This window comes from Ixodes scapularis, unplaced genomic scaffold (genome assembly GCF_016920785.2).
Source record: "Ixodes scapularis isolate PalLabHiFi unplaced genomic scaffold, ASM1692078v2 PGA_scaffold0__279_contigs__length_252992795, whole genome shotgun sequence".
NCBI lineage: Eukaryota > Metazoa > Arthropoda > Arachnida > Ixodida > Ixodidae > Ixodes > Ixodes scapularis.
The window spans coordinates 123,797,879-123,942,057 of record NW_024609835.1 but is presented as its reverse complement, the minus strand read 5'-3'; the positions used below and the strand labels follow the sequence as shown (position 1 = coordinate 123,942,057).

Here is a 144,179-nt window from a genome sequence, read left to right as displayed (position 1 = left end):
ATAGTTTTTTTTTTATTTTCTAGGTGGTTAATTCCTTAGGCTAGAATTTTGGACACCCAAGTCTATTCCGTCAGCTCGTTTTCCTGAAAATCCACGAAGAGCCAAACACATGCACGACAAAAGCGCCGGCCCGTCATATTGCCGCCCGCCGAGCCGAGAAAGCAACTCTCAGTCACGGACTTCTAGAAGATTTGCGTTCATTCTTTCACCAGGCGTAACTTTCACCCTGTTTTCTTGTTCCCGAAAGTGCCAGTTCATCCCCGCCCCGAGCGCGCAACGCTCGAACATTCTGTGCCGAACTTTCGAGATGGTGACGCACTGTAGATAAGCAGCTGCCGGCGACCTCGTCGAGTCACTCTCGCTCTTTGTCACGCTGCCGAATCGCCGCCTGCTTTTCTGCTGCCTCGACGCTCTTTCCTTACTTTTTTTTTTTGTTTGGCACAAGTTCGCCAATTAAGCCTTTATTTTTCAGTTCACTATTCGTCCTCTTGTCACCTTCATTCGTGTCAACATAAATCTGATCATATTGAAATATGTGTAATTGGCCTCTGAAATCTCCGGTAACGGCGTACACGCAATTTTATATATCTCAACGCGTCGGTGGTTTGGTTGTGCATGTGTCTCGCCATTTGGCTCAGGACGATTTTCGCGTTTTGTTCTGCCTACATTTGCTAGAGACGTGAGCTCGGAGCGTAGGCAACTGACCCCCTTGCACGAGAACTGGCGCAGCTGTGCGCGTTCCAAAGAAAGCTCGTGCAGAGAAAAACAAGCGAGGCACCAGGGATGTCAAGTTCAGGATATAGAGAAATACCCCACTGTATCGAAGCGCCACCACACACGATTTCTCGGATTGATGAACAGGCTTGGAAGGCGATCCCACCGCCATCTGTTGGTTCAGAATCACACTAACCAAGGGTGGGGTTGCAGCTTAATGTCCATCGACCGTACCGAATAGTTTTTCCCATCATTAACACTTAAGATGTGAATCAGCTCTTCTGAATTTCTTAGCAAAAGAGATTCTTCAAGAGGCACTATCCCCAACCCTCATTGCAGAAACTTAGATGCGGCCATCTGCCAAGTTCCGTTCTCATGATTCATAACTATCCGAAGAGGCGTTTCCGGCTTGTGGTTTTTGAAAAAAAAATTTAAACTTAAAAGCAGTTTTGGCTGACCTATTACTGTCTTTACCATTCCTTCCTTATCTTCATCCTTCAAAACCGTGCAACTGTTCCTTCTGAGCTTGAATAACTTGCAATCCCATACCGAAAACAGCGAGTCCGTAGCGCTTTCTGTTCTCTTCAAAGAAAAAAAAAATTATTGGCAATATACCAAATCTGCCTGATTTATCCGTTTGCAACGGTTTGAACGAACGTGCTTCCAATTCCCTTGTGACCATGTTTACATTCCAGAAGTCTCGTCTTTCCTTTGGCTAAGTTTGCCCCATAAGCTTTTTCGTTCTGCCTAGTGCTTGATCAACCAAATGACACTTATTCATCCAAATTAACTAATCTTGCAATCGTCTGCACAGACGAGAACACGTCGAGCCTTGAAGGTTTAATATTTATACAATGCTTAGGTGCTTTGGAAAGAATGCCTTCATTTTTTTTCCCGAAATCTATTTATTACAGCAATTAACTATACTCAACTGCTTAACAGAATCGCTTTGCCCCCTACACCACCAATTCATCACAGGTTCATCCCGCAGTTTCATCTGCTTGACAGAGTTCAAAACATGCGTCCTTTTCACGTATCAGACTCGATAAAAATGTGGCGTGTTGAGGTTGCGCCATTGATGAAACTTATTTTGGTGGTTAAAGTCCTTCCTCAGTATGCGGTCTCAAAGTCTGTTACAGGCTGTGGCGGTTAAAGTCCTTCCTAATATGAGGTCTCAAAGTTTGTCGCAGGCACCGCGAAGCTCCTGGATCCTCCTGGTGGTTACTTCTCGGTAAGTCTCGATGATCTTTATCTTCGTTCTCCAAAGTATACCACTCGTTAAACTGGAAGGCGTGTGACAAAAAGTTTAGTGTCGACACCGTTTTCACTACGGACTATAAGTTAGTACATTCACACCTTTTCAAAACGGACATAGAGGATATCAAAATGAGCACCGTGAAAAAACAGTACCTTGCGAAAGAGGCGTACTTTACGAGATACCTTTGGCCTTTGGGTTCAAGTATGTAGGTCAGACTTCAAGATGTATCAATGATAGACGAACTGAGCACAAACGAGACATGAAAAACAAAGTGTCAAATTCGGAATAGGCTACACATATTCAGGAATGTAACAAGTGTGCGGTTGACTGGTCAGGAACAGAAGTGCTTTGCTGAGAATCTAATGACAGTTTAAGAACTTATTAGAATAAATACGTCGGGTAATTGCGTCAGTCGAGCTTCAATGCAGCTAGGAAACAAACGAGTCCAAAATTTTTCTCGAAATGTGAATGTATTATTTTTTCACGCTTTACTTTTTAGGTGTTTTTTTTTCTTTCTTTTTTTGTGCGTGTGCTTTGTTTGGATTGTGTATTCTGTTTTTTTGAAGAGGATATTGTATGAAGCTTGCGGTTCTTTATTGGGTTTTAGACGTTTGCTGTGTATATTTTGTGTTTCCTTAGGAGCTTCCTTACCGGGTACAATGGTGAATTCTTGGGGTTTAGAAGGTCTTCTTTACGGCTGTTTTGGAAAGGGAGAACCGTATTGGTGTGCGGTGGCGGGGACCTTCGGACGTTGTTATAGAAAGCTCTCGTAGGTTTTCGTCGTTTGCTCTCGTTCTTTTGTGTTTTGTTAAGAACGCGAACTTTTGGGGTATAGAGAGTCTTCTTTGTAGCTGCAATGGAAAGGGAGAGGCGTATCGGTGTGCGTGTGAGGTGACCTTGGGAGGTGGTTATAAAAGCTGTGGACGGAATAAAATTTGTTCGCTGGGTTTGAGGCGTTTGCCTGTCCCCTTATTTCTGTGTCTTCCTACACTCTTACAGCGAAGCTGTATACCTCTACCAGCCAAGAAAACTTTCGTGTCGTTGACTTTGTAAGCAGAAAACAGTCGGCAAACAATTGAAGGATAAACAGCATATCTCTTTTGAAATCAGGCATACAGCATGCTGCTCAGTATCCGTATCCGTTTCAATAAGGAAAACCACAAAACAAGCATCGAAACTATATGATGGATGATAAGGCGTGCATGAACAATAGGAACACCCTCGTACGCGTTCCGGTAAAGATTAGGTTTGCATCTGCTTCGAATGGGGTGGACCTCATTCGAAGCCCTCATGTGAAGTGCAAACCACATAATGGATGATAACGGCGCCTGTCAACAATACGAAGCACGTAGCGCTCACCGCATACGTTCCCGGTAAAGATTACTGTTGCCTAAGCTGCCGCGGCGACGGCAGCTTGCGACGTGGAGAGTGACGTCACTAGCCTTTCATATATAAAAGAAGAATCCGCCTATACCCCGTTTTATCTTATGTCCGGACGCAGCGGATGCTACCAGCTATCTTCGCCAATCCCGTTCTGTGGACGTGGCCCGTGATACGCTTTCCGCGCGTCGCTGTGCCCCCTCTCTAAGGTCACGTGACACTCACTCGGCCTCCGATTGGCTCCGATGGCTCGTAAATTCCGCTGCGCTCAAACGTAAGATGCAACGGAGTATAGCAACTGATTCCATTGTTGCTGCAGCACCGCGATGAATAGGCCAAGCATAGTTAGAGCTCCCGAGGAGCAGTGTGAATACTAGGAGCGGCAAAGGGAAAAGAAACGGCAAGACGACCAGCGGCGGCGTGCTGCGACCGGCGGCGGCGTTTCGTCTAGTGCAGTAGGCAATCGTTGCAGGTGATACCACAGCTTCGCTGACCAACCATCTTCACAGCGTGGATTGGAGCCACAATTTTTTATTCTGATTTTTCATCCCAGTCTCAGGATTTTAACATCATGATCAAGATACACCAGCTCGCCTGCACCTTGACAATTTTGACCCCAATCATTGGCGGCTGATACTGGCTGAGCATGATTCGCAAAGTGAAATCATGGTAGTTAGTGTTGGGTAGCCATTTTTCTAGTGCTGCGACATCTATCTTACGAAAATATACACAATAGAAAATAGGCGTGGCAGTGGGTACTACCAAACATGTAAATGCCGTACTCGGCATGATTATGCCCGCTCCCATAAAAGACTGCCTATCACTCTGATATATTTTTTTAAAATAAATCTATCATTACCACCATTAACAACGCCAGTTCCAATAGACCGAACTTTTACCGATGGCCAATAACATGTACAGCTGTAAAAAATGCGGCGTTGTTTATTCTATAAATAATTTCATTAGAATGGACATTTGGGCGAGTTAATAGGAGTTCACAGTGAAAAATTGCGCGAATGGCACGATGACAATATTATTTTAGTTATTAGTCATCGCTTGTCCAGTATTTCTCTTGGGGGGATCGGTGGCCGAGTGGGCTAGCACCACGGTGCAAGAAACAGATTTAGGTGATGACTCTGGCCGGTCTTCCCGCGGGGCGCGAGCGACCAGATAGTGTTCAAAGCTAGCCTCGAACCACGAGTAGTTAGTTCCGGGCCTGCGCGGAGGGCTCTGAGATATGAGGTCCCTCCTCGGCGGCGTAGCGTGCTCGCCTTTTTCGCAGTGTGGTGGTGGTGTGCGGCAAGTGGATGGCCTCGTGTTTTGCTTTGTTGCTGTGTCGATCACAGGTGCCGCCGTCGTGCACGAAGGTGAGCCTTAACCCGAAGAAGAAAAAGAATAAGGAAGAGGGCACAGATTTACGGACTCTGGCGACTTGGTGGAGGCGTGGCGGCGGGGAGGTGCAACAAGAAGCGGTGAGCGGGGGTATGCGGGATTACCGCTGGGAGAAACAACCGGAGCGTTCGGTTTGGGAGGGTTCCCATACTTGGGCACCATCTAATCCCATGCGAGTGAAACGCGCTCGGCGCGTCGAACGAGGAGCCATCAAAAAATACCGATTCGGCGAGTCTCAACGTACTGATACTTGGGAATTAAAATAGATGACCACGTTACCCGTAAACCCGAGAAAAAAACGACTTTTAAAGCAGTGCATTACACTATTAAGTGTGCTTCGTCACTTCCATCGCCAGAATTCTGGACTGCTTCCTCAAGGGTTTATGATGCTCTGTCGCGGCCTTATCCTCTCAAGAAATTTCTGCATCCTTTCTATTAGCGCAATCGGGGCTCATCAAATGACCACACTTGAACGTTTTCGCCAAGTTGCCCAACGTCAGTGCTTTGGACTACCACGCTTCGCGAGCAATACGGCGACACTCGTAGAGGCCAAGTGTAAAACAGTAACTATGCACATAAGGATACTAGCAATTAAATATATCACTAGTATGCATGGAGCATTGTCTGCGACATCACTGCTGTCCAACATTGGAGAACGTTCGGATTCGCAGATGGGTCAATATGTAGGGGAATTTAACTTATAAACTGGACCTCCCTATAACCGCTTTCTTCAGGCACCTTTCATCATCCAACTGCCGTACATTGTAGAAGAAACGCTTTATTTTCCGAAGATGAATTGTATACCAGCCACTGCCGTAAGGTCGCTTGTAGCTGACCAACTGACAAGCATGTACAATGGTTGGCTGCAACTGTTTGAAGACGGGTCAACGAATTCCACCACTGCCACATCTACAGCGGCATTCGTCATTCCCGATGCCGAAATCGAACCAGCACACTGCCTCAACTTCGCAATCACGTCAACGACAGCGCAGCTGGCTGCACCAGCAGCGGCATTAGATGCGCTTCACAATCTCACTCCTTGTAAGGCAGGCATTATCTGAGACTCTCGAAGCGCGTAGTCCAAATTGGAAGTTTTAAACGAGGCTCCTTTTCTGGGCCAATGCGTGGCCAAGAAGGCCCGGAAACCTTGCATGCGAGGGTGCCAGCCATGGCTTTGCAATGGATTCCGTCACATATGGGTATCCCCGGATAAAAACGCACCGATGCCCTCGCTTTGAAAGCACACAAGGAAGAATAATCCAGTCGTTTCATCCTATGTTATTGCGAATCGCGCATACTCTGCAGATTAATTACAAGAGTTCGCCATCCCTACGCAGAAGTTGCAAGCGGAATTCCTCTTCAATCTCTTCCTGAGTCAAAACTAACCAGATAAGATTTTACGTCATGACATCGCTTTCGTGGAAACTACGCCTACACGTCAAAGACACTTCACAATATCTGCAGGTCTAGTATACCCAACTGTGTCACACGCGATGTCCTAGAGAGCCTCGACCACGTCCTTCTAGATTTTCTGCACTACGATCAAGCTCGACCGTCCCTTTTTAAAACCATTATAAGTGCCAGCACAACTGTTACTCAATGAACGAGATATTTTTCCCACCAGAGGTCGACGAAGAAAAGAACTTGTTTATAGATCTCTTCTTGAGTACCTCCAAGTCATAGGACTCGCAACGTGCCTCTAGCTCTCCTGCCCGCCACCTAGACCAGCCACGCCTTCTCGTCTCAACTGTCATAGACTACTTTGTGATTTCTATACCAGGAGGTAGTTCTCCAGTGCTCCCTTTTCTTCAAGAAAATAGCCTCCCGTTTAGAACCAGAGATTGTTGACCTAGTCACCCCAAAACTTCGTGTCCTCTTTCCCCGCCTGTACAAGCAACACCCCCTAGAAGAGAAGGCCGTAGCGCTCCGAGTGGTTACGTCAGAATGTCGGCGAAGGAAGTCCATGGCGCAACTACGTGAAAAAATTTGTGGCATCGACGTGAAAAAAAAAAAAAAAAAAAACTTTCTTGTGGAGTGCCGGGGTGGTGTTGTTGAGCGTTTTTCCGATATTAATATATGTTTTAAAAATGCAGTCTTGTGCAATTTATTATATATAAAATATAAACTTAATATAAAACGCGCCACCAAGGTTCAAAGTACAAATTTTATATTTATGATTATCCCCGCAACCGCGGGACTACGTGCAGTTCCGCAGCTCCCCACACTTTTCGAATGAACCGGTCCGCTGCTACGTTTTCTTCCCTCGTACGTGCTCCGATTCTGGTAAAATTACGTTGTCTGTGAGCTGCTGACTGTCTAGAAATGAACGCTGAGACTATCAGAAGCAAAGGGAACCAAAAAAAAAAAATCCAGTCATCGCCGCAAGGAGCGCACACGAGCAAGAGATGGGTCGAAGACGTTAAGCCTCCCACACTGCTGCCGCTGCTCTCGTGTGTGTGTGTGTGTGTGGTTCTTTTGATCCTTCTCGTCGTTGCCTGATCGTCACCGCAGTCTCGGGTATTTTTTTTTTCGTGTTCACTTGATACTACGGCATTTATGTGGATTCCCGGAACAAGTCCTGCTACGGTTTCACTGACATGTGTGGCAACTAGTCAACGATGACACTGGTCGATTATTGATAGGCCTCTCTCTTGACAGAGACTTAAAGATCGTGTTCAAATGTTTTCGTGCCAGTTATTATGGGACGTATGAATAAGATCGACAGGCGAGAAACAGCTTAATTATGGGCTTTTTTGGTCATGTGGGACGCGAAAGAAGTGCCGCAGTAGTTTTTTTTTTTTTGTGATAGAATGGCATCTTGTTCGTCGTTATCCGTGTGCGGTTGCGTCGACATTTGTAAATATGCGTGGTAAAATTCTATTTTTGATTGGAAAGAGAATAACAAGTTTGTGTGATTATACAAAGTGCGTTGTTTGTGCTTATGTGTTTATTTATACTAATGTTATTCTACTGCCTTTGCCGCGTTTATACTAGAATCTTAACCTAGTAAGGTAATAGTATTATTGTATAACAAATACGTTATATTTTGTTCTAAGGCAGCTAGGGCCTATAGGGAGAAGTAGATTAGTTGAATGTAAGAAGTAAGTTTAGTACCCCTGCCACACGAAAAAGTAAATATATTTTCAATAAATGATATGGGATTTAATCAGCTCGTGGTCTTGAGTGATTATACGACCGTCGCAAGCTTATTGGTTGACCCCATAATGCAATTCGATCGAAATTACATTACGTTTGCCAGATAGCCGAAGCATGATGCCAGAATTCAGTGACTGCGCGCGATAACATCGCTTACATGATCTTAAGTGACCCTTCTAGCCGTATCCGCCTTGACTACGTCTACCTGATTTTTAGCTGTGATCTGTTTTGCTGTGTCCATTCACTGCGTGTCTCGCAATTTTGTCGAAGTATTTCTATGAAAAACATGCATTCCTACAGAAATAATTGCGTGACTCAATGTTCTCTCTTATACGCCTACCTCGTGCCGTTTCATACCGATTATTTAGCGATGTAATATTGTGCCCATGTAATAAAACGTTTTCTAGCCCTGTTGCAATGTGCAGCTGTCATTTTAGCTAATAAGACGCGCGTATGCGTCTAAAAGCGCGTTACGCCGGTCGATCCACGCGCGTCGCCTTCACTTCGACGCGCGCCCCCGATGGCCTTCCTTCGCGACGTCACGAGAAGAGCACTACGGCTTTTTCTTCTAGGAGGTGTTTGTACGAGCTTTGCCTCTGCCCAAGAAGGCTAACATTACGTACAGGCGTCCCCTCTTCCCGCGTTAACCACACTCAACAACACATTAAGATACACATCCATTAGGTTCCTCCTTTCTGCTGTCATGCGAAGGAGCATATGGCTAAGAAACTTAAAGCATTTGCAAGTTGCATTTGTAAGTTGCATTTGCGTCGGGACTGGTTATAACAGAGTCCACGGGAATCGAAATCACTTCGCTATATCTGCTATTTTGTTATAACCGAAGTCGGCAGCGGCGGCAGCATCCAGTCAACACACCTGATCTGACAAAACGCCTGTTACAGTTGCCGCCTCGGAAGCCCTGTAACCGGTGCTGATCTACGGCGAGAATCTGCTTCTTCGTCCCTTCTGCCCCGTGGTTGCTCCATTCATCATCGTTTTGCTGACCTCACCTCGAGACTTCAGGGATATGCAGTAATGCTTTACCACATCGCCTTGCAAGAGCAGCGGACAAGAACAGCGCAGGCGCAGCACGTGCACATCGGAGCAGATACGCAGCGAGTTTCCCGCGGGCAGTCATTTGGCAGCGGTGGCAGCATCGAGTCAACACATCTGATCTGACAAAAACGCCTGTTACAGGTTGGTAGTCCGCACGTTTTACCTTCAGCTAACCTATGTTGCTGCTGCCGCTGCCACCGGAATTGTTATTTTGTTAGAGTTGTGTACCCTTTCTCTGTAAGAGCATGTCAAACACTTGCTTCGCGTGTCAGTTGGCTGTTCCCGAGGAAGAAGAGGAGGGTGCGGTAGAGTGTACCGAATGTACACACACCTACCATTTTGGCAAGTGTGCCGGAGCTACTAAGAAGTCTTTTTCCGGAAAAATGAAGCCGCGAAGAAGTCGTGGCGGTGTCCACAGTGCAGGACTAGTGCATCAGGCGCTAGCGGCAGCGAGGACAGTCGGAGCGAACAGATATAAAACTTCTTCTTGCGTCTATTAACAAGAAGCTGGACAGTCTACCCAGTCTAAACGATAAAGTAGACGACATGGTACAGTCCGTGCAGCACATGTCAAATAGGTTCGATGAACTTGAAAAACAAATGAAACGCCAAGTGACTGAAATTAAAGACCTAAACAAGAAAGTGAAAGAATTAGAGCAAAAGGAAGAAACGAACAGAGCGATAAGGGATCAGGTCCAGCAGGTGGTGAATGAGCTTGAGTTTCGAAGCCAACGGCTCAATTTGGAAGTTCGCGGGATTACTATGACGCAGGGTGAGAACCTCCTTTTCATACTAAATGAGGTGGCCGATAAACTTGAGCTCCCTCATCTAACGGAGTCTGACGTTGTATCTGCTCATAGGTTCCCCGCGAAACAAGGACTCATGCCTGAAATAATCGTTCATTTTATGAAACAACAGAGCAGGGACACGTGAATGAAGCGCAAAAACAAGCTTAAGAACAGTGTCCAGCGAGTTTTTATTCAGGAAAACTTAACCCGCTGCAATAGCGAGCTTCTTGGGCGGCGAAACATCGGGCTACGGAAAAAAGTTATGCCTTTAAATAGTGCACAAATGGAAAAGTTCTAGTTCGGAAAACTGAAGGAGCACGTCCTATTCACATAAGAACCAACTATCACCTTGATAAGATTAAGTGAATTGATTGTACTGACGTTTGAGGGGAAACTTATAAATTAACCAACACCGTTATTATTTGCAGAATGATGTGAATGGACTCGTATCTCGATGAATGATGTGAATGGACTCGTATCCCTTTCATTGAAATGTATACATTTAAACACCAGGTCGGTAAGAAATAAACTTTTGTGTTTGGAAGATTTTTTTACGGAATTTTCGTTTCAAATTTCCGTTATTATGCTAACCGAGACTTGGAGCACAAGTGACTCTGATGTTTTTAGATTGCCACACTATAGAACCTAATATTTAAACAGAACCAGCAGCCGAGGTGGCGGGGTTGCGTTGCTACTTTACAATAGCACTGAGTGCACCTTGCTTGATTGTTACAGTGAAATTACTGCTGATTATGAAGTACTTTCGCTCTGTTGGGGCCAGGCAGTGTTTTCTGTTTGCTATCGAGCGCCAAACGGAGATGTTTTAAAATGTTTTGAATTCTACGATCAATGTCTTGCATTTGTGGCCGAAAATGAAAAACTCTTAATTGCAGAAGGGGGTTTTAATATAGATATGGGAAATAATAGCCCGTCAGCCAGAGATTTTGACAAACTTATTAAATGGTTTCGTTTATGTGATTAACGTACCAACAAGGGACACAGCGGATTGTCTATCCGTCCTTGATCTGTTGATTAAAAACTGTGGGCAATCAAATTCTGAAGCGGGAGCTATATCGTGTTGCCTTAGTGACCATCTTCCTGTGTTTTTTACGTTGAAAAAAATGGGTCAGCAGTAAACAAATCATCTAAAATACTTTACCAGCTTTACAGTCCTTAATGCGTTCCGGGATGCAATCTTGCATACAAATTGGAGCTATATAAGCAATTTAAAAGAGCCAAACGAGATTTATAATACCATTTTGAGTAGTTTTGAAGATTTATATTGTACTCACTTCCCTGTAAAAGTGCGAAGGCTAACTGAAAAATTTCGTAAGACGTGGATCACGACACTATTACGGAAGGAAATGAAAATAAGAGATAACTTGTATAAAAAAGTTTTAAAAACTCGCACACCCAAAGTTTTGTCCATTTTCAAGCAGTATCGGAACAAAATAACAAAGAAACTACGATGTGCACGAACGGAATATCACTCCTCATTTATAAACGATAAGAACTGTAGGCCTGACGTGCTGTGGTTTAGATTACATACAGTCCTGCGTCGCGGTCCCTCAAATGCCCCTCTTTCAAAACTGCAAGTCAGTGTAAAAGAATTATCCGGGAGTGAATTAGCTGACGCATTTAATAATTTCTTTAAAAGTATGGCTGTCGGTGCTGCCTCGCCTGGCACATTTTGCGATTATGAAAATGTACAAAATGACAGATCTATGTTTTTGCATACTGTTACCGAGGAAGAGGCGATAACAGTAATAGCTGCGATATTGACGGCTTGCAAATGAAGCCCGTGAAGCACGTAGTTCATATCATTTCACCGATTCTTGGTAAGATATTTAATCAATGTATAGTGGCTGCTGCTTTTTACAGAAAGGATGCAAGTTGCAAGAGTAATTGTTTGTTGTAAAAAGGGAGAGAGAAATAATCTGGCTCATTATAGGCCAGTTTCAATTATGCCTATATTTTCAAAAGTATTTGAAGAAAAAATTACATTCAAGACTTTCAAACTTTATCGATAAATTTAACTTGTTAGCCCCACACGAATTTGGCTTCCGGAAAAACAATTCTGCTGAAATAGCGCTACTTGAACAAAAAGAATACATACTTACACAGTTTGAAAACCAAGCTATTGTTGTTGGTATGTTTGTGGATTATTCGAAAGCATTCGATTTAGTAAATCATAACACATTGTTAAAAAAGCTTGCATACTACGGTATTCGTGGACAGGTGTTGTTGCTTTTGAAGTCGTACTTATCTCATCGAAAGCAGGTCGTTCAAATAAATAATATGTGCTCCAAAGTTCAACCCGTCCTTTGTGGCGTGCCTCAGGGTAGTATACTGGGGCCGCTACTCTTTAACATTTATCTTAATGACATTGTGAACATCAATCCTATGGCCAAGTCTATTATATACGCGGATGAAACAAGTATTTTCTTTTCTGGTAATGACATCCACAAACTTGTAGACAAATGTATTTTACAATGAAAGCAATAGAAGAGTGGTCAGTTTCTATTCTAATTTCATGCAGATAAATTAAGTAAAAACTAAAGCAATCATATTTAGACACAAAAAAAGACAAATAACAAGCCAGTTCCAGTACATAAAGATATCGTCCTAAATTCACGTTCTATAAAAATTGTTGAACCTTTTAAGTATAGTAACCTGAAGTAAACATTTAATACGGGAAAGCTTGCAATAAGTACAACTCATAATGCCTACTCTTTATTTTTGTAATATATTTACGATACATTTTCTTCTCATATTCAATTTGTATGAAGTACAAGCAATCGTGAAACCCACAAGAGTAAGCCAAAAGATCACAAAATTTATTTTGAACTATTTTGTGCGAAATTATTTTGTTCGGAATCATTTCGTCGGAGGCGATATTTCCAGATCCCTTCAAAACCATGTCGTTTAGTTCTTCGTTTGAGGCTTGCTATTTTCCTTTCCTAATTTAGTTATCTCTATACTGAATATTATGAGAAAGAAAGCAACCAATAATATCACCGTATAGAGAGAGTATATCACTTCAGTTGTTTGTTTAATCGCGGCGTAGCTAAAGGTGCGTACTCGCGCTTTCAGCAGGTGAGCTCAGAGCAACATAAAATTATTCTTCAAAATATCAGCAGAGACAAACTTGAATATATGTGCAGAATAATTTACGTAAAACCACCAAAAATCACCGAAGGAGTTTTTATTTTCATCTTTTCTCGCGTCGCTTTTTTTTGTGACGGCCCTTCGTACCTCACCCATAGGCTGTGAGTTAACTTATATTTTATGTTAAAACAACCAATAAGAAGCACTTGCGTCTAAAGTGCATGAAGTGCATGATATTTCTTTATTAAACCAGTGGGCATTCCTTAACCATCCCTGACAAGGGCACGGATGATATTCGCGTCATAATCTTTATAAACAGAGGGACGACGTCGCAAAAAACAAAAAACAAGAAATATTGTGGTTACGTTAACTTTAATCTTGAGAACTGGCGATAAGGCCTCATTTGAAGAGGAAACCTGTTTTCAGAATGGAATCTTGAGGCAGCGCGCACGCAGCTCAGGATCGTGAATATTTTATAAGCCCGGGGCATAGAATTCGCTTTCCGACATGCCCCCGAAAAATAAGAACAGGCATTTGGGTCCTGATTTTTGTGCGGCTGAAAAGGAACGAACGTGTAAGATATCAAAAGATAAAAGGAGTAAAAATAAATTCTCAGAACGAATCCACCGCACAATTTCCCCAGTGGGCCCATGAATGAATAAAGTGATGTACGGCCACTTCCCCTCCCAGTTTCGCCTCTGCAATCTTGCGGGAGCCATCTGCCCGAGAACTATACTTTTGCTGTTTGTTTTTGCTCCCGACTGAAGACCGGTGTGGGGTCCCAATGTGCATTGGCGTTGCCGCAGCTGTGCCTTTGTATCGCGCGAGATGAAGTCTAGTGCGATGGACACATGGTCGACCGAACAACAGGGTTCCTGGAGCCCACTGTACGGTACGTTTATCCCAAAGTTGACAGCGCGGTGGGAGCTGCGCCCTCGCCGCGGACCAATCAATCGCCTCGCCTTTCATCATCACCTGACCAAGTCCTCTGCTGGTCGGTATGGGTACGGTGTGTGATGGGCGTTACGAATGATGGACGTGTGACTACTGGTCCGTGCACACAGCTTCCACCTCCCTGTCAGCTTAGGGGTGAACGGAGTCTAGGCGTCTGCTTTCCGCGTTACCGGGAAGGCATCATTGCTCCGAGGAACCGCGAAACTATGCCGAGACTGTGGCGAACTTGGTCGAAATCGAGGTTCGATATGATCCTCGGGAATCAAATGGTTCGGTGTACATTTTAACTTCTGGAAAAATTCGAAGAAGTTCAACCTTCGAGCATTGTCACCAAACTTCTAAACAAAACTTAATTTAAAAATGTTGTTCTCTAGTTTGTTTTATATTTTACGCAATAAAAAAAAAAACATATGTATACACATTTAGTTAACGTGAAACAATACACCAAAGAAATATTAGCCCCCCCCCCCCCCCTTTTTTCCGCAAGCTGGAGTCAGCTAAATATTGTTATTTTTTCTACGCATGCTTACAATTTGCGAACTTTCCTTAAACCATAGTCAAACTGTCCTAAAAGAATTTAGAAAATTAGAAAGTCTAACCTCCGTTCGGGTCTAAGTTTTGGCACGGTTTGCGAAATTTCTAGTCGAGACTGAGATTAGTGCAACAGTCCCGTGTTAGTGCTGTACTAATCTCAAGTGTTCCGTGCAACACCCCCGAAAGCGAAACTTCGCAAAGTGCTCTTAAGCGAGCGCTTGTGTAAACAAAGACAAAAATATTGGGTATATTATACGCGTATTTTGCGCCTGAACATCGCTGTAACACAGCTTGTGCAATGAAGTGCGTAGATGTGCGCCTAACCTCTGGTAACGGCGATTTAGTGTGTCATCTCGTCTGATGCAAGCTTAGTTTCCCCCTAAATACCTAAATCAGTCAATTTTATGAGGATTTGAAGCACACGAGAAGCGCGGGGTTGCGCAAACGTTACCACTCTTTCAGCAGGCGCAAAAACGCCGCAGATTTATTATTCTCGTTTTCGCATTTCCTTCCTCGCGCCTGCTGCACAAGCGGTGACTTTAGCGCTCGCCCGCGCTTCCCACCCTCACAAAAATATTCATCTATTTTATTTTAAGGAGTGTTTATTGAAAATATTGTATACAGGCCATAGATATTCTCAAGAAAATGATTCACGTTTTTTTTTTGTCCCTCTTAGTTTTTCGCCGTTAGTTCCGTAGACTTTCTATAGAACTTGGATATGGAATCGATGCAGTATAGAAACTAAATTTAAAATAAAATACTGATTTAGATTCCAACATTGCTCCTATTGCCTTCCTACACACAATTTGCCAGTTGTTGAAACAAAGAAAAAATTAATCCTGAACATTAATTTTAGGTTTGTCACAAAGCATCTCTTGAAACATGCACTCACCACTGGCTTTGTTCGCATACGCAGACATCACAAATACACACGCCACGGAGCACTCATCACACCAACACCAGTAATTCAGTAGGGCTGACTGCTCCATCTACATAGCCTACACTTGAAAGGCACTCATTTGAACAAGGACCACCCCAGAGGTCTTTTGAAAAAGAAATACCCGAAAGGTTTTAACCAGCCAAGTAACTAATTGCATTATCTTCAGCCCCTTTGCCGCAATAGCCCCCGACGGCTTAAGGAACGCAGGAGCAATTTACCATCGCTCCGAAGTCAATCACATTGCGGGCGACAAGAATGACGTAGAGCGGATGACAAAGCAAGAAATATGGACATATAATGAGCCAAAAAAGCATAGTTTGCTTTGTTCACGACGGTGCCTTCGTCCGAACGAAGGTCCGAAGCGGGAAGAAAGTCTCAAAGGGGACCTCACTTGTTGAGCCTCTTCATGACGTCTTTGAGCGCTCGGAAGTCCGGACGGTGGATGGGGCTCTTGGACCAGCACTGCTCCATCAGGCGCGCCACGTCGTCGTCCGTTCCGTCCTCATTGGCCGACTCTTCGGACGCCTTGGCTCGGGCATCTGTGCATAAAGTGTCAAGGTGAGGCAAAGATGGAGCTCGATAGAGATTTTGGCCACTCTAGATTGGCCGACTACAAACTAGAGTGACCAAAATTTCCGTTTATTTGATTTGATCAGATATTGAAGAAGAAGAAGAAACAAAGCTCCATCTGTGGTTAGAGATGTTTACTTGACGGAGGAGTGTCCAAAATTAAATTATCAGCGTAATAAATTGGGAGAGCAGGAATACATTGAGTTTTGTTATTAGGTATAGTTATATGAATCTCTTTTGAATGTCGAAGTGATATGAGTCCCTGTGAGAGGCATTTGATGTAAAATTATTGACTTGTCCACGACTGCAGGGTAGAGTCTTTTTTTTTTTTAACAACCTGCCATCTGTGAGAAACAAAGTAAAAACAAGGAGATTGCTCGTTTGTGCTAGCTATGTCGCGCTTCTGTTTAGTGAGAGGAAACGAATGCTGGTGCGACATGCACCTATCAATCGGATAAAAACCGAATATAAGTCAGTTTCACCCTAAAATAAACCCAAATGGGGGCTACCAGCCACCCAAGTCAACACCGTAAGTACTGAGAGCGCGCAGCAACACGCGAGGCGCCAAGTGACGCCACACGTGTCACGCTCAACCCGCTGGATTAACGGAATGGCTCATTGCGCACGGGACGCTTCATCTTAGGGTGAAGCCGAATATAGCCTCGTATTACCGAAACCATGCATTCCTATCAACAAGAACGCCAGAAGAACAAACAAACAAAAAATGGCGGCGGAACTTTTCCGCAGATGAATCCTCTCTGTATTATTTATATACAGATGTCACGTTCCATTCCCCACGCAATATTTAGAGACCGGCGGAAGCAGCCATATGACCTTCAGCTTGAAAAGGAATCACCTGGAAGCCTCCAAGTGGCAGGCGGCGCTTTGCTAAGAGACTTGGCTTCGTCGGAGCTTAACCCTGACGAAGCCAAGGTTACGAAATGCATGAAATAATGTTTAAAGTTAAAACACCACGGACACATCGAAGTCTACGATATCAACTTGATGTCATTAAGGTGGATAGAGCAAGGGGTAGTGAAGCAACACGGGCGAAGGTTTGTTTCTGCGCACCGACCTTTCGGTAAATTATCCTAAAAAAAAGCCTAGCTAATTCTTTTTTTAGGCAAAGCCACACGGACATATATACTAATCTCAAACGTTCTGGGGAAAAAGAAAAAGAAAAAAAGAACACATGACAAGGAAGCAGGTATATATAGTCTCTTATTATGTTCAGTTTTCTCGCTTCGTGATTCCTTTTTTTTTTGCATTTGTTTTTACGCGTTTAAGTGCCTTACGAATAAAACACAAGAGTCAACTTTTCCCGCGGAGCCCACGGAGACCCAACTGTAATTAGACTTTGGCCGAGCGGAGAAGGACAAGGAACCGATGTGGAATCATCTCCAAAATACGATCTGCGTCTGGGCACATCACCGTCGTTTTGAGCAAGCTGCTCTCATGGGTGGACATTAGGTTCATCACCAGTCGCCGTAAACTTTTTTTTATATATATATATATATATATATTTTTTTTTTTTTTTGCGATCAGACGGAAACGAAATCATGCGAGGTTTGTTTCGTGAAGAGGGACGACCCTGGTTAGAGTTGAGTAGGGCATTCGATGAGCGGTTATTATATACACTCCGTTTCACTCTAGATTCGACCGCAGCCGGTGCACTTCGATCCGATGAAGTAGTCCATCGAGTAGCTCCCAGAAGCCTACCGACACAACGCTCGTGCGTCTTTGGGCGTTTCCTAATACCGGCTAAACCAATCACGCGCAACGAATGCGCCGCGATGATGCGTTTTTTTTCTTTTCTTGTGCTTAGTTTAGTTGGTTACAGCGCCATGACGATGCACTTTCGTCGCTGCAATTGATTGGCTCTGTCGGATTGTAACACGTTGGCTGTGGGCGGACTTAATGTGAAACGAAGTGTACACGATGAACCTTTTTTTTTTTTACGACAAGGGCAACAACAACAAAAAACGAAATCATCCTCCTGCCCAGCCTTATGCTTCTGCCGGAGCGTAATCTAAACAATAAAATTGGGTGTACGCTTCTTGCCCACGAAGAGTACAATTCCCTTCTGCCTTTAAGTTGTTTTTCTTTTTTATTGGTTTTCAAATTTTTCGGATAGTCAATATCATTATTTGAGTGAGAAAAATATTGATTAGAAGTTGTCTAGATAGCAGCGTTTAAAGACATAAAAATATCTCCCAATTCTAATTTTATAAAAAAAAAAAAAATCTCCCGAATACCGTAGGGTTAACATATTGCAGTGATGTGATTGGCCTAAGCCGTTTTGGAACACCTTTAGGAACAGCCAGAACTATGTTTTGGAGCAGCAAAAGAGGCCTTTGTAGCAGCCAAAACAGCATTTTGGAGCATCAAAAGTGACTTTTGGAGCAGCCAAGACAGTGTTTCGGAGCAGCAAAAGTGGCTTTTAGAGCAGATATTCTTAGAACAATAAAAATAATAATTTCAAGTGCTGGACAAACGAAGGGCACTTTGCTCGCCGCCATAAACAAAATATAGTCAAGTTAGACCACCTGGGAGTCTTTCGACATGTGACGGAAAGGCCTATGACAGGACACATTTTGCAATTCTTCAGTTATATGATACATATATATGTACGCGCTATAGGTAAATAAGAACCAAACTGCACATAGTAAAATTTACTTGAAGAGGACCAGCTTAGTAGAAAATATCACAGCATTAGGTGTACTAGTTCTATAATAAATGGAAGCAGTCTCCAATTGATGAAACAAGTAACTACTTCAATGCAGTGCGAAATCATCGCGCGAGCGGAGAGGGCTGTTCGATCTAAACCATGCCACTCTGCTCCATCGCCAACTGGTTTTCGAAATTGTATGCAAAATGTAACTGTTCAGCCTACGACAAAAAACAATCCAGCAGTACGTGCTTGCCAGGCCGACAGGCGAGGCACAAGCTAAACAAACAGAAAACAAAACCCTGAGCACATCGATGAAAGACATCGCGAGCCAGGGTTACAAAGTTCTTGGAGCGCTTTGTGCAACGACTGAACTACAAACAAGCGCGCTGTTCGAGTTCAGCGTGAAGACATTGCCTTCTTTGCTTTAGTTCACTTCTCTTCACCAACTTTCTTTCGCGGCAAATTTGTCTTGTACCGGGGTCCCTCTCGAAAGAAAGCCTACCGGGAGAAACCTATGTGATCAATACTTCGACACTGGAGTTTTTGAGCAAGAGGGATTTTTGTAGTAGCATATTAAACAAGAACAGGAATGTTGTGAACATGCGGCGGTCTTCGCGTTTCAGTCTAGGAAGCGCCATATCTGCAACGACGTGGGGACGGCAACACCCGACGTCGCGCGACCATGGTGGCTGGCAGGCAGGGACCACACATAATTTTCCCACGGCCGTTGCTTTCAGGAGCGAATGCTTCAGCTCACAAAGTAACTCCCGCCGCGCAAAAACGGGGTTTCGTTTCACAGCATGACGGCATGACTGGTACCCAGAACGCTGGCGTCGGAGCGTCCGCACACGCCCGCGTCTATCGTTAATTTGTTTTCTTTTTTAGAAAGACGCGAGACAACGAGAGAGCGAAATGAGAGATGGCGGGAAAAAACATGCCAGACCGGATGAACGACCGATGCAGGGTACTTTGAGTCGGGTGGCCGCTTGCGCCAGCTAGCTTACGCGTGCTCATTTACGGTACTCAGTTTAGTTTTGGTTTTGAAAGGCGACCAAGATTGGTCCTTTGGCGCAGGCTTGCCGCAGATTACCCATATTTTGGCAAAATGTAGCGGGATGTAGCAGTGTTAGCCCCTTGGCGCAGTTTGGCGCAATAGCGCAGCTATCACATCACTGATATTGCTATTTGTGATAGAGTACATAAAATGCGGTAAAAACTAAGGCATTTAAAACTGCATCTCGATACCTATACAAAAATGGTCTATGGTCGTCTATGTAAAATTATATGGCAGGCTATCAGCCCCTATGGCCCTCTATGGTCGGCTTTAGAAATCCATAAAGGCAGCTACAGCCAGCTATAGAAAAATCTTGGGCCCTGTGCCTAAAGACTAAGAATCAATAAATTTTCTTTACCCGCCTATAGAAAATTCTACAGCTACATGTCTAAAGGCCGGGAACCAATAAATTGTCTTTACCCGCCTGTAGAAAATTATATGGCTCTGAATCTAAAGAATGGGAACCAATAAAATTTCTTTACCCGCCTGTAGAAAATTATATGGCCCAGTGTCTAAAGACTGGGAAACAATAAAAGTTTTTTACCCGCCTTTACCGAATTCTATAGCCTCCATCTAATAAATACGAACCAATAAATTTTTTTACAGGCCTATATAAAATCACTACCGGCACTTACATTTTTAGGAAAAACGCTCCAGGTTAGAAAATTAAAGCAATATTACATTTCTGTAATGCTGGTGACAAAGCATGACCCAAGATATTTTCTCTGCTTTTGCAACGAATCGTGAAAACCAGTAATGTTGCTTGTTTGAAAAATCCATTGAAATACTTGTGCAACACTTAAAAATGATTATTACCCCCCCCCTCCCAAGTGAAAATCGATTACACTGGCACCGAACACTGCAATCAAGCAATCGCTTGATTTCAATCTTCAGCCCCAGTGTACTGAATTTCATCACTGCATTGTCAACATGATACATCAAACTAACTAAAAATATAATTATTAAATTTTAGTTAATTAGCTTAATAATCTACATTCGCTATGCTCAGGCTGTTGAATTAAGTTATAGGGGCTATTCCAAGAGACAATTCAAATAATGTATGAAGTACGAGTAATATTTGCTCCGCCTCTCCGTGTTTATGCGACAAATGATGGCAGTCACCGGACAAGTCGGATTAAAAAATAAGACTGCGTATATAGAGGTAGTGCGAACTTAGCGTACGGAGAGAGGGGTGGGGTCTGGTGTCGGCTGCGTTGTTGATGTTGTGTGGGAGTTTGTTCTGCTTGTGTTCTGTGTATTTCGTGTGTTCAGTGATGTATTTGTATGTACCATGTAGCGTTCCACAATCGTGGGAACCTGTAAAGATTTTTTTTCTTTTTAAGTGCGCTGGTTAAAGAGGTTTAAAGGAAAACCCATACAGTTTTCTTTAGCAGACCATATAAATGGCTAAAGACACCAAAGGAAAAGTTATAGGCAGCTATAGCATGCTGGCTGTAAATAGCCAGCCATCTGAAAAGCTAAAGAGCGCTATGGCTGGACAGTCATAGGGCCATTGGCAAACCTAAAGAGGCCCATAAAGACGACCATAAAAAATGCTAAAGACAACCATAGAAAATTCTTTAGCTAATTGGGTCAAATAGCTAAAGCCGACCATACAAATAATTTTCTATATCCGACCATAGGACATTTTTGTATGTGTATAAACGATTTTTAATCTGCCCGAAACGCATCGAAGCAAAAGGTCACAGACAGATTTGATCGATGTATCGCGCTGCTTCCATCTAACTATTAGATTTGGAAACTATACATGCACTTCCAATTAGCGTACAAAACCGTTACAAACAAAATCTCAGCATTTATGCAAAGACAGCTGCGTGCCTTTTATTGCGCGCAAGCATTTTTACTTTTTGTCCAGAGTCAACTATGTATACGTGTCATTATACGTGTTAACATTTTCAACTTATTTTGTTGGCGTGGAAAACTCCCCCCTTTACATTGTGTGGTCGTTGAAAAAAAGAACTTCCGGCTTCCAAAGATTGAATAGGCGATAAAAACAAAATACCCACGAGGCTCACTAATCATAGTCCCGGACGGCTCAAGGAACGCGGGGCGTGTCGTGCTCTGAGCATCTCATTATCTCATCGTACCCAATCAGAATGCTCCATCAGCCGATAAGAATTTGCGGAGAGCCAATCGCGAAGCGATGAAATGATAAGCCACGCCCTATGTTACTAAAACCGTCCCTGACTTTTTTTTTTTTAATTATTATTCCACTCTTTTAATTTACCAATAGCTATTCTGTATTGCCTTGACCCAGTAACTTCGTCATTATCACAGCTTTCCAAGTGCCGTAATATAGCGAATCACTATGCACTCCGAATCAAAATTGAATGAAAAAGTGGAAAAAAAAAATTATGGCGATTTGCGGTTTGCGACAGAAAAAAAAAGCAAAAAAAAAAACAAAACAACTCGCTTAATTTATATTTTTGACAATTCAAGGGTTCGCTATACTGTATGCATGTCATATAATTATTCCACGGACGTAGTATTCTGTTAAGAACAATTAAGAAACTTGCTCTTTTATATTTCTTTGAGTTTAGTTAAAACAACAGGCGTTTTTTTTAAACTCTGAGTGCCTATCTCGTTGCGAAAATCATCTGAACCCAATACACTTTCAAACAAAATCAGGTTAAAATTGTTTTGCGACAATACAACATCCAGCCGAGGTGGGCTATATTTCGGGGGCGCGGGAATCGAGGTAGGCTTAGAATATTGCTGTAATTATTCGACATAGCTGGATGAGACCGTGTGAGTCTAAGCCATGTAGTAAAGTAGTAATTTGAGCTAGTTGATAATTCGATATGGTGAAACAGCGCTCTTTCGTTCTACCTGTCCTTTTTCTTCCTCACTGCTCTTTGCGCTGTTTTTTTTTTTTTTTCCATGTCGAATAAAGGCCCGTTCACACACTTGCGACCTCTTAGAACTGAGTGCCCTGGAACCTCTTAATATATCTTACGACAAGAGGACACACTGGCTCCATCTGTTGGGTAACAGTGTAAATTCGGCAGTCCGGCATATTTTCTATTTCTCTCGCGCATTATCCTTTCTTTCTTGGCTTGAAAATCTTTTCTCAAGGTTATAAACGAGCCTTTCTCATAGGTATCACGCACATTTGACCTCGGAAATCCCATAAAACCCTTCGCTCTTGTGAAATTCAGTTCCAGGGTTACCGCATAGATGGTGCCAGCGTGCCAGTGTATTCTCTCGTCTTAAGAAGTTCTAAGAGGTTTCAACAGGTCTTGTCTCTCTCGGTCGTACTCGGTCGCAAGTATGTGAACGCTCCTTTAGCCACGTAGCATCTTGATCGTATTAAAATTTGTATAAATTCGAAAAAGGCAATAACGTTGATTCCGCGGGAGACTATATAAACGATGCAAATAAACCTTGGTTGTTGTGGCGTTCACCACGCCAGCAGTGTCGGACTGACTTTCTTATCAGCCGAGAGCCGGCTGCTACAGACAATAGTTAATAATTTCTTAACACATCGAAAAGCTAACGGAGAAAGACACGCTCTATTATTACAAAGAATTTCGAGCCGTTGCGAGCCGACGCAATGAGAGTGATAACTTAGCAGCCAAGGATGCTCACCGTCTTAATTCCAGCTTGCTCTTTCAATTCTCGCACTAGCACTTTAAGAAATCTCTGCTCGTCTACTTAATCGCAAACACTCGAAGAGCCAATCTCTGCGATCTACGAAATCAGTTCAGCGAATGATGAGGCGGAACATCTGTTTAGACCTCAAGACTAAGTCTGCGCTGTGGCATTACGCAATGCAAGCATGACGCTTTGCATTGCGTAATGCCACAGCGCAGACTTCATTTTTAGGTCTAAACGGATGTTACGCCTCATCATTCGCTGAGCTGATTTGGTAGATCGCAGAGATTGGCTCTTTGGGTGTTTTGCAGGTAAGTAGACGCGCAGGGATTTCTTAGAGTGCAGGCACCAATGTCCACAAACTCCGGCAAGAAAGACGTCCGGCGTCTCACAGTGAGCATTATTTGTTGTTTAAATAAATAATCGGCTATCTAAATGCCGTTGAATATGCGTACAGTTATTAGAATAATCCGGGAGTCACCAGGATCCAAAGAATGGCCCGCCTATAACAGGCCTGAGAAAGGGGTCGAAGAGTTAAAGTCTTTGAGCTGTGATAGATTATACAAACTGACAACTTATGAAAACGCAGGGTGACCGTTCGGCACAACAACGAATTATTAACTTCACGTATCTTGTTTTGTGATTTGTTCTGAGGCGTTCTTGTCGGCTAAAGTGCGACAAACACCTCGCGTCAAAACTGTCAGAGTCAACCAAGTTTCGGTTGTCGGAAAGTAATGTTGCGTGTTTAATGCATGCAATAAATGAACACGGACACCTGAGCCTGACAGAAAAGAGTTTTAGAGGAACCCAACGTTTGGGTTCCCCTAAAACATTAGGGGACCCAAACGCAACAAGGTTGGCGTCACAAGGCTCATAGAATACGGGTTTCGCAACGCAGGGCAGCGCGCTTACGTTTCCCGCTTGCAGCGGCAATGCGGCTAACGAGTGTAATAACCAAAAAGAAAAATATGATTAAACGTAAGACATAAGCGCTTAGCAAGTATTTTTGTTTACAAATAATAGTTAAGGGAAATACCTATCAAGCCGGCTAAAACAAGAGGCAATCTAAAATCAATAGTAAATGTTTGGCTGTGTTCAGCCAAAACAACCCAATCCGTAGCGCGTTCTAGTTCGGCGCACGTTCTCAGATTTTTTTGGGCGTTCGTGTGTGCTTTGACCGTCTGTCGCCGAAAATTTAGGCGTTTCAACTATACCGAAACTCAGACGAATGTGAGCGAGCATACTCTGAGAGCAGCTGCTTTATTTAGATCTGAACTGGATCGACTTTGAAGCCTTGAAATATTGTTGTCAAGCTGCAGGTATCGTGCCGCGAAAGAAATCCACTCGGAGTCAAGCACTTATCTTTCACTTCGTATTCCTACTATACTCCGCGACAACTTTTCTTGGCAATGCAGTGGAAGGTAGAGGCCCGAGTCCCCTCTCCCATTTTGAGTGTGCGCGGGCTCTCCTCCTCTCCCCGGAAATGGGGAGGAGGAGAGCCTGCGTACACTCAAAATGGGAGAGGGGACGCGGGCCTGTACCTTCCACTGTATTGCCAAGAAAAGTTGTCGCGGAGTATAATACACTAACAGTGCCCGGTAGAACCCCACATCTAGCGACACGTTGCCATGTCAATGGTTACCGGGTCTCTTCAGGCTTAGGAACGGCCAGAATCAGGGACGATCTTTAAAATGGGGCGAGCCCACCGCCCATTCTTTGTGACTTGAGCGAGATAAAAGAAAGCGAAAGCCGGTTGCACCATCCATTGGAGATGAAATTGGCTAATAGTGCAGCGACCACGCCGAATTTTCTCCCAAGCGAGAGGAAAGGGCGCCGCAATGTTTGCCGACGCAACCTGGGCCCTACGTTGCGCTTTTTGGACTCCCACGGCGACCAGGGAGAAGGAAGTGACGCCAACAACGCGGCAAACGCAGGTTGGATGTTGATTGGTGAGAGTCGCTGATGACGAATTTCCGCAGAAGTAAAACAAAGCTCACTTTTTCTTTGTTTTCTTCTGCGGAAATTTGTCATCAGCGACTCTCACCAATCAACATCCAATCAGCGTTTGCTGCGTTGTTGGCGTCACTTCCTTTTTCCTAGTCGCCGTGGGAGTGCAAAAAGCGCAACATAGGGCCCCTGGCCCCAAGCGATTGGGGGCCCCAGGCTATTTTTCGAATTCTGAGTTGGGGGCGGGGGCCAACCCAAAACCTCAAACCGAGTTTGGGTTCTGCGAATGCGCAGTGGTGATCCCCTATTTCTTTGAGGCCCCTTAATCTAAAACTCTCTAATATGTTACTTACAGATATAAGTTCGTTCAAATATTAAAAAATGTGGAAAAATATATAGTGCACTTTTTAATTAACTTTTTTTTTGCGAAATAAACATAATTACGTTTTTAATATATTCTTGAAATATCAGAGTATGCGAAAAAGTGTCAAAATAAAACTTATTTTTCTTACGCTTGAAGTAATAAAAGGCCCACTAAAGATACCTGTAAAAAAAAAAATATTGATACACACATTGTTGCTTTGTGCATACTGACTGCCGAAATACGCGCACCTGGCACGTCCGAAATTGAACCTCCAACGTTGCAGGAGCCGTGGCGGACTGAAAATGCGACTGGAGATTGGACCATATATGTTCCCCCGCTCCCATGGCGTGGGGCGGCTCGTCGGATTTGTCGAGAGCGGAATTCGAAAGGCGGAAGCTTTCATCCGCTCGGAAATGAAACGACGGTAATCATTCTGGTTCTTTGAAATTCCACGCAGATATTGTTGGCGCGAGAGACGGCTCATTTATATCGCTAAATCTAGTCCTGGCTATGAAAGTGAGTTCAATGACTAAAAGCGATTTTACTTGCGTGGACATTTTTGTCGGTGCAGAAACTCTAAAAAGGATATCAGGGAGCTTTACTTTTAAGTTATTATTTCCAAATTGTCGTTTTCAAATTTGCGTAATTTTCGTCGTTAGGAGCTATCGCCTGTTTTGCTCGTACGATGTGCTAAAGCGCATATACACGACAAGGTGTCGTTCCCAGCAGTGTAGTACCTAATATTATTTTGTCAAAAAATAATTAGGTATCTTTATGGGTCTTTTTTTTTTTTTATTAAAACAACAGGTGGGCAAAGTTCGAGTTCCATCATGGAGGGACAGAAAATACGACGAGTCGCGTAGAGGTAAACTCATTGGGGCTGAATGAATCCATGGTGTTTTGTACTAGCTGGGGAGAGTTCGGCGAGTGACAGAAGATAATCTCAACTTTCATGTCCTGTAGGGGGGCGCACTGATGATCATCAAAAGGGCGCTGTCACCTGGACGATACGCGCAGAATGCCAGTACGCGTGAGCGATTATAATTGTGTTTAATACTAGCGATATTAGAACCTTACATCATTATTTTGTGTCAGGAACCTGTAAGCGAGAATCCGTATTGTGAAGTCGATTATACAAGAACTACGGAGCGCAGTTTTCACACCGCGAAACCACAATCACCGAAAGTTGCGAATATTCATCATTATCTCAAACTTAAAAAAAAAAAAAAAAACATACTGCGCTTTTTTTTGTGTGTGTGAAAACAAAAAAATTTTCTGCATTAAACATGTTTGTTTATAACATTGGAAGAACTTGCATGGGCAGCGAACAGAGGAAAGAGAAAAAACATTCTATCAAAAAGGCAAATTGAAAGAAGAAAGAAGCTCGGAGTATCTATATTGCAATAAAGTAAAATAAACTAAAATCTTATTATTTTAGTGCATCATATTTTTTTTAAACATTTTATCCTAGTTTAACCCATTTAGAACGTCACATAATAGACACGAAGTGCCACACCAGGCACCAGCCGGTGCAAAAAATTGGGTAACATATTTTTTCACCCGCCGTGTAAAATCCAGAAGATCATTTTGGCAGAGCACTGGAGCTGTCGGGGGTAAATGAAGGCATCACAATCAAGTTGCGGCGCCATTTTGTTTTTCATTTTACAAACTACACGAGCACTGGATAAGTCAGCTCAGTGCCTTGTTTGTCACTTGTTGAGAACTTCAAAAGACACTTTCAGAATTTAGTGGCTCTCTCACCATCTTCTCGGTGCATTAAGACCATCCCAGTGATGTGATAGGTCGAAGTCATTTTGAAGCAAGCAAAAGTTCATTTTGGCGCAGCAAAAATAGCTTTTGGAGCAAAAGTACATGCTTCATTTTCCTTCACGCCACTGCAAACCTAAAATGTAATAAAATGTGTTTTGGGGCGTGTCCAATTAAAAGATAATGTCTACTTTTCTTTCACACTTGAGAGAAACTTTTTGGTAGCGTCAACTGCATGGCAGACTTCACTATTTCGAACACTGAACGAGATGCTGAGTTGTGCGTAGGACAAACCACGGCAACTAGATGCTGATTGATGAAGAACAGTATGAACTGCGGTGCATTATTATTTTCGATACGGAAGCAAGGGTTAGTCAAATAGTATAATCCACCGAAAGTATGGTAAATTAGAATAATTTACAGCACCAAAATCTGATGCTTTGTTTAAATTCAAAAGTTATAATAAAACTGCGATTCTTATATCAGATCAAAAACAAAACTTTTGCATTTGATTATGCTAAGATTATAAGTACAAAAGCGAGCGTGTTGGTAAAGAGTGTCAGCCAGCAAGAAAGTAACACAAATGTTGCTTGCGCTACTTTCCTCGTGGTTGAGACATCAATAATAATTAATATGTAGAACTTATAAGAAAAATCGGCATGTGAATGATAAATATGCCTTCGTAAAAAAATCTCGCCGAACTCGTTAAGGTTGTTCCCAAGCTTACATTCACTGCTCCAGCTAATTTAGTTTTAATTTAGTTCATTGACTAAGCCATCGAACACATATGAAATGATATAATAATAATAATAATAATAATAATAATAATAATAATAATAATAATAATAATAATAATTATTATTATTATTATTATATAATTTTATTCGGCTTATTCTTTCTTCAGCACGTACGAGGCGAGTCAGTCGAAGCCAGGGTCGGCTTGTGCGATAGACCCCGTGGTGATGAGACTGATTGTTCTCAGGCGCTAATACAAGACAGCTATACACAATTTCAAGTTATTTCACGTGTTACACACACAACTAAATGAGTACTTGGGCTTATATGGAACATCGAGTGCACCACGACGCATATAGACGTGCATGCCTAAATCTACACGTAAATATACACTTAAATACGTATATACACTCAAACATCATGCGGACATATTGGCTGATGGTCTAACAGTCACTTACATGATAACAGTAACTAGCCTCCTGTCGGTTCTAGAGAGATTCCAGTCGTGTATAATTCAATAGGCTGCTACTAGCACAATTGTTTTATGCGTTTTCTAGGACACGCTGAGAGTCGATTTGATCAAGAAAATCTGGTAATTTGTTAAAAATGTGAGGAACATAATACGACCGAACACATTTTCCATATGTATACACGAGGAATTATAACGTGTTCACTGTTTCTTACAAAGCGCAGGACAGTTCGAGGTATTTTAAATTGACTGAGCCAATAATGTCTTAAGATGACACATCTATGAAAAAGGGGTAGAAAACGCGGCAAGGCCGCATAAGAAAATATATCATCGTCCTGGTTTAGATTCAGATTATATGCAACGTTTTTCGCGATGTTTCTCAGAATGGCGTCAATTTTCGTTCTTCAGAGGGTTGAGCAATTGGCAAATATAGTAATTGCATAGCGAAGAACTCCGTACTCAAGAGCATTCACGACTGTCTTTCTGACGGAGATTGGGAGGAACGTTTTTGTATGGTATAACAGACAAGATACACCTCGTAGTCTTTTAGCCAGATAATCAAGGTGTGTGTTCCAGGAGAGATCGCTATCGAAGAAAAGTCCTAATTATTTGACTGTATTGTGGTATGGAATGGGTGTACAGGTGAAAAGATCCACAAGACGAGGAATGTAATATAAAAGGGATGTCTATGCACTGTCTTTTAATGGATTGCGGAAACAAATAAGCTTTGTTTTTTGTACATTCACTCTGACTTGATTGGCTTCAAACCAGTCCATGACTTTCGTAGAATTTATTTGTAGTGTGTTTATTGCACTGCGCAGGCTGCCATGAGTGGACAACAGCAATGTGTCATCTGCGTATTGAAAAACTGAGCATCTTGATGTTAATCTAGCGAGATCGTTGACGTAGATATTAAACAACAGGGGGGACAAAACTGACCCTTGTGGTACACCTGACTTGAGAGATACCTTAGCAAGTTTTTCGTTGCAAACCATTACCTGCTGCGATCTGACTGTCAAAAAGTTTTGAAGCAGCAAAAAAAAAAAGGACCCCGAAATCAGTAGTTGTAAAGTTTGTTCAAGAGTATTTGGTGACTGGTGGAATGAAATGCTTTGGATAGTCGAGAAAAAGGGCACATGTAAATTGAATATTGTCGAACGACGGGTGCAAGATATCAGACATGTCCTCAAGTAAGGATTGAGTGCTGCGGCCGGCAATAAAACTGTATTGCTTAGGCGATATAAGGTTGTATTTATCAAGAAAGTGGTTCATTGATTGTAAAATGTGTTTCTCTACAACCAACGCCAAACACGGAAGAATAGAAATGAGACGATAGTTTTTTACATCATCACGTGCGCCATTCTTATAAAGGGGCTTTACGATTGCGCTTTTGAAATTTAGGGGGGAAACTCCAGTGAGAATGATTCCATTTAGTATGTGGAGAAGAACATTTTTTAAAACGTGAAAATTGCGGCGCAAATCGCTCAGTTTTATATTATCTACGCCAGGGGTTTTGTGAGGCCGGAAGCTAAATAGCAGCGTATGTAGATCTTTTTCCGTCATGTTTGGGAGATAGTCATTGTTTAAACAAGATTTTTCTTGATTGTCTGTCGTAATTTGTCCATGGCAAGATACGCCAGAAACGGAAGCAAAGGAGTGATTGAAACTATTCGCCACAAGGGTCTTATTTGAGTGAAAGTTTTTCTTAATAACTTCGTCGATACTGCGTCGTGTATTGCCGCCTTTCACTTCATTGAAAAGGGACCAAGTTTTTGCGGTATCATAACGCGCGTTGATGAACTTACTGTGGTAGTGCTTTCGCTTTGCAGAGCGTATGACAGCAGTTATGCGGTTTCGTTGGCTTATGTATTGTAGTTTTACTTGCGGATTGTTAGGTGACCGGCGGAGACGTGTCCATAGGATATCTTTTAGTTTAATAGCTGAGAGAACATCTGCTGTTAGCCAAACATGCTGCTGCCTTCGTTTCTTAGTCGTAATGACTTTCGTACTCTGTTCTGTACAATAGTCGAACGCGTAAAGTAACTCCGAGTAAACAGTTAGACTGTCGCTAGTGCTTCTTAAGCCATTCCAATCATATGATGGAATTAATCTGTCAAACGTGTGACTGTCAATGATTGCAATCTGCGTTGGACGTTCCTTGTCTTGTTTTGATAATAATAATAATAGTATTATTAGTATTATTATTATTACTTATTTATTTATTTATTTACCGTTAATTCCAAGTACATGATGGGAGGGGACTGAGGAAAAAAGCTGCATTTGTGCAGCTTGACGAGTCCTGAGCCCCCTCCCCAATCGGCAACAGCGGCAGGTCACAAAAGTAACGTCTCACTTCATAAACAAACGAAATAAAAAACTGCACAGGCCAGTAATTGAATATATAACATTCCAATGTGGCAGATAAATTAGCTTTGCTGAAGAAACAGTTAAGCATAAAAGCAGCATGTGCACATTCAAAGGCTTAGATATTGTAAGGCTCTGGATGGATGGACGGGATTAATACAGTCAATGAAGTTTGATTACGATGGTGCGCTCATTGTGATCGTTCGATGCCAATCCGAGAGAGCTCAACACGCGCACTGCCGTCTGAGCCCCGCTTCTTCTTTCTTTCTTCTTTCTTTCTTCCTGATAGTCCCTCGGAGAAAAGACAGTATGACGGCAGTAAGGCTTGACGGTAGTATGGCTCGAGTTTCGCGATGTGGACAATACCGGTTGATTTAGAGTAGTGGTGGTGGTGCAGCGAATTTAAGGGTGTGACATCGTAGTTTGTAGAGAACAGCTTACAATATATTCGAAATGGGCTCTTGAAGCGTTTCTCAAGTTTTTCGCACCTTCTAGTCTGACGAGAAGGTGTCCAGACAAGAACCACGTCGCCAACAGTGTATGAGACAGGAAGTAGGTGCTTGCCGTGACGAATGATCTGTTGTTGTTGGGATTGCAGGGTGCGAATGCATGGGAGATGTCGAACTTCTTGAGCTTGCAAAAGGACATCTTGGAGGTATGTGTCGAGAGAAGAGTCATCAATGTACGGTAACAACGTGTCATTGGCGGACATCGGTTCCCGTGCATATAAAAAATAGTAGGGCGAAAATCCTGTAGTAGCCTGCCTGCTGGAATGGACCTTTTGGCGAATATGTGCTGCCACCTATGGGGCGATGGACGAACCTGAGGCGCACTGGGTTGGAGAGTATTTGTAGAGAAAACAACGTCCACGTAAGGCTTCTTGTGTGCTACCGGTTCGTTTTCTTTTTGCTGCTCTTAGTTTTCTTTCGCTGCCCTTCGAAGCATTTTAAGTCGCGATGTCTCGGGATGAAAACATCTCGTTCGCGTTTGTCTGGACAGCTGACTCGGCTTCCAGTTCTTCGAGGGGTCGGATTTGTCAACTCTCCTGACGGCACGAATCCAGACTGCCCGCTTAACGGAATGAAGCTTAGCACACGGGAAGCAAAAAAGCTAGCTCCACAACCCGGCCAATAATAGTTCCGACAGCCGAAGGCTCCACAGTTCACCGGCATGATTGCGGTGCACGTCGTAATCTAGAACGGGCGTCGTCAGTGCGATAACTCGTGTTCACCTTGTTCGCAACATCAAAACTTGAGTCTCGATGGTTTCCAAGGCGCGCAAAGGCGAGAAAAGTAAGATGGCGGATTGTTTAGAACTAGATACTCTCGAACCCAGGCGCATCAAATACTCCGCGCATGCGCACCGCGTATTTCTACAAAAGGTCCATTGTAGGCTTATGTTACGTATGGCGAAATAGCGTCCTAATTATCCTGGTCGTCTGTGTGATACATCGAAATCATGTCGACTAGGGTGTGATGGAATCGTTCTGCTAATCCATTCGTTTGTAGATGGTATAGGTAGTGGTTGTATGATGAATTGTGCTTGTGAGGCTGCAGACTTCTTGAAGAAGGGTCGTCATGAAGGATGTTCCTCGGTCCGTGATAATGAACTGAGGTTCGCCGACCGATGGAATAATTTTGTGTATAAAGAAATCTGCTGCGTGAAGGGCTGTGGCTGCCGGGAGCGCCTTCGTTTCGGCGTATCGTGTTAAGTAGTCAACTGCTACAATTATCCACCGATTTCTTGTTTTCGTTTGAGGAAAAGGACCAAAGAAATAATTTCCAATCCGTTGAAACGGTTGGCGGGGTGGAGAAATTGGCCGGGGAGATCCGGGAAGCGGTTGTGTGGGTCGTTTCCTGGTTTGACATAAGCGGCATGCTCGCACATAATTGTTAATCGTTCGCTGCATGCCGGTCCCGAAGAATTTGTTACGAATTCGAAAGCACGTTTTAGAAAATCCGAGGTGCCCGGTGGTGGGATCGTCATGGTTAGCTTGAATCATGTTTTTTTTTTTTTTTTTTTTTTCTAGACGTCGGAGTACTACGAGAAGCCACTTCCGTCCTTTTGGACCCTAGTTGTTTCTGTAGAGAACGTTATTTCGAAAAGAAAATAGGTGGGCACGTTGCTGAACATGCTGAGGGCAAGATGTTGTGAAGCCTTGCAAGTAATAAATCAGTGACCGAACCGAATTGTCAGTGAGCTGCGCTGATATCATGTCGAGATTATGAAGGGTTGCCGTAATGTCTGCAGTGTGATGCTCATAAGGAAGGGGCGCGTTGTTGGGAAGAGGACACCGAAATAGACTGTCGGCATCGAAGTGTCGCTTGCCTGATTTATATACAACCGTAAAGTGGTATTCTTAGAGTTTCAAGGACCAGCGGCCAGGGCGTCCTGATGGGTCTTTTAGACTGGCAAGCCAGAAAAGTGCGTGATGGTCGGTGACAATACGAAAGTATGATCCATACAAGTAAGGACACAATTTGGAAACTGACATGAAGACTGCTAGGCATTCCTTTTCTGTTGTTAAAAAATGGCGTTCGGCTTTCGTGAGGGTTCGGCTAGCGTATGCGATGACACGCTGCTGGTTGTTATGGTGTTGAGCAAGAACAGCACCTATTCCCTCTCCACTGGCGTCGGTTCGAATTTCGGTGTCGTGACGTTCGACCATGTGACCAAAAACAGGGGCTGTGGTAAACGCATTTTTAAGTGTTCATATGACGTATGTTGGTCTGGGCCCAATCGGAAAGAGATGACATTGCGTAGCAGTTGAGTTAAAGGTTCAGAAGAAGTGAAAAAATCTATGAATAAGTTTTTGAAAGTAAGTGCATATGTTTAGAAATGTTCGCACATGCTTAGAAATGTTCGCACATGCTCGGCCATCGGCACTGACTAATGGCCGAGCACTTTGATTTCCTGGGCGCCTTAAATGCACTTTTTGTTGTTCATTTGGAGTCCAGCAGTACGAATGCATTCAAGAACTGTGCGGAGTCGTGAGGAGTGTTCTCTAAATGTTGGGGAAAAGACCACAATATCGTCGAGATAACAGATACAAATATTTCAAGATAAGCCACGAAGTAGAGCATCCATCATGAGCTCGATTGTTGCAGGCGCATTACAAAGCCCGAAAAGCAAAACGTTAAAATGGTATAAAGGCCATCATACGTTATAAAGGTGGTCAGTAGGGGCAAAAGGAACTTGCCGGTAATTGCTTCGAAGTTTCCCTGATGAAAATTAGCACAAGCCTTGTAGCGTGTCGAGTGTATCGTCGATCCTTGGCAGGGTGTAGACGTCTTTTTCCGTGACTTTGTTGAGGCGACGATAGTCCACACAGAAGCCCCACGTGCCATCTTTCTTTCGAACAAGGACGGCGGGGGACAACGGAGGACTGGACGAAGGCTTGATTCCTCCATTTTTCTAGCTTGTCATCAATTTGTTGTTTAATTATTCGACGCTCCGCTGCAGAGGTTTGGTACGGTCTGCTTGGAATTGGGTGTGAGTTAGCGGTATCAATGTTATGTTCGACAAGCATCGTTCGGGCTTACGTTAGGGCGCTGAAGTAAAAAATGCCCTCGTACGAGTGGAGTAGAGAATTCATTTTTTAAAGTTGGTCTGGAAGGAGAGCTGTGTCTATAATCTTCAGTCTCCGGTCGGTGAAGGTATTGTCGGTGAGGGGCTTGGTATACGCAGCAGTGGGGACAAGTGTAGCGAAACTTCCCTTGATATGCATCTGGAGTGTCGCGATGCGACTACCACGAGGAAGTACCTGTGACTGGACTGAAGTGTTGAGAATCCAGATGTTATATTTATCTTCTGCGATGAAAGCTAGAGAATAAAGAATGACATTTCCTTTCTTTCTGAACGTAGCATGAACAGGTTCGATTAGCTCGAAGGTTTCATTGACTGAGTTCGGAACGATGAGAGTGGCAGGAACGGCCGAGTGACATGGTAACAACAGGTCACAGTCTATATGAAGGACAATAAGTAGGGTCTCAATACGTTCCTCGATGTCGACTGAAGAATTTAGATGAATTTCACGATTTCCACAGTCGATGAAGGCGACCGTTGAAGAAAGAAAATCCCAACCGAGAATGACGTTAGCGATGCAGGTGCTAAGTACCGTGAACATGGCAATGTATCGGTTGCCACCAAGACTTAAGTGCGCTGTGCAGTACCCCAGAGTGCGCACCAAATCACCATTGCCCATGCAGAGCAGGTAGCTCTCAGATGGGGGTGTGAGCACTTTTCGCAAGCGTCGACGGACGTTCTCGGGACTGCACAATTTTGCTGCTGGAGTGTTGCTTAAAGCAAGAAAGTTTTGATGTCCTATTCCTACAGAAAAATTCGTTAGTCCCGCGAAAGAAGTTGTTTTTCTCTTTTTCGTTTGCATATTGTTGAGATGCCGCCTGACCTCTATTGTCGATGCAGGCTGCGGTTTTTCGTTCACTGCTGAGACGTCGAAAGTATGAGATAACTGAATGGGGAAACAGAGCGGCGACGACGGGGGTAGGCGACGGTGAGTGACCACCCCGGGATGAAGGTTGCGCGACGGGGCTGACTGAGAGGTCGTGAGCAACGATTGCGGTCTTAGTGTTGTCGGCTTAGGGTCCTGAGAAGCTGCGAAAAGACAAGTTATCGACGTGCCGGTAATCATAAGAAGGACAGCGGTCTTCGAAGGTGTTGCGGTCTCGAGAAGGGAGCATGGGTGGGGGACTTCTACCATTTAATCGGCGCCAACAATAGCGGAGGACGTGGTAGGGAACGGGGCAATAAATCATATCGGTCGGTTGTCATGGGTCCTCCAGACATCGGCTTGGCGGCGTGTCTGAGGAGATTGTCGCGGTCGTGTTGCATGAGAAGGTGGAAGTTGCTGGTATGCGCACAAGGGTGGTGGCGGGTATGCGGCAGTTGCATAAGGGGGAATGCTGTGCGTCAGGGGCTCTAAAGCAGAACGAAGTTCATCTCGGATAGCTGATTTGATGTCGTGGCGCTAACCGGATGGCTGGGATGCAGGCCAAGGTGTACAGCAGCTAACTTCACGACAGCAGCGACAGTTCTTCAGGGGAGGGGCGGACCCTCCTTACACACCGAAGTGCTTCGCTACACACACCGCACACAGGTGAAGGAGCGGCGAGTCCCGCCCGTTCCAGTTCCTCCGTTGACGCCTCCGCCTGGCCAACCTTCTGTCCCAAGCTTCAGCTCCCACTTCGAGGCCCTGGCGACTTCGGAGTCAACGATAGACCGCGTGACCCTGGCCATGCACCCTTTCTTGCACGACTTCCCCAAAGTTCCACCCACCACTGGCGATTAGCTGTTCAAGCCTCCCAATGCAGAGGAGGTTCACAACGCTCTCCTGAAAATGAATACTGGATCTGCGCCGGGCCCGGATGGATTCCCGACCGAGTTTTACCGCACATTCTGGGATGTGCTGGGGGAGCATGTCTGTGCAGTCCTCCGCACCTTCTTCACGGAGCTCCGCCTGCTGAAGTCCTTCCGGCAGGGCAGGATAATCCTGTTACCCAAGGAGGGAGGAGACCCCAGCGACCCAGGGGCGTGGCGACCCATGACTTTGCTCAACACACGTTACAAGCTGCTCGCTTCGGTGCTTGCACAACGGCTGCATGACATCCTTCCGTACATTGTAACAACGCGGTAGACGTGTTCGGTCGTGGGCCGCAGCGCCCACACACTGTCATCGTTCACAAGAGACGTGCTTCACTACACGAACTCCCGCTGCGCCAGGGGTTTGATCGCCTCCCTGGACCAGGCGAAAGCGTTCGACCGGGTTGAGCACCCCTTCCTTTTCGCCACGCTCGACGCCTTTGGTTTCCCCCCGGAGGGTGTTCGCCTCTTCGAGGTCCTGTACGCTGGCATGAAAAGTGATCTGTGCGTGGACGGCTGCGTGGTGGCCAGCTTCCCCGTCACGCGAGGCGTACGCCAGGGCTGCCCACTCTCGCCGCTCCTCTTCGTCCTGTCGCTCGAGCCGTTCCTCGCCAACATCGACCGGTGCTCCCTGGTGCGCGGCCTCCCTCTCCCCGGCAACGGCGAGGTAAAGGCGACTGCGTACGCCGACGACATCACGCTGTACCCACGCGACGCTGACGACCTTGGCGCGGCGCTTCAGGTCTTCGCGACGTACGGATCGCTCTCTGGGGCACGCCTCAACGAGCAAAAGAGTAGATCGTTGTGGGTTAACCGCCCACCAGACCCAGCTTCCCGCTCCCGGCGGCTGCCGTGGTGAAGATCCTGGGCGTAACGTACAACGCGATGGGAATCTCACCCGAGATGTGGACCCGCCTTGCGCGCTACATCACGGCAAGTGTGGATCGTGCCCGCGACTACGCTCTCTCCATGGCCGAGCGCCGGTATCTGACCCACTCGGTGTTCTGCGGGTGCCTCTGGTACCTAGCGCAGGTGGTAGTACCACCGCGTAGCTTCACCAGGCAAGTGCGAAGTTCCTTGTTCAGGTTCTTCTGGATGGAGAAAACCGAGCTCGTCACCCGTCAGGTGCTCTCACTACCGCGCGAGAAGGGAGGATGGGGCTTCCCCTGCGTGGATGGCACGCCCGCGCTCCTCCAGCTGAAGACCATGCTCATGATCCTACACGAGGCTGAGAACCCGGCCAGATCTCTCGCTCTCTACTTCGTGGGGCACTCCCGCCGAGACCTGGGTGTCGACCTCACCGGCCCGTCGGGTGCCTGTGCTGAGACACCGCCGCCGGCTTACTGGAAGGCGCTTCAGCTGTATCGCCGCCTCGTGGAGCAGGCGCCTCAACTGGACATCACGACAACACCAGCGTCACGCCTCGCCCAGACCCTGTTGGAACCACAGCTCACTCCCGTGCAGATCGGACTCTCGGATTCGTTCCCATGTGTCCGCCTCACATCCTCCAACCTTCCAGGACACCTTCGAGGCTTCGAGTGGCAGCGAGGCTGGGGAAAGCTTCCCACACGAGACCGGCTACTTCGGTGGGGCGCGTGTCGCACCGATCAGTGCCCGAACTGCGACGACCGAGAGACGAACGTGCAGGTTGTGTGGGAGTGTGTGGTGACGCGCCCGTTCTGGCGGGTCGTTCGCTCTAGCTTTCGGGGGCTGGGCGTGGCACTTTACCTCCTGCGCGGACGATGTCCTTCGGGGCTCTTCGCGTGCCTTCTGCTCGCCGCGAGCGAGTACGTCTTGTGGCGAAACCGGTGCTGCGCCGTGGGACAGGGACGGAGGTTGCGCGCGCTCTGGCCGCTTTTGTTCAGGCTACGACGGGAGCTCGTGTCCCACCTCGAGGCGCAACTGTTCCTCCTCGGAGAGCAGGAGTTCCTGCGGCGCTGGTCTTGCCGATATCTCCACGTGCGCAACGTTCGCTTTGAACTCCGTTTTCAATATGTTGATCATATCTAGACCGCGTTAAGGGGTATCCACACGAAGGAGAAATCTGCGGACGGATGTCGTGACGTCAACAACCCGGGAAACTCCGTCCCCGGCTCCGCCGCGTGCACCTCATGCTAAAGCGCGAAACACATGTACGACGAAACCGTCCGATCCGACGTCCGACCGCGCAATACGACGGTCGGAGGCGAGGGTTTTCAAGGCTCTCCGATGCTACGAAAACCCTCTCCCCCCAAGGTCATTCCGGCAGTCCGCACGTCGGATCGGACGGTTTCGTCGTACATCTGTCCTCGCCTCCGCCACGGAGGAAAACGGCGCCGCGAGGCGTCAAAAAGGGATGACGTATGTCTCAGGTGATGCGCGCTCCGCGGAGGGAAGGGGCGGATTTCTCCTTCGTGTGGATACCCCTTTATGCGGAGAAAGGGGAAACGGGATGCGATGCGGCCCTCTCTTTGAAGGCCCATACGCACATTCGCGTTTGAGCGCGGTGCGTTCCGTAGCGGCAAGCGGACGCGTTGCGTTGCGAAGACCGCTTGCGCCAAACTTGTACGCACAGTTGCGTTGACACGCAGTCAGCCGCAGTCAAGAGCCAATAAGAACGCGCTATCGTCGCTAGTGGCTCACCAATAGTAAGCGAAATCCAAGGCAACATGGCGGCGCACAGTGACAGCGTCGAAGTGTTCGATCTTGGGACAATCTCGCCGGCTTCCCCGACGTTTTGTCAGGCTTGAACCATCGCAGCCTTGGAAAATACAGTCCCCACCGCTCCCCAAAACGAAAAAGCAAGCACTGCGACCGGCGAACCGGATACGTCTCGCCGAGTCGGCCGGGTGGGGCGAGCGAACACGTCACCCCCTCTCCTCTTTCGGCTTCTGATTGGTCGAACGCACCCGAACGCGCCGCAACGCTTCGGAAAGTTGAACAAGTTTCTACTCGCTTGCGTCGCGCTACCGAGCGTTGCGGGGAGGCGTGCGTCGCTCCGCAAGCAACCGCGCCTGGCCGCAAGGACTCCGCAACGCACTCAAACGCGTTCAAACGCGAATGTGCGTATGGGCCTTGAGGCGTCGCAGGGGCGGGACGTGCGAGCGCGGTTGGGGGGCCTCTTTGCGCGAGTGATCGCGCGGACGGGCGCTTTGCCGAGCGGCGGGTGCGTGCCCGCGCCTTAGGCACGGGGTTGGCTAGCTTGAAAGCTTGTATAGCGCGTTTTTGGGTTTTGGTTTTTGGGTTTTCTAAACACAAGAAATAGTCCGGTCTCTCCAGCCAGTCTGGCTCCGTCTCCGCTACCGCATCGAGAGAACTCAAATGTTAATGCACGTGCGACAACCTCGCTAGGGCACCCACGCACTGGCCCCACGCGTGCAGTGTACGAGACGGCACAAGCTGTTTCGTACACTGCCGTCTTCCCAATGTTAACTAAAGTCATGATTGCTTTTGAGAACCACCTAACGGCAGTCTCAAAAGTTCTGATATGTTCGCTCTAATGGCGTGGACAGAAAAACAACCTCATCTAATCCCCTGTCAGACGGGAAAGTAAATGTCATTTTGATCGAATGTCATTCACCACTTGGCGAATCAGCTCGTGATCCTGATTTTGCTCGTGGCGCGTGCACGTGCAGCGTGCCATATTAAACACAAGGATTGGCCGAGCTGTAATGCCATTTTGCTTAAATGTCAATTAACGTGCCCGTCTTACAGGGGTATAAATCATACACAGTCGATTTCGTGAATCAAAGATGACGTAGGGGGATCAACTCGCTAGTATAAATCGCTCATTTCCGCTGATATGCTTTCGAAGAAATTGACTTTTCCTGTTGCGGAGAAGGTGTTTAATGTCGCCATTAGAGCCTCGGGTTTGGCTTTCTTCAAGGTGAATAAACAGATTTTTGAACAGGGTATAGTCATCCACTGTAGCGTGCCGTTCATTTGGTATGTTAGCTTCATTTGTTGATGGCGTGGAGAATGGTTTCGGAAAAACCGGGGTGTCCGATGTTCCGAGCCCAGAAATAAGCAAAGTTCTTTGGTCCAGCAAGTTGAGTCAAATGAAGCTCTGTGGCTTGCAAGATCAATAAGCATTAGCTCTCGCATCACCTGATCGTGTATACACCTGATAGGCGCGTCGCTCATAGTTGACGTTATCGAATCTGCCGCTACGTCGCTTACACATACTAATATTTTGTTTATGCCTGTTTGCACTTTAACGGTTCTTTCTACAAACTTATAATTTATTAAAAGGATTATCACATAGCCAAATTAACGGCGGATGCATTTCGTGTCTACTCCGGCAGCTGGTCCCCGGTTGTCACACTCGTTCTTCGGCGAGTCCCCGACCGGGTGGAGTGGAGCTGCGACGTTTATTATGCCACGCAGTTGGCACTCTCGGACGGTTTCGGGTATCCCCTGTGCGTGACAGGGACATCCCGGGTCAGCAGTACGAATTGCGTGCGGCGCCGAAGAAATGAGCGAGCCAACAAACCAACACGAAGCATAACTACGACGTGAGTTGGAACAGCAATCTCCGCCGCCTTATCCTCGACGTCGACTTACGCAATACGCAATCGGAAATAATATGTGCCACAGACTGCGCCTCGCCGTCCCGAGCAGCTATATACCCCATTCAGCCCTAAGCTGACGGTGTGGTGGAAGATACATACCGGTCATGAACTCGTCTTTCGTCACCTGATCACGCTCTCGCCCACACCCACGCGCAGAGATCGGGGTCATCAACACCGCCTAGAATGACCAAAGCCTGTCCGCTATCATTCGACGTCATCACACTAAGATCAGGCACAGATGCGGATTAAATACAAGTGCCGCCTCAGCGTTCGGTTGTGCCTCATGTCCAATCCAATCAACGCGTCGAACGCTCGGACTCGTGCTCGGGCTGGATAGGCCTTTCCGAAATCAGAGAGTTTTAGGGAGCCGTTCTCGCACATCCGAAACTGTACGATAGGCCCTTCGGTAGGAACTGCGGATGCGCTACCGCAGATGATTCGCACATGCGCAGTTTTGACCGGAGGGCCCATCGTACAGTTTCGAATGTGCGAGAACGGCTCCCTAAAACGTTCCTATATGTGGCGCCCCCCCCCCCCCCCCCCCCCCCCCCCGGTTTGTCTGACGCATTTTAACGTTCTGATGCGCGACACGTGAGTTTTCCCGGGAATCAAACACCAACCTGTGGTTCAGTGATTCAGTTTTGCGATTTTAAAACGCAGGAAGACAGAAGGAAAGCAAAACAAAATATGTGATTATCTCGTTTTGTGTTTCGTTATATTTTTTCTGCGATCCGAGCTCTTAATGGTAAGACAGAGTGAATCCTGCCGCTTCCAGAAAGGGTTTGATTTGGCACGAGCGTACGACGAAACGGCCAAGGGCTGGATGCTCCAAAAAGTTCTCTTGAATACAAATACAGCGGGTACGTGTAATTTAGGATAAAGTTACAGATACAGAGATGCATTTGCCTTTTATGTAACAAAGTTTTCCCGAAGATTCTTCCTGAAAAAAAAAAAATCTCAAAAAGGTTTTTCAAAATACAGATACAAATACATGAAGACTAGGACTGGGCACTTGATCGATTAACTTACCTATGAATGGAGTATTGCTTTAATCGCGATTAAATTTCTTAACCGGTTATTCGGGTAAATTTTGACAAACAAAAATGTATCAATTTAGCGCCTTCACCACGCAGACATGGACAAGTACGTTTGTATGAAAGCTCACTTAATAGTAATAAGTAATAGTTTGTTACTTTGGGTGTCTATTGACTGCTCTCAACTACACATTAAGTTTGATTTCAAATCCGAAATTGTGCATTGCGCCGTTTATCCCAAATTCATCACAGAAAAAAAGAAAAACTTTTTTTTTTTAATTTTAAAAAATAAATATGCGTGTGAATGAACGAAACCGCGATTAATCGTTTATTTAATCGATTAAAGGGTGGCGATTAATTAAGTTCAAACTTTTAATCGACGCTCAGCCCTAATAGAGGCATACATTTTGTTTTTCCAAACTGTGGTGGATGCGGAGAGTGGAGTTCAGACAAATGCAAATGGCAGGGCTTGTATGTCTTTATGCCAGCATGTTCACCACCCTTTACCTCGAATCCTTCATCTATTCACAGCTACCATTCAGAATGCAACTAAAAAAGGCATTAGAGAGTTTTCGTAGATAGTAGGCTGTGGAAAGCGGGCTCCGCGGGCGCGTGCTCAGTTCATGCCTCGATGCGACGGCACGAGCTCCCGCTAGCGAATCGGAGCTCTAGCGCACGTTCTACTACAAGTTCCTACTTTCGTCACTCATGGAGAACCACATGGGTACCGAAAAAAAAATGGCGGCTTGCCATGCTTTAGAAAATCTGTCAGCCCGATACTAACCCTGTTTTACCGTGAAGGTGGGCACACATTCACAGCCAAATAGGGTTCTGAGATGAGCTTAGATTGCTATTATTGCAATGACCGTTCTTTGAACCACCTTTGTTTTCTTTTGTCTTTTTTAATATTTTTATATTTTTAATATTTTGGTTGTTATGATATATTTTAGATAGGGTTGTGCGGTCGTGCATACTACAAATTCTGTAGCCCCTTGCTCTAATATAGGTCATTTTCAGTTTATCGTAAAAACGGACAGTTAATTTACGACAGCAAAGGTGACGAGATCCCTAAGCCAGGCAAAAGTATCGCGATACAAGCGATACATGACAAATGTACCTAACTACTAAAATACAAATACATACTTTTTCGAGAATCTCGATGCAGAGATACTTAAAAAAAGTATCTCCGTATTTTAGAAGTACAAGGAAGTACTTCTAAAAAACTATCGCGATACATTTGTATCGCACGCGATACTTCCCAGGCCACACAATTCCTTCCCCAGAGATCTCCAGGAATTATCCGGAAAGCCGAGATGGCGCCATTGTACTATGATGACGCTCGTGGAAGAGCAGTTAGCTCACAAGCCTCGTCGATCACCGGTCTTGTTTATTTAAAAAAAAAATTGATTGTGGGTATGTTTATACAGCCTTGAATTTACTCTGCCATCAACGAGCGACTTGTCTCTCAGCTCTAGATGAACAATTTAGCCAGCGCAGTACAACTGCTAGCCTGGGGTCTTTAACGTGCACCACGCAGTAGTGATACACGACCGCACGCCGGTACGATGCTCATCCGGATCGAAACAGGCAGGGGTGGGAATTGAACGCAGGATCCTGGGTTCTGCAGCGCGAGCTTTCGCCCTCTGTGCTCCGGGCTGGAGTGCCCTAGCCCACTCGGCCACCGATCCCCCTTGATTATTCTAAGTGGTGCTGGGGGTTCAGGCATACCCTCCTCTATATTGACAAAGCCTGACAGATTGCCATGAGACGCGGCCGCCGAAGGCGAAAAGGTAGATCGGCAGACGACAAATGAGAGGAGACTAGGGAGGCTCAAGTGAGGGTGGGTGCAACTGCTAGATCGGCGATCGCGGGACATGGACGCCATTTAATTGCTAAATTTTGCTGGGAGTCTATGGGGCAAAGGGTCGTTTTCTTTCCTAACTCGGGTCATAAAAGCCCATTAAGGTGCTTGAAAAATTTACACAAGGTATAAATGATTACTTTTCCATAGCCACCAGTTTTGTTGCGATAGGTTAAGTATTTGTTTAACGCGAAAAATGATAAATTCCGCCATCTTGGACGTTGCTGCTTGTCTGGCAACTTTGCTTTCTCCGCTCGACGTTTGCAATTCTCGGAGCGAGAAGGAAGCGAGAGAGGCTGCGCCAAGGCGCTCGTTGCTTGCAATGGGAGGCGAGAGGAGGAAAGGCGCATGGAGCAACCGAGTTGCAACAGAGCGGGCGCCTGCTCTCGTGCAGGCAACACTGGCGCATATCCTTTCTCGAATCCTCTCCCTCAGGCGCCGCCATTAAATTGCAAACGCTCTCCAGGTTTTGAGTTGCGCCCACCCTCACTACAGCCTCCCTAGAGGAGACTCACGTAACGGGCGCCCCGCAGCGGCGAGATGCCGAAACACACTTCTCCCGAGCGATTGAATGTCCGCTCGTGCTCCTCGCGTTCCTTGCGCGTCCTCGCCGCTGAAAAAGCTGTGCGTTAACTACCAGCTTTCCCGAAAGATGCTCCGTGCTACCAGATCCTCGCGCTCCAAATAGGCAACCGGCCGCTCTACGGCTCCGTCCTCGAACTGCCAGGCTTTGCGAGTATAGTGGAGGCTATGGTTCGGGCGATGAAAGGGATCGAGGCGATTGATCGGCCCGCGAGCGCGTAGTTCCCACCGCACTGTCAGCTTAGGGGGGGGGGGGGGGGGGGGGGGGGGGGAGCGCAGTGCGAATGCGCTCCCGCGTCCAACACGTGCTCTATCACGCAGCGCTACACAAGTCCCGCAAAGGCGAAAAAAGAAGGGGCGGAGCTCCGCGAGGCACGCAGCGCAAACACAAAGCGGCAGCGAGGCGTCGTCGCCTCTGGAAACAAACTTAGCGGATATGGCAGAAAGCTTCCTCCATTCCGCCGGAGGCGACCGTATCCGGAAAAGCACGCCCCAAGCAGATCGAGATGGGTCTTTTTTTTTTTTTTCTTCTTTGGCATGTATTTTTGGTTACGCAAGGACTGCATTACGACCGACGAAGTAAATAAGACGGCTTATAGCTTCTTCGCCTTTGCGCTCGCGGTTTATTCGCAGCTTAGTGTGAGCCGCTGATCGCCAGGATCCCCCGTAAGCGAGACGCGTTGATCTAAGTGTCGTTTATTTGTGGGGCTTTTATTTTTTGGTCCCATTGCGTAGTGATCCGTGGGGTATTCAGTGAGTCTCTGGTCGCGCAGTTCGTTGACTGACTAACACTAATTCTGGACCAGCGTAACCTTTGGCAAAAAAGTTGTACATTAAAAAGTACGCTAATTTCGTTCTTCCGTCAAAGAAAAAAAAAGTATGCGTGAAGTGCATTTTTAATGTTCTGCAATTTTCTTTAAGTATGTCAGGTATATCTTTTTATAGATTTAAGTACACTTTTTTATACAAGACATAAATGAGTTGTAAATGAAAAGTCAAATAAACGTAGTTCAAAATGCATTACAGTCCGCTTTAACTTAAGGCTTGGCGGATCCTATTGCTACTTCGCTCGCGACAACCCTTACGCGGTTTGCCTTATAAAGTTTGCCGTCAATGATATTCCTATCAGTAATAATGGGAGGTATACAATACACCGCATTGAACGAAGCCGCACTATTTAGGGATACGCAGAAATCAGAATTAATTATGGATTTCGAAATACAGAATGCCGGCATCCTCTTTTCAAACCTGGCCTTCTCCATTATTTACCCATTGTCATTTTCGAAAAAAATTATGAATGGCTTAAAGCAAGGTTGCAGACAAGTTGACTTTGATGCAGGAATTTGAACAGTAGAGAACTGGGAGCAATCTGGGAATACAACAGTAATCTACACGTGTTTGGAGATTCGTGTCGTGTTGTCCCGCCTACTCTCCAGGATTAATGTACCCATCCCGAAGAGGTCGTTGTTTACTACACAAGCCCCCTCGCCTAGCTCCTCGAGTGCAGGTGTAAGCACGCATCCCTCAACTTGTCCTTTTCCTCAGGCGGACGGTGTACACCGAGCAAACAACAAAACGGCGTGCGGGGCTTTCTAACGAAGACAAATTCGCTTCGAGTTTTCACTTTTGCCCGCCTCATGGCGAACTCCCGTCCTAAGTAAGCCATCCACTTTACGCGCCCCGCGCGCAGACTGGTTGAAGAGGCAACAAATACTTGCCAGACGACAGATCTGCCGAGGAACCAAGAAAGGGCTCGAGCCTCCCGCTACTTCCGCGGCAGAGGCAGATTCCGTCGTCGGAGTAATTAGCTATTTACGACGTGGAGCCAGGCAACCGCCGCAACAGCAGTTCTCCATAGAGCAGCGGACGAGCACCGCATAAAATTCGCCCAAGGTGCCCAGACTTCTCTTCTTGTTATTTTTATACCTTTTTTGGATTTAAATTTGTCGGTTTATAATGCCGCGAACCTTGGCCGTACACCGTCGACGAGCCGGCGGTGTAATGGAGGGGCATTAGCGTGCGCTGTTGGCAGTGAATTCGAGCGGAATGTTCCTTCCTCTGGGCCTGGGCTCACGGGAGCGGTGATGCCCTGAACCGTGCGTTTGAACGTCGAAGTTTACGAGTCGAAGGGAGGCGCGTTTACGTCGTTCGTGACGCCACCGCTGCCGTTCGTTTCGAGAAGATGATGAGCGTTCACGAGGAGAGAGAGAAAGAGAGAGGAGACCCGAACGAAGGAGCTATAATCGTCGTCGTAGATGGTGTGCGGGTGAGCGCTAGTGCTTGCGTACGGAAACGGTCTTGACGTTCAACGGGAAACGCTGGTTATTAGGGGCATGGTATGTGGGCGAACATTGCAAAGTAATTGCTCTCGTTGGAAGGAATGCTGACCCTTCGCGTTCAAACTGAACGGCGGCGAATCGGGCAGAAGGAAATGGGGGGGGGGGGGGGGGGGGGGGGGGGGGGCGAGGGCGGTAGACACTGCAAGGTTATGGCTCTTGCTTGAAGGGATGCTGACCCTTGGTATCCAAACTGAACGGCGGTCATAATGCAGTCTTTTTTTTTTATTTTAGTTTGGCGGGAACGAGTTAGGTAATAATAAAGTTTTTTTTTTTCTATTAAACTAAGTTTTCTAACTTTCTAATTGTATTGACGTGGAAGGCTCGCGCTCCCGTTTCGAAGCGTACTTTGAGATGCTTGCCCACAGGTTTGCATCAAAGGGAGAGTGCGTGATACTAGGCAATGACAACGTAAAAAAACATTAGCGAAGTACTTTTTTTCACCGTTTGAGTAAAAAATGTATGCCATAAAATGAATTTACAACGAAGAAAACACCTTTAGGGCTCTATTTGCGGCGCGAAACTATGTTGTAGTTTGCGCCCACGGGAGCCCGCGGAAAAGTGTCAACTGGCAGTCACGTGGTGATTTCCGTCTTTCGGGGGCTTCCTATGGGCTCTAAAAGTTACTTATCACTCTTAAATTTTTTTTGCTGCACGTCTCTTTAGGAAAATATTGTTATGTTTGACGTATACCAAATATAAGAAAATCCTCGCTTCCGCTTTGAATCATACGATAACAGACAAAAGCCTCGCCATTTTCTGTTCGAAGGGGCGCGGTGTCACAAGGCGGTTCTCTCAAAGCGACGCCGCTGCTCGACGATCACGAGGTCTGCTGCCCTTCGACGTGCAGCGGCGTCGCTTTGGGGAAACCGACATGTTAGGAACTAAAGCACGTGACATCGAGCCCCTTCGAACAGAAAACGGCGAAGCTTTTGTCTGTTATCGTACGATTCAAACGGAAGTGACGATTTTCCTATTCTTGGTGTTTGTCTAACATCCAAATAGTTAACTAAAAAGAAGTGCCAAAAAGAAAGATTAATATGCAACTTTTATAACCCATAAGAAACACCCGAAAGGGCGCAAGCACCACATGCCTGGTGTCCAGTCACGTGACTGCTAGTTGCCACTTTTCCGCGGGCTCCCATAAGCGCCCATTACAAATTCGTTTCGCACCGTAAATATAGCTCTAAATGTTTGTTTTTTATTGTGGTAAATTCATTTTATGACATCCTTTTTTCATCCTAGCTGTTTAAATTTTTTCTCCCTCCGCATATGTTCTTTAGGAAACGAATTAATTAAGAAGTTCAGAGCGTTTTTTTTTTTTTTTTTTTCTTTTTTCTCACTTCGGAGCCTCGGGGCACGATTCCTAGCTGGTAGGCCTCCTGCGCTGAAGCTTTGAAAAAACTGTGGCGCCCTCATTTTGGGTAGTGCAAGCTCGCGCGATTGGGCCTCGCACTAGTTATGGCACCTTCGCTGAGCCTTTTTCTCTTTGGGTAGTGCTACAGAATGGACAAAACACATTTGGACGTCTGAAATCGGCTAGATTGAACGACGCAAGGCGATCGAAAGTGCCAGCGTTTTGCTACCGCCGCTATGTCTCTGGATGATGACGTCAAAACAACTGGCGTCCCGACGCTTCCCCCCCCCCCCCCCCCCCCCCCCCCCCCCCCCCCTTTTTTCTTTTTTTTTTTGAAACCCGTGAAACGGTAGTTTGTAACTCATGCATTCAGCGTTTGAGGTTTGACCTGTGCTTCGGCGGCATTCGAATTTTCGTTACTTCTTTGTATTTTGCTTGTGATCTCGCGTTCCACACCACAGCACAGCAGGTACGCTTCTGCATCCGTGACAGAGGTATACCCCATTCACACGGTCAACATAAAGGTGCCTTTAACGTAGGTCCCATTGCTATCGGCGAATCAGCCCGTGCTCTTGGATCGCGAGCACTCGCCACGCGCGGAAGATCGTTAATTCATTGGCCGCAGAGAATAAAGGTCGCTCAGCTAAAGGTCCCTTTACGGTCGTGGGAATGTCGTGTGAAATCATAAAGGTCCCTTTAGCAAAGGCACCTTTATGGCCAGCGGCGAATCAGTTCGGGATCCTCCGAACGTGGCACTTCGGGCGCTTCGTATGCGGAGCGCAAGTTTGTCAGCTTCTTCTTTTTCTGCAGGAGTTGTATTGACGTCAGAACGCCGATCTCTCATTGGCTCTGATTGAAAGATAGTGGGCAAACCTCAAAGCAGCTCGCTTTGAGGTCTACCCACTGTCCTTCAATCAGAGCCGATCAGAGATCGGTGTTGTGATGTCAACACAACCAGCGCAAAAAAGAGGCAGACAAACTTGCGCTCCGTATATCTTTAAAGCGGCACCGCTCATTCTCCCTCATTCTTGTGGGTTCAGAACACAAGGAAGATAGAACGAACGCAAAACAAATTTGATGCCCACTCCTTTTTTTTTTTTCTTCATATCGTCCTGTTTTTTTTTTCTTTGTTTTTTCGCGTTCTTAAATCTCAATATGTCAAATCAACGTTAACTTCTTTTTCTAGTCATCAGTCCTAATTTCCCGCGCCTCACATCGGATCGCGGTGATGTGATTGCTGCGCCATTTGCGCCAAACTGCGCCTAAGTGCTTACCTTAAACATTTCGACAAAAAGCCTTACCTTGTTGCGTCCTGCTACATTGTGCCATGATTTGAGGAGCTTGCGCCAACATTGAGCTAAAAGTCGATATCACGTGAAATAGAATAGAATAGCTCAGGCGCCTCAACACGGCCAGATTGATACGGTAGGTTTCCGCGAATTGTTCAAATTTTTTATTATCGCGTCAAATAATTATTTTATCTTTATCACACACTGTCAGTACTCGAAAGTTTCACAATATTTCTTATCGGCGTGGTCCTCTTCTGCCAAGTTAGCTAGTTTCGTTGAGCGCGTTTAACAACGGGCGCTGATGTGCTACAGTGAAGCGACAACCGATAAATAGACGTAGCGATTTTGCGCATCATGTTCTGCCGCAGCGCACCCGCGTGCTAAAGGGAAAGCACCTTTCCAAAGCTGGGCGTGGCACGATCTCTGAATATTGGCTGAACTCAATAGAGCGATTATGCAGCGAAGAACCGACGAACTCCGCCCGGCGCGGCGCGTTCGCTTAGCGCGCGGCGCAATAACTGTTCTGACGACAAGCACAGAGCGAACACCGCCGGGCGAAATTCGTCGTTTTTTCCCACTCTACAGTATTCTGACCATATCTTTCTAAGATTACAGATTTAACAAAGGTAATTGAGTATAGCTAAACGATGGGTATGGACTGATCTAGGTTTATTTTTTATGCCAACTCTTTTCTTTAGTTAATACCTCCAAAGTGCTTCCGACCCTACTCAATTAGCTTAATGCACATAATATTCATCCTTCGACATCAACAGTGAAAGATACTAGTGATATTTTTTTTCTTGTTGAGTGAATTAGCATAGCATTTTCTAAATAAATATTCCACTCAATTTCCTCATTTATGAGTTGCAGTTATAGACGTTGAGAATGAATTTAGTGAATGAGTATAGTATTAGAGTCGTGCTATATATTCTCAGGAAGAAAGAAGAAGTGGGGCTCAGACGGAAAGGCCTATCGAGCCCGAGCACGAGTCTGAGCGTTCGACATGTTGATTTGATTGGACATGAGGCACAACCGAAGGCTGAGGCGGCACTCGCGTTCAATCCGTGTTTGACTGCGTGCGTCGAGAACCGAAAGCGAGTCACCGACACATCTGTGCTTCGTGTGAAGCGTGGAATCCAATTCAAGGAATCATCTTGGCACGCGATATAAGCAGCAGGGATGTCCTGGTTTCTCGCAGCCGCAACGCAGTCAAACGCCACTGTCTGAACCAGGCTTTAGTGTGATGACGTCGAAATGATAGCGGACAGGCTTTGATCATTCTAAGCGGTGATGATGACCCCGCTCTCTGCGCGTGGGTATGGGCAAGAGCGTGATCAGGTGACGAAAGACGAGTGTATGACTGGTATAGCTTCCACCACACTGTCAGCTTAGGGCTGAAAGGGGTATATAGCTGTTCAGGATGGCGAGGCGCAGTCGGTGACACATATTAGACAGTTTTAGTATAGCGTTGCATGGCTCTTACGTACGCAATACGCAATAGTATAGCGTACGCTAAAAATGACCTGCTCGGGCCGAATTTAGTTGTGCGTTACGTTTTCGAGTGAACACCGCGCATGATCTTGGTTAAATTTGCTAGAGCCGTAGAATTCCCCGTACTTATAGCGCAACCATGCTCCTGGAAAGAAATATTGAAAAAGAGAAAGTGTCCAATCATTTTATTTCAGGTTAAATCAAGCCACAGCTGCCTCGTCAAGCGCGCTTTTCTGCGGGGTACAGAGGCTACGAGTACGAGTGCGTAGCCAAATTCGATCACGGAGCCTCCGTCAGTCGCCCCGTGGAAACGGCACCTTTTATCAATGCTATTGCGGAATGAAAATCATGACCCTGATGTCCAGTGCATAGCGAGAACTTCGGCGATTTCTTTTAGAGTCGTTCGTCCGTCGGCGATGAACTGTGGGAATAGGCTTAGCGTTAAGCAGATCGCAGCGTCGACGAACACTGCGAGTGGCGAACATTTCCACTGTGCACTCCTTGAGCTGCAGGGCGATCTGATTCGACCGTGGTAGGTCCCAGAAAGAATTGCCGAGCTGAACACCACGCAATTTCACGTAACACAGAACTTCGAAAACACCACGTCGCTCTTGCTGCGCCAGTCGAGGCAACCGCCATCTTGAAACTGGCGCTCTCGTTGGGTCCGAGATCTCTCGAGAGCGTCCTGCAAGGCCCGCTAGCCAGCAACGCAAAATCCCCAGCGTTGCGTGCGTACGCAATACGCTAGCCCTTCCATTGCGTTCTGCGCATGCGCACTCACGACCCGCAATCTCCTTGCGTACGCAAAGCTATAGCGTACGGTCCACTAAAACTGTCTATTATTTCCGATCGCGTATTGCGTAAGTCGACGTCGAGGATAAGGCGGCGGAGATTGCTGTTCCAACTCACGTCGTAGTTACGCTTCGTGTTGGTTTGGGGGCTGGCTCATTTCTTCGGCGCCGCACGCAAGTCGTACCGCTGACCCGGGATGTCCCTGTCACGCACAGGGGATACCTGACACCGTCCGAGAGCCCCGGCTGCTTGGCATAATAAACTTCGCAGCTCCACCCCACCCGGTCGGGGACTCGCCGAAGAGCGAGTGTGACGACCTGGGACCAGTTGCCGGCGGACACGAAAGGCGTCCGCCGTCAAATCGGCTATTTAATAATCCGTTTCATAGATTATATATTTGTAGAAACAACCATTAAAACACAAACAGGCATAAACAATATATCTGCATATGTAAGCGATCTAGTGGCAGATTCGATCACGTCAGCTATGAGCGACGCGCCTGTTAGGTTTACACGGTTAGGTGATGCGAGAGCAGACTTGTACCGTACGCATTACAAGCAATCAAATTACTTGTAATTGATTACTTTTTGGAGTAATTTAGTAATCAGTTGATTACTTTTATTAGGCAGTAATGACAAGAGTAATCTGATTACTTTTTGAAGTAATAAAATTACTTTTAATCGTTACAATTTGTCGACGGCCCCCCACGCCTTTTTTTATAAAATGACAAAAATAAAATTTGCTTTTTTTTTTCGAACGGAAAAAAGAAAGGTTTTTGCGGAGCTGTAGGAAACGAGGTCAATCTCTTTCTATATACAGTTTCTGTGGAATGTTCGTTTTTTGTTTTTGTTTTTCGAGCTGGGACTGGGAGTGGGAAACTGCAGGGAAGCCACAGCGTGTGACAAAGGCATTCAGGGCGAAGTTTGAGGAAGGAGAATGTAGCTTTGTGAGTCCTTCGTTCAAACTAGCCCCCTCACGCACGCACACACAGAAATAAAAAAATAAAAAAAATCCTGCTTAGGGTACCTACTCGCAGCCCGTAGGAGAACTAGAACCGAAGAATGCCTAAAGCGCATGCAAAATATAACAAAGGCAGTTGAAATATTTCCCCATTTCCCATACGTGGTCTTTGTGACAAGCAATGTTTTGAGTTGAGAAGTGGTCGGGGCGATCTCTTCCGCTAATGGGTACTACACATGATCCGTTTCAAATCCTGGAGCTGCTGCTCTTTTGTATAACATGCGAGCTCATCCACATGTGAATAATAAAATGAGTGAAGCAAACTTCGAGCGACAACCCTTGCTCAGGCTTAACAAGATCTAGAACCCCCTCCGCTCCCCCCCCCCCTCCCCCCACACACAGACACACACTGGCGAACGCCCAAATCATTGAACGTCTTCAAACGAATTCTATGCTTGTGTCCGCATTGTGAAGGTGCAACGACCACGAAGAGGGAACCAGTTTTTCTTGCCAAAATTCCGAAAGGGGTCTATTAGACCCCTTTCGGAATTTTGGCAACACTAAAAAAAAATTTAGCCGGAATAGTAAAACATCTAGCAACATTGGGTGATCACCGCCATTACGCAGGGTTCGACTCATTCGACCGGTCGGCGTGCAGCGTAGCCGCCGTAGCGTTTTGAGCTATGGCTTGTGCGCGTGTTTTCCCGATCACCTGTTGGTCTAATGATCTATCGATACTGCCACATATAAGTGACAGAGAGGTGGAGCAGTTCTACAGGAGCCGGTCAGGCACAAACCGGTGCATGGAAAGAAGCTACAACTTCTTCGTCGAAGCATACGCGGTCCCCGCATCGATAAGGGCTAACTACTCACGGAACAGGCAAGTTCTTTCTTGTTTTGTGGTGATTTTTTTAGTAACATTCCATTATTTTAATACAGTTAATCATAGTGATCGAGCTTTTAGCGTGGCCACTCCGAACGACCCGGTACGCTGCCCCCGTTGTGAGCTTGTCGCTCGGTGATAGCCGAGAACTCGCTCGTTTCGTTTTTCGTACCCCTCCAATAAACTTACGACCAGGTACCAGTAACTGCAAAATGTGCCTCACGAGTCACAACCTTGAGTGTTCAAGAAATCGCAATCGCAAATCGTACAGAACAGCAGAAAAGGTTGTACAGATGGGTGGCAGGCAGCATTTTAAATTCCTTCCTCGGTAACCTTTTAAAGACTAAGAAGTTAAGCGGTTTATGGCATTGCTCTCAAAGCTAGAGTAGACTTTTCAGAACCACTGATGTATTGGGTTTATCTGACGGCGTTTGTAAACGTACCACGTTTGTTTGAACCCACTGGAAATGCGATATTGCAACAAAAAAAAAAAAGTGTGCTGGAACTGATCTTTATTTGCACAGAAAATATGCACAGCTGTTAGAGTGTAAAACCGATGTATAATTTTTTTTTTATCCCATTCAGTGCAGGAAGTTTCTTCATCAAGGGTTCCTGCTACCGAAGCAAGAGGAAGACCCAGGAACAACAAACAATGTGTTCAGGAATAAAAACCGTTGAATAGAATAACAATTGTTGAACATGCTCTAAACACCAACTCTTTGGCTGCATTCTCACAAATTTCCAAACTGATTAGTAGCGTAACGTCCCTAAACGTCTAGCGGTACGGCCTTGGCAATCTGTTTAGGCCACCACTCCAAAAGTTCCCACGATCGCAAGGCGGGTTGGAGTGATCTTCAGGTTCGGTGTACACGGCATTTAGTCTGTACACCCCTCCACCCGACGTCTGTTTTCTGGAAAACTCTTTATCGGCGTGAGTAAAGGAAATTAACTTGCGTAAGAAGTAATCATGCATCTGCACGCCGAAAAAGTACCTAAAATGGCCTTGGTTGCAGTGAAGAAGCACTGAAGGAGGGAGGCGCTCGCGCATGCGAGCCGCGCACTGAACCGCGGCCGTACCTTTCTAGTTAAAGAGGGGGCTCGACACACGGCCACACTACTACAACATATAATCGTTTGCGATGCGTCCGCTTACGGATGATAAGAACGTTTTCTTGTCTAACCCGCAAAAGTTTTGTAAACAACACGAAGACTCGGTTTTTCTTTTTGAACACTTTAGAACCTGTCTGACACGCACCTTTTTTCCGTCTCCGTCAACGTATCCATCCTGCGTACACAAAGGTACGCAGCAATGCGATGGCATATTGATGCGGTGCGCGCAGACTGGGACTCAAAGTGTAAGCAGCACCGTTGGAGGCGGTAAGATGCAGGCGGTTCTGGCGGAACCCTTGCGTGATGGCGGCGGACCTAGTTGCAGTTGCGTGCAACAGGTGGCGCTCTACTCCGAAAGGGGTCGATACTTGTGCAAATGTGAAGTATAGGTTGGAAGTAGTTCATTGTTATGAGCGCTAAAGATGTGTCTTCACACAATAAAGTAATACGAAAAGTAACGATTACTTCTTTAAGTAATGTCCAATTACTTTTGCCGTCGAGTGATCAAGTAATCTAATCGAATCCTTTTTAGCCAAGAGTAATAGTAATTGCAATCGATTACTTTTTTTTAGCAACGTGTACAAGACTGTGAGAGCTGATACTTATTGGTCTTGCAAGCACCGAGCTTCTTTCTACTCAGCTTGCTGGGCCAAAGAACTCTACTTTGCTTATCTCTGGGTTCCGAACATCGGACACCCCGCTTTTTCCGAAACCATTCTCCGCGCCATCAACAAATCAAGCTAACATACCAAAACAACGGCAACTGCTGCGGATGAATATACCCTGTTCAAAAATCAGTTTATTCACCCTGCAAAAAAAAAAAAAAAAAAAAAAACCTGAGGTTCTAATGGCGGCATTAAACAGTTTCTTCACAACAGGAAAAGTCAATTTCTTCGAAAGCATATCAGCGGAAACGAGCGATTTATTCTAGCGAGTTGATCCCTCTACGGTGTCTTCGATTCACAAAGTCGATTTTGTATGATTTGGATGATCTTGTTCTCCTATCCACGCCATTAGAGCGAACGAACGAGGTAGAGGGGCTTAGAGCGATAAACCGGAAGTTCGGAAGTGGCACCTTCCGCGGTTGCCGCCATGTTGTAAGCAAGAGTGACCACTCGTCACGCGACCTCACAAGAGCCGTGACGTTACCGGTAAGATGGCAGCGCCCAGAGCTGGCGGATGCGAGTTTGTTCGGTGCGAGGTAGCTGCGATGTGCAGCTGCTTTCCGACGACTTTGGGCATCTTCGTGCTCGCTGACGCAGGTGTAATGTGAAAATATGAAGGAATGAGACTTTACCCCCTTTTTGCGCAAGATCGCTCTGGATCATCTGTATATTAACACCTGTGAGACATCATCAGCCGTATCGCCGTACCGGTGCTCGGATTCCCGGATGTGTTCGAGGATCGATAGAACTTGGAGTGCTTTTAGCATGACATTTTCCCATTCTCTTAGCTTTGTTTGAACGTTGGAATGTCTAATTATCGACGCGAAATGTATGCGTCGGGCGTAGGGCCTAGGGGAATTTGTTTCAGCCCTAGGTAACTGCATAATCACAGCAACGTTTAGCGAGGAAGGGCCTGCGATCTTTACGTTTTGTACCTGTCAACAATTGGACGATTTAACTTCCTGCATAAAATATTCGAATTTTTCTAACTTCGTTTGAACGTTGGGATGTCTGAGAATCGAAGCGAAAGGTATCCGTCGTGTTAGGGCCTAGGGAAGTTGTTTCAGCCCTGCGTCACCAAATAACCATAGCAACTTTTAGCCAGGAAGCTCCTGCTTTCTTTAACCTTTTGTGCTAATCGACAATTCTACATTCTATAGCAATAATTTTTTTAAGTGAAAAGCTGGAGTTTGCTTAATTGATGTGCATGCGAACTCTAAGAAAGCATTCTAACCAACCATTCGAAAAAATAATTCATTACTTATGTTCATAAAACAGTTCAATTGCCCCTTGGAACTCAGAACACAGCAAGTCTTCACATTCTTGATTGATCAGTGCACAAAATGTTGCGTCCAATGTCCCTTAGAATTTAGTATTAGTAGACTCTTTACCTTGCCGATCGGTATGAATAGTCCACAATAAACTCTACGTGTATGATCATACTCCTCTTAGATGGTTGTCTAATCCACCATTCTAACATCTAGAATCTTTAAAAAAATGCAGCCCCACTCTTTAGAACTTCAGAGATAGAACCACACATATCAGCAATTCGTTAAATGTAATCCAACTCGGAAATAGAAGATTAACTGCACGGTTTTCTTTTTCGTAGGATTTATTGCAGCAATACTTTTTTTCAATAAGAGTGCATTGTATTCGTCGGTCAATTATTTAATTATTATAATTACCTCGATAAGATTATTCATATTTGTTTTCATATCTTGCCCGAAGAGCATTCTTGTTGGAAAATGTTGAGTACAATTCCTTTCAGACTTTTTAATTGACTTACTTTAAAAAGGGTGGGCTGCCTACACTTCATTTCACCGTAACTTGGAAAAGGGCAACCGCCACAGCCCCCTCGAGCCAATCAGGGAGACGGAGTGAAGGTATGTGTGAAATCTGTGCAGACGAGCACTCTGATGATATGTTGTCATGTGCCTCTCTCCAACGTGCATATTGACTCATCGAGACTCAGGGCCGTACCCAGAAAAAAATTTCGGGGGGGGTTTTCGGGGACAACAGCGGCCATTTTGTCTTATTTTCGCCTATGAATCATGTGCATCGGTGGAACCGGTCCCGGTTTGGTACCCGGTAGCCGACCGGTGCCACTGCGCGTGCGCAGATGTGGAGATTAAAATCGGCTGGCTGCAAGTGCACCGACCAGGGCCGTACCCAGAAAAAAATTTCGGGGGGGGGTCAGAACCCCCTAACCCCCCCCCCCCTGGTTACGGCCCTGTCGAGACTGTAGCCTTCGCCGTTTGCAAAATTGTGATGAAACGAATTACAGTAGCGACTGCTCTAGTTACCCAAGGCCTTCTTACTTTGGGCATTTGTTTGAAAAGAATGTTATGTCAGCCATCTTTGTGAACTCGGCTCGGCGCCTATTGGACTCGAATGCTGCATTAGCGTTCGACGTGAACTCGGGCCCATTTGTGTGCTTTACGCCGAAAAACTAATGGTGACAGTTGTGTTGCTTGATGGAGTTTTGCAAAGGGTCTATTGCGTCGTACGTATAGGAAGTGTTCTGCTATGGATTACAAACGTAGAGTTTGTAATCCATTGGTGTGAAAAATAGCAGATGACATTAAACTTCAATAAATGTAGATCCCTATCAATATCCCGCAGTTCGCGTGCCACACCATGTTCGTATTACCTCTCTAACACTCAAGTAATAGCATGCTCATCTTATAAGTACCTGGGTGTTCATCTCACCTCTAACCTATCATGGACTACTCACATAACTTCTGTTATTTCTGATACTAACCGTGCTCTCGGATACTTGCGCCGTAACCTTAAACTTGCTACACCCTCCGTAAAACGACTAGCGTATACTACTCTTATAAGATCGAAATTAGAATACGCCTCATCTATATGGTCCCCATGGCAGTCCTACCTTGCTAATAATCTAGAATCCGTCCAAAACAGAGCCCTTTGTTTTATTTATAATAACTACTCACCATATACCAGCATATCAGGATTACGCCAATCAGCTAACCTTCATTCACTTTCCCTTCGCCGCCGAGTATCACGCCTTTCTCTCCTCCATCGAATTTTTTTATCACAATAGCCACCTCAAAGAATCACTGCTATCACCTCCCCATCGTATTTTCCCGCGTCTAGATCACCTATGTAAATTACGTCCAATTCGATCAACTGTTTCTCACCAGACCTCCACACTACCATTGGCCATCGAGGATTGGAATTCACTACCTCATAACATCGTTTCTATTAATGATACTACTAAAGTTGTTGAAGCCATTACCCTCTCTTTATCTAACCTACCTAGCTAGCTTACAGTGTTATAATTGTGTTTACTGTTCTATTTGTTTTTGTTCTATTGCCACCCCCTTGTATAATGCCCCAGGGCCCTCAAGGAAAATAAATGATGAAATGATGATATAACAATGCATCAGCACATACTATTAAACTATAGATGCTCAGAAGTTTGTTTGTTTTTGCAATTAACAAGTTACAGTAGTAATTATTTTTTACGAGTGTATTACCTACTTTCTGTAGCTGGGCCCGTTTTGTGCTCATTAATTTCAGTGTGCTTTGATGTTATTATCATGTGTGTAGTTTTAAGTATCCTCTCTGCAATGCCTACAAAGTCCCCTGGGGGTAATAAATTAATAAACAACATTTTCACATGCCTGGAGTTGGTTTTCGGATGCACCACATGTTCAGAAGAGGTGGAACGAGTGCAGCCCCATGCAACAAGTCTCATATGTCCCATTAATTAATATTGAAAGGTCAGAGTTGCGTGTGTCCTCAAGAGGTCCAGCACGCGCAGTGAACACAATTCTTGGTGTATGGACTATGAAGGCGTAAAGGCCAGCAGAAATATGTTCATTTGGCTAGTCTATCAAATGTGTGTATTTCCTCTTGATTACATAATTATTGATTCTTAGCAAATGGTTCCATAACGAGTTATTTTTACTACAGTCTCGTGTCAGGCGTTCAGTCGTAGTACCTGTGCTCCTTGTTGTCGGATGACGCTCCTGGCACGTCGGTGTTCAGTTCGGTCGAGTGGCAACTTTGACCGACTAATGCCGTCTTGCAATTACATGTCATGTGCGGCCACTGACACTTGGTGCACTGAAGATGCAGGACGGGCTTCTAATCCGCAAATTTTTCTGGTAGTTTTCTGCGTCTATACAGCAAGGTGGGGCGCGTATTGCTTACATGGCTGGGCCTTTTGCTGTGCCGTTGACTTGATGGCTGGCAACAACGTTTGTTTGCTATCCAAGCCATTTCACTTCCATTTCGTAATGGCGATTTCTTCTGCATCCCGCAACCACTGCAACTTGTGTAAGTCTCGTGTGGCAAAGTGAAGTCGGGTGATGCTCGGTGTCCACTTTTGAGAACAATCAACCATTTTATTTCTTCAAGTCACTCAGCGGCATTCTCCCTCAAAGTTGGAAATTCTGTACTTTGTGGAGTGGACACAGATAATTGGTGTATTGGTGTCAGCAAATTATTAGGTATTGTCCTTGGACGACCACCGACACGAAATCAACTGTCATTGGACTGCCGCTCACCTGCTTTGTCGTGCTTACCTCCTGGCGAGGTGATGGGGAGCAGGAGCTCTGGGGTAATGTCGGCACCAGGGACAAAGGCCGCCGACGATAATTCTCAATGTCTAACAGTCGTTCCTCGAGACGTGGTCGAGGGTCATTCGCCACGAACCCTCGCAGGCCAATTCATTGGTACGGCCAGCTCCGGTAGACATGGTCGGCATCATGCAGCGGTTGCAGAGTGGTTTTCGGTCGGCCATTCGCGACACCTTTGTTCTACTCGGTGTACTTTGTTCAGCGGAGACCTACACCCGATGTCGGGAATGCTTTGGCGTCGGGGTGTCTTATTGAATCGGCATTGAATACTAAGGGGCAGCCGGTGGGCGGTCGTCGTGCCGTTGTGGCGTAAGTCGCCTTTGGTTCGTCGGATGCCGCTGCGCTCGCAGAAGTCTTCAGTTGAAATGCCTGTCGAACTTCTTCCTAAATGATCTCGGCAATTAAAATAAAAGCCGGGCAACGATGGCAGGACGTAGCTTCCTGATCTCCTACTGGATAACGTCGCGGATGATGTCGCGAATGCCTGGGAGGCTGCCTGGGCGGATGCCTGGGAACGAGAAAACGAACGACAGAAAATCCGGAGGCAAACGCGAGGTTAGGACAGTTCATTCTGCAGCCAATGATTGTTTACCTTTTTACACTGCATGCCGCCGGCGTTTTCTCGTGAAATAAAGCAAGAACAGATTAGGCAACGATCGTGCTTGTGACGGTTCGTTACCTCTTTGTGTTCATTCAAGTCTCGCCAGCAATCTGACCGCCACCGATGGCGATCGCTGTGCGTGCCCCGCCGCTTCGAGGCTGCCGAAAGGTATGTGACGGTGGCGAACGCGGACGGCTTCCTCGTTATTTGTGACACGGGCTCCACGGTACGGACATTTTCGCCCGGCCTGTGTCGCGTGTTATTTCTGCAGCTGAACAGTGACAGTCTTCACTGGTCGTCGGAAAGATCAGTCGGCTGACGCGTTGGTGGGCTTGCCAAGTTCGAGCAGAAGCCATTTTGAACGGCCGAGGGGGAAGCGGGGGGGAGGGGTGTGGGGGAGGTCGCTCCAAAAATGCGAGTTTATTTTCCCCTAGTCGATTCGGAGCGGGTCCCACAAAGCTGAATTTCGCCTCCCTCGCGAATTCTGGAAACCGCTCCGGATCTACGAGTGGAATTCGGCATAAGTCACGCGCTAGGAAGCGCCACATGAGCGCTCTTTCGAGCGCTCACGAAGCGCTGCTCCGCTTTATGCGTGAACAGGCCTTAACAAGAACGATGTGCGGCCAGAGCGCGTGTCCGGAGAGCACAATCTAGACACACGAGCTTCCGATGGCGCAGGCCAGTTGTGCCGAACGCTGATCTCTCCTGGTCAATAAACCTTAAAGGTGCTGTGCAACGATATTCAATTGGAATGTTTTTCTCTCTACACGAGCTTACTGGCACACCTGGGACTCAAGGATACTCACACGCAACGTCGTTGGCCAAGAAACTCCTTTGTTGCGGTGTAATTTCAAGGACAAAAACGATCATTTTCATTCAATCTCTCCTTTGCAAAATTTGATGACGTAACTCGGGGATCGCAGTACACCCAAGTGACGATATTTGAATGCGGTTCGTAGATTGGACCCGAGCATTGCGTGGGCACTCGACTTGGGCTCGTGACAATTGCTAGCTCGAGAAGCATTCGGGTTGTGACCCGTGTCCAATCGCTGCAACGACGACAACAGCCGAGCCATAACAATGTCTGGAACTCAGCGCGTGTCCTGCGCTTTGCCAACCCCAGCGCGTGGCTATGATCAACACTGGCGGCATATAATCGGCTCCAGATCACGTGGCCGCTTGTTCTGGCTGCGAGTTGAGGGGGTGAACGCTGCTCGTTTTTCTTAATTTTTTTCTGGGACTTCTATTGCGTGGGGTGAAAAACGAACGCGTGTTTCATAGGTCATTAACTTTAGGGATCCGTTTTAAGCAGTATTTGTGCACAGTACAAAAATTGTTGCACAGCTCCTTTAAGTATTCGAGCGGTCTCAGGGGACATGGCTAAAGTCACTTCAAAGTGCCTTGAGCCATGTCCCCTGAGAGTTTCTGTAAGCCTGCCTCAAATAAACTTATACAAACAAGCAAACGAAAAGCGACTTGGTCTACGCGAATGCGACATTGCCCTTTATTTAATGTGTTCATATTACTGACAAGTTTAAATTTTCAATCCCGCTTCATTTTTTGTTTTTTAATTTTGTAGTTAAAAATAGTTTTTGCTTTCCTTCGTCTTTTCATATGCTTCTTTGTCATTTTATCTATTTCCTTGCACTCCCGCTTTATTATCCCTTGTTTCTTCATTAAAAGTCAGTCGCGAGTCAGCGCTTGTCCGTGTCTGCGTCTTCGACTTCTCCTCATTTTTTTGCGCTACCTTTATTTGCGTAATGTGTAACCAACTAGCCCGTCATATGACTTCAGTGGCAGGAAGCAGTTGGTCGTCTTCTTCATCTAACAGTGCTGCTGCCATAATCGCGTAACGGCGTTTCATATACGCTTCCATTTATCTACTCTCGACAGCGCGCACCCATGCCTTGTTGTCGAGAGTGCGACCGCTAAAGGTGTCTGATAACACTGACATCCCTCACGGCTCCGCGCCGTTCGTGTGAATCCTTGAGTCGGGAAGGGAGTCCGGCTGGTTCCGCCGATCACTGACGCCACGCACGTCTCTCCCCGAAAAGCATCCCTCGTGCGAGTGCTTAACGGTCATGAGACTACAGGGAGTATTCACTGGCGACCATAGCTGTGTGCGCGGCTGCTGAGCGCGTGCTGACGGCGAGCTTCCACAGTACTTTTGCAACGTGCATTCCGCACCATCAAGAGTGCCGGTCTTAGCAGCCTATTGATGTGAGCTCGTTCTGAGCATGCGCTCTAAACAGCGCCCACAAATATGGCGTCCAGGGAATACTTCCTATAGAGTGCTAGCAAAATTACGCGAATATTTTTAAAGCGAGTACAATATAAGGGAAGTCCTCACTCTCAGAAATGTGTCCGTCCGTTCGTCGGTGTGTCCGTTCTTACCCCATGTTATGTGAAACTGTGTGACGTGACGCCATGTCACGTGACATCATTGTGTCAGGCGACACCACGAATTAATACCGTAACATCTCATTGTGCCAAGGGTATGGACTCGCGGTGCATGAAAAACAGACGACATTAAAGCGGTCGTTGTAATCCTATTTTCCGGTGCGGTTTAACATACATTGTCGTTCGTGCAAGAGCGATACAGCCCAGGCATGAACATTAATGAACTAATGAAAAAATGTGAGACCTGCCAAATTTTCACATACAGACATCGAAATGAACCTCTATATGCACACTATAGGTACCTGGTTATACTCGGGGTCGGGTGTGAACAAACTTGTTTGAACTTGTTTTTGTTTAGTTTTGTCCAGGGACAGTAGAGGACACCTACGACTCTGAATCAGAAGACGATGGGAGACCGGAATCCTTTCGATTTGACTGCACAGATGAAGAGACAGATGACAATCAAGCACAGCAAGCTCAGGCGCAACAGGGGCATACATCAAGCCGATCAGGAAGACATAGATCAGCTCCAACAGACTACGTTTTAATGAGACGTTCCAGCAGATATCGTAGTTTATTTTGTTTTCGTTTTCTAACGTGTTTTGTGTGGTTTCGATCTTACGTTTGTTTGTTTGATCCCATCTTGGTGTGCGGTCCAACAACCATTGTCGGTCATAAGAGAACGATACACATATGACATTTAATGCCTTCTAAAAAATTTAAACGTTTGCTTCTTTAACGAGCACTCAAGTGCTTTCTGCAGAAGCTTGTTTTTTTACGACACATTGTTTGCTGGATTTTTGTCAATAATAATCTCCACTTCTAGATGGCAAGACGTCCCACTAAACACACAGCAACTGAAATACACGTACACTCCTTTCTCTAGAGGAGGCATCCTCGGGTCCAACCACCTCTGTAAAAAGTTTCCAATGAAAATGATTAATTATGTGGAGATTCGAAACTTATTCTTTTTAGGCGCTTTGTGCAACATGTTTTTACAAAAATAATAAATCTTTGGGTGGAAGAGACATAATATAGCAATTATTGTTTGAAAACGCCGTCCGACGGCGCTGCTTTGTGTCTGCTCCTACGTGCCGAAAGCGGGGCCTGTCAAGATCTCTAATTAGATTTTTTAATAGGAAAATCTGAACCCATGAGTGTAATTTCGGTTTTTTTATGCTTAAATTTTGTAGATTGAGTTATAATCACTAATAGACAATCAAAAACTTCACTTGAGTGAAAAATAAATAAAAAAGTTCCCAGTCAATTTGTTTTGCCGTTTCTATTTCGAATAATTTTAATTAAGGAAAAGTCGGCGCTTTGTCTTTGTGGCCTCAGCAGCTTAGAAGTAGCGTATGATAGCCATCTAATTGCTTCATTTGAACTATAACGAAGTAGATAATATATAACAAATTATCGAGGAAATGAATTGCTATACTTCGTCTCACCCTACGATGGACTAAAGGCAGAAGCTACGAACCGCCAGATCCAATCACGAGCCACTTAGACATTGCGTAGTATTCTGCTTCGAAGCACGTATCGGTGCCCGCGCCTCGGATGACCGATGGGAATGGGCCGACAGTGGTTCGGATCGAGCAATGAGTGACTCAACGATTTTACATTGCAAAGAAAGCCACGGCTTACTGGCTCTTTGCAGTGTCGATGCTATAAAAATGACGCAGCGTTGTTGGATTCGGAGCATTATTCGTCCAAACCTAACCAACGCTAAGCGTGGCATAGTTTAGCGTGGAACGTGATTGGACCTGGCGGCCCGTGGCTTTGTCCGTTAGTCGATCATGGGATGAGACGAAGTATAGTAATTTGAACTGTACGCTTCACTCATAGACCCGTCAGTATTTTGTGCGGGCACAAAAAATGCACAACACCAGGATACCAGCGTCAAATACGACCCCGATAAAACGCACGCGCTCGCATCAATTCTCGAGGAGAAGCAAGCTGATCGGATTACAGTGAAAAGCTGCCGTGTCTACGATAACGTCCCTCGCTGATCCAATTAGTGCTCTCGGCAGGGGATGCAGAAGAAAGCTGGCGAATTGTGCGAGCCATCAATTAACGGCTAATTTGTTTCGCCCCAGTGGCAGATGGCGCCACACCTTCAGTGCCGACAAACGTCGCCAGGTCTGCTGGAGCGTCTGTGCCACTTTGGTAGCGAGGAATTGTTGGCGGGGACGGGAAAGCCGATGGCCGTCGTCATTCGGAGTGCACGGTCTCGGAAAGATCTCGACCTGATTAGGTTCCTCTTTGGTCCTTCTATGGTTACTGGCAGCTTTAAAAATGCAGGGTGTGGCGTATTTTATTACCGCTTCTTGCTTCCTATTGGTTCGTTGGCCTTCTTAATAGATAATACGCCAATTCCATTGGCTGCGGGCAGATGATCTTTGGGACTCGCCATGCCCGCCGCCTTTGCCGTGACTATAGAGGGATCCATTCTGTTTCAGGTCCTCTTTCTACCTTCAGAATAGGACTTCTCAGGCGACAGACGAACCGCTCTTTATTATAAATATCGTACGCACTGTAGAGCCACCACTATATATTGAAATTGTCTGGAATGATTCAATACGAGTGTCAAAAATAGCAGATATTTTTTTATACGGCCACGGACAAACAACAAATTCCGCTCGCAGACTTTTTGTTAGCAACGAATATAAGACGTGAGCCATGCATACAAACAAAAATAAAATGATAAAACAAAAGCACTGCAAATCTGTGTATATAGGGAGTATACAATGGCGGCAATAACTGTGCACACGGCTGCTAAGTGCGTGCCAACGTTACTAGAACCAGTCAGTTGGGAAACTGCCATATAGACTGCTCTGAAAAAGTGGCCCCGATTTTTCCTCGAGAACCGAGCTAATGGCGAACACAACGCCGCCATTTCACCCGCAGCGGCCACTCGAGGAACTGCACGTTACTTCTATTTCGGCTTCAATCGGCCATTTTCGCGCCGAAACAGATACAGCGGAAGAGGTGTGCCACCCCCGTCTCCCCAGCGGACCCGCCGCGACTCACCACCCAAGTTAAAATGCACCTAGGTCGGTACGCGCCACCTGAAAGCACCGCTGAGGCATGGTTTTATAAAAACAATATTAATTGTTCCGCAAAATCTTGCAAACTAAAGATTATAAAAACATCATGCGCCCTTCATTTTGTACTAAACTCCAAACATTTCATACAAAAAGAGTCTTTTCCGTTTGTTTTTACGCAGAAACATGATTTGTAAAAGCTCAAGGTGACCACAGTACAGACAAACGATAAAGAGCGGCGCTGTTGTCGCATTTAGCTCGGTCTCGGTGGACGCCAGCGGCCCAGGTTTCGACGGCGAGTTTCCCAACTGAGTGTTCTAGTAACGTTGGTGCGTGCTGACGAGCTTCCACAGTTCTTTTGCAACGTGCATGCCGCACCATCAAGATCACCGGTCTTAGCAGGCTATGAATGTGAGCTCGTTTTGGCCACGATTGGATGACTTTATCGAGAAATCGTGATGTATCCCATAAACTCGCTCATGCGCTCTAAACGGGTCCCCGGACACGAAGGTGTCCCGGGGAACGAGAGGGCGAACGAGGCCGCGAGGGCGCAGCTACATGCAGGTTTTATGCCCTCACCTGGCCACGGTCCCCCCCTCGTGGAAGAAGACCCGGGCATCCCACCCGACATTGAAGAGATCAAAAAAGAGGAGAGGGCTGCCAGGAAGCTCAGACTCGGCGCCCTTCTCCCACCCGATGAAGACCCTGTCCCTCCTGGTTACAGCAGGTGGGAACGGGTCTGCATACGCAGGCTTCAAACGAAGACGGCAATTACCCCCATCTGGCTGGCGAGGTTTCACCGCCCGTCCACACCCGAAGACGTCGGCCCTGATCCGCTCTGCATGCACTGCGGGATTCCAGCCACGTGCACCCATCTCGTCTGGACGTGCGAGGGGGTTGCAGAGCATCGGAACGACGCCATAAACTCACTCCCTGAAGAGGCAAGACCAGCTACGTACGAGGACTGGACCCGCCCCAGGCTCGAGCACCCGCACCGCAAACACATTCTCGATTCCCTGATTAGTTTCGTCCGCTCATCGGGGATCGCCTGGTACATTTAGCCTCCTCCCCCTAACCTTCCCATAATCCCCTTCCCCCGTCACGATTGGATGACTTTATCAAGAAATCGTGATGTATCCCATTCCTTTAATAAATACGTTTTCTCACTCACTCATGCGCTCTAAACATCGCCCTCAAATATGGCATCCAGTGAATGCCCCCTATACTCGAAGGGAGCTCTCGGTGGCTATGCTATCAAAGGTACGGGAATTCTTCGTCCTAGAGGCTAATGAATACATAAATAAATAAGTAATAGTTTGTGCGCGCACATTCCTCCTCTCTTCAAAAATGCCACAGATAAGTTGCCCAGAGTCATGGTGTTTTTCGTTTTCTTTTTCTTCTCGTTTTTCTAATTACACCGTCATGGATGCGACTGTAGTGCATCGAATCGAGATTTGACTTTTGACTGGCAGCCTAGGTCATTTTCTAGCCTGCTTGTCTGCGCACTTTCTCTTCTTATCAACCTTTCAGTCATTAGGCGTATCCAACTGACCCCCTAAAGAAATGTTTGGAAACGTACAGTCGGGAGCAAAAGTTTGCGGGGCACGGCAGCGCTTGCCGAAATGCATCGCCGCGCCGTGCAACGGCGCGCCACCGCATTAAAAAGTAGCGCTTTGCGCGTGCGCGCCCTTCGTGCTGGCAGTCATGTCTCTTTCGCTCGTTGCTGTCCGACTCACTCCTGATAACCGGAGTCGGCGCCAGGGGCGCAAGTTGCCGTTTCACTGGCTGTCATGCGTCGCGTCTGATTCAGCTGCCTCAGCAGCCGCGCTGGGTGACAAAGCGCCTGGTTACCCCACCCTGCGAGCTCCGTCACAAAGAGCGGCGGCTGAGGCAGCTGAAGCAGACGCGCAGCATGACAGCCAGCGAAGCGCTAACTCGCGCTCCTGGCGCCGGCTCCTGTTATCAGGAGTGCGTCGGAAAGAAACGAGCCAAAGGGACATGATAGCGGGCACGAAAGGTGCGCACGCGCAAAGCGCGTCTCCTTAATGCGGCGGCGCGCCGTCGGACGGCGCGGCGATGCATTTCGGCACGCGCTCCCGTGCCCCGCAAACTTTTGCTCCCGACTGTACGGCGCCTTGGAAGATCACCCCCGTCGTAAAGAAGTCAATTTTGTTTTGTCGGAGAACCCAGGCTGGTGCTGGTCGCTGTGGGACTGGACTCTTGCAGATTATGAAGCCCAAACGATTAAGGTATGCGCATGAGCCAGTGAAAAAAAAGACATTGTAACCGCAGCAATTTTTGTTACCCTGAAGAATTACAGCTAAATTCGTGTTCGTGTTTGTGCCGTCCCTCCCCACCATCCAGAGTTAAAGTTTCTTTTGACGTGTGTTTTGGGGAAGGCCCTATATCTCTGTCCGCGAGTCAGACCACTGCTTCTTTGTTGGCTGTTACGGTAGATATGAAGTTGTGTCCCGCAAGGACGACGTTTTGCAGTTCTTCAACTCGCCCGTTCTTCGTGGGGCAGTGACAACAGTGCTGATCAGCGGCGTTTGGCCGAGGAAGTTTATGCTCACGAAAATGTCTTCCAACGATCAAGCACTTGTATTCTGCTCTGTCGTTCGGCGATCGCTCTTTCTCTCGCTCTCTTCCTTTCTGTGTGCGCGTGTGCATATGCGTGTGCGCGTGTATACGTGCGCCCATGTGAGTGCGTGCGCGTGCGTGTGCATGCGTATATGTATGTGTGTGTATGCGTGTGCGTGTGTGCCTCCGCGCGTGCGGTTGTGTGTTCGTGTATGTGTGCGTGCGTGCATGTGTTTGTGTGTGTGTGTGTGTGTGCGTGTGTGTGTGTGTGTGTATAGCTGCATGCCGGTGGATGCAGCTCACGATCGAACGCCAGCTCCATCGCTATAGTTACTGTCAAGAAGCGTAGGGCCTGGGTACACTGTGCCTGGAACGTGTCTCCGAATGGTCTGTTTACCTAATACTACCTAGGAGACAAATCCTGCGCATGCCAAAAGGCTGAAACGTTCGTAGACGACCAATGCGTTCCTCACCTCCCCGCAGCTCGCATCGCAAATGCTAGCTGCGAGGAGGTGAGGAAACGTTCTGTAAAACCACGTGACCCCGGTCTATCATTTGGAAACTCTTTGTAATACAGGCTCTCTAATTTTACACTCAAGCTTCAGCGACTCCATTTGTTGCCACCTCGGGACCACTTTTGATATATGAGCGGGATAGGATTCTAAACACACCAGTCGGAGCCGTGTTCCAGGAGTCGTAGCGTTGCTGTTCACAAGCCTAGCATGGCGATTCGTTCTTTCGCATCCTTATCGGCCACTGCCACGATCTCAGTGACTACACTCTAAAAAAGGTCTGTGCGTCTACTTTCACGCACAACACTCGGAGAGCCAATCAGCGCAACTTACGGAGGCAGCTCAGCGAATGACGATGCCGAAACATATGTTTAGACCAAAAAACGCAGTCTGAGCTGTGACATTAAGCAATGCAAAACGTCATGCTTGCATTGCTTAATGTCACAACTCAGTCTGCGTTTTTTGGTCTAAGCAGATGTTTCGGCATCGTCATTCGCTGAGCTGCCTCCGTAAGTTGCGCTGATTGGTTCTCCGAGTGTTGTGCGTGAAAGAGGACGCACATACTTTTTTTAGAGTGTACCGGGCAATGGTAAGATGCCCGGTACGTGCCACGCCTTGTATTTCTTACCTTGTCAGTTATTATATTTGCTTCTCGCGAGGTTTGCCTAGCGCCCTTTATAGACGCTACTAACGTCACTGAATACTGTGCCAGAAATCCCTATTTCCCTTTTTCAATGCTTTTCCAACAACAGTCTCAGTCTGGCCGAGTATAAATTTTTATTTCCTGCGGCATCATTGGACGGCAGCAGCCATGCGAGACGTGTGCCGTCTCTATCATTATCACTGTTTCGAATCGCTACCATAGGTTCATATTCTGGCCAGCCAGTTTCTGCTGCAACGAACCAGGGCGCTTCTCCGCCACCTAGTGCCGTGACGCCACGTATCTACAGGAAATCAGATCCCAACTTTCCGTATTTTGCGGCTCCTGCATGCTTGCTTGCTGTGCCTTCCGGTGCAGAAGCAGGTCAGACAACAACAAGAGTCTCCTCTGCCTCCCGTCAGGCAATAACGCTATCTGTGAAGCGGTGAAGTGCTTGGCTTGCCATTATAAAACGAGATAATAGCGAGTTTTAGAATAGGGGTCCCTACAGCTTTGGGTGCCCCAAACAGCTTGGGGCGTCCAACTGCGCAAGCGCAGAGGTTCTGCGCATGCGCAGTTGGACGCCCTAAGCTGTTTGGGGCACCCAATGCTGTGGGGCCCCTTATTCTAAAACTCGCTAATGTCAATCTCACAGCCGGAAGCAAGCTTTTTAGGTGAGTGTGCTTCACTGGTCTGCTCCGCGTATGGGTGGTATTCACTGGGCGCCATACTTGAGCGGAGCGCTCACAGCGCACGCATGCTCATAACGACACCCCACTTATCTACCGACAAGATTCACAATCTTAGTGGTGTGAAGTGCAAGTTTCGGAAGTGTTGTGGAAGCTCATTGTGAGCTTGCGGTCTGCTACAGCGGGCAGAACTATGTCTGCCAGTGAATACCACCTATTGCTCGTCGCCTCGCAGATAATAAGGCTGCTTCGACTGAGCTTCACGAGTCACCGCAATATCCTTGGTTTGAATTCCGCGAGCCAAGCTTCCTCCTTGAACTCACTGTCGAGCGGCATTCGAAGCACGGATCTCGCGGTGACTCGCGTTCGAATCTGTATGCTGTATGAACGTGTCTACTGTTCACAAAAATCACAGTACACACGTGCTAAATCAAAGTCCAGCCAGCCAGCAAAAAAGTGCGCGTGCATAACACACAGACAAAAATTAATGCACTATTGTACGATTTTATGAAAGGGTGTGTAAGCAATGGGACCCCGGCTTTACGGAAGCGTTCGCTCTTGTTGAGCATCTATTTGTTTTTTATATATTCGATTAAAATGTTTTCTCAAATGTTAATGTCCGAATGGAAAATATTTCTTACACTTCGTTTCATTTTGTGCATGAGCGTAGCAGAAACTACAATCATTACAGTAGCGAGATCCGCGCTCGAGACATTCCTTCCGAGCACGGTCGCTCGGGCACTGCGAGCATAATCGATTGCGCTCTCCTTACAACGACGATCTCTCACTTCGTTTATTTGAAATACTATGGCGAATTTTTCGAGCTATCGACATGTCTTTTTCCAGTCAAATGACACGTCTGAAACGTTTGATTGATTTGTATGATGTTTTCTCCGTCCTACCGAATTGTTGAACAGATGTTTACTACTGAATATTGTCACGGATGACAAGTGACGAGGCGGTGAATGACCGAGTAAACTAAACGTTTAATGGGGCGAACTTGTGCCCGAAAATAAAAGGAAAAAGAAAGATAATGATAGAGCATCGCGGGCGTCGAAGGCGGCGAAGCAGCACGATCGAACGCTGAGGCGAAAACTGACTGCGGCTTGCCACGCGGAGCCCTTTTTGTACACGCGTGGGACTTCTCAAACAATCGACCGTGGAAGGTTCGCGCATCGAACATTCTGACCTCGAACATTCAACAGAGTTCTCGAATTTACGAGAACAGTGAATTGCAACAATAAAAGACATGTAGCGACCAGGAACCGAACCCTCGCCTTCCGCGTTGAAGGCAAGCGCGATAACCGTTCGGCCACGGGCGCACCACCTATTTGGTCAGCTGCGCTCGCGGTAATATCACTACAGGTTTTCCTTTTCCCCATACAAATACCTTGGTTAATTTCAAGCACAAAAATCAATCCAATGAGCTTAATTAAATTGAATTTAAATAGTCTATCATATTTGCATATAAAATTCGCAAGCTCAACCACGTTTTTTTTTATGGCTAACTAATAAGATTTTTAATGTGATGGTCAATAACTACTCATTAAAACGGCTTAATTCGTTTGAAGATGTTAAACAAAGAAACTGGCGATTCGATGAAAAAAACTTCCTGGAGCAGGGTGACGCACCGCTTTACAACGTCCTATAGAATGCTCCTGCAGAGTTGGGGACCCTACAAGGTTACACATCCCTTCACAATCATAAATCTAAAAGTATCATTCATAGTAACGGAGACAAGCCGTAACTACGTGGCTGCCGCGAGGTATGAACATAAAAAAAATTAAATGACACGAGTTGCATCATGCAGCCCGAATGTTTTCATAAACGTTCCCCCGGCCACCCCGCCATGGAGACTTGGGCATGTGAACCAGCGAGATATTTCTGCCACCATATCATAACTACCCATACGGGCTTCCGTCTTATCTAAGCCAACCAGACTGGTGCGCCGTAAAGCCACTCCTGTATCGACTGAAGTAACGAAAACACAACGGTGTGGCTGGGGCGGTTTATTGCCTAGTGGTGTATGTTACGTTGTCAAGCGGCACTTCGCTCGTGGATGGAATGTTACAAAAGTTGCATAAGCCCTGTAACGTTCAAAATCACTGACCGTTTTTTTCTTTTTTTTTTTTTGCATTTTACCATTTTTTTTATATTTTGACGGAAGGTAAACAGTCCACAAATTGATTTTGTGATAGGTGAATCTCGTTATTCGTTTAGAATGTTCTTTCTAAAAATTGTCCTATGGTTGAAGTCAACTGCCAATCGCTGACATTACTGTAATTTTACTTGCTGGCAAAATTTAATCAGTAGACAACTTTCTTTTTGTCGTTAAACATTTAACTCAACCGACGTAGGGCTATTTTTGTGTTACTGATATAGTGACTGAGAGCTTTAGAAACGTAGGGCACGGCGTATTACGTTAATGATCCTCGCTTCGTGCGTGGTTATTCGTTGCTCTTGTCACCTAAGGCCGCAATCTTATTGACTGCAGAACGATCATAAGACGCTCGAAGACTCGCGGCGCCCCGCAAGGCGAGTACCGAGGCACCGGCTTCAAAATTATTTTTTGAACCACTATGACAAGAACGCGATTTGCAGCGGGCATTTAGGATAAGATAAAAAGATACTGTGCACGCTTTGACCTCTCTACTGCAAGTTTCTTGTAAGTTTGACGTGTGTGTATAAAGCCGTGGCACCCTTCCCTAAAACCGGGTTCACACTGCTTATGCATCATACAAACGACAGTCTGCATACAGATCCGAACGCGAGTCGCCGCAAGATCCGTGCTTCGAATGCCGCATGGCAATGAGTTCATGGAGAAACTTGGCGCGCAGTATTTTCACCAAGGATATTGCGGTGATTCGCGTCTGCAGACTGTCTTCTGTGTGATGCATGAATCGTGTGACCCCGGGTTAAGTCGGGGTCACACTGCTTATACATCATACAAACGACAGTCTGAACAGATTAGTCACCGCGATATCCGTGGTTCGAATACCGCGCGCCCATGCGGCATTCGAAGCAGGGATCTCGTTGTGACTTGCGTTTAAATCTGTAGGCAGACTGTCTCAAGGTGGAAAAAGAAACGCTTGATTTTCGCCGATAAGGAGTATGTGACATATTAATTGCACGACCACCCCCCCCCCACACACACACACAAACACACATTGCGAAGACTGTTTTTACAGGGTAAGGCAGTGTAATGAATATTTCAAACGTGTTCAATAGGTGTTTAACCGGTTTTCCAGTCAATAAGAGGTTTCCGTGCTTTGATCAAAACAAGATATGTCAAGTTAATTATATTAATTTCAGTATCTTTCATGTGAGAACGAGATACATCATGTGAGACTGATATTGGACAACAAAACTGGAAGAAAATAACATTGTATGTTTAATTAACTTTCGTTCCTAATAGTTCACAGCGAGGTTAATTCATATAAACAACCTTAACGATTTAAATAGAAAGCATTAACTATATATGGCACTGCAGTATGTCTTTCAGGCAAGTTCTGTATTTGAGGGGGAAAAGATACATTTAACCCTCCCTCTTGTAGTAAATTAGAGAGGAACCGTAAAATAAACCCGATGTTTATCGTTGGTTGAAGGTGTCTTGTGTGATTATGTTGGTTCACGCTGCACAAGCTTTTTGGATCAGTTAAATTACCGGAGACACTTTGATACGGGGAAAGAAAAACTTTACCAATATATTAAGATGGGCTAGTTGGGTATACATCGTTGAAAATTTAAAGCGCAAGCAGACAGACAAATACATAAATTAATTGAAAAGCGCAAACCTGCCTATTTCGTGTCATTGTCTATCCTTTATGCGCTTTATATTTTCAGAAAATAATGTACATAGCATTTGTCAGTGCGAAGGATAGCAAAACTATCGTCGCGCTATGCCTGAACTTTCTGCGGGAGCGCATCGTCCGTCATAAGATGCACATATTTTTAAAGTCTGTCACCCCAGAACTTCAGTGCCGGTAATACTTCGGACCTCCAAATGCCACGCTCCAGTTTGCTGCGTAGTAGAACTCTTGAACGTGACTGTTTACGAGCCCACCGCTCATACCTCGTCTTACATAAAGCTGACTTTCCGCTTAGAAATGCAAAGTAGGCTCAGATTCTTAAGAGTTCATCTTCTCCGAATTTGATGAATGCTAATCTGCTTTATTCACGAGGGGAGCTTCCGTAAGAGGTGGGTACGCTCGGCTCCCATTGGCGATCCAGAGCTAATCTCTTTATGCGCCGCGGCCTCTTGATTCCACCGGGCGCCGAGAAATCGGGAAGCCGTCCTTCGCCTGACGCCAGCGCACGGTCACAGCAACGCCGGACGCCGGCCAGGGGGCCAGTCACTCGCAACTTGAGAAACGAAAGGCGTGGCTTAGTTTGCTGATGTTTCTTGCTTCGTGATTCGTTCTTCGGCCTTCTTATACACCAACAGAGTTTCTACAAAGAAGCCATATTTTGCTTACATCGGTTGTGGGCAGTACGCGTGAGCAGAAACCAGATCCGGGAGATGTGACGCATCTGCGCGTGCGCGTGTTGACAGCAGCGCCACCGCAGTGGTGCGACGTCAGAAAGTTAAATTAAAAGGCGCCGAAAAGAGGTGCATTTGCATTTTACGTCCCCGAGAACATCCGCCCATATGAGATGGCAAACAAACCCCACCGTAGAACCACTCATTGCAGCGTCGATAAAATATTTTATGACCAGTTCTCCAGCTGGTTAGCTGGAGAACTGGTCATGGACTGGCCAAACGACGGCGAGATCACAGACTGACCAAACTTTCTCCATATACGGCTCTGCAATTCAGGTGCTCGACGCGCCGCCGCTCCGCCCTAAAGAAGGAATGTGTGTCCCCTTTCAAGACGAAAGTTGGACCCCGTCGCGGGGTGCAGGAGTGTTTTGTGACGGGAGATGTCCCGAGCCAACGCCTCTTCGTTGTCAGAGCGTCGGTCGCGAGCGTGTGTCGTCCGCAGGCCAGTGTGAATGAATTTAAAACAGCTATTCCGTCAAGTCGCCGTTGTTGCCACTGCCTCGCCATCGAAGTCACAGCAGCGATTGGGGAGAGGATTTATGACACTTGGCATTTCTTCCTACCCCAACGAGAGCTTTTCTGTCACGGTGCGTGTACTAACCCTAACTTCCATGTGCTCGACTGAGAGAGTGTGCGCTAGGACGGCTCTCCGAAGGCGCGTACCCTCGAGAACCTTCGTAGTGGCAACGGCAGGACGCGCTTGCACGGAGTATCGGCAAACTGAGCGCTCAGCTCGATGACGTTTCAAGGGTAGGGTAAATCAGAATAAACCTCATGCGTGAGGCAAATGCGATTATTTGCTGTAGCCTTCGCACCGACAGCCATTCCCGTTTGCGAAAATAAAATAAAATCAACATGCGTAAAGTGTTGATTCCATAAACGTCGCGTACGCAGTGCAACCTATTTTACTATTTAGCCATTCATATCTTTCTAGTTCAGGCACGTGTTTCCGTAAACAATGAAAACAAAACAAATGTTACTATAATTATTTAACATTTGTTGATTAACGTTTTACTTAGGGAAAATAAACGTATGGTTCTAATTAGAAAATTGCAGAGCGTCATCGGAAACCACTAAATCAGTCAATTGTAGGAAGATAGCCTTAAAGCCGGTTTCACACTGCTCAAACATTATACAAGAAACAGTCTGCAAACACGCTTCACCGCAATATCCGTGGTTTGAATGCCGCGTGCAAAGTTTTCTCCTTGAACTCATCTGAACTCATTCGAACTGCATTCGAAGCATTCGAAGCACGGATCTCGATGTAACTCGCGTTCGAATCTGTATGCAGATTTTCTTTTGTATGATGTATAAGCAGTGCGACCCCGGCTTCATCGGCACTCAAGGTGGTGCTTAAGCGCCCGTGCGCCCATAGCCTTGACTACACATAGCCAAAGAAAAATTCCTACGAGTATAGACTCGCTCAAAAACCTGCGTTTAAATAAATCAAACCAGTGCTGCTCAGATTGACGGACGTGTTGCCTTCATGTCCTACGGAAAGAATGGACAATGAATGTGTTGACAAACGAATTAACGTAAAACGTTTCATATAGATTGGAGAGAAAACCGAGGCAAGTTTTGATGCACTCAAACTTCCAAATATGTATGCCTGGACACACACGATTTGAAATGGCATGAAGAGCAGAGAGTTTTTTGCAGAAAAGGACGCGGCAGGATTTGACAGTCGATCCCAACATTTCACAACACAAAACCGGAAAAGTAAGAAAAAAAAAACTGACGTAAAACGAACCACGCCTTTCTGCCAGGGGAAGATGGCACGATTTTATTCGAAACTTTAGAGCCGTCCCAGAAAATATGTCCTCTAGAACAAGCCCCGAAAATGAATTTTCAATGGGGTTGAATTTCTTTTTTTTGTTTTTTTTCTTTTTTGAACGTTTTGTTTATAGTCAGACATGCACCGTCCTTCTGAAAAAGCGAACCCCGGCAGTCGGCAAAATCGGCTGAGAGCTGAATTTCAATCCTCGGTATTCCTTCCCCCCCCCCCCCCACACGCACGCACACACCCACACACCCACCCACCCACCCCCCCCCCCCCCCCCCCACACACACACACACACACACGCGCACGCACACACACACACTAAAAAAAAGGGCCTTGCTATATCTTAAAGATTCAGAGCTTTATCTGTTTCGAAATTTACCCCGGGCTGTCCTACGCATTCTGCGGGAGAAAAAAGCTTCCGGTGGCTTTTGAAAGGCGATGGGATGCGTGTATAGCTTGAGGAGATAATTTAAAATCATTGTATGCAATAAGTAGTGTACACTGTTTTATAAAATACTATGACTGCACTATGGGTGGGAAAAACTAAATGTTCCTGGCTTGGTCCTTGCAGCTCCTCCGGAATACCACGTACCCCTTTCTGCAATGTCTTCATACGTATGCTGTCCTTCTTTGTGTAAAGAGGAACACAGTAACCAAAGATCTAAATATATATATAATATATATATACATATTTCTTTTTAATGTTGCGATCGATTCTCCGCACGCCGCTAAAAAAGCCATCCTAGCAACCATTATAGAGCCGTGTTCCTTTCCACTTCGCCTCATCCTTCTTTGTACTAAAGTCAAAGCTAGAGACCACTTGGTTTATAAACACGAGCCAGTTAGAAACCACGTGGTATATCATCACGTTTCTATCAATGTGTGCGTCCAGAAACCCGGATACGCTTGTTAGGTAAATATACTAACGGGGTTTATATGTGGCCCGTAACCATTGGCGATTTTTATCGCGTGTTTTTAAACCTCCTCACACAGCTTGGTCTTTTGACCGCCAGGCGCTGGGAAAACATGACTACTTCGAGAGAGCTGGCGAGCGAACCTGCCGTGACAGCTTTTTCTTCTGACTACTAGGTGTCGTCGATTTCACAGAAGTCGCAAATAGACTTAGAGGGAAAGGGGGCCGGCGGATTTTAAACGCTGTTTGTTTACATGCGGTAAAATCGAACAAGAAAAATTGTATGGCAATCGCTGGAAAATTGTGTTGCATTCGTCAAATGTTCTAGCATCACTTGACATCAGGTCATGTGACGTTAATTTTCCCGCTAAATTTAGTGGGGAAATTGAATTGCTGTAAAAGTCACGGGACGTTAACTTTCCCGCTAATTTTAGCAGGGAACTCGACGTCACGTGACCTATACAGCAATTCGACTTCCCCGCTAAATTTAGCATGGAAACTGATTCGATGCGCAGGTTTGTGACATCTCTCAATGCAACCACCCGCGCTGCATTATGGGACGTCAGAGGTCACGACTTTACGCAATGCGCCTTTACGATATCCGGAGCGACAGCCAAAGAACTTTTCACGTTGAGACAATGTTGTACACTGCAAGGGCTGTTTTGCGTGACCTGTTTTACTTTCTTTTTTTGGAAACCCGCCTGTTCACTGCCAATGTAGGTGACACTAATAGGTCACGAAGTGCTGCCCACGAGGTGTATATATTTTTTAAAGTCTGCTTCAGGATTGCGTTTCAGCGCTGAGGCAACGGAAAGTCGGTGAGTAAGCAGAGTGTCAAACCGGAACCGAACGAAACCGAAAACTTGAACCGAGTCGTTATTTTCAGTCGAGCCGCAACTGAACCCAACCGAAATCTTCGGCGCCATCTTAGAACTGAACCGGAACTGAACCCGAAAAAATATAACGGTAACCAGCTGAAAACAATCAACGGTGTTTTTACTTTTGTTAGTTGTAAGAAATAAACATTTTGGAATAAAAAAATTGGCAGCTGCAGTATTTCTATGTATTGATCAGATCGTCATATACAGAATTCCAATCTGTGAAAAATTGCGGGCTTTTGTGGCGCTTAGCGTTATTTACTGAAAGCATATAAATTGTTGCACGACCCATTTTACATCTACACATCATTGAGGCATCCAAACATGTTTTCGCTATTGCCAAACTGCCTCAGCCGAGCATAGAAACATTGAAAGGACTAAACATGACTTATCACTGAATCCGACGTTACATAGAACAAGTATGTACGGGAGGGATACCCGAAAAGGAAGATCCTAGTGGCCTCAGAGGGGCAACCGAACGTTGACAGCTGCTCTCACAGGAGGGTCGTTCTCAAGTTCTTCCGCAAGCTTCGACCACCTCCATATATTGTTTAAACTTTATAGTTTTTGCATGCAAAATAAATGCAATTCAGAATTGTTGTTAACAAGTGACACGAACATAATTGCCGTATTAACACCCCCAAATAGAAGAGGGAGTCCTTCAGGAATTAACAGGAAAAGGGGAGGGAGAGGGTGGGTACTTTTATAAACATGCTATGTTTTAAACGTTCGTGGGCGCCTTATGTATACGGCACACACCAGACTGCACCAAAGAATAATAATTTCTGTCTCTAAAATGCATGGCCTGCACTGAGCGCGAACCTTCTGCAGCGTGTATTTCACAACACCGGATTTGATTTTCTCAGTAAGAACAAATCGCAATGACCACCAGCATATAGTGCGATTGCGTCACGTGTAAACCATGCTTAACAATTCAGTTTTCTGTGAAAGTGCGATGTTCGCAACACTAGCAAAAGTATACGTCCATATTGTAAAGTTGTGCAGGATACACCTTTTCAACAAGGGCGCACCCATCTTGAATGTCGTCAGTTCTGGTATGCGTTAAAACATCGTTTTGATATCTCCACGCCGCCGGAAGTTATTCATGAAAAATGCGTGATTGTCAAAGATTCTTGTTTTGCCTCACCTATATTTTCTCGCATGTGCCATTCTAAAATAGTTTATTTTAGTTTTTTTTTCCCCACATACCAGATATGGAACCCACGTGACTAAAAATGAACGGAAAGAAAAAAGGTTCGCAATGATCTACGACACCCTAATAAAATGTTAGAGTGCGTGTTAGATACTGTAAAGCACAGCGTTGTAAAGTCCACGTAAAACCGATTATGACATTAACATCCAAAGGCAGTATTTCGCGAAGTCTTGAGTTCATAAAAACCGACGCCGAAATGTGATATATGTTAGGATTATAAGAATCTTCATTAGTCCTTCGCGCTATTTATGTGTATTTAGGAATGTCATTACATATCTATATTTATTTTCGCAGTAAGGCATTGTGTGTTGGATTGATTTGAAGAATAACATATATTATCCCTCTCCTCACACTTTGTGTACTTACTTTCAGACCTTTCACATCCGCGACGCAGTGTTTTATACTGCCAAACAACGAACAAAAAAAAATTAATGCATTTTCACGTGTTGAATGATGTTGATTGGGGCGAAGCTAGGGTGGTGCTGATGATACTGATTTTGGTCATAGGTAGTGCTGATGGTGCCGTTTTCATTCATGTCAGTAGAAGAATGTGTGGTTTTCTTCTTTTTCTTTTTTTTAAGAAGAAAGATGGGATGGCATCCCAAAGCCCCATATTTTTTCTCTTCTTTTTCTTTTTTTCTTTTTTTTTTCATCTTTTTTTTTAATATTTTCCTTTTTTCTTTTTTTGCTCTCGCTGCTGAACTTACGAGCAGGCGTTTATGAGCTCCTGCTCGTGAGCTCACGAGCAGGGGCACGCCGGACTTTTTTTTGTTTTGTTTTTTTTTGCTCTCGCTGCTGAACTCACGAGCAGGGGCACGCCGGATGGCGGACGGACATACGGACATGGCTAGGCCCTAAGGAGCTTCGCCCCTAAAAAAACGATTCGCATGTCGGTTCAACAGCAGGCGCACCTTCGAGCTCCGTATCGTGGTTAGTTTACCAAAAAGATATACATCAGAATTAAAATTACCCCCCAAATTATCTAAAAATGCTCTGCAAATCTTTTACGGTGTTGTTCTCCTCAACAAGCCCGTGTATAAGTGATTTGAGAGAGCCTCAAGCTCGGTTCCATGGGCGCCGCCATGTTTGTTTATGCTGATGCCATGACACAATAGGGGGACTGCGCTTTTTGCAAGACTCCGTTTTCTTAGAAAACCTTCGCACATAGCGTAGTAAAAGAACGTCAGAAATGCATGGTCAGAAAGCACCGAGAACAATTCATCCCAAGAGTGCTGTAAAAAGCAAATATCTTCTTTTATGCGCAGTCCCTCTCTTCCCAAGAGCCTGCGTTTTAGATCATTATTTCCCATTTTTCTCGCTGCGGTCTTGGATTTCGGACACTGGTCTATAAACTCAAGAACATTTAGATGTATGTTACCCTTTTTTGTGAGGAACAGCAATTCTACGAGTCTGTGGGCTGGACAAAAACGAGGTACGCAGGGCCGCGTGGCGGAACTATGACGATTACGCACGCAGACCTTGAGAAGGTGGCCTATATATTGATCTCATTATGAGCGTTCTGCGCATGCGTGGCGCCAACATCACTGCAGTTCACGGGACGCAGGTGCCAGTGGGCGATGCAGCTGACGTCGTCTCGTGTTCTGTTCGCGCAGTCCCGCGGCGGGGTTGTCGCACGTGCGGAAACGTGCGTTCCCACGATGCATGCTGGCAGCGGTGACGCAGCAAAACTGGCTGGTGAGAACGGTCTATCAAGTAGCTGCCATGCCGAATAGAGCATAAAGTACAAATTTGTTCAAGAACAAACCTCAACCACCAGGCTATGCCAGTTTATTCTCTACAGTCATGTCCAGTTTATTTGGACTCCTTTAATATAAATACGCCACTATATGGACACCATTTCCGGGGACAAACTCCGCATATGCATGGAATTTCGTCCTTAAACGATTCTTTTTTTTTTTTTTTGGAATAGGGTGGGAGGGGGGGGGGGGGCGGAGGCGTTTATAGTAACGAGCCATCCCTGCATATAAGAAAATGTTCACTTCGGTGCGCGCTATTTTAGATCAGATTCACTCTGAGTAGAAAGGTACTCACAGATTATAATGAACAATTTGGATATCTCCTTTCAGAATGATTATTCTCCTACATCAGTGCTGAGTGCAAACAATGTTGGTTAGAAAAACAGGCGTTGTGATTGCCACTCAGTGCTTTTATAAAAGAGACTGAACGGGCTTGTCCTTACACTTTCGTGACATTTTCAAATATTGCTGCTCTTAGCTCAGTTACGTCGTCATCATATATATTAAGAAACGTATTTGGTAAACTATATTTAAATATATATATATGACGACCATTTGTGCGTTCTACGATTCTATGTACTGTAATTACTTCCTGAGTTCGAGATCACAACTACGATTCAACCTTTAATACCCCAGTCAGACACGCTAATTTAGTGCACTTCAGAAGACTGCACTTCGCCTTTAGTGCCATTTGTGTAGTGTGCCGCACGGCTTCTTCCTGATGAACACACTCGGTTAACCCGAATTAGTTTGCTTCTTTTTTATCGTCTTTCTCTTGTTTTTTGATGATCGATCAAAATCATCCACTGGCGTAAATATTGTCAATTAACGTAATGTTGTCTCGTTACGTCTCTTTATTAAAAATAATAAATATCGCTGAGACGTTTATGCTTTTACTTTAACATTTTACGTGTCTAATAGTACTTTACCTATCTCTATTGTCATCAATTCTGAATGAAACTAATTTATCCCGTGTGGCACCGAAACACTTGAACTGACATTCGATGAGCTGAAGTGTCCTTTGTTGAAGTGCACTAAATTAGTCTGTCTGACTGGGGTATTTTACTGTGACGCAAAGTTGTACCAATCACAGATATATTAGTCGATCTACCACACTTCCTTACAACCTCTTGATTCAGGTAAAAATGAGGTAAACAAATTAATAATAATTAATAATTAAGTAAAAATGAGGTAAACTAATGGATAAAATAAGGTAAACAAATACAACCTTTCGATTCAGGTAAAAATGAGGTCTTTGAGGTAAACAAATGGATGTTGAGCAGTAGAAACACGACGTTTCCTATGTTAATCTAATTTCTTTTTTTTTACTGTTTCGTCAAAGTTAAATTACATAATTTTTTATTCTTGGTACCTCAAAAAAAAAAAGTGGATCGTACTAACGAAAATTACTATACAGCCTAGTTACTAATTTCACGGCGGAATTAGAACATATAGAGAGTATTCACTGGCGGCCATATCCGTGTGCGCTGCTGCTGAGTGCGTGCTGACGGCGAGCTTCCGCAGTCCTTTTGGAGCGTGCATTTAGCACCATCAAGGTTGCCGGTCTTAGCAGGCTATTAATGTGAGCTCGTTCTGAGCATGCGCTCTAAACATCGCCCTCAAATATGGCGTCCAGTGAATACCTCCTATTGCTGAACCAACGTGGAAAATATAGTATCAATTTAGCGGATCAATCCGGTTCGAACCGGTTTGAACCGTTATTTTTGCTCGCCGGAACTGAGTCGGATCTGAATCAAAACCCGTGAGCCCGAACCGGAACCGAACCAATAAAATGTCGGTTCGACACTCGGGTGCTAAAGTAAGGGCTCAGTCAGCGCCGCTCTGTATATTAGAGCGATTAAATCATATGTTTGGCTCGGGGCTGAACGCGCGCTGATCCTAAACTTAGGTTACGCTCCTCTTCAAGATTCGGTACCCTTGAGATGAAAAGTCACCACGCTGTTTTATAAATTCTTGGAGCAAAACTATCACGCAGGTTTTGCTGACATGATGACTTTGTACGAAATGGAACGACATCAGCGAAAACAGCGCGTACATGCTTCCTAAGATATAAATATTATCTATATACGTACACGTTGTACTAAAATAACGTTAAGAAAGACACGCCACCTCCAGAAACCCGTTGTTTAGTTAAGCACAAAATCGCATTGTTTCAAAAAGGTAGTTTTATGCGCGTATTTGTTATTATTTGTCGAGCTTAGAGCATGTAAGGGAGCGAGTGCAGTTATATGGAGGAATGAACGCGTAAAAAGGGGGCTTCGAGTGTACGCGCAAGCAAATGCGCAACTCTCAGTGGCCGTAAAACGCTAGCGAGTCTATTTTTCGGAACAAAATCCTTCCGAGGGCATACTGTTGCGAGTCGTTCGTCGAGCTTGTATAAATACGGAACGGCGGACTGGCTTGTTTACAATCTTCCGTGAATGCCGATTCGAATCATAGATGTCATATACGTAGTCCTCGAAGAATTTATAGATGAGAGGCTTAGTCTTTTTGTGCGCATACGAAAATGTTGGAAGCTGGGCATGATTGAAGCTTGCCTGCAATTGCCTATACCTTACAACAACAAAAAGGTAGAGACGATTTTTATTTATTTACATAAACACGCAGGAGTAAGGCATCAACGAATGCTTGCAACAGGGAGATTGATTGGAGCACAGCAAGCAAAAATGAGAGTTCCCTGGAGATATTGGGTGCTAAGCTCTCTGGTAAAAATAACATAAAAATGCATCCGATCAAAATAGGGTTTAACAAAACATTTTCAATATCTAAGTAGAATGTTTTTTTTTTATAAAAATACTAGCCTCAGCCAGTGTTTTCAATAAGAAACCGGATACCGCACTTGCTGAATCACATATCTAAGCTAGAGGAAGTTGTCACAGAAAGTTACTATTTTACAACTTTTTTTCAGCTCCTGTGGCATGCTTTCCTATCGACGCTGAGGTTTTTGCGACACTAAACTCCAGTCAAACGTAGTAAAATTATAGTTGATTTCTGACGTTCTTTTAGCTACGGAGTGCTTCACCCGTCACTGTTGTTAGTGACGCAGCATGGATCTCTGCGCGTTGAGCGAGTCCGCGTCGTTCTGGCCCCTAAGGCATCGGACGGCTTGGCTAGCAGTCTTCCAACCCCAGCCCGCGGAAAGGACCCAGCCCGCTCATGCGTGTTTGCCGGCCCGTGGACGGTCGCGGTCGTTCCGACGCCCGGCAAGCGTCCCGCTGCTACCAACGAAAAAACAAAGCAGAACAAAAACGCTCATTTAAAAAAATAGGAAAACAAAATGGTGTTCCGGTTTGCATTTAAAGCGCGAACGAACATATCGGACAAAATGAGAAAAATACGCTACAAAACGCATCTTTTCTCGCCATATTAATTAATGTAGACTATCATCGCTGGCGGTACTCCGGTTTAATATCTTTGTAACTAAGTTAGTATTTTTTTTTCTTTGGTGTCTGTGAATATTGCGAAGTTTCCACGCGCTTTGTTTTAGACCCGGTGAGTTCTCTGGGTTACAATTATTTCGTAATGTCTTAGTTAACAACATATTGCTTTTCAAAATAAAGTATATATACATGCATCCACATTATACTTCTTATTAAATTTTTGCTCTAGTTTGAATTTTTCTACATGGTGTGCAAGTTGGTCTGCTCTTTGCGCATCTCGTGCGTTTGTTTACCCGCCAAACGGGTCCACATGCTTTTGTTTACTCCCGACGACCTCCACCAATGACGACACGAGCTTGGCTGCCTCGTCATCGCGCATTTCCCGCGTGTTCGCTGGGTTGCCCTTTCATTGGCCTGGTCCCTCCCTGGGCGTTCCCATGCGTCAAAGATGCATTTCGGCGCACTCGCTTTCCGTATATGAAGGTTTCTTTAACCCTATATATTTAACATAATTTCTTCATTTGTATTGTTCGTTTGTTTTTTGTCTATTTTCCGGCCCTTCAGATTCTGACAAGTCCTCGATGCAGCTCCTTAGCCAAAACGTTTGGAGAGCCCTGGTTTAGAGCGAAGAATGCGCAGGTACTGTCGTTTGAGGGAGGAAGAAAAAAATAGTTATATTTCTGCCAGAAGACATGAAACGACGGACTATGTAAGCTTGACAAACACGAAAGTAGACATTGGATATTGAGTAGTTCTTTGTTTTTGTTTTTCTGAAGGCCCTGTGGTCATTTGTTGTAGGCTGGAAAGGGGGGGGGGGGGGGGAGGGGTGGTTAAACTACACTGCGATAAGTGAGAAAAGAATAAGTCCTTATCGTCAATAGACACAATCTCTTTCGGAAGGTTGTTCTAGTCCTTCGCGGTTTGCAATTGAGTGGAACGAAATGCAGAAATCCTCCACCGGGGCGGCTGAAAATGTAACAGAAAAACGCGGCGAAAAAAGTGGCAGTACGAACAAGAAACCTCTATGAATACCAAGATGGCACCAAGGCTCAAGGTTGTTTGACATCTAGCCAACCCGCTGAACGCCCGGTGAGAAGCTGGTGGTAGCATTGTTAATATCGATTTTAGAGTGGATCGCGGTTTGCCCTTCGTTTGGGAGTGCTGATATTTAGCCCCCATAAATCGATATCAGTCATTTTCTTTAGTTCAACTTTTGACCGGAGTTAACATTTAAGGCGCTTGGCGTACAACTTGTGTCCGCTTAAAAAAAAAAAAAAAAAACATCGAACCGAGAAAATGCATCCTAAATGTATTCGTCACAGAATTAGGCTTCCTCTTAAAAATATTTTTGCGCTATATTTCTGTTACGCGACTCATTTCGATTTGGAACCGATTCCCAAACATATCTATTTTGAGACGTAGACCCTCAGTGCATGCTTCAGAATCCCTAAATTGAGTCTCGTAACGCAAATTCGGTCGCACAAATGAACAAACCTACATGGGCGCAGAGAGCGTTGTTGGTCGGATCCTGAGTTCGAGCCCCACCCCTGCCCTTTTCAATCTGGATGAGCATCGTACCGGCGTGCGGTCATGTATCACTACTGCGTGGTGCACGTTAAAGACCCCAGGCTAGCGGTTGTACTGCACTGGCTAAATTGCTCATCTACAACTGGGAGACTCGTCGCCCGTTGAGGCAGGCCAAGTTCTAGGCTGTATAAACATACACACAACACAATTATTTCAGCGTTGTTGGTTTCGTGTGCGTATAGCCATTTGCTCGCGACGCTTCTTTTGGGGTCTGGAGTGCGTGCAATAACGTCCCCCGGCTAGAGCTCTAGTCATTGAGGGTGCTACTGCGGCATTTCGTTTCTACTTACCTTGAAATCAAACTAAAGGTGGCGCTGCTGTCGCGTTATTGTCATTAGCAATGTGTGGATAGGAAGATGGCTGCCCCATAGGCTATCTGTGGTCGCCGCCAAGAACTTGGAGAACATCGCGTTTATTTCCTCGTACGGTATCGTCGTGAAAGAAATTTTAACGGAAAATGTTCCGATACTGTTTACTGCCTCAGTACAATACCTGTTGCACCAAGGGTGAGGTACCTTTTCTCCGATATCCAGCGGCCGGTGCGTTGAAAGAAAGAGTGGCTTTCGAGTTTAGATCTGCGAAGGAGCCTTCGATTCACACTATGGTTTGCTCTAAACATTTCACCGTTGAAGACTTCAAACCAACGATGCATGACAACCGAGGTAGGTGGAAAAAGAAAACTGTTTACATAAGTGTCACGAGTGGGCCGAAATATAGTACGTGTAAAGCGTGCGCGCTGTTACTCGTTCGCTGCTGGGCTGTGGGATCTTCCTTAGTGTGGGTTCTCCCGCTGCGGTGATTTTGGAGATGATGTGAATGCCACGAACTTATTACTGCGTCAGAATCTGACTTTTGAAACGTTGTAGAAGTGTCACTCCTTCGAGCCCACCTACACTATGACACAGTAAAGGAAGCATCGACTGCAGCGGAAGTGACTCGCTCAGTGTCTGGGTGTGCGTCGAACGCACGTGATCAATTTTCGTGAAATTCGGTCGGAAGTACGTGGTAAACAGGGTGATGGCAGCTTGACAATCTACCGAAGGAGCAAGATGGATTATCGAGCTTGTTTACACCATGAATTTTGCTTACCCTCCGCGTGACGAAGGTTTCGTGCCACTTCGCTTGTAAAAACGAATTTTCAACGGCAAATTATGCTGCATGAAACTGGCATGATTCCATCTCGGCTTTTAAAACATTCACATTCAGTCGTTGACCTGGGGGAAGAGATCACTTTTGGTTTACCAGTCTGTATTAAATTATTAAAAAAAGCAAGCGTCACAGCACCGCATGCAAGAAACATAAGAGATAACGCATCACTTTAAGTGATTGTTTGACCAATCATTGCATTCATATGCAATGAGTGGTTGCGAGAGATAAGTTAGATTAAGTTATGTCAAGGTAATGCCTCTGTGAAAATTTACCACATCAGTGGTGTCAGAATTGCTTAGGAGACGAGGAAGGCAATTCCACAGTTCTAGTGCCATTGCAAAGAAATTTCGAGAGGGTGCGACTGGTTCCCCTTCCTTTATGTTCCAACGCCGCTTGACCACATATGTCTACGGTCTACCTCACCTCTAAGAACGTTTCCGGCGGTTGGAGTTACAAACAATCCTAAGCAGCACAAGAATATTAGGTGAGTATCTACACAATATCCTTGGCAAATACTCCGAATTTACGGTTCTTCCCATCCACACGATGTCTAGACAATATCGTTTCAAAGGTGGGGCAATACCAGCACATAATCACAGGAGTACTGCCAGCGTCGGTTGAGTACCCGCCGGACATCGCGTATTTTATAGAGTACTAGCAGCGTCGGTTGAGCATCCGCCGGACATCACGTGTCAATCGATTACCGTCAGTGTCGTCTAAGTACCCGCCATATATCCCCGTGTATCCACAGAGTACTTAGAGAGTCGGCTGAGTATCCGCCGGGCATTGCGTATGTCAGTCGAGTAATGGCAGGGTCGCCTGGCCACCCACCAGATATCACACGTATGTCTACAGAGTACTAGCATTGTCGGCGCTAGATACCGCCCAATGTATGTGCTACAAAATATTTTTATTTGCTCACGCCACCATAACGCTTCGGGCCCTTTTGGCACCTTTATTATACACACGTGTAGATGCATTATGCATACCCCAAGCATCAGCTGAACATACACATTGAGCGCATACACATAGTACACGGCACGTACAAACATTAACCCAACAGCACACTAACCCGATCACTAATTCTGAGCTCAGTGTTTCCGCCTTTTATATTGGTAGTTTTGAAGGTACGGATTTTCTCGGTGACCACCTAAGCAATAAATAATATTCTCAGTATGGTGATTCCTTTTCGGTAATGTGATACCTCTGAGAGTATTTTGAACGGCGCAGGGATGAATCTCTTTGTAAAAAGTAAACGCTCATGCCGTATTTATTTGAAAGCCAATAAATCAAGCCGCTCTACCGGTAATGGTTACTCTCTAACCCGAGTGAGGCAGGTCGTGAAAAGACAACGATCTTTGAGATATTCATGGTTAAAATGGTTGCCTTCACTCGATTCAAGACGGCAAGTTGATTAGAATCCATAGGAAAGTGATGCAGTTATTTCTGTCGCTCAGTCACTATGATGTAATTTTGACGTCGGCGCATCCACCAGAGGCACGTCGTCGAGATAGCTATGAGGAGGCCCGATAAAACTGCGTCACGCTTCTACGCACCGTAATCAGGCGCGTCTTTCTGCGTGCGGTTTTGAATCAAGGAGGGCAAACTTTTGAACGAAAAATATCTCAAAGTTTTTTATCTCTTTTCCGCTAACTGTCTAAATTGAGTCAGGCTTTAATATTTGGTTCCCTTAGACTGCAGTTGCGACATGGCCAATGGGGCCATTAATTCAGAAGTTATTCAGCATTTTTTTATTAATCAGTACACTTTCCAGCATGACATCTTCGCCAATTTGAGACCCTACATTAGACTGCAACTTGAAAATGCCTGGGACTATACTCGCACAAATCACCGCACCGCGTTGGACAAAGACGTGATCCAGCAGTCCGTTCACATTGTAGTTGGAACATCCAGACGCTGCGCACTGGGCGAGCATCGATCGCATCGCCGCCTCCGACGCTCCGACTCGAGCAATATAACTAATTTATTTTCAGCCAGTTGTGAAAGGGAAGCACCAGAAAAGACGAGGGAATGTGTCGTGCGGTCTCATGAAAGTGGCGGATTAGGAACTGTACGGACCGTATGCGTTCTTCATTCTGTAGGCTGTGGCAGCTGAAGAAAAGCGTGGCCAGCCTTGTTATGTTCTTGCTTCGTGACTGGATCTTAGGCATTCGTATTGGCTGCATAGCGATAACTAGATGTTCGAAACTCGCCACGCCCTACTTTTTTTTTTTTTTTTTTTTTAGTTGTACGTTATTCTAAACTAAACATGCAAGTTCCATGGCCAGCTCATTTAAGCTTGTGCATGGCGAAGCTGTTGTGCTCCCGCTAGAGGCAACGTTACCCACCACTTAGGAACAACAACAACGATAAAAAAGAAATATAAGTCGCCAATTTGAGTACCGACTTAACAAAGCGCGACGTCCTGCTCGTGTACTTCGTACACTCTAAGAAATGCCGGCGCGTCTACTTATCCGCAAAACACTCTAAGAGCCAATTTCTGCGACCTACGAAATCAGCTCAGCGAATGATGAAGCGGAACATCTGTTTAGACCTCAAAATGAAATCTGCGCTGTGGCACTATGCAAGGCAAACGTGACGCTTTGCATTGCGTCATGCCGGAGCGCAGAGTTCATTTTTAGGTCTAAACGGATGTTCTGTTGCTGAACTGATTTCGTAGATCGCAGAGATTTGCTTTTCGAGTGTTTTGAGGGGACGTAGGTGCGCAGGCATTTCTTAGAGCGTAGTATCTAAAACACAGCAGCGGATGCTAGCCAACCATCACCAGGACACTCGAATATCTCGAATAGACACTATTCGGGATACTCGAGGCGATTTTATCCTTGTGCGTCGACCCCTTAGAAGGAAGAGGAAGGCAGCGAAACTACTTCCGGAATACAAGGGACCTTGTGAAGGGTTCGGACAGACTGGCCCTCGGGCCGGAGACCTCCGTGCACCTCGAAGAACGATCCAGATTTGTCCACCCCACCGCAGTGATCCAAGTCTGTATGTTTCCGCGCAGGGGACCTCGTGGATTAGACTGCTGAGGACGCAGAGTAAGACAGCAGGAGGGGAAGGGGGGGGGGGGGGGGAGTGTGTGACAGAGGGAAACTGAAACACCACGGGTAGCCGAATAACATTAAAAAAATAATAAGAAAAAAATGTGAAATAGAAACCGGGAGTATTAAATAACCAGATAAAACGGTGCGTGACAACATTTATCCGGTGAGAGGTTTATCTGCTTTAGAGATTTGGCGCAGTGATGCGAAATAAGTCGGAGAAGGTATACGCTCTCAGCAGCAACGTCACCTTGATGGCAGCTGATTTAGCATCAATGCAAGCCTTCTAACGCTTATTTTTTACGCTATTGTTACCAACGAAAAGATTCTGTACGGTGCCGAAGATAACATATACCTAGTTTCCGCTGGGTGTTTTTGTGCTGACTTAGCGACAAGAGAAACGAAAGTAAATTTTTGTCATGAATATTTATGCACCGAGAGGTTAATCTGCCTTGGTAATTCGGCGCAGCAGTGCGGAATGAGTGGTGTAGAATGAACGCACTCAGTACGAATACAACCAAAAGTGTTTTACGCTGACTTAGCGACAGAAGAAAAAAAGAAGAAAAAGGGGGTTCTGAATAAAGTTGGAAAATTTAGTTATCCTGATTATATGTTGTGGAAGGAAAATTTAGTTAGTGCCACCTATACTGCTGCCCTGTGGTTTTTAACGTGGATCACGCCTTTTGTGATAAAACGACTGCATGCCGGCATAACGCATGTCCATATCGAAACCGCCCAAATGCGAGGAGGGGGGGGGGGGGGGGGCGTTAACTCAGAAGCAAACCCTGGGTCCCGCAGGGCGCGATCCTTCGCGCCACGCTCTTTGAGCTTCTAATGCCGAAAAGATAGACCTCTCGCAAAATCGAAGCGATGCTAGCGGGTTAGCGGTAAGCGATGCCTACCAATACGGATCGAATGCTGGGGCACGCTCTTGAAGGCCCTCGATGTGCCACAATTTGTGCGCATTTAAACACGGGACTAAAATAGATATAGAAAAAGAACTATACTGTGCCGTTCATTTTGTTCCCACTTCTCCTCAATGGGCTTTCCGTGAGCCGGGAGGGTCATGCTGCACTCTGGAGTGGTGGCCAGGCCTCCAGAAAGGTACGGGACGTGTCCAGCTGTTCTTTTACTCCGCACTAAGGAGGCACATCCTTACGGAGGCTGGAGATCCTTGTTTCAACGACGGCTCTCCCGAAGATAAATAGGCTGACTTTATTTCATGCAGTGCTTAGATGTACTACTCCGTCAACTGGGCAATCGAAACCGAAACCATGCTGCATATTCCCAAACTCGAAGCGCCTCATCGCGAAGTAATGCCATGTTATACAATGTGGGAATCGGTGGAAAGCAAAATCCATACGGGCTCCCCTCCTGGCCCGCAGCTTCTCAGAATGCAGCGCGCGCGGTGACGCATTTATGGAAGTAGTTTTGTTATCTTCGTGGCGAGATAGGCCCCATAATACTACGCGCGCAGTGCGCGTGTGGGAATTGTTGAAAGTAGTCTATGCCATACACGCGGTTCACGGGTAGGTCCCACGTCGGTGCAGTTGCAGAGGAAAAAGGTAAAGTGATAGAGATGGGAAGGATGACTAAGGTCAAGGCCTTATCATTTTGGCAGGGCTAGGATTTGATTCAAAAGTGTGAATGAAGACGGATTGGTCAGAATAGTTTGGCTGCCGACGCGGAAGCACACCTATCGAAGCATCTGAATGTAAAAGAGATCGGGAGGATGCGGCGCATTGACAGTGTTGAATAGAAGTGGCGTCAAAGTTTAACCGGCGTGAGTTCGATTCAAATTTACCGCGGAGGTTTCGCCCAACGCTTTGTTTTACCTTTATTCGGAGCGCAACCGATGCTACATCCGATGGATGCCAAAACCGTTACGCCATAGCGTTCGTCCTCTTTTTGTGCGTCAGCTAAAGAAATCGAGCGTCGATGAAAAAACAATCGTCGGCTAAATAAATCGAGCGCACTGGACGGGGCTCGACCGTGCGAGCATACACACGCGTGCCTAGTTTTGTACGTATGCCATTCACTGGCCGCTTTCTAACTCGCAGCGAAAGGAAATATAGACAAAATAAAGCGTGCTGATTACGTCACTAGACTAAACGGAAAGCAATAAAAATTGCGAAAACAGGGCTGCAGGCATCTTTACAAGGTATATAGAGTCACCAAATTAGCCGGGATGTCCACGCTCCCCGATTGCCTCGTGGTCCCCGCCGTTTCGTTGCGTAAACAGCAGCGCAATCTGACTTCCCGAGCCTTAGATACGGGTTCGGGAAGCTTAGGAGCGATATCGTTTTTGCTCGGTCGCAAACTGCTGCTCTAATAATTCTGAAGGAAGGCAAAGCGTTTTTCTGCGAAGGCAAAGCGTTTTCTGCGATTCTATACGTGGATGAAGCTTTAACGAAACCGGCAACGACGGTGCTAAGCGAGAATTTCTTTTTGTTTACAAGCAACGAGTTTACGAGCAACATGTTGCACACACCGTATCAAGTTTTCGTGCTCGCATAAAATGACGAATACGCGAGGTAGCGCGAATCATGCATTAGAGAAGAATCACGATCCTTGTTGTTTGTTCCACCAACTCGTGTGCTTGACGTTCGCATGCAGATGATCGTCGTCTCCGTGGTTTCAAAGGAGGGAACACACTTTCAAAAGGGTGTTCGCCTCGCGCTGCCGTAGCACCTTCTTTTACACCATTAAAAAATGGAACGTTTGCTGTTACAGCCCCCATTTTTAATGAATGAAGAGGGTGTGTTACTCAAAATAACGGTGTTGAAGGAATGTTGCCGAGTGTGTTAAGTCTCTGGAACCGCGTTTTTACGCTAATTAGGGCGTGAAACGTCTTACCACCGAATTCAGAAACCTCTCTCAAACTACACTCAAACTGAAGGGCCCCTCCACTTTCTCGAGGAAGCGGAGGGGCCCTTCAGTTTGAGTGTAGTTTGAGTGAGGTTTCTGAATTTGGCGGTTAGTGTATGTAGCATGTTTAGTGGGCCTAGAGTGAAGGTAAATGGGAATAAAAAAGGCAAGATGGAGTTGGTCGCAAGAAAGCTTGGAAAGAAGAGACATTTTTATAGCCCAGAGTTGGAACTAATTATGGAACTCCGAAATTATTCTATCATATGCCGGATATCATCAACAAACATATTTGCATTTATCAACTGGGCCTTAAAAAAAAAAAAAAAGAAGGTATGTCGAGGATTACCTATTCAGCTGTAATCTTCGCACCGTTAGCCTTACATTTAACACTGTATAAATCTCTGGTTCGCTCCATATTAGAGTATGCTTCTTCTATCTGGGGCCCCAGTCAGTCTAATCTAATCAATGCTCTCGAAGCGCTCCAAGACCGTTCTTTCCGTTTTGTTCTAAATCTCTTTAAAAAAAAGCTCGTGCGTTGACTTTTTCGCACAACACTCGGAGAGCCAATCACCGCAACTTACGGAGGCAGCTCAGCGGATGGCGATGCCAAAACAAATTGTTTAAACAAAAAAAAAAGAAAACAAAAAGCACTCTGAACTGTGACATCAAAGGAACGCTGACACCCTCAAAATGTTTTTTCTTTTTTTTTTTTGCTAGGCGATTTAATATGGTGTCGGAATACTACCCAATTAATATTTTGCTACAGAGGCACGGATTTTTTGTAACAAAGCCAAAAAACGCAACTGCTCGAAACCGAAACTCCCGCACCGCACGGAGAAGTGGAGAGGAGAAAGTGGAGTGGCAGAACTCACGTAACTACACCCGACCGTGCGATTTTTTTTCTTCCGGGCGCAGCAGACGAAATGAGTGGCGGGATTTATTTGCCGTGCGATTCGTTTTCAGTTATATTTGTTCAGCTTGCTGTTCTGTACTTCAAGATGAGTTGTTTTGTGCATTTAAGTGTTGGCAATTAGTAGTGAGCGCCCGTGGTGAATTCCCGTGATCGGCTCCGAAAAGAATACTCCCAAGATGTTGCGTGAAGAGCTGCCTTTTCAAGCAACATGGCATATGAAAGTGGCATTGTGCTGCAGAGATGTCAAAAATGGAATCGCGTGCAATTTGGTTCAGCGACGTATCGTCCACAACAATTGTTTGTTTCAGTGACAATTCTAAAAAAAAAAGAAATGTAAAGATCGCAAAATGTTTGAAAAAAAAAAAAAAGCTGCCTCCATACTAGGGATCGAACCCGTGCCCACTGCGTGTGAAGCGGACGCCTTTCCATCGAGCTACTGTTTTTTTTGTTTTATTATTTATTGCCTGCTTGGCACAACGAACGAATACATGCATCACACAGAACACAAATGTTAAAAAACGCGCGCACTTCCCAGTTTGGCGCAAATGGTTTAAAATTCCTTCAAAACGACCAGTGTATCCGTCACAGCCAGCCATTCAGCGTGCTAACTTTGGGCTGTGTACACTTCCCTGATGTGGGTCACACTCTTAATAAAATAGCGTGTCGCACGGCCATTCTTGTTCGCCACATACTGTGCAGGCTCAATACCATGAACATGTCATAGGGCACGCCCCCTTCACTGACAATGGGGAGGAAACGAATGGCATACTCTGTTATTGGCAGATCCTTTTTCAGAGTTCGTTGTAAAATGTCCCATTGGAATACTGCATCCCAGTAGTCCAGGAATATGTGGTTTATAGTTTCTGGTTTTTGACATAACAGACAGTTAACTGACCCGAGAACAAATATTCCTTTTTCCTCAAGCCAGAGTTTAACGGGGAGTGTGCCACTATTCAGTCGAAAAAATATTTTTTTTTTACAGATGACCTAAAGAACATTTCTTTCATTCTATTGAGAACATCTTTGCCAGGGTCAGCGCAATAAGAAGATCGATACAGAAACTCTGGCAACACCACGTCTACCAAGTCTCTGTACAAACGCTTTCGTGATACATCACTCAGGTACTCTAATGAAAAACGCACCTTCAGGAAATGGAAGGCTCGGACAACTTCGCGCAAAAAACCACGCACCGCAGGACAGTCAACCTTACTAGACGAGACAACAAAATCGGTCAGTGCGTGACAGAAGCGAACTTCCAATACAGTCCGGAAAAATCAATCCCTCAGATCACTCAAGAAAATAAATCGGGACACAACCTGCCGAAGAAACAGATGGGCTAATCCCAACCCGCCACTTTGCACAGAGCGAAACAGGTTGGTACGACTAGTGCGTTTCCATCCTGATCCCCAAACGAAAACTGCACAGACTCTGCGCAATTTCTGAACGCTGGCCCTCGCCATCCAGAGCGCTTGAAGCACATACCAGACTTTAGCCACAACAAAAAGGCTACAAACTGTTGCAAGAGCAAACATTGACAAATCATGACACCCCCCCGCCCCGCCATTAGAGTGTTTTCACTCGGACCTCTTCGATTTCGTCTTTCCAATACTCCGTGGTGTCACGATAATGCTCGAGTGGCACCCCGAGGTACATCGCCGGTGGACGGGTTCATTGAATATTTTCGAAAACACGAGGTGCACTTTCCCAGCTGCAATGCCGAAATACCACGCATTTACCCCAATGGACGACACTACCTGACTACTTACAAAATGAAATAGCCACCTTCACGACCGCTCTGACGTTTTCTGTATCCTGACATAAAACAGCTATATAATACGCGTAGGAAAGAACCTTAACTTCACTCGACATCAACCGATAGCCCCTTATTCGTTAATTATACAAAAGCTTTAAACAAAACCGTACGAGGTAAATAGCAAACAACAGGGGTGTTAACCGGCACCCCTGTCTGACCGATGACTGAACTTGAAAACTTTTACTAACTTCCCTATTAATAATAATGCTCGAAAAACCGTCCGTGTAAGACATCTTAACCCCCTCTAGAATTTCCGAGCCAACATTGACGTGTTCTAAAATACGGAAAAGAACATCATGCACAACGCGATCGAAAGCCTTTTCCAGGTCGAGTTGCAACATGGCTACTCGCCCTTCAAACGCGTCGCAACACTCTAAAATACTTCTCACAACATGGATATTGGTGAAAATCGTTCGTCCTTCAATACCGCATGTTTGACGAGGCCCAACAATTGATGTTATAACTTCTTGCAACCTTCTCGCTAAAACCTTCATGAAGACTTTATAATCTACGTTGGTCAGACTTATAGGGTGGTAGGACTTTACCGATAAAAGCTTCACGGGATCGGCACTTTAGGTATAAAATGATATCAGCTTTGCGGAAAGACGGTGGCATTTCCTATTTGTCATACACCTCCATTACAACTTGGTGCAAAGTCACAGCTACATCGCCTTTGAATGCTTTGTAAAAATCAGCGTTTAAACCGTCGGGCCCAGGCGACTTTCCAGGACTTAGTTCATCGATTGCCCGTTCAATTTGCTCGCAGGCTAATTGGCGCCTCGAGACTCGTTTTAACTTTGGCATCTAACTTTGGCATGATTGGTAGAAACCCGCGATCGAATCTCTCTTCTACACGCTTACTCTGCCCCACAAGACCTTGATAATGTGCCACGAATGCGCGTTCAATTAGTTCTTTTTCGCGGGTTATCGAGGTGCCGTACTGTGTTTTTTTTTTATGTTATTTTGTGACGCGTATCTCTTTCTTTTCATCGCTAAGCGAGCGCTTGGTCGGCGTTTCACCCAGCCACAGACGCTCGGTGCGGGCTCTTATCGCAGCTCCTTTGTATTTTTCTACATCAATAAGTTCCAGTTTGCTTTTAACTTTTTTAATTTATTTTGTAAACTTTCCGGGTTGCGCGCTCTCCATGCTTAACACAGAATCTAGCTGACACTGCAACCCTTTCTCTTTCTCTTTTCCTCCCGGCGTAAAATACATGATCTTTCGATCCCTCTTATTTTAACTTCATTCTAGAACTGCTCCCACAGTTCAGCAAAGCTACGCGACTCAGACGCCATTATTTTTCCAATGCGTTCTTTCACATCATTCGTAAAAGTTTAATCATGCAGAAGCTTATCATTAAATTTCCAAAGATCCCAGTTAAAGCGTGATTTTATTTCTTTTCCCCTCATTGAAAACAAGACTACACTATGGTCACTAAAAGATACGTTCTTAAAGGAGCGATGCAGAAGCGATGCGATGTAGAAACCAACTGGCGGCAACGCCTCTTTATTGAGTCATGGCGCATACAGACCACACCAGGAAACATTAATCGATCCTCCGGCACCTTGCCCTCATCATACGTCAGTGGACTACGACACTTAGAGAAGACACCAAAGAAACAGGCCCCTACCATAGAGAAAAACGAAGATGCTGATCCTCGTTTGTAAATAACCAACTTCGAAGAAAACGAAGCTACCGCGCCCGGTTTGAAAAGAAACCACCGTAAAAAAACGAAGATACTGCCCTACATTCACCGCAGAAGAAAAAAAAAGCTGCTTCTCCTTTAAATAGCCGCCCTGACGAAGATGCCGAGCCGGCACCGAAACGTTGGGACCCTACGATCTTTTAGGGATTGGTTGGCGTTTGCCCTTTATTCATTTAGAACAACTACACGCTGTATAAATATCCCCACAACCCAATTTAAAACTCATGTATGCGAGAATGTCAGGCTGATATAGGGAGATGCGGTTTGGCGGTTGCCACGGGCTTTCGCAATAAATCTTACCAAGAAGGAATCAATTGTTGATTGACGTGTCATTATTTTGTCAATGAAAAATTCTTCTGCAGGAATGCACGCTAAGTAGACTCAATCTTCCACGACATTAGTGGAAGCGGACGTCTAGTAAACCGCTTCGCTATTTACGGTATTTACCTCGCCATTATAATGACGACTGAAAAGTGACGTCACGAAATATTGTGTTTCACGGGATCCGGAAGATTTTGTAAATGTTGTTACATTATATTTCCCAAAAAACAAACGGCCGTTGCAATATTTTCGGAAGTACCGACACACATTATGTTGTAAGTACAGCTATGAGGAATATAATGAAAAGCATCAGAATAAATAGGAAGACGTTTATTTGCAATGAAGATGTTATAATTCAGCGGGGTTTAGCGACGGCAAGTGATGAGCTTTCGGCAATTTATAAGTTCATATGATTGCTAACTATGGACATGCGGACAATGAAGGCCTGTTTTGTCGGGAGGTGGAGTTGCGGTGATGACCTGATATCGAACGACTCGGGGCAGACGAACAAGCAATTTTTTTCTCAGCGAATGGTAAGCGTCAAGTGTCAATCAAGCACTGCACGTCGCTACCAACGTTGTCTACGTTTCGAGCACCTGCCGCTTTCCACAAAAGTGTTGCCACCTGGGCTAACTTTGCAGAAAGACTCGAAGTCTTCCTCGAGTCCAGCGTTATCATGAACAGTAACTGAAAACGATCCACTATTCAGTCGGTGGATGGCGAAACGTTTCCGCATCTGCGGAGTCATGATCGATGCGAACTGTAAGTGATTGGAAGTCTACACGATGCATGCCACGACATCCAAACGCGTCATTGACGCTCTACGCTCTCTTTTCGCTACTCTTGGCCTACCGAAAATACTTTTCTCTGATAACGCGCCCGAATCTTCTTTCAAATAAAATATGCAAGTTTTCTGAGAAAAATAAAAATGGCTTCAGGTACCACATTAGTGCACCATACCATCCGGCAACTAGCAGGCAAGCAGAACAAATGGTGTGTGAAACGAAGAAGGCCCTCTTGGAGCTTACGGAAGAAGCAGTTCAGTGAAGAATCGCCAGGATCTTGTTCCGGCAGCACGCGACCGCCTCATCTTCCACGAGAAAAACACGCGCCGAAGCATTGTTCGGCGAACGAAGAGCCACACCCCTCGATCTCATGACACTATGGCTTCCGAACGAAGATCGAGAGGTTCCCAGATCGAAAGTAATGGCAGTTAATTCGATCGGACAACTCCCCAACGTGAGGAATTTCAGCGGAAGTCGTGCCTTTCATATAAAACTTCACTAGAAAAGGCTTTATGTTGTTTGACCAGAAGGTGCCGTCCCTCTGAATACGTTGCATATCAATGTCATTGAGTGTAAATATAACGAAACCACAAAACTCTCTTTGTGTGTTGTGTAACTGGCCTTGTGTTTGGCAGCAGAAGCTATGGTGGTGATTTGGACCTTTCACACCAGGCTCTTTTTTGTTTCCCCCCATACTATTTTGCGGTTTCGGAAGGCTATAAGAATCTTTTGGAACGGCAACACTACCTCAACGAGGCCATTTGTTCCAAGCAGTCCATCAAGGGATGCTGCTAGAAATCTGTCCTTCATATTAATGAATAAGCCGCGCTTTCACACAGTGCAGTTTTCATGTTCTACGTACAGTTGTAAAGCAGCATCCTCATCGATTCTACCATATTCTGTTGCGGGTGAAGAAAAGTCTTTGGGTGTACGACACTTGAAACAAGTCTGGCACTGTACGTTGTGGTTCGACACCCACTAATGTCGTTGTCCTTATAAAGCCTCATAATTTAATCGTCACCTCGCCACCTCATATTGCTTTTCATAAACAGTAACTACAATAGGCTACCGCCATATTAAAATCCATCAATTAAAAAATTGATTCATTCAGTCCCTCATTATGTTTATTATTTATATAATGTTATGACGTTACATTACCTCAAGACGATCGACGTCCATCGTCGATCTTCAAATATACCTGTATATAAGGTCTGTTCGATTCGACCAGAAAGTTCTGAACCAGTTCTGTCCGAGTTCAGAGGAGTGCAGGAGTCGTGCAGCGGCGGTGCAGAACCAGTGCAGCCGCCGCGCTAGGACTGGCGCTGTGATCGCCTTTCCAAGCGGAAACGCAGGGTGTCGTCTGCATCTGTTGGCTCTTGTTTCTCCACGCTACGTTGTATGGTACATTTAATTAGTTGCGGTTTGATGAAACCATTCGTGTTGCTTTTAAAGTATTATAACCGAATCTTTTCTGTGAATATTTTTTTTCGAGTGTACTAAAAACGTTTTCTGCGCGAAATGTGTTTCTGTCTGCATTTTTAACGGCCGTTCGGTTCCTGTCGTTTCCCTAAGCGTTCGTGTCCTTCACATTCATTTAGCAATAGTAGAGTCACTCCAAGTCTTTCGAGTTTCGTATTTCGACGATAGGTTCGCGGCATCAGGATGATTTTCCGTCGGGAGTCAGTGGTGGCGGTCACCTCGAAGACGAAGGCCTGACGATAGCGTTTTGGCCAAAATAGTTATCGACCGTAACTTTGGCGTCAAGCTGAAGCGTTTATTCTGATTCTCAAGAAAGACCTGCGTGGAACTATCAAGCCAATTCCGATTCCCGGCGTTTTTCTCATGCCCGTTAGTGGGCGTCCACAGATACCAGCGGACAAAGCATGCAGTATTAGGCTCAACTACGGGGCATGCGAGGGCCAATGTACTAAATCCCAGACATCTGCAATGTATCGGGGTCGTCAATATGCATTCAAGAGCAACTGAAGTCTGGGACGATCAAGAGTGCAATACCTATCCCGTGTCTGTAAGGAAGAATATCAACACTTTGGATCCCTACATAGCATCAAAAAGAAACAATTTACGTGAGCCAACATTTCAACACTTACCACCGGGAGCCAAACCTACACGAGCAGGTGCCTAAGACGCTTTCAGAATATCATAATCAATCAAATCCCTACCCTCCGTTATAATCTCAATTCCGCGTCCACTGCAGGTACGTTATTATCATAAATGAGAGGAAACGCAACCTTTGTATCGGCGTTATTCTTACACATCGCAGACATTTGAGCAAGACCTGCGAAAAAATGGCACCGCGAGCAGAGACGGACGAGGAGTGTCGTCTGCTATCGCCGTCTGCTCTTGTCGTCTGCTTCTGCACGGCCGCTGAACTGACTCCGAAGCCGGTGCAAGAGTTTGAGGAACTGGGTCTGAACTCGTTCAGAACTGGGATGAATCGAACGCGCCAGTGCAGCGGCCGTACAACTTCCGGTTGAATCGAATGCACCAGTTCCTGCACTGCTGAACTAGTTCAGCCAGTTCAGGCGAATCGAACAGACCTATAAATTAGACACACAATCACAAAGAACGCAGCGTGTTCCCTCTTTTCTTTCGATATTTTTGAAAGCAGCGCAAGCTGGCGCATTCTCTCTTATGAGACGGTTAGAACGGTCACTCATAAAACCCGCGTTTCTCCTACCCGGCCGCTTCCTCCTCTCATAAGCTATAATATTGGTGTATTATTCATATTTACTTTCAGTTTCCGTCAGGGGAAAGGAGGTTGGCGGGAACTAGAGCCACTAAATGAGCTCCGCTTAGACTATCGGCACTCCGTTCCCCTACATTGTTGTGGGCGCCGCCATTTTGGTGCTTGTGCAGAGCAGACGCAACTTCCGATCCTCATGATTCAAAAGTGCTACTTCCTCAGCATTAGATTCGGTGTTAGGAGGTTCATGTAATATTGCTTTGCTTTGTCGCGAACTGTTTAAACATTTGTGGAGGACGAAAAAGGGTTTCCCGTGATTTCAGATAAAGCTTCAGATAACTGTCAACCATGATTTTAAGTCACAAAATGGTCAAGCGTTGCTACTCTGAAGCGTAGCTAATTTAGTGGCATTAGCGGGAAGTATGAGGAAGAGGCCGGCATCAAAAGGTAGTGGCTTGTGGAACCCACGGGGCTTACGTCATGGCCCCTTCAGGTATTGCAAGCTCCTTGAACAAGGGCATGAATAGTGTAATTAAAAAAGCTACGCTTCAGAGTAACGGCACTATTGTGGCTTAAAATCGTGGTTGCCAGTTATCTGAAGCTTCACCTAAAATCACAGGAAACGCTTTTCTGTCCTCCACAAATGTTTAAACAGTCCGCGACAGAGCAAAGCTATTATGCATCAGCTTCCTGACACCGGATCTAATGCTGAGGAAGTGGCACTTTTGAACCATGACGATCAATTGTTGCGTTTGCTCTGCACAAGACCCAAAATGGCGGCACCCAAAACAATGCTGGGGAACGGAGTGCCGATACTCTAAGCGCAGCTCATTTAGTGGCTCTAGGCACGAAGTGAATTCGGGTGTATTCTTTTCCTTTTCGTCTTTATTGTTTACCGATTTTAATTATATCGAATAATAAACACATTATATCACACTACGCTTGTGTAATTATTTATCTTAGATTTATTAACCTGACCCAGTACTTCAGCCATTCATTTGTGGATAGTAAGTCTTCCAACATATGTTATAAATGTGAAGGTAAAAAGGCACGGACATTGATGATGATACAGATGCCAACGCCGCCCTCGAAAAATTCTTGAACATTAGATGTCAGCAGTTTTGCCTGCCATCCGGCAGGTAGCACAACAAAACCCCCAAACAGTTTTTAATTGTTTTTAATATTAACTAAGCTCTACACCTATCAAGAAACCATAGAAAAATCATTGTGAAAATCGAGTACATCGCAATGTATATCTATTTCATGCCATAAATGTTATTAGATATCAATAAATCTGTTTGATGTCCATAAAAGATACGCGTCAAAAACAGGTAAGTTTGAGGGACTCCTGGGGCGTTATAATTTTGAAAATGAAAAAAAGCCATCGTCCACTTCTTGGGCAACCATTGAAGTTCTAAATGTTATAAAATATTTTATCGTTGTTTAATTATTTCCTCAGCGGCATTTGAAGCACCGTGACTCGAAGCAGAAAAAAGTGCTACGTTTGACATAGAATATCTAAACAAAAAAAAAACTACACAACATTAATTTTTTTTCTGCATATTACACTTGATCAGCACTACATCTGAAGCTAATTTCCTTGCCCTAGCGCACGTCATTAAAACATATTTGTGCTGAAAAATTACAATTTTAGGGCAATATTTGGTGAGATGAACAAAACAAAGTAGTGCAAATACCAAAAAAGTATATCGCTACAATCTGCTCCGACATCATCTTAACAAAACTACTCTATTGGAACCGTGTTATCTTTGGTAGATTCTTCATGAAACATGAACTAGCGGAGCAAGTAAGGGTCCGCGCCATCATATTCGCAACGCTACAAATGCGCATGAGCAGTATAAACCAATACATACATAATATAAAATGAAAGAGGATTACCTTTCCTTTCGAACGACATCAATCCCACAAAACAGTATTCAAAAGAAGATGAGTAATGACCTGCCAAAAAGTACCGAGACTGCCACATTCAGTGTGACCGTGCTTCATAGTTTTCACACAGTGAAACAAGACACGTAGAGACGTACGCCCTATCTAAGCGAGCGTGGCTCTCACATTGAAAGTGCGTAAACTGGGGAGAATTAATATGGGACAAAACACAGCCAATATCCTCTAAATTACTCTGTTGCACTACCAGGTTCAAAAATAGAGCACTCTGACCCCGAACAGGCGGCCTGCGCACTCCGTCTTCTGCTGCGCACACACAGTTAAAGTCGCCCAACAAAATGACAAGTCTTTCGCATTTTATGTAATATTTGACGCGTTCAAAAAAACTTTCCGATCATACTCACGATTTGGCGCGTAAACACATATTGCCCGCCACTGTGATCCGGAAAAGGAAAAGTCACGAACAATTAAACGGCCTGTTTCGCATACTGTTACTGTCTCTTCAACAACACCCAACGGATTGCGCAGAAACAGAACACAACCTCCTGACTTTCAAACAGAGTGACACACGCAGACAATGTATCCAGCTCTGAAAGGCTGCACCATGCGGTCCGTTTGCTCCACACTTTCAACCTTCGTTTCTTGGACGGCGACTGTTTCCAGATCGTGCTCTAGAAAAAGGCGGCTGAGCTGGTACCGCCGTCGCCTTGCTCCCCGGCCCCGCACTTTCAACGTCGCGACGCGGAGAGCTATGGTAAGATTCACTGCCATTTAAGAGTTAGAGCGAACGGATCGCATGGTGTTTACCCCGGGTCGCTGAGAACGGCGATAGATTCACAATCTTGTTGCGTCGCGCGGTGTGCCCACCATTGGGAATGCCGAACCCTTCATTACGGGCCTCGACGTGGAGACGCGAAGCCGCCGTCCTGAGTCCCGTCGGTCTCCAGTTCGATAAGCGGCGCCTAGCCGAGCGCTGGCCCTCGCTGCTATGGGGGCGATGTCACCGACGGACGTCTCTCCGGCGGAATGTTGGGCTTCGGCTTGAGGCTTGCCCGGCGCACTGGAGCCCTTTTGGTGGGCGGCTCATCGGGGAGAGCCTCACCGGAGATGGGTCTTTCGTCGACGCCTTCTACACGCGCTCGCTTGGCGACAGCGCCGCTGGAGCCTGCCACCTCGATACTCATGGCTTTCGGGTTTTTGTAGGACGTCGTCTCAGGGACCGAACTTGCGGTCTTGGTGCCTTCCGCCGAAGGGTTGTCGCTTACTGCTCGCTCTACAGGTTGCAGGCGCTGCTCCCTGCCACTCTCAGAGTTTTTCTTATCCCCAGCGGTGCGGTCAGGGGGCGTTGCCCCTGGAAGTGGCCCACCAGCTTCGTCGCAGGCAGCTTCCTTGGACTCGGCCACGTCCATGAGATGTTCAGCCTCGTCCTCGTTTCCTAAGGGCCCCGTGACGGACGCGTAGGTCCTAACTCACTGGCTCTCGTCATGACCGAAGCGTCGAAAGAGCACACATCGAGGTACACGACACTACCGCCGTATGTGCCCCTTCCCCCGGCACCGAAGGCAGAGCGGTGCCCTGCCTGGGACAACCACCAGGGCGAGGTCGTCAGCGACACGCAGTTGATGTAGGAGAGCGTCCACCGTGACTCGAGCCTTGAGCCTGAGTGACACCGAGCTCGTTGTTGAGCACACGCCCGCGGCCCGCCACAGGTCTCTGACGACTTCCGTAACCTTGCTGCAGGGTGCCAGGGCCACTCGCACTTCGCCGTCGGGAACGTGTGCAGCAGCCCGTGTAACTTCAGGCGTGTGTCCTGGTTGCTCGGGTCGACCACAATGCACCGGCACCCCTTGACGGCCAGTTCGCCGGCGGCGAGCAGCTTCTTTTTTCCTTCGGCACTCTTGAGGGTAACCGCCCGCACGTGATTGTATTGGTACGCTCCCAATGCGACCACCTCGGCGAACAGTGCCCCGCCGACAAGGGCCTCGCGATAATGCTCCGAACGGTTGGCCCTTGCACTTACGTCGGCATGCAAAAACACTGTATTCAAAACTGTAATACCTGTTGGAAGTGGCGGCAGAACGACTTGGTATTCCTGTGTAACAGCGTCCGAGCTCCTATTACCGCGGCCAACGGCCGCTGAAACCACTCCGGGGGAGCTCATGGAAGTGGAATTCACTGAGCTACTGAATGAACTATTTCGTGCGTAGTAATGCAGCAGGTCGACTGTATGTCGGAATGTTTGCTGCCGATTTCCCTCCCGTACATGCACTCCCGGCTTGAAGTCGGGCAGCACCACGCATTGGCCCCATTCGCACCTAGTAAAGAAACCGCACGCGAGCGTATTCAACTCGAAGTACGCACTCTGTGTTTGACGTTTCAGCGAGCGATGTCGTCAGCCACGGGAAGGGACGACGGCTCGGAGACGTCTTCGTGCAATCGGCTTGCTGGTCGAGCGTGTCGTACGGGATGAATATAAATTATTTTCATTTCATTTTCAAAATTTCTCCTTCGAAGGAAGACAGAATTCGCCGGTACCGTGATCAACAGTTCTGAAGTGGAGGTCCCACGCCCGTCGTCCGCTGCCACCCGCGAGTCCCACGGAACGCGAAACGACGCCATGTTGAGAGTTATGCAGTGAACGCACAGAATGCTTGCGGTTGTCTGTGCTACCTTTTTTTTTTCTTTTCAATCAACGTATTTGCAGCTTTTTGGAAGCCACAAAAAATGGGTTTCATATTTTTTATTATTTTTAGTGTTGACTGTGTGCTTTCAATAACCCAAGACTTTGATTGAATTTGGTGGTCGTGTCTAAACTTTAGAAAACAGCCCGTGACCACGGAAAAAAGAGTGAGCGCGACTCAAACCGGCCAGTTCTCGATCGGCGGTTTTCGAACGGGAAGAAACCGAATTTCGAGCCGCAAATTCTGTTCTAGGTAGTTGGGCTGTGCAATATGTCACGTAAAACTAAAAACCTCGGCGAGCATATTAAATACTCTGTCAGTGTCCCTTCAAGCAATGCAAGCGTGACGTTTTGCATTGCTTCATGTACCAACTCAGACTGCGTTTTTTGGTCTAAACATATTTTTCGGCATCGTCTTTCGCTGAGCTGCTTCCGTAAGTTGCGATGATTGACTGTCCGAGTGTTGTTGGGGAAAGTGGGCGCAAGGCATTTTTTAGAGTGTAACCATCACTGCACTGTAAATCTATAAGCTCCATGATAATCACATTGTCCCTGCCTAATCTTCCTCTCCGACGTGAAGTTGCTAGTTTGTGTATTTTTCCACAATATCTATTATGCTACCCCGTATTAAAGCAACGTCTTTTCATCCCACCGTTCTACATTTCACCTCGCATCGATCATCACCTCAAAGTTAGAATTAGTAAATGTAATACTAACGCATTTCTACAGTCATTAGTCCCTAAAACTCCTTTGAAATGGAATCACCTTCCGACTTCCGTTATTTATATTGTTGATACCGAAATGTGTATAAATGCTATAAACACTCTTCAATGTCTTGAGCCGCCATACCTTATGTACTCTGCCCTTTTTTTTCTTTTTGTGAGTTATCTTGTTACTTCCACTCCTCTCTTTAAGGTCGATTGACGCCGAGGGTATTTAAATTTTAAAATACATATATATATATAATGTATATATATAACATCGTAATTTGTGTGCGGCGTACTGCATTCCGTTCCTTTTTGCGTTAAATTTTTAGGCCTGCTGCCTGAACGATGTATTGGTGGCTGAGATCTCGTAGGGTGATCTTAATCACCTTTTGTCCCAACTGCCTTGACACCTGCGCCAAAATAAAATATCTAAATCAATGACAAGGTGTAAAGTTGGGCGAGTTGGTTGATGGTCATATTGAATGGGTTAAAACAGCGCAAGACGAAGGACCAGTAACAGGAAACACAGAGACACAGTGCTGACCAGCAACTTTAACCGGGAGTCATTCAAAAACGATACAACAGCCCCCAAATTCATTCTTCTCACATTTCTCCCAACCCCTTTTAGATCGAGAAAAAGGGGGGGGGGGGGGGGGGGGGTGAGGAGGAGGGGTACGACGCAGGTTGTGTAAATGACCTTTCCCCGAAGAATGACGTCCACATTGAGTGCATCAGAACTTGATTGGCAAGCTGCGTAAGCAATGCCGCCACTCCGCGACTTCGACGGCTCCCAGTGTGAACTGTACGGGTTGGCTGGTGCGGTACCGCCTCACGATCTTATACCTGTCACCTCGCGCGGAATGCAATTACTGACTTCCAAATTCTGGGGCCCCGGTGGCTTCATACATAAGGTTGAGCATTTTCGGCCTGTGCCTTTTCAATGGTCAAAGTACAGCCTGGCGCACTGACGAGCAATAACACTGCTCGATTGCCGCGCGTGATGCCTTCGCGCCCTGTCAGAAAAACAAAACAAAACTGAGGTAAATGAAATAGAATATCAGAAGCGCCAAACAACAAGTTTGGACAGCTATCTGTAGGAAGAAGAAAGCTGGAGTGAGTGTTTTAGGACACGTGCTTCGGCGGCGCTGGGGCAATCCATGCCAACTACACGTGGATTGTCACAGCGCAGTATGAATACTACGCGTACTGCATTTCATTGAATTTTATTACTTCAAGGGCACTCGTTCAAGTGCATGACATGAGGGAGGAAGGCAAAATATAAAATTATATTTCGCGTACTCAATATAGTATATTAACTGAACCGTACACTCACAGGAACACCAGTAATAAAAAAATTAAACAAGCAAAATTTTTTTATAAATGTATATATATATATATTTAAATTTATATATAATTGTGTTCTGTTTGTTAAATATATGTTGTTTGTGTTTTTCTTTGTTTCATGCAGTTAAAGGGTCCATGCAACGATTTTTGTACTTTGTTCAAATACCGCATAAAATGAAACCCTTACGTTAATGACCTACAAAGCATGCGTTCGTTTTTCAGCCCACGCAATAGAAGTCGCAGAAAAAAATCAAATAAAACAAGCACCGTTCGCACCCACAACTCGCAGCCAGCACAAGCGGCAACGTGATCTTGGGTCTATTATATGCCGCCAATGTTGATCAGCCACGCTCTAGGGTTAGCAAAACACAGGACAAGCGCTGAGTTCCAGACATTGTTTTGGTTAGGCCATCGTCCTCATTGCAGTGATTGGACACGGTTATCACGAGCCAAAATCCAGTGCCCAAGCAATGCTCAGGTTCAATCTACGAGCCGCATTCAAATATCGTTACTGGGGGATACTGCAATCTCCCAGATACGTCATCAAGTTTTGCGAAGGAGAGATCGAAAGAAAACGCTCGCTTTTGTCTTTGAAATTACACCGCAACAAAACAGTTTCTTCGTCAGTGGCGTTGCGTGCGAGTATTTTTGGGTTCGACTTGTGACAGCAAGCTCGTGTAAAGTGAAAAAAAAAAAATTCCAAGGAAATATTGTTGCACGGCCTCTTTAATATACTATATTGTATACGCGAACTATAGTTTACCTTCTGTGCATGTTACAAACTTTCCTCCCTCGTGTAACGCAGTTGACCGAGTGCCAGAAAAGAGAACCAAAGCAAGACGAGCGAGTTGGAAGAGTAGGATGGACAGGCAACAAAAAAGAAAAACCACCGGGGAGAATCGTTAGCTTGACATAAAACACTCGTCCGGCCGGAATGGATGCACCGCAGCCTGTTGATGGGCCCTCCATCTTCATTCTACTCCGAACATTGTATCCTAAGTACCGTCATGACCGCGTTGCGCACAGTGAAAGCCACTCAATGCCGTGGCGGTGGCGCTTCGGGCTCACTTCCGTTCTAAGGATGGGGGCGGAAGTCACCAAGCAGGACTTGCATTGCTCTGTTGTTTTGGTAGAACCCAGGCTAAAGCCTGCCTTCTTGTTAAAACACCACGACTGGGGCTGTACCAAAAGAGTCGCAAAAGGTGGGAAGATCAGTTGTAATGTGATTTCTGCCTGCTCGGTTTGTCCGGGGATCCGGTCAAAATGGTCCCGGTCAAAATGGTCCCCGACCAAATGGACCCGGTCAAAACGGTCCCAGGTGCGAACCCGGACAAAATGTTCCCAGTGTGGAATTATTTCTTTGCAGTTTGCAGGCTTTTAGATTGACCGCTTTTAATGGATATTAAAGACGTAAAAAAGTTGTTTAGGAAATACTTATCAAACACAGCGCTAACCGTTTTTGTTTTAATTATTATTCTTTACATAAATAACAGTCAAGTTGTTATGTCAAGTAGAAGAAGACACGTACTAATTCCAATAAATAAATACTTATATCAAATGAAAAACGCGGAAAAAATCTGGAACAAGAACGAGTACACTGCAGAAAGGCGGCATTGACAGAGCTGAATAATAATAAGAAATAAATAATAAATAAATTGCTTTATTTTTCTCGTGCCCACAAACAACCTCTCGGTTTACAGTGTGGTGCACTAAACATACATGGAGTAAAACCTAAAAATACAGGAAACAATAAAGTTATATTGATAAAAGTCCTGCAACATTATCGTAATGCAAAAATTGATAATTGATTAATTCACAAACATTCAGTCACGAAGATTTAACATAAACTCCTGGGTGGATAAAAAGATGTCGAGGTTAAATTTCTTTGAATCAAAAGCAATTTGTAACCTTGACAATGGGTTTACAGCGGACATGCAAGTTGGATAAAAAGTTGAAATGTGTCGACTCGGGCGAGCGGGAACATGAATAAACAGCGAAAAAACGCGGTACAGGAGCGAGGAGGCTGTGTGATGTCTCTATCCGTCCTTCTAGACCCTCATCTTTGTGTGTTTTATTTTCTTTCAAAACAGGATACAGAGGTGATCAATAAAGAAGGCACTTTTCTTTTCAAACACATTCGTGCCCCATTGTTATGGCTGGCCAGTTTTTCAGTAGTATGTCCCCCTCTAAATTTGACACTGAGGCGTGGCCCAAAAGTGAGCTTGCGCGGTATCGGCCTCTGTGGTCGTCGGGTGTGACAAGGAGTGTCGCACCATTGGTACGTCATGGAATATTTTGTGTTTTTGCAAGCACTGTGAATGTGCGTTGGCCAAAAAAGTAAAGGATCGACGCACAAACTCCATTACGCTGTCCCTTGGCTGCGAGACGTTGTGAAGATTGCTGCTCCGTCTCCAAACAATCGACTGGGAGGCAAGTAAGGTTTGTATGCGCATTTATTTATTCTTTTTTTTAAATTAATTTTCTAAGCATTAGCACGCGAAAATGGCTCCATGCTTTTGTTTTCAGTCGGCAAACCGTAACTAAGTTAATACCATGCGTCAAATTTATGACTAAAATTTTAAGCAAACAAGGACCTGTTTTATTTTTTTTTTCCATATGGCATGTTGTTCTCGGAAACTTTGGCCAAAAATGCTTCCCGGTCAGGAACATGATATGTTTAACGAAATATACCACGCTTATTTGAGGAGTTTGCTTTGCTTTCACTGTTCAGCTTTATTCATCTTGACTGTGCTTGACTGTCTGGATTAAGAAGATGCCGCAAACGTTCAAGCTTCAAGCCAGGGCTGAATTATTGTCAAGCTTTTCCCACGCCTTGGTGACCTTAAATACTTTTTAAATTGATAGAAAAATTATCACAATGGATGTTCGTTAGGGCTGTTTCAAACAACGCCTATGTTGTTTCCAGTGTGAATTTTGTGTTTTTTCATACCTGGTTTTAAAACATCGTCCTCAACCCTAATAATTTTGACAACTCGCAGATGGGGTTATCAATCTGGGTTTTAATAGCGCTTTAAATATTTGCTTTGCTGTTCTTACCTAGGTATGAGGTTGAGCAACACCAATAAGAGGGACACAAAGCTGCTTTCCGAGGGATTTCAGTACGCGAAACACAAGGCTGTCTCCTCCGGCGTTCGGTGGCGCTGGGTGGAACGAGCAAGAGGCTGCAACGGAGCTGTCATCACAGACTGAAGAAATCAAGATCCACGACTCTCTGTTTCTAATGCGCATTCTCCAGATCCAGCGCTGACGGAGGAAGCCAAGCGTCGGGCAGCCTTGAAAAAAACTGCAATTGAGACGAACGGGCCTCCAAGTTCAAACTGTGCCAAAGCATTGCAAAAATTTCAAGATTCCGGAAGACCTCGAGTCTCATCCGAAGAAATCCTAAAGTAAAACATCTGTCGCCAGAGAAGTTCTGCCTATCCGTCAACATTAGCGAGTCTTAGCGACCTAGTCATCGATGGTGTGTGGAAGACAACCACGGCATTGTCACCTGAGCCATTCCTGACCCACGATAATAGAACTCAAGCTCGCTCGAGAATCGTCGCTTTTGCCACAGCGGAGTGCTTACGGCTGCTTTGTCAAAGCAATACTTTCCTTATGGATGGCAACTTCGCCGTGGCGCCGAGGTTGAACCGGCAACTCTACGTTCTACACGTCCCTTTGGGAGAAGCCGCAGCGCCAGTGATCTGCACTTTTATGGAGAACAAAACCCAAGACTCATACGAGGAACTACTGAACGCCGTAGTTGCCGCTAAGGACGTTATCACCGGAGCATCACCAGATCCAGGTCTTGTCATCACCGGCTTCGAGACTGCTGCTGTGAACTCTGCATGTGATGTGTTTGGAGAAGACGTCACCACACGAGGATGCTATTTTCATTTTTGCCAAAGCACATGGCAAAAAATTTAAGAGCTGTTTCTAGTGTCCCTTTACAAGGAGAGCGACGCCTTTTGCCTGTTTGTTGGCATGATGAATGGGCTTAAATTTCTCCCCTTGGACGACATATCGCAAGTAGCATGGAGGTTTTTTGGACTACAACTTCTTCAAAAGCGGAATACCTGGTTGATTACTTCGACAGTAGCTATGTCACCGGTACGTTTCGCAGAGTACTCACAAGGAATGGAACGGTGAGGCTCCGAAGATGTGCACCTAATTTTTGTCCGAGAATTAGGAACATGCACGTTGCAACAATGACCGGCGACCACAGGACGAACAACCTCGCAAAAGCCTGAAATAGAACGTCTTATAGCATGGCTGGGCACTGCCATCCCACCATTTGGAAGGCGATCGACGCTCCACAGTCTTAACAAGCCTCTGTGGCTACAGTCATGGCCCGGGAAATGGCTGGACATCCGCAATAGAAGAGGACAAAAATAATCTACAGAGAGTTGCAACAGCGTCTTCTAACTTTGTGCACACAATACATACAAGGGCTCCACCCCATGCATGAACGAATTTTTGAGAGGTGTGGGTCATACGAACAGATTTTCATTTTAGGTCTCCGCTTGAGCAGCGTCTAAGCGAGCTTTGTAATAAATATGATCACTCTTGCGAATTAAATTTTCGTTTTCTTAATATACATTGTTCATGCAAAGCGATTATTTTCCAGGAAAATGAAACACTGTGGTACGACAGGTTAATTTCAGAGCACCACGCCAAGAACCTGTATTACGTGCATGATAAATATTTGTATTCTGGATATTGTTTTGGAGCTCGATAGCACTAATTTGAAAACCAGTTCTGACGATAGGAAGATATTGATTACATACGTGAAATGTGTCGGTAGAAATCAAGGACCTTCGGGAAATACAGCTTTTTCAACGATTACTAAAAGTATGCTGATATTATCTTTAAGCCTGTGTCGAAATGAATTTCAGAGTACCAGACAATTAAAGCTATTAAAAGGGCTGTCACGAAGATTAATGGGTACAATGAAGGCGAGCGGTGGTTTTATTTTCATGGGGTGCTGAGATGCATTATTTTGTCAACGAGGCAATCAAAACCGGAACCATGCCACTCCTCTCAATTGCGACAGAGTTTCCATAATACAACACGCGCAGTGTAGCATACAGTAGTTTTTTCGGAAGTGGTCTATTAATCTTGAAAAAGCTTACACGAGCAAAACATTAAAAGAAAACCGCTCCAAATAATTGAATTTTTAGACTGCCCGCTTGACCTCCAAGTTAAACAGCATATAACCATACCCCACTGAATAACACGTGAAACCTCGAAGGTTGGCTTTGCCATTATCTTCATTTGTTGCTTTCTCAAGAGGTATGTTGAACATAGAAATAATAAATATAATGCCAGAAAAAGTAAAGCCTCAATATTCCGAAAATGTGATTAGCTTGGGTAGCTCAATAAATCTTTAAAACAAATGTGCAAGCCTAAAAAAAAAACACCCTGTATACATTATATAGTATACGTTGTCTTCACCAACGCGATTGCTTCGGTTGCATCGCTCCAGGGCCAGAAAAAAAACCGGGAGCGGTTATGCACAGTGTGACGATCGAAGCCAACGCGGACGGCCCTCTGGGCGGCGGCGAGTTCTTCCAGGCGGCCGTGGCAGGACGCCAGCTATAATTGGGGCAACGCATGCATTGCTGCTGGTCGATGTTCTCCGCGGAACGACATATACGCACGGAGTAGTGGCGGTCCCGGCCATACAGATGACCGTTGAACGCGCCAATTGCTCTGCCCAATGTCCGCTATTAGCTGCAGGGGCGAGACGCGAAAGAAATGGCGCGGTTCGGCAAAATAAAAGCCGACAATTTCCAGGAGGCGGAGCTCGACGTAGGAACGGCTACTGCAGTATGCAAATCGCACGGCGGTTTTTTGTGACGCCGCGGTGGCAAATTTATTTAAATTCACTCGTGTGAGCGAAATTTACGGCTAAAGCGGTCAGTTTGTCAAAGTAGGGTGAGCGCGCAGGCGAGGTGGTCAATGGCTGACATACCTTATCCTGAGACAGGGACGTTGGGTGGTGTCCTTCTTTTTACCTGTATTCCTTTTCCTTCCCTGTCTCAGCTTAAGTTGTGTCCAAACTATATTTTTCGGAAGCTCTAGAAATGTAGCATTTTTATTATTATTCTTTTTTTCTATTTCCTTTGCCGGCCCTTTGCTGCGTGGCACTAGGGGTTCTCGCCATCCGAAGCCGAATCTTTTGCTTGTAGGTCCGAAAAAACTCCGAAAAGCATTCGCCGGCAGAATTTTCGTCAACTTGTAAACTCCAAATTTTTGTGTACCAATAAAAAAAAACTAAAAAACTAAATGACGGTATTTTATAATTAAAGGGACACTGAAGCCATTTTTTTTAAATGGTCGTTTTGGTCTTAAATTGCTCAAAAGGTGTTAGTTCCCACATATACCAAGTCCTATATTACAAAACCGCCTATTCATCTCAGGGCAAAAGAAAAACAGGTGGACTCTTCTTTCTCGCCGACTACACTGTGGACCAATGAAAGCCCTACACTATGAGAAAATTCCCAATGATTTTATTATAACTCGTTTTGAAGAGAGTCTGATAGGTACACATCCGGATAAGACTCCTCTTTTTCAACGCGGGCGAGGCCACCGCTTGCAAATCGCTGACAAGCGCCTTTCGTCGACCACTTCACTCGGAAGAAATTTCTTCCCAAAAAGGGCGTGTCGCAATCATTGAACACGCTTTGAACCCGGAAATAAGCTATGCACAATTGTAATTTCGGTCCTGTCCTGGTCTTTTCCATTATGAACCAACTGGCCCAACTCACCGTTTTGTAATTTCGGGTTTATTGGGATGCTTAGGGCGTCTAGACTGAGCTGTCACCGCAAAAGGACGATCTCAAAATCGACTTGAGTGCCCCTTTAAGTTTGGTTGGCGCACAGGGTCAATTGTCGTGAGAAATTGCCACCCCAGTTTTCATTCAAATCTAGGGCCATTGACAAGGGGGATCTTCCCGCTTACCTCGTCAACGGGAGACAAGTCATTGTACTTTCAATTCAAGACAAAAGCCACTCTTTCGGTTTCTGTTTAAACTGTACTATTTTGCTAAAATTTTTTATTTTTTATTTTTAAAAGTGAAAGTTATTAATTACGTGGACTTCACATAAAGGTAAATAGGACGTGGGCAGTTGAAGCTTCTATATCACAACATTTACCACAACACCAGTGTCGCCAGATTGGGCTATATATAGCCAACTTTGACTACCTATTTTTCTTGTTGGCGTCGAAATTTGCTGGTTGATTGTGTGGCTATCTTTTGGGCTATTTCTGGGGATGCGGCGAACGTTTGTCGAACCCCAGGTCCGACGTCGAACTTTTAAATACAATTAGTTCATTTTTAAACAACTCATCAGTTTCGAAAAGAATGATCTTGGCTAGCTGAAAGGAGAGAGGAAAGAGAAAGACTTCAAACTTGTACGAATTTCGGGGTCTTCACAATGCGCAGAGAAGCAATCCTTGCGGAGTTCAAGCGGTGGAATAACTCAGTGGAACAAACCAAGCAAGCAGATTGCACTGTCACCACAGATACGGTAGAGCATCTTCTACACTTTAATAAATGCATGGGCGTCTACTTACCCACAAAACACTGGAGGAGCCAATCTCTGCGATCTACATAATCAGCTCAGCAAATGATGAGGCGGAACATCTCATAACACCTCGAAATTAAGCCTGCGCTGTGGCATTTCGCAATGCAAGCATGACTCTGCATTGCGTAATGCCAAGCACAGACTTCATTTTTAGGTCTAAACGGATGTTCCGCCTCATTATTCACTGACCTGATTTCGTAGATTGCAGAGATTGGCTCTTTGAGTGTTTTGCAAGAGAGCAGACACGCAGACATTACTCAGAATGTACTAGACGTAGACTGAACTCCCCAAACGCTGCTTTGGTGTTCATTATGAGGATCCTTAGGCACATAAGTTCGTAGAAATAAGATGTCCGCCGCTTCACCGTAAACACTTGACTACCTTCCGGTCGTTGCCCACCCCAAGAAAGGACAACACAATCAAGAATAGCGTGAACCGGAATAGGGGACACTCATATTCTACACAAAGAAAAAAAAGAGACGGGTGGAATATTGGTAAGGACATTAGATATTGGGGATTCTGGTTTGCAACGCCCAGTGTTTTCACTGTTCTGCTTCTCTATTCTGTGCTTTTACGGTATGATCACATCTCTCCGGCTTCACAGATAAAGCTGTCTTCGTGTGTTTTGTGCTTACTTTTGAAACCCTACAAAGGATGGGTCAGCGTTGTACGGACATCCTCCCGAAGCTTTTTAGAGCGGAGCTCTTGGCTGAACTCCTTGGGACGATTATGCTGCGAATAACCGACGAATTTGGCCTGGCGGCTTTTTCTCTGGGCTTGGTATGAACACAGTGGCTGCTACGTCGCGCGCAAAGCGAGCGTGCCGTCGGGCGGCGTTCGCCAGTTATTCGTCACATAATTCGTTCCATGGAGTTCAGTCACGTTTCGGCATGGTGACGTTTCGGCACGGTGCCGAAACGTCCTCCTACCCCCCCTTAGGGGGGTCACGTGACCTTCTTGAGGGAGGTCCTGAGGGAGCCCCGTGACATTCTTGAGAGAAGTCCTGAGGGGGGTCACGTGACCCCCATGAGGTCATGAGGGTCACACGACGTCACGAGGGTCACGTGACTTCACGGTTACGCCGACGGCGATGGCGACGCCGACGCCGCTCGGAGGGAGGAGTAGCAGGCAGGATGAGGAGGTGAGGAGGAGGAAGGAAGGATATACCTTCGCCTCAGTTCCCTTCCCTCCTTCTTCACAAGAGCTGCGCTCTAATTCGGCGTTACAGGGAATTGTAAGCGGTTTTCATTTTTCGGAAAATTCACACAAGACATAATGTACACAAAATGTAGAGCATCTGAGAGTTGAAAAAAGAGCATGGAACGTATTTTCCATGTGGGTGAAAAATGTTCAATAAAAGGCTTAAAAATCATTGTTTTTAGTCTTGGCTTTGGCTATGTTTAGGTTATACCTTCCAGCCTTTTGGCAATTTTGTGGGACCATCTGGCAAAACTGCACTACATCCCGCGCAACCGCGGGATACGTTTATGGATAGGATGGGAAGAATACTTGCTTTCCAGCGACTACCTCCAGGAGTATATCCATTTTAAGCTATCGACTTTTATCGAAGCCAGACTTGTTTGCAACTCTAGTCGGAACAAATTAGTATTGCTAGCGGCAATGGGCGCCAACTTAATCCAGCTGAACAAAAATCAATTGATACAAGCGCATTCTTTGGAATCTGGCGTACGTTCACACGCGGATATTATTTTTTTTTTTTTTGAAGAATAGAAAGCACTAAATGTAAGCTTCGAATTTAGAATAACTGGGAATTGAACAAAAATAAACTTTGATAAACTGCCACAAACTCCTATTTCGGACAAAAGAATTCTAAAACATTTTTTGATTGACGAAAAATAAACTCCAAAAACTACAATACTTTTTCCCGGGCACTTGAAATGCCTCCAAACCAACTCCTTAAGAGATTTGTGAAATCAGCTCGCGATCTTGACTCCGCGCTGCAGGTTCGCTATAGCCCGTGACGGTCGAGTATTTTTGTTTTCTTCCAGAAGGGGGTTTTTGGTGGTTGGGTTTTGTTTTCAAAGTAATGGTATAAAAAAAAAAGGGGTCGATGCACATGTTTTTGTTCTTTCTTAATCTAGCGGAAGCACGTACATCACATGGCTTGCAAGTTGTTCAGGTTTTGGGATATCAAATGAAAATATTGAACTCGAAAAGCTGTCCCCTTTCTTCCTTTAGGTTTTATTGGGGGGGGGGGGGGGGGGGGGGTCGGTGGGAGGAGGAAGAAGAAGCCGTTCGGAACGGCAGCAAGGAATATGATGTCTGGTGGAAACACCGTATCGGCCACTGGCCGAGTTAACCCCGTATCGTCTGACAACAGTACAACCGACTACAAGGTAATCGTTCCCCGTTTTCCAACAGGCAACCTGATTTTAAACTCCGTATTCCTGCATGCAGACATAAGCGCTAGGCCTCACTCAGCGCCAGACTTTCGCGACGCCCTCAGAGACGTAATAGATCTCCAAGATGTAAAGGCAACCGGACAATACCAAATGAGTCACATTTGGATGGTCACCTGCACAAACGCGCTCGCGAAAGCGAAGCTGTGTCAACAAAGAGAACTTCTCGTGAAAGGACGAAAATGTCTGGTTATAGACCCAGACACTCGCGACATCAAGATAAAAATAATTTGGCTACCAGACCATCTTGAAGACCGACGCGTCGCTGAGGCCCTGCAGGCCTACGGAACCGTGCGGAGCATGAGCCGGGAGAAATGGAGATGCCCCGGCATGGAACATATGGACACTTTAAACAGAGAAGTGAACATCACACTTCACGACGACATCACGATTGAGAAGGTGCCACATCTCCTGAAGATTTTTGGATGCCAGTGCCTCCTACTCGTGCCAGGCCGCCCACCTCTATGCCTCAGGTGTAACAGAGTGGGGCATGTTCGCCGCCAGTGCAAGACCCCCCGCTGCTTTAAATGTGGACGGTACGGACACAACTGATACTTGCGTCACAACGTATGCAAGTAAGCTCCTTGGACCAAGAACCCAGGAGGCCGAAGAACAGAGCGAGCTGCTTATGGATGTCACGGAGGTCCTTGACGCATCGGGGCACACACCACCGGCATCAACGATCGAAACGTTCGTGGAGCAGGAGCACCCAAGAGCAGCACCTGCCATCAACGAATGCAAGGATGACCCTGGAGGCCCCTCGGAGCTACCTCCGCCTGACGAGGACGGCGCGTCATCCTCATCATCAGAGTCAACGATTGTCGGCGAAGTTGATACAGAGTGTGACGAAGAGCATGACGAGGTCGACGTGGAACCCGCCACCATCGTACCTGCCTCTGAGACATCGAGACCATCCGATGAACCAGAAGGAACCTCAACGCCCCTCCCGACCAAAAGTTCCTCTGCCGACGAGCTCCCTTCCAAGAGGTCCAAGAAAGACCGCCAGCCGGCAGGGGTGCGGCACAAGCCATACTCCAAGCTACTGGGGAACCTCAAGGGTACAGAGAACAACACCTAAAATGTTCTGATGTATCCCGCCCTTCCATTACATATTCTAACGCTAAATGTAAGAGGTTTAGGGTCTAGAAGGAAGCAGTTTCAGCTGTTGCGTCTTTTCGAAAAAGAGAAAGTGGACGTTGCGGCAATACAGGAGTCAAAATTATCTACAGATGAAGGCATCGCGGGCGCATTAGAACCTTTTCTTAAGGATTACGAAATCTGCGTTAGCCAAGCCAAAGGAGTCTCCGCCGGATGTTTTCCTTTTTTTCGTAAACAGCTTGAGTTATCATCAGTTTCCATTCTAAATGACCTGGAAGGGCGGCTTATTTCCTGCGACATTTGTTTTAGGCAGATAAATTGGCGCTTTATCTGCCTGTATGCAGAGAAAGAACATCATTCTATGAACTAGTTTTGCCGCTTTTCGACACAAATAGAACAACAGTTGCGATGGGAGATTTTAACTGCGTTTGCAGTGCAGACGACCGATCGGTGTCACAAACTAGGTATGACGGAAGTGCCGCCGCTCTACGGAGCACGCTTCAAGACCATAACCGTGTTGATGTAGCTTATAAAAAAGGTGAATCAATACGCTACACCCATTTCCAAGGAACATCTCACGCACGATTAGACAGAATATATGTCTCAGGTGATATAATCAACTCAATGAGCAATTACCAAGTCAAACCAGTTTTCTTTTCTGATCACTGCCTGGTATCAGTCTGCTTTGGGCCGCGCAGACTCCGAGGTGTTCATCAGCAGTGGGAACACTGGAAGCTCAACCTGAGGCTTCTAAATGATGAGCAATTTTCAACTAACATCTCCTTACTTTTGTCGAATACATTGCAAAACATTGACATGCACATCTTTGCAAAATGGGATAGTTTCAAACAAGAAGCAAAAAACATCGCAATCGAACGCGCTACAATTGCATCATATATAAGCAAACAACAGCAGCGCGACTTTTTTAAAAATTTAGTAACCCTTCACGAGCTTGAATGCTTAAACCCAGGCGCGTACAGCGACGATGTTAACATAGTACGAGCCCAGCTTCAAAAGTATGAAACCGAAAGGTACCGCGGAGCATTAATTCGCTCGCGGAAGAAACGCTTTCTCCTCGGCGAACAACCTACCAAAAGATCTTTGGATGACGAAAGACGTAACGCGCTGTCAAAGGAAATAGTAGAAATTAACAAAGATGGTTTGATACTCACCGACGCAACTGAGATAGTCAAATCTTTTCACCAATTCTATACAAATATATTTGGAACAGTAATACCCACAAAAGACAAGACTGAGATCGAACAGCTACTAACAGAGATGCCAAAACTTGACGAGGAAGATCGCCTTTTAATTGAAGGCCCCATAACATTAAACGAAATTAAGGCCGCCATTAAATCTCTCCCAAATGGGAAAACACCAGGACCCGACGGACTAAGCGGTGAATTTTACAAAAAGTTCCAAGACATTATATCTCCTGTTTTACTCGCTATATTTGAAGAATCCTACATTCAGAAAACTCTTCCCCCTTCATTTTACCGTGGACACACGGTATTGCTGCCAAAAACAAAAGATCCTGGAATGCTTAAAAAGATGGAAAACTACAGACCAATATCACTCTGCAACGTCGATTATAAGATCTACGCTAAAGTTCTCAATGAGAGACTTCAGTGCGTAATAGAAAAGCTGGTAGGTGAACACCAAACTTGTGGCATACGGGGCAGATCTATTCAAACGAACGCACATGTTGCCCGTTCCGTCCTAGAGTCTGTGTCAGACAGTAATGGCCAGGTTGCACTTGTACAAATAGACCTTACAAAAGCCTTTGACCGCGTGAGTCATTCATTTCTATTTGCCCTTCTTGAGCACGTAAACCTGGGAGAGACGCTTTTGGAAGGTATTCGACTTTGCTACATGCATAGTTCGACAAGACTGAAAATCAATAACACACTTTCTGATGAAATTAAGATCAAATCTTCCGTAAGACAGGGCTGCCCTCTATCTCCCCTCCTCTTTGCATTGTATTTAGAGCCCTTATGCCTCAGCATCCCGAAAATAGAATGTATTCGTGGGTACTCTGTGGAAAATGTCGAGGTAAAAGTCCTCGCATACGCAGACGATGTTGGATTTTTTTGCGTTGACAAGAAGAGTGTCGAGAAAGCGCTTGATCAAACAGCGCGTTACTGCGCAGTCACTGGGGCTTCAGTGAATCCATCCAAATGCAACGGATTCTGGTGCGGTTCCTGGGCCACAAAACCTCGTTTTTTTGCAGGGATAGAGTGGAATCAGAGTTCGATCACATATCTAGGAGTACCGCTCTCACAAATTCGTAGTAGCTCGACGTACTGGTCCACCCTTGCGACCACACTGAAAAGGAAGGCTGATGCGTGGAAGGGTAGAGATATTTCCATCTTTACTAGAGCAAGTGTCTGTAATATATTCCTCGCTTCAAAGCTTATGTACGTTCTTCAAGTGCTTCATTGCGCTCGAACAGACATCCAAAAATTCCATAGAATATTCGCCACTTTGATATGGTACTCAACGTGGGAACGTGTTAAAAGGGACAACCTATTCCTCCCTCTCGAATCCGGTGGTTTAGGACTGTGTCACATATTTGTCCGCCAGTTAGTGTCGAGATTCTTTTTCTTTAAAAATGCCAATCACGAGTTCCTTAGAGTCATACTCCAATCACGCCTTGCTGAGAGTTTAAGTTATCTTGTTGTTTCAACGGGCGAAACGTCGAAAAATAGGCCCTGGGGATTTTTAAAGGAAGTTGTCGATACCTTAAATTTCCTGAAAACACGGTTTTCATTGGAATATTTGTTCAGCGTGTCCAGGAAGACACTGTCAAGGAATATTACGGAAAGCTTGCTTTCACTACCACTCTATCGTACCCGTTTCACGCTAGAACCCATCAATGATGTTCTCAAAAGAGTCAAGAAAATGGGCGTACCTCCCTCAACCAAGACGTTCTTCTTCAAATTGCATACATCAACCCTACCAGTACAAACTTACCTCCAGGAAAAAGGAATATTTGTACCGTGGACTGTTAATTGCAGACTCTGTAACAAGCCAGAGACCATAGAGCACTGTTTTATTTATTGCAACGACGCGTTTTTGTTTTGGGATGTTCTACAACGCACGCTAAAGAAAGAACTAATTCTTAATGACTACAGTCTCCGCTTCCTCCCGTTCGCTGAGAACGAAACCGTCCCGTACGACATGTTCGCTCTGTTGGGACTTCATAGTCTATGGAAATGTCGCATGATCTATCGACAGACACGCAGAGAAACCCCGTACGACAAAATCTCTTTTTCTAGAACTGGTAGCGCAAGTGAGGAGCGTATACGCTTCACCTCACAGCCAACCAGAGTGGTTTGCCCTGTTCGATGCATGTCTGGGTCTCCCAGATTTCTGAATGCTCTATTGACGATATATCCTTCTGTGACCATTGTGTTACACTCGTCGACGCAATTTCTGTCTCAATTTATCACATCCACTGGCCACATGTATAAGATGCCATATATAAGGTGTGTGTGTGTGACATTGGTATGTAAATAAGGTGTGAAAATGAATGTCCTATAACTGTATATACGCATAAGTATCAACATGTTATGTCACTTGTAAAAATTTCCATGCATTAAAGAAAAAAAAAAAAAAGGGGGGGTCGGTGGCCGAGTGGTCTAGCGCACACCAGCTCGGAGCACGTGGAGCGAAAGCTCGCGCTGCAGAACCCAGGAATCCTGGGTTCGAGCCCCACCCCTGCCCGTTTCGATCTGGATGAGCATCGTACCGGCGTGCGGTCGTGTATCACTACTGCGTGGTGCACGTTAAAGACCCCAGGCTAGCGGCTGTACCGCACTGGCTAAATTTCTCATCTACAGCTGGGAGACTCGTCGCCCCTGTGAGGCAGACCAAGTTCTAGGCTGTATAAACACACACACAACCCAATTTTTTTTTTTTTTTTTTTAGGTTTTATTGTGGCGCGACCGCCTCCGCGATATTCCGGTGGTGGCGCATTCCAAACCGGGGGCACCTTACGGAGATTCTTCATCGGACGGTAAACTCTCGTCTTCTGAATTCAGTTCTGAAAAGCGTTACGATTCCGAATTGGAAGAGTCGGCGCTCGAATTGATCGATCACACTAAGCGTTCCACGCAAGCGTGACGCCGCCATAACTGCAGTTCCCGGGAGACTGGTGGCAGTGCACGCACGAGACAGCTCGTGCCGTCCTGTGCTCTTTCCGCGTGGTAACCGGACAAAAGCCCACCGGTAAAAAGCTCACCGGACACAAGCTCACCCGTTTTTTCAAAGACCCGGACAAAAGCTCACATATTTTTTTCTTTTTTTTTTTTGATACCCGGGCGAAACACGGGCTGGGATAAAGTGCGGACGCGATGGAAATTGCACCACTTTTAGGAGAACTGGCATCCCATCTCATGGAAAGGTGTCGACAGATAAGCCATAACAGGCAGAGAAGCAACGATTTGGGATCACAATTTAGGTCACTGAAACTGAGTGGAGCTCATAACATCAAGCTTTCTTGACTCAAGATATGCCGAGCACCCTTGTGCCACGCCCAAGAAACTTCGTGAACCGAAGTTTTTGAACCTGAAGAGTGACCGAAGAAGCGAAGGCACCATTTGGTGACTTCGCTTGTTCATTGTGCTTATGTCACGCTAAACGCGCACATAAAGGTTAGGCACAATGTCTCTCCATTACTAATGCATTTGTTTTCTTGGGGTTGAGGTAATATTTAAAGTGAATGGCAAGAAAAATTTAATTCCTTCCCTCATTGAGCACCGTAGATGTATATGAAATAAAGAATTGTCTCAGGGTGATGTGAAAGGGAAACTGAAGCAAAACTGTAATATAGAAACCATTGAGTTGTAAATTTTTAAAAATATTTTGATGGAACGGGAGTTGGCCTTTCGAAGAATACAAGACAAATGACCAATTTCGAAAGCTGTGCGGGAGTTTGGGATGGACTGGCACTGTTTGCACCACAGCTTGTGCCCGAAGGACTAGCTTACATCAGGAAAAAGTCTGCCGGTGACATCGCCGATCTGCTGGACTACTTTTATTGCACTTATGTCAACGGCCCCTTTAGTTATCCTTCTGCTCCTTGTGCGGCGGCACCGAGAGCGAATTCTTCCCTTTGCCTGAGTGTGCGCCGACAACGACCGGAGTTTCCCCCGGAACGCTGGAATATGTGCGACGTCACTCTTCAAGATAAAGACCGCACGAACAACACCTGCGAACAATGGAATACCGGGCTCCAGAAGTTTGTCGATCACGCCTATCCAAGCATCAGGAGGCTGATTGACTGCCTACAGAAAAATCAGGCGCTCGTTGCCACGCTTTGGCACAAACCCGGAGAGGGGAACCCCCAGAGAAGCGGGTGCGAAAATCTACTCTGGACCTGCAGAATCGTCTGAAAAATATTTTCGAGGGGTTCCAGGTACACCCAGATCTGCCAAGACTGCTGGAGCTAGTAAGGGACTGCATTCGCTTCTAACCAATCGATAAATAAACTTGTTTCTACTTTAATCAACAAACGATGCGCCTGTCAAATCTAATTTTTCGTTGCATTTTAGTGTCGCACGCACGCACCTAAGTTGTCCGCACTCGTGTTAAGACCAACATGAAATTTTCTCCTGGTGAGCTTTTGTCCGGCTCTGTGAAAAAAGGGGTGAGCTTTTGTCCGGTGAGCTTTTGTCCGGGATTCTAAAACGACGTTTTACCGCATATCAGAAGTGACGATATTCAAAATGGCTGCGCCCTTGCTAAAAAGGTGCATAAAGCGATCTCACCAGCCAGTTTCGTTACGCCGCCGCTGCCGACATGCCATGGGAACTGTAGCCTTTCAACGCGCGCAGCAACTTCGCTGCGAAACTGGCTGGAGAGATCGCTCTATACACCTTTTTCACACAAGGGCGCAGCTATTTTGTATATCGTCACTTCTGGACTGGTATGCGGTAAAACATCGTTTTGCTCTCTCCAGTCGCTGGAAGGTGTTTAAGAAAAAAGCGTGCTTGTCGCACATATTTGTTTTGCCTCACCTATATTTTCTCGTTCATTCCAGGTTCAATTTCTTTTTTCGTCCCACATACTAGATACGGAGCCCACGTGACTGAGAACGGCAGGAAACAGAGAATGTCTATTGCCACTACCGCCAGAGCAGCTGACATTCGAAGCAACCGCCTCGCGCGTATACCGGAACTCTAAATAGCCCCAGCAGAGCCGTGCGAATATAGAGATTGCAGTTCGCCAAATGGAAAACAAATAGCAACGCCTTCCGCATTTCGCGTCGTGGTTTCGTAGTTAGGCAAGCACTTTCACATCTGTTATCGCCGACGTACATGTACGGCGACAAGCACAAAAGGGTTAAATGAGCTTCTTCTCAAGGCCTAGTAGGTGCCCGTGAGACAGAATTAAAGTGGCGTCTGACGTTTACACGGGGGTAGGGGGACTAGATTTACTGACATTAAGAAACGCAAAAAGGTGGCGCGTGCCGAACCTCTTAATATTACTCCGCGGTTCATACGAAATTAGACGATAAGGATGTTGAAGAACAAATCACAAAGCAAGGAGCGTCAACATAATAGGTCGGGTTCCGTGCTTTCGAATAAATCCGATAACCTCTAAAAAACACTCTCCGATGTTCACAAAAAAAAATAACCTCGGAAAACACAGAATCCTGATCATTGGCCACGTCCTGAGCTGCCCATGTTGACAGTGCCTATAGTCTGCTCACGCCTAAGTTGACAGAACGGTGAAGGCTGTGCGGTCGTTGGACCAGTCGTGTAGTCGCACCGCTTGATCTCGCTCAGAGGGGGGTCAGGTGACGAAACAAAGGCCACTGATTGGTATGGCATCCACCTACAGCTCCAACGGCACTACCATCTTAAGTCTGAACGGATCGTATGGAACACGACGGAACAGTATGGTGCTTGCACGAATGCACGTCGGTGTACAGCGTTAATTTATATCTCGAGTCTTTAATTAATCGCCCTTGAGTTTGCAGTGCGAGCATTGGATCTACCTGTTTCCAAGCTATGCACATACATTGAGAATATTACTTCGGTACGCGCGTGAGGACGACAAAACAAAGCCCGTTTCAGAATTACGGTTGACGGCCGATAGTCACTCGCCAGTCGTAGGGAACCGTTTTTGCACATCCGATATACGGTACGGCGGGCCCTCCGGTACGCACTGCGCATATCGGAGACTTCTGAGGCAGCGCACGCGCAGTTCGTACCGGAGGACACATCGCAGCTTATTGGATGTGCAAACACGGCTCCCTAAAACTCTCTACTGACATGACAGACAACTTCAGGGAGGAGTTGCTCTGCCTCCAGCACGAGCTTCCTACCTTCGGCAACACTTCAACGTCTCTTCAGCCTCGAGCGTGCACGCGCAGACAAAGCAAGATCGAAGGCACGAAGCGCGTGCTAGAAGCAGGGCGTTCGAAAGACACGTCCTGCCGTTGTCACTCTGTCAGTGACTAGAGACCGTTCCAGAAAAGAGCTTCTGACCGGTGCCATTTTCAGCGTTCGTGCGCATGCGTTCGTGCATAGCCTCTTTTATACTCACAAAGCCTGGCAGTTCGACGACGGAGCCATAGAGTGCCCGGTCACAGATTTGGAGCGCGAGGATCTGGTAGCACAAAGCATCAAAGAGCGATTTGTCGGGGAACCTGGAAATCAGCAGACAGCTTTTGCAGCGGCGAGCACCCGGAAAGCACTAGTTCGCTCGGGAGAAGTGTGTTTCGGCGTCTCGCCGCAGCGGGGCGCCAGTCACGTGGCTCTTCTCTCATCCGTTGTCTGCCACTCACCCTTTTCCATTTCGGCGGCCGCTTTTCGTGGAGATCTGCCAGGCTTTGTCAGTATATAGGAAGCTATGGTGCGTGCTTTGCTCAATTTCTCAAACCACGAACACACGCGTGCTGGGCTGTGCGCATCATACACTTGGACGTGGATGCGCAAACACTGGAAAGGTGTATATCAGCTAAGATTATACTTTTGGTTTGCGTACAATGATGTCGAGGGCTTAACGCATACCGCATACCTGGGATCAGTGCTCGTAGTGTTGCCCAGCGTACAGTGGCATTGAGTGTAGAAAGAGGAGAAACTGAGAAAACTGACTTCGAAGAGGTTGTAAGTAAATTCGCATCCGCAAAAGCGAGAAAAGTGCGTAAGTATGCAGTGCCGTGATGTATTAATTTCTGCTTTATATTGGTTGCATGAATAATCAAAGGTGGGAAATAAGTGTCACAAACTGAAACAGCAGTTCTCTGTTGATACTATGTCTAGAACTTTATCTGAACGTCTTCGCGATTGTAAAACTGTTAACAAATGCCCATTTTAGTTTTATTTTATAAGTGTTTCAAAGTTATTTAGAACCAGTTCAGTTTTTAAATGTCTACCTTTTTTGCCGCAAAGTATGGGCGCAAGGCGAGGATGTTTGAAAGGAGCCTATCTTGTTTGTCATACCTTACTTCCGCGCGTGTTCTATACAATGCAATGGAATGGGTGTGCTGAGACATAGCCAGTCCACTTTCGTGGACACGAGTAATTTTACAAAATATCATAATCATCATTAACATCAGGGGCATTAAAGAACTACTTGCCACGGGCGCCATCCCCCCTATCTGCGCCGCCGCTAGCATATCTCTGCGAAAAAAGAGCGCATAAGAACATCTAGAAAACAGTGACTCGACGCAAAATGTTCAACTAAATAGGAAATGGGAAATTAGTAAAAAAAGAGAACGTTCAACACTTTTTGTTTTTACTTTGCATAAGGAGCGTGAAGGCTCGTTATTAATTTCCCAATCTTGCGACGTGAACGGTTAGGGTCCTTGTATGGAAAACGCACCGCTACCGTGAAAGCATTTGCGGTAAGTTATAATTTTACCCGCCAAATTTATTCATAATTGCGTTGCCTTTTTTCGTGTCTCAAAATGTCACCCGCTTCTGCATAGCCGCTGCAGAGACCTTATTGTTCGGATCGAGGAATTGGAGCGCGCTAATATGTTACAAAAAAGAAAAAGAATAGCGATATAAAGGACGCAGACAGGACAAAACATATCTTTTATCCCTGTACTTTACGCTTGTTTCAAACAATATTTTAGGAATAAATGACATTTGAGATTTCGGCAAATAAAACAAATACCCGCCGTTTGTTTGAAGATTACAACAAGCCCCTGCGCCTAACGGCCCGACCGTAAAATCACAATGGATATTTTTTTTGTCTTTTTTTACGAACGGTGTTTTTAATGCATGATAAACATGCAGTCGATGGTAACCAAATTTTGCAAGAGGAACCTGTTGGAGGCAAATAAAAAAAAAACGCAAGCAATATTAAACCTATAAAAAAAAACGAGGCTTCCATTGATTTGCGTTCATTGTAAAGTTGATAACAATTTGAAAGGTTAACTTTTCGATGATATAAATGCATGCCCTTACGGTGATGGACAGCTTAACAAACGCAGTGCGCGGCAAATTCCGAGCATTCTATTATCCTTTCGCACCCAATCAGAATGCGACACTAACCAATAAGAAGGCCGAGTAAACAATCACGATTAGCAAGAGGCGTGGACAAAAGGAACCACAATCTGCACTTGTTAAGTTGTCGGTGGCTACTGTCGCATCCTTAGCTGTGAATTTATCGAGAGAGTCGATTACCTAAGATTAGGTCGAAGAATTCAGTGTCGCCAACTTTGATTAGAGGCGGGCTGTTGAGATTGAGGTTAGGATGCATCTGCTGCTCATGCGATCCTCGCATCAAATAAAATTCAATGATAGTCTTCATTCTATTAAGATCGCGTTTAGTACTATATGAAAGCGAGCGGCTTGATAGAGTAACGTTTTCTTAGCCTAAGCGTACAATTGGTACAAAGAGAAACTGGTAATACAAATGCTGATGTCATCTGCATAGTAGACCTACTTTTTTTAAATAAGGCAATTAAGATGTTAATAAGTATATTTGACACGAAGGGACCAAATATGGAGACTCGAGTTACGGCAGTGTTAGTAGTTCTAGTACTGTAATAATGACCTGTCATGCTTACCTGCGGTTCCCCAGCGATAGAGGTGTCTACTCCTATGTAATGATTTAGCGAGTCGAGAGACCTCTTAGGCCGCCGAATAATTTTATTATAGTTAGTTCCACTTTAATGTTTTGAATGCCATGTTCAGATGTGCACCATCGTGCTTTTCACACGTCGACACAGAGTGTGTAGGCCGTTTTGTGTACTACCTATTGACGCCTCGCACAAGCGCTAGATTCCAGCCGCCATTGCTGACCTTCTTACCGAGATACCGAGCCAATGAAGCGGGCTTTGACGAGCGCCAGCAAAGGCCAATGCTGGGAAGGACAAAGTCGAATCTAAAAAGACAATAGCCTGTCCTGCCGTGGTAATGATGGGGCGAAGTGATCAAAATAAGAGGAAAAAAAATCTCGAGGTCGGTTAAGGCGCCACTTATGCACAGCTGCTCCGAAGATGCTGTAGAGTTTGTACGGGTACTGCTCAGTGGGGAGTGGCTCGCTATATCTACATACCGGATATTTCAGTGAAAGCTTGCAAGTTCTCCAACCAATAGGGTGGCTCAGAAAACACAAACAAAAAAGTATTTTCGGGAATCGACTACCACGACGGACGTCAGGGGTTGCACACGAAAAGAAACAGTTTAATTAGCTAAAAGATTGCCTACAATTTATTCACAAACTTTTCATTAGTTAAAATAAAGTTATAGCTTCAATAAAATGCTTTATGAGCACCATCAAAACCCCTGCGCGCCATCAAAGACCCCTGCATTGGTGAAGTTTAGGAAGACAACGTATCTGTGAGAAGTGTGAGTAAAAATCAGGGACAGGCCAGGACGAATGCAAGGAACACAAAAAAGTGATCAGTCGTCACAGGCACGGAGCCAGGATTTTGATTCGGGGGCGGCCGCCTATGACAAAATGCTGTATGGGGGGAGGGGGGAGAGGAGGCCCCAGCAAAATGGAAGATTTCGGGGGGGGGGGGGGGGGGGGGGCCCGGGCCTCATGCCCCCCCCCCCCCCCCCCCCCTCTCTGGCTAAATGCCCGAGTCGTCAGTGGTTGATACAGCGGGAGGTTAGTCTGCCAGAACATTGTTACGCAGTGAAGATGAAAAATTTACCCAGCGCAGTACAACCGCTAGCCTGCATTATTTAACGCACACCGCACAGCAAAGATACACGACCACAAGCCGGTAAAATGCCCATCCAGATCAAAGCGGATAGGGGTGGCGATTGAGCAGGAACACAGAACAAAATTAGCAGCAATTTTTTCCTTCACAAAGTTCTATAATGCATGAAATCTATTATAAAAAAATGGCGAGGGCATTGTTGTGTCACGTGACGTTTATTTTCCCGCTAGATTTAGCGGAGAAATTGAATGTTGTATAGGTCACGTGACGTTGATTTTCCAGGCTAAATTTAGCGGGAAAACTTGATTGGTGTCTAAGTCACAGGGAATTAATTTTCCCGCTCAATTTAGCGGGTAACTGAATTGGTGTATAGGGGACGGTACGACAAGTTGTCCGTTAAATTTAGCGGGACAACTAAATTGGTCTGTATGTCCCGCGATGTCAGGTCAATTGGCGTTGCTTTTCGTGCTAAATTTAGCTGAGAAACGTAATTCGTGTATACGTTTTGTGATATCAATTTCCCCGCTAAATTTGGTGGGAAATACACGGACGGACGCACGGACGGACGGAAGGACAAACAAAATTTTGGAATAAGGGGAAGTGTTAACGGAAAGCTGAAGAGGTTTTTGAGAAGAAACAAAAACGAGTTAGAGGTAAATTCTATAGTATTTTTATATCATGAATCTGAATAGCACGTTCGTTTTCCCCGAAAATGTAACCAAACGCGAGAATACACGAAAAACTCCCGACCGAACGTCATAAAATGTTTTTACGGCCGCCAAACGCGAGTCGCTCGTTCGGGCAGCGCGTGAAATTGCAAGCTTGCCAGGTATAATTTCTCGCACTGACATCAGTGTAGCGTTTGTTTCCTGACTTTCTGAAAATAGCGAGAGTGCTCGTGCATTGCTTTAATAGGCGCTGGAGATGCGCAAGAGCGGGGATTCCGAAAACTTCTTTTATGAGATAACGCTCCAAGAAGGAGGGGCTTCATTGGTACTATTAATTATTTTCTGAAACCTCCGTGCAGCAAATTGAAAAAAAAAAAAGATAATCTCCATATTCGTAAGAGCGTATGCCAAATGAAGACGATTTAATTTTTTTTACTTGAATACAGAACCACTTCAGTTGACATTGAAAAAGCATTTCATGCTTTAAAAACGCGCTGACTGGCAACCAACGTTACTAGATTGGGTAAGTTTGTAGCTCCTTTGGGAAACAGTGCCTCGAGAGCGCACAACGCGAGGACGCCGACGGGAGAGCGCGCGACGCAAGGGAGCAGAGACACGAAAGCGTGTGCCATTAGACCGGGCGACGCAAGAGTGCTCGACCAGTTTAGAGCGCGTCACGAGAGCGCTTTCGGGGCCGATGAATGGGTTGTAGTAGTGTCGCGTTCAATGGTGATATTTCCTCTTATCTTTTTTTTAAGTGTGCAAAAGCAGCCCCATGCAGAACGGAATTGTACGATGCGCTGGAAAAAATGGCCGAATTCAACCATAGCCTCCAATTTCATTTCGGGGCGCTGTTTTGTCCGAGGCCATTTTGTGCGGTATACTTTTGGCCAGGATACTTTTTTCCTCCCCTTGCCCGTGTCGTGGCAGGATTAGTCGCACGAGCAATATATTAGCAAAATTGGGCTATTTGTTTGCAGCTGCCATTAAAATGTGGGAATGGCAAAACCTCGGGTTATTTTTGGGGCATTTTCAAGTCGTTGCTTGAAATCGGAAAATAATACTGTGAAATAAATTTTAGGAGAAGATTGTATTTTAAATATACAAGATATTATTATATTTATAGTTTAGAAACCGAAAAGCAGTTTCAAAAAAGAAAAAAAAAAAACACGAACCCTTCCCGAAAGTCGGTCTACCCACCCTGTGCAGAGCTAAACCCGACGCTCTGATTGTGGCACTGCACAGCTTCTCCACACCACAGAAAGCGAACGGCTTCGAAAGCAGAAAGCAGAAAGGGGAAAAGCTGTTTATCCTTTTCACTAAAACTTTGATTCATAAAGTCGAGGAGGCTTGATTCAGCCGAACATGATCTCTTATCACCGCCATCGGAGTGGCAATATCGGAGCTTTTCGGGACAGCCACAAGGTGACTCTGACTTTTGAAAACGGTCTATTGCATTCAGGCGGCAAAACACGATTTTTGTGCACAGTAAAATTTATGTTTGCATTTATTTTATTTCTTTGTCGGTTTTTTTTTTCCTTTCTCTTTCTTCATAATATATTCCAGTTTTGAGTAAGAGCGCGTTTGTCCGGTGTTTGTTCTTTTGGTTCTGTCCCTTGGAGCGCTGTTTTCGTCGTGGCGTCTAACGACATCCAACTAGCCCAACTTACCACCTTGCTAAAGTCACCACTCGAGTAGAAGACGCATGGCTGGTGATGAGAAAACGCGGATGAATTAGTGCAAATAAGCATATCGTTTTTAATTACACACTTGCTGAGCGTCATTGAAAACAGATAAATCAGTCAATTATATGAATGTCTAAAGCAAGTGTGAAGCGCGGGATTTCGCTAAGCTTACCACTCGTGCAGCGAGCTCAAGACTGGTGAGGCGAAAATGCGGTTGATAAGAATACCATCCTCGTTTTAGTAATAGCTAATTAGTATGTTTTTTTATTCAATCCTTGACGTCCGCCACCGAGAAGTTCGAGAGCAAACCGACGACCGTCAGTTTCATCCTGAAATTCGTTTCTTTGCTGTTTTTACCACCATATTTGTAAAATGTTTTAGAGTCTTCGTTGAAGCACTCCTACCACTTAATGGAGACTTTGCAGTTAGGACTAATTCGAGTTTTCAGAAGTTACCGAACATTGACGAAAAAACGGCAATAAATATTATTTTTATAAATTGGAAACACAATGTAGGTACCGAATGTTTGATCGACTGGTAAGGTTTCTTTTTTATTTGTATGTAATTTCTAAATAATGTATGTAAATAGAAACAGGTCATCCTTTAACGCAAGTTTCTGGGGATGAGCAATCGAAAAGGTTCGAGCAGCCGAGCAATAAATTCTTTCACGTTTTGTAGTGCTGCACGTTTTCTTGCTTCGTTGTTGTTGTTCTGTCAGCCTTTGTTTGCCTCTTAGCACAATCTGCTCATCAGTTTCATGCACTAGAGTAACGCACAAGAGGACAAGTAACCATGAAATTTTCATCGCTCCAAACAACATCGTAAAAGAAATGGGCACGCTGCGTGAAATATGCGGCAAGTTCATTATATATCCCCAAAACAAAGCAATCCACTCCCAGCTCCGTCTATACTCCGTTTCACCCTAAGATGAACTGCAGCGCATGCTACGAGCCATCCAAGCCAATCCAATGTTGCGAGCATATCACGTGACTCCACCCAACCGGGATGTCACGTGGCACGCTCACAGCGTTGAACATGGACTCCGAAGGCTCGTAACGCCCGCCGCAGTCCACCTTGCGGTGAAGTCGAGTACAGCGAGAAGGCCAATTCCAACCGAGATAAATACGGAAGACCATTTCGCGAATGGCCGGCTTATCGAAACGGGCGGCCAAATCATCGGGGAAGGCCGAGCCTTCTCGCAGTATACATGTTCGCCGGAGCGCAAATTATGCTCCATAATAATCGTTTTCTCGAATGCGGCTATCTTCTAAACGCCCGAGGGGATACCCATGAACCTATAATCACTCCCTATATCCGTGCATTCGGTTATACTGCCGCAATTGCTTAAATGTGCTGCACGCGTGTTTTGGTTTTCCTAAGAAGGGTGACGCAGATTGTGTTTAGTGGTATAGAAGATGGCGCGCTCTCATTCCTCGCAAAATTTAGCTACGTTGTGGATATTTTAAATGGGCTAACGCTATTGAAACTTCATGATAAACGTTTGCTTTTTTCTAAGCACTCTCCAAGCTGTTGGTTAAATTCTTTTGTAAAATAGAAAAACCAAAAAGAGGGGCGGAACCAGAGCGAGAAAGAGAGAGATAGAGAGAACGAGAAGTAAAAAAACGGTGATTTTAAGGGAGACTGAAAGCAATTTTTAACTTTTTTGCAATGAAGGCTTTTTGTATAAACTATATGCAGAGAACACGCAAAGCTCTGTTATTTATTCCATAAATATATATACAAGTATCGCATGTCCGTAAGGTTCTTTGAAGACCCAAAGAAAGAGAGAGGGGAAAAAACTGGTTCTGCATTTCATTTCAACATTTCCACAAAGTCTCTTCGACGTCAAAGTTTAGCGATCGTTGTGGAAAGTTCTTAGGAGCTTGACCTCCAAAAATTCAACACGTGCGGACAAAACACACGTTAAACCGGCACGCTTGAGCCTCAGCGTCCGTTATTCTTTGTGTTCAGAAGTCATATCTTCGTGACAGGTTTCATCCACAGAACTTTGCCTTCGGCCTTCTTCGGCTACGAAGAAACATCATTTACAACTCTAACCACTGAAGGCATAAGAAAGGCAGGGCATGTCGTGTACCGAACATGTTGCCATCGCTCCGCAACCAATGCGGTTGTGGCATGATCCCATAAAAACAGAGAAGAACGAATTACGAAGCAAGAAGGTGAGCATATTGAGCCATACCCACCCGCTCGTCACTCAATGGGAAAATTTCCCACACAAACCCGAGTTTCAGGAGTGCATCAAAGCATTGATTATTTTTGAGAATCCTTATGAAGATGTAATGAAGTTCGTATAATATAACTTACCTCGTTCGTGGTGTGCGGAAGAAATGGAATGAGGCTAATTATGATAATGATTTAATAAATGAATACAACTAAGGGGTAGTGTGAAGTAGACTTCTCTCTCGAAAATTAAAACGCTTCTATTCACAATGTAAAAAAAAAAGAAAGAACTTTTATTGCCGGGCTTTACTAATGAGGCAGGGCTTCGCGAACCCCCATTTGAGAACGACGGACTGAGATAATAAAAGTGACAAAACGAATGGTAGTACGTACTAGAGGTGTTTCCTACGTTAATTTTACAACCCTGACGGATAGCCTAAATGTCTTCGTATATTTGCGTTTGTGTACATAAATTTGACAGGGCAGTTGTCGCTTCAATAAGATGAACGAGGTGGCGACACCAGCACCAAATGCCCCAAGCCAGAGCATCTTTTGTTTTTCGTGTTTTCACGAGCTAGCGCAGACGCGCCGTCTGACCCCCGAGGTCAGACCCGCGGCACGAGTCGTCAGACCTAACCCCCAAGGTCAGATCTGAAGTTTTGCCTTCGTCTTCAGAAGACGTCTTCAGAAGTGTCCCGCGCCTCAGCAAGCTCGCTCACGTTACACACGACCAATAAATGTGAAATAAAAGTAAGAATTACAAACACGTCGAAAAGAAACCATTGTTAGCGGTTTGGTAAAACGCTAAATGTTGTGCGCAATGTTTTTTTTGCGCTTTATTAGCGTGGTGAGTAGATGCTGAAAGATATGTTTACACCGTTTCCATAATTACGAAATCACAGGCGAAATTGCTATGATTTAGCAAAATGGACAATTGGGCGAGTTGGTAAGAGTTTATAATTACTTACAGCGCGACTGGGACAAGGACAGACAGAGGTTTCTTTCGCTTCCAAAAGTGAGCAAAGCACCCACCACACGCACTAACGCTGAGAGTAGCACCGGCCAGAAGCTCTCTGTTCATAAAATAATGATCTGTGAAGATCGCACTGTTAAGCATGCGATCTTCATAGCTCAGCACGCACGTGTTCGTCTATACCGAAGGGAAGCAAAACACGCGCCGTAAGAACAAGCGCTAAAAATGGCACCATGGTCAGAAGCTCTTCTTTGCCTACGACCGTGACCCATGCATAATCTGACGTTAGTCATTACAGGCTGACATCTAAAGGCTGAACTCAGTGGAGCAAAAATTAACTGTAAAATTCGCGCTGCAAACTTTTATTACAACACGGGCTGCGTATTCGTCTGCCACCAAATGTGTTTTCACACATAATGACCAAGAAATCATTCAGATATCCAGAGTCTCGTAAACGGAAAGTTTTTCTTTTAAAACTGGACTCAGTATTATAGTGACACGATTTCTTTAAGACAGATAGAAGAGCGGCGTTTGCAACACTCTGTTTTGTGGTTTTGGAATGTCCTGACGCAAACGGCAGAAATCCATTGTTTGAATTGGTGACCTTGGGATGACCTTGGGGTAACCTTGGGGTCGCGTGACCTTGGTTACGCCGACGCCGACGCCAACGCTGACGCCGACGCCGACGCCCCTCAAGCCGGGAACGGGCCCCTAAGAGCTGCGCTCTAAAACTCAAAACCTTCATTCACACGTAGTTTGAGTATAAAAAGTGAAAGCTGCTTACAACTCCCTGTAACGCCGAATTAGAGCGCAGCTCTTGAGGAGGAGGAGGGAAGGGCTCTGGGAGGGGGGGGGGGTTAAACTAACCAGGGGGGGGTCACGTGACCTTGGGGGTCACGTGACCCCCAATGCCGATGATGTCATCACTGACGTCATCAGTGACGATGACGATGCGGGTACCGATGACGTCATTAGTGACGTCACTGAAGACTTCACCAGTGATGATGACGATGACGATGCGAATGTCGGTGACGTCATCAGTGACGTCGCTGATGACGTCATCAGTGATGATTACGATGACGATGCGGATGTCGGTAACGTCATCAGCGATGATGACGATGACGATGCGGATGCCGGTGACGTCATCAGTGATGATGACGATGACGATGCGGATGCCGGTGACGTCATCAGTGACGATGACGATGTGGATGCCGGTGACGACATCAGTGACGTCACTGATGACGTCATCAGTGATGATGACGATGACGATGCGGATGTCGGTAACGTCATCAGTGATGATGACAATGACGATGCGGATGCCTGTGACGTCATCAGTGATGATGACGATGGCGATGTGGATGCCGGTGACGTCATCAGTGATGATGACGATGTGGATGCCGGTGACGTCATCAGTGATGATGACGATGACGATGTGGATGTCGGTGACGTCATCAGTCACGATGACGTCATTGGGGGGTCACGCGACATCGGCGGGGGTCACGTGACCTAAGGGGAGTCACGTGACCGGGGGGTCACGTGACGGGGGGGGGGGTCACGTGCCCCCCACGAGGTCACGTGGCCCCGGTGGGGGGCTCGCGCGGTGCATTATGGGACATTTCCCATGATGCACCGGGGTCACGTGACCTCGGGGGGTCACGTGACCTCGTGGGGTGGCACGTGACCCCCCCGAGGTCACGTGACCCCCCCCCCCCCCCGAGGTCACGTGACCCCCCGAGGTCACGTGACCCCCCCCCCCCCCGAGGTCACGTGACCCCCCCGAGGTCACGTGACCCCGGTGGGGGGCTCGCGCGGTGCATTATGGGACATTTCCCATGATGCACCGGGGTCACGTGATCTTGGGGGGGTCACGTGCCCCCCCACGAGGTCACGTGACCCCGGTGGGGGGCTCGCGCGGTGCATTATGGGACATTTCCCATGATGCACCGCGCGGTTACGCCGACGCCGACGGCGACGCCGACGGCGACGCCACTCAAGCCGGAAACGGGCCCCTAAGAGCTGCGCTCTAAAAAGTGAAAGCCGTTTACAACTCCCTGTAACGCCGGATTAGAGCGCAGCTGTTGAGGAGGAGGAGGGAAGGGTACTGGAGGGGTCAAGTGACCTTGGGTGGGGGTCACGTGACCTAGGGGATCACGTGACGATGCCGATGACGTCATCAGTAACGATGACGATGCGGATACCGATGACGTCATCGGTGATGATGACAATGACAATGCGGATGCCGGTGACGTCATCAGTGATGATGACGATGACGATGCGGATGCCGGTGACGTCATCAGTGACGTCACTGATGACGTCATCAGCGATGATGACGATAATGATGCGGATGCCGCTGACGACATCAGTGACGTCACTGATGACGTCATCAGCGATGACGACGATGGCGATGCGGATGCCGGTGACGTCATCAGTGATGATGGCGATGACGATGCGGATGTCGGTGACGTCATCAGTGACGTCACTGATGACGTCATCAGCGATGATGACGATGCGGATGCCGGTGACGTCATCAGTGATGATGACGATGACGATGCGGATGCCCGTGACGTCATCAGTGACGTCACTGATGACGTCATCAGCGATGATGACGATGACGATGCGAATGCCGGTGACGTCATCGGTGATGATGACGATGCGAATGCCGGTGACGTCATCAGTGATGATGACGATGCGAATGCCGGTGACGTTATCAGTGACGTCACTGATGACGTCATCGGGGGTCACGTGACCCTGGGAAAGGGGTCACGTGACCTTGGGGTGACCTTGGGGAGTCACGTGACCCCCGATGACCCTTGGGGAGGGGTCACGTGTCCTTGGGGTGACCTTGGGATGACCTTGGCGTTTCAAGTGACCTTGAGATGACCTTGGTTACGCCGACGGCAACGGCGACGCCGACGCGGCTCAAGCCGGAAACGGGCCCCTAAGAGCTGCGCTCTAAAATGAAAGCCGTTTACAACTCCCTGTAACGCCGAATTTGAGCGCAGCTCTTGAGGAGGAGGAGGGAAGGGTGCTGGGGGGATCAGTTGACCTCGGAAGGGGGGGGGGTCACGTGACCTGGGAGATCACGTGACCTCGGGGGAGGGGTCACGTGACCTGGAGGGTCACGTGACGATGACGTCATCAGTGATGATGACGATGACGATGCGGATACCGATTACGTCATTGGCATCCGCATCGCCATCGTCATCATGACTGATGACGTCATCAGTGACGTCACTGATGACGTCATTGCCATCGTCATCGTCATCATCACTGATGACGTCATCGTCACGTGACCCCCCAGGTCACGTAACCCCCCCCCCCCCTAGGTCCTCCCGACGGAACCCGAGGTCCTTCCGAGGTCCTCCCGTAGTCCTCCCGGAGGAACCCGAGCCCGAGGTCCTTCCGAGGTCCTCCCGAAGAAACCCGAGGTGCTTCCGAGGTCCTCCCGAAGGAACCCGAGGTCCTGGGGGGTCACGTGACGATGACGTCGTCAGTGATGATGACGATGACGATGCGGATGCCGATGAAGTCGTTGGCACCCGCATCGCCATCGTCATCGTCACTGATGACGTCATCAGTCACGTCACTGATGACGTCATCGGCATCCGCATCGTCATCGTCATCGTCACTGATGACGTCATCGTCACGTGACCCCCCCCCCCCAGGTCCTTACGAAGGAACCCGAGGTCCTCCCGAGGTCCTCCCGAAGGAGCCCCAGGTCCTCTCGAGGCCCTCCCGAAGGAACCCGAGGTCCTTCCGAGGCCCTCCCGAAGGAACCCGAGGTCCTCCCGAAGGACCTCGGGTTCCTTCGGGAGGACCTCGGGAGGACCTCAGGTTCCTTCGGGAAAATTTACCCATAATGCACCGCGCGGTTACGCCGACGCCGCTCAAGCCGGAAACGGGCGCCTAAGAGCTGCGCTCTAAAACCAATTCTGGGAAGATGTCTTTGAAGCACTGCAAGACCGTCTGTTTGCATACATTTGGTTTTATTCCCCACCTCTTTGTTATGAAATATCAAGAAATCATCAACATAAATGACCATGGCCGTGATTCTCATTTCTTTTAGGTTATCCTTGATGCTCTTTCTACGTGCTACCAGGAACAAATCACACTGTTGAGGGGCTATGCGAGTCCAAATGCACACTCTAATTTTTTTGTAGAAAGTGTTGGCCTTGGTGCGCAACTACTATCGATGTTAGGTATCCACTGAGCAGTTCAAGAAAGGTATCTACGTTGATCCCCGCCGCATTTTGGAACGGTATGCTGCCTTGCTCTTCAATGATGTTGAGAAGACTTGACATGAGGCTGGCATGATTGCGACCATGGTTTTAATACCAAGACGCATGGGCGTACCAACCGGGGGGAGACAGCAAGGGGGCGCTTCCCCCCCCCCCCCGAAACAGCCGCCACTGAGCAGGGCAAACACTGGCCGGAGGCGCCCTAAGGATTCCAAGGGTACCGCCCCCCGGCCCTGGGGGGGGGGGGGGGGGGGGGGGGGGCAAAAGGTTTGGTTCCACCCCTCCCCCCCTAAATACATTGGCACGTCACTGCCAAGAAGATATCTCCAGAAGTACGAATTTGCGAGCCAATAGGCGATGTGCAAAATGTAGAGCGCCATCGTAGCCCGCCCAGAACTACGTCCGGCGTCTTGGTGGCGGCGAGGAAACGAAACCAGTCAGCCGACCAGCAAGGAACTCATGTATGTAATAATAATAATAATAATAATAATCCCTGTTTGCACAAGCAGGTATTTTCCTGGGGGCGTGCTAGTCGAATCAGAAAGGCGGAAGCCGGTACGCTGGTGCGTCAGTTGGCCCAACCCCCGGAAACGAAAACAAAGCTGAACATAACAAAACAGGAAGCTCGTAGTATACAAAAACAAAAAAATAAAGGCTACGCAATCGGTCGCGTTTGCGAGGCCCTAACACGGCCCGAGTGTCCTCAAAAGACGTCCAAACTGAAATCGCGAAGCGCGAAGCGCGCGCTAAAAACAAGCGACCGCACTTCGTGCAGCGATAACGCACAATAAACCTTCGATGCAGCGGATGCAGTGAAAAACCTTCGATTCGTGCACGACGTGAACGCAAACGTGAGCAGGGTTCATACTTTTTATTTCTATCATTTATTATTTACACGCGGCTTTTGGAAAAAACAATCGGTGACAACGCGAAGAAACATGCAGAGGTTATCGCACGGCGCGAACCCATTTATAAAGTTCTATTGAACTCGGGCCTAATCTTTTCACACAGTTTTAAAGGATGTTTATTTTTTTTTTACTCGTAATGATTTTTTTTTTTGCGCATGTTGTAGTGTCGGCTCCATTTTTCTTGAGGCGAAGCAGCTCAATGTATGCGGACGATATCAAGGCTGTGAAGCGAGGAAAAAAAACTAGTTTTAATAATCTACGCCACCAGCCATGATTGAAGATGTGTATGGTTAACAGCGAACAAAAGCTGAAAACACAACAGACACCTTCGTTGGAATTTCATATATATTTAAAAAAAATTACTTTGGAGAGCCAGGAAAAAATCTCCTTGCTTAGCAGCGATTTCAATACACTTGATCTGGCATTGGTAAACGTGGTTATTAAAACCCCACTAAAACTAAACAGGAGTGCTTGTTCATGAAATCTTCTTGAAAATTTAAAGCGTGGTTATGTAGAATAGAAGACATATCAGTCCACGCACGTGGTTCATGTCAACTTTGCTCTCAACTTTCACAGAGACGGAATTTGGCTGTCTTTTTTGTCGAACGCCACATTTGATTACATCAATCGCTTACGTTCTTCGCAGTAGCTAAAACTTCGATGTCGGCGTCGAAAAAAAGTTACGCCATGAACGTCGAATGGAACAACACCGTCGATGCAACCTTCATATCACGGCCAACTTTTTTTGTCCCCTATAGAGGTTAAATTTTTTTTGTTGTTGCTTTTTAGTGCAAAGGAATTCGTGTGGAGTTTTGTAAAAATCAATGCCGTCATTCTGCCAGGGTTCAACAATTCTTCAATCATTAATGGGCGGTGCAACTGATCTGTGGGCGGGGCTTAGAGAGGGCCATGACCTCCATTTATATTACGTCTAACAGCGTAAATATCGTGCGCATTATTTTTACTTCCATAAAAATGACCAAAAAATACGTGTCCCTTCGATGCTCTTTAAAGACCCTCAAGACTGCTTACCTGTAGGAATGCGAAAGTATTCCTACACGCCGCGCATTCCTACAAGCAGCGAGCCACGTCTGCTTTTTTCACACGGCACTCCGGCGGTGACGTCACCGTCCCCCACTGCGCAGGCGCGGGGAACACCGCCGCCTACACGTCTTTCATGACGGTGCATCCGCGTTGCTCTGCTTTTCTTTGTGTTGTATTTCTGGGGCGCGTCCGCTTTGACCTTGAGCGGCCCGCCGACTTCCGTGACGAAGCATCTGTTATGACGTGTCACAGCCAATGGGAACACGTCGCAGTCATTTAGATTGCCGTTTATTTGGATGCCTGTTTTTCGCGGTCACAGCCTACGCCGGTTGCGCTCCACGGAAAAGTTCACGCTCTCGCATTAAAAAAAACTTTTTTTTTTCAATGCAGTGTTTATTGAAACGAAACTACTTGTCTCCAGCGCGAAGCTTTCCTGGAGATGCCACTACAACAGATAACCGGCCAGATCGTTCGGGCCTTTGCATTACTTATTGTTGTCGTTATCACTGTTGTTGTTCTGTCTTAATTATAAACTAGCAAGATTAAAAAAAAGACATTATATTTAAAAACAAGTTAGAGAACAATATCCAGAGAAGGGACGTGGCGTCCGTTCAGAAGTAGTAATTACTAAACGTCCGCGTCGCCAGCTGTTTTTGTCTCGAGCTTCTGTTTCATCGCAATTCGTGACTCCTTTGCTGGATTGTGGAGACAGAAAACCGAGCATCGAGGTTCGATGACGGAATGAGATATTCCGATTTATTTTCATTTCTCCTTTTTTCGGGTTTTTTTTTTTTTTTTAGCGTTACAGATATTTATTTTTTATACTTTCGCGTTATGTCCCGCGTTAGTGTCAATGCCGTTTCTGTTTCAAAGCCTAGCCCCCCCTCCCCCCCCCCCCCCCCCCAAAAAAAAAGAAAAACATATCCAATCTCGTTTTTTTTCTCTTTCCGACGTTATTTCAGATTGCCGGATGATAATGTAACCCGAGTTTTCTCCGCGAAATGTCGGCTGCAGTGCAAAGTTCATACGCTTTGAAACCCCTTACACACCAAAACAACTTTCAATAAAAACAGAAAAACAGGCAGTGCGTTTAAAGTTGCGTTCACTCTCACCAAATCAAACAGCACAAAGTTACCAGCGGCCGTCTTGAAACTTAAAACTCCTGCTGTGTTTGTCAAGTTCCGTGCCAGGTTTCAGGCCTTTTGGGAGCCGTCGGAAGTTTGCGGGGAATTTTGTTTCGGGATGGAATATATTTAACCAGTGCGCAAACACATATATTTGAGAGAATATAAACGCAAAGCTAAAGCAGTCGCGCCTTTCTGTTTTCAAATATTTATTGGCCATCTCCGGATTCTTTGGCTTTGTTCTTCCTTAAAAAAAGAAGTGCTCAAACCAAGTCAGAAATTTTTATTTCTTGTTATTGGCGGGCGGCATTGTAAAGGGTAACGAGATATTTCAACCCCAATATAAAATATATTTAGAGGTAATTTTCTTTTTAAATATTTTATTTCGCTATTTTATTTAGTGTTTCCGTTCTTTGTTCAGCTTAGAACTTTTATTTGCGATTATCCCAACGCTATATTCCGCTTCAGATTAAACAGTTTTAGTTGACCTTACGAAACATCTTTTCGTACGAAAAAAAAACTGCGGGTCGAGAGTGCGCAAGCGCAGAACGCGAAAGAAATGCTAGCTTTATTGCGTACGCCCTCAATGCTTGAGATTTTGAATTTCGGTCTTGCGAGCTTTGCGGGCCCCTTGCGAGAAATTCTCAAGGGATCTGGGGGCGAGAGCACTGATTTCAATATGGCGGCCACGCCGACAGGCAGAATGGGCGACGTGACGTTCACGAAATTCAATGTTAATTTCAGCTCGGCTATCCTTTCCGAGACCTGCCACAATCGAGCCAGATCGCCATGCAGCAGCAGGAATGTATGTACGTCGAAGACTGTCCATCGCCCGCGATGTAGTAGATGAGCGCTGCTATCCGCTCACCGCTAGGCCTTACTCATCGCA

At 45.9% G+C, this 144,179-nt stretch overlaps 1 pseudogene; it reads right to left on the bottom strand.

Moving 5' to 3' along the window:
- Positions 1–40,150: 40,150 nt before the first annotated feature.
- Positions 40,151–105,654, bottom strand: LOC121837310 (annotated as a pseudogene).
- Between the last annotated feature and the right edge of the window lie 38,525 nt (positions 105,655–144,179).